The 119,180-nt window shown below is 49.2% G+C and overlaps 4 protein-coding genes and 2 non-coding genes across 12 annotated transcripts; 5 read left to right on the plus strand and 1 right to left on the minus strand.

Annotated features, from left to right (window-relative positions):
- Positions 1–14,787: 14,787 nt before the first annotated feature.
- MSI1 (musashi RNA binding protein 1) lies at positions 14,788–42,998 on the plus strand. Of its 6 annotated transcripts, none has more exons than XM_074159420.1 (14): positions 14,907–14,983; positions 15,331–15,371; positions 15,528–15,609; positions 15,723–15,807; positions 20,534–20,575; positions 22,337–22,429; positions 33,296–33,344; positions 35,343–35,425; positions 36,008–36,125; positions 37,756–37,836; positions 39,113–39,169; positions 42,113–42,181; positions 42,307–42,461; positions 42,957–42,998. In XM_074159420.1, the coding sequence occupies exons 1-14, from the start codon at positions 14,907–14,909 to the stop codon at positions 42,996–42,998; spliced, it is 1,074 nt and encodes a 357-aa protein (XP_074015521.1). The 6 variants fall into 6 exon arrangements, with proteins under 6 accessions (XP_074015519.1, XP_074015521.1, XP_074015520.1 ...); XM_074159419.1 differs by lacking the exon at positions 14,907–14,983 and adding an exon at positions 14,990–15,048 and having other exon boundaries at positions 42,113–42,205; positions 42,289–42,461; XM_074159421.1 differs by lacking the exon at positions 14,907–14,983 and adding an exon at positions 14,990–15,048.
- A 5,077-nt stretch (positions 42,999–48,075) lies between these two features.
- Positions 48,076–49,971, plus strand: PLA2G1B (phospholipase A2 group IB). The gene is made up of 4 exons (XM_074159724.1): positions 48,076–48,109; positions 48,193–48,352; positions 49,089–49,216; positions 49,850–49,971. The coding sequence occupies exons 1-4, from the start codon at positions 48,076–48,078 to the stop codon at positions 49,969–49,971; spliced, it is 444 nt and encodes a 147-aa protein (XP_074015825.1).
- Positions 49,972–58,117: 8,146 nt separating this feature from the next.
- On the minus strand, positions 58,118–64,130 carry SIRT4 (sirtuin 4). Of its 2 annotated transcripts, none has more exons than XM_074159658.1 (5): positions 64,103–64,130; positions 61,675–62,180; positions 60,705–60,999; positions 59,346–59,548; positions 58,118–58,902 (listed from the first exon to the last, which is right to left on the minus strand). In XM_074159658.1, exons 2-4 carry the CDS (start codon positions 62,172–62,174, stop codon positions 59,384–59,386), a joined length of 960 nt encoding a protein of 319 aa, XP_074015759.1. In that variant the 5' UTR covers positions 62,175–62,180; positions 64,103–64,130; the 3' UTR covers positions 58,118–58,902; positions 59,346–59,383. The 2 variants fall into 2 exon arrangements, with proteins under 2 accessions (XP_074015759.1, XP_074015761.1); XM_074159660.1 differs by having other exon boundaries at positions 61,675–62,209.
- A 1,990-nt stretch (positions 64,131–66,120) lies between these two features.
- Positions 66,121–66,261, plus strand: LOC141472718 (U4 spliceosomal RNA). The gene has a single exon (XR_012463540.1). It is a non-coding gene; the product is annotated as a U4 spliceosomal RNA (small nuclear RNA).
- A 480-nt stretch (positions 66,262–66,741) lies between these two features.
- LOC141472716 (U4 spliceosomal RNA) lies at positions 66,742–66,882 on the plus strand. Its single transcript, XR_012463539.1, has one exon. It is a non-coding gene; the product is annotated as a U4 spliceosomal RNA (small nuclear RNA).
- Positions 66,883–71,482: 4,600 nt separating this feature from the next.
- On the plus strand, positions 71,483–117,221 carry PXN (paxillin). The gene is made up of 11 exons (XM_074159864.1): positions 71,483–71,565; positions 97,231–97,457; positions 97,959–98,074; positions 100,030–100,169; positions 100,530–100,731; positions 101,243–101,378; positions 111,634–111,804; positions 112,149–112,322; positions 112,885–112,966; positions 113,330–113,478; positions 115,481–117,221. Exons 1-11 carry the CDS (start codon positions 71,553–71,555, stop codon positions 115,745–115,747), a joined length of 1,677 nt encoding a protein of 558 aa, XP_074015965.1. The 5' UTR covers positions 71,483–71,552; the 3' UTR covers positions 115,748–117,221.
- Positions 117,222–119,180: the final 1,959 nt, after the last annotated feature.

A 119,180-nucleotide genomic window follows, 5' to 3' on the forward strand; every position in this document is an offset into this window, starting at 1 on the left:
AGAAGAGGTAGGAAAACAATTTTCAATTCATGGCAGTCTTAAAGAGACCTGCTGCACACAGCAAATTTGATGCTGTGATAACTGACACTGTTTGTGACAGACAAATCTGTGGCTTGTGTAGTGAAGCGGTTCAGAAGTGCCTGCTGTCGCATACCAAAAGGATGTGGAAATGGTACTTGCTAGGAAAAACGTTGCAAGAGGATCCCAACTGCCAAAGGCACCTACAGAAAGCCATAGGAGAGCAGCAAGATTTTTGAGCATAATGGGAGGGGTGGTTTTAATTATTTTTTTTTCTTTCCAAAGGCACAAAGGGCATTTGGTCTGATCCTATTGGAGCTACAAAATAGGGAACTGTTGAGAAACAAGGTGGTATCAGGAAAACCAATACCTCTGCACTGAAGTATAAAGATAAACTGAATGTATCTGAAAGAGAAGGAAACAATTACAGGAAAGGCTGTTACTAGAAAACTGCTGGGAGGAGGGCAAATGCATCCCAGGCAGCAAGCCCAGGATAAATACAGGGAACAATCTTGGAGGCATGACCTTGCCCATCCTTACCACGACAGCCTTTTCCTACATTTTGTTACTGGGAAGATAGTTACAGGAGTTGCTCTGTCTCTAGCTCTGGATGCAGGGTTGTAGGAAGCAGTACAATTGCTTAGTCGTCTGCGGAGCAATGCGGCTTCCCGATGAGGCAGGGATCATGTTTAGACCTATGCACAACAAGATGGACTCGCAAATGTTACCATTGATGATGAGGAGCATCTGGTTGCTTCAAGAGAGTCAGATTTAATCCACAGGCGTACTTTCAAATTATTTAAAACTTGTAAGACAGAAAATGAAATAAACCTGTCTGTAACGTGTATGCTACCTGTAATGCAGGTGCGCTATGAGAAGAGGCAAACTGAAGCACGCAAGAAATATTGCTTGGCGGGGGGCGGGGGGGAGGTACCTTTACTATAATTTGTGGGGCTTCGTGTTTTCCTGCGTGAGCCTTCCAGGAGAGACTCCCTTGTTGGAGGAGAGCCCTGCTGCTTCTTTAGGGCAGGGCTCTCCTGGGTTGTCACTGGTCAAGTGGTGACAATAGGCAGCTTGGCAGAGTCACAGTGTAGACTTTGCAGCATTAAAAATCAAGGCAAGTAGTGTTAGCTCTTCTCCATGTGTGGTTAAACGCTTTCTGTGTAGCCGGTGCCAGGCACTGTTGCGGCCCACTGCTCACGAATGCCTTTGCCAGGTGGAGACCACGTCTGCTTTTAGTTGGAGTTAAGGACCAAATGAGACTTCAGTCTCTGTGTCACTTCTAAATGATACTTAGGCTCGTATTTCAGGGAGGGAGTTTGGAAAACTGGATCCTATGGCACTTTCAATGGGTGAATTCACTGATCTCTTTTTTTTTTTTTTTTCCTGTGCCCTAAAAAAAGTGAATAAGCCACGTGTAAGTGAGAGTTACCCCATACCACAGCCGTGTCAGTGGAGGATATTGTGTTTCCTTTGGATTTCACATCACGGTAAGGGACTCAGCTTCTCTCTAAGAGACTGTCCGATCCACCATGGGAATGCTGTTTTCAGCATCCCACACTGTCCTCGAACAGAAGTCGGAGCCCTCCCGTTTGAGTTCGCATAGTAATTGGTTGCAGCGCCCCTGTTTTGGGTGAGATTAGTGCCGTGGTGTCAGCCCATGGAGGTTGTGCAGTCTGATTTTGTAATGAAGAATTATAGTAAAACAGTAGGCAGTGCTTCCTGCAAAGAGCGTCTGCTGTGTATAGCTTTATACAGGATAAACTGTCTGGCTTAATTATAGAAGCAGTGTTCTTCTGTTGAGAACTCTAAAAGAAAATGCATTTGAGTTGGTGTTTGCTGGCAGCATGTTTGGTGTGTCATTCACCTATCTAAATTCCAAATGTAGTAGGTAAAACAACATTAATTCATTCTCCTATGAGGTACTGGACTGATGGAAACCATTTGTGAGGTGTGTGCCTCCCCATCACAGTGTAGCAGAGACCTGTCAGGGTCTGGCTTGCAGGTACCCAGCGTCCCTTTGGTAAGCTGGGCAGCGTGCTGTACCTCCTGCAATGCCGACTGTGAAACCTCCTTAGCTCCCAATTACTCCCTTTCTCTTTCACTCACAAGGACCTTGATTCAGCTACGTCTGCAGCAGGCTCTTAGTAACAAAACTTCTGTCTGAAACGTGCTGTGTCTGGCAAAACGAGCAGCAGCTCTTGCGAGGTCCTTCCAAGCAGGTTTCTCTCGCTGCTGTTGTTCCCCAAGCCCACGCACCCCACGCGCATCCCAGGATTTGCTTCCTTCTTTGTGGAGATTGACTCTGTTATTTTGGAGCACAGGCTCACAGAGCCCAGCTAGAGGATCTCCAGGAAAGTTTTAAGTGTTCAATAAAAGAAGGAATGCAGGGAGAAAAGAAAGCCCTGACTCAAATGGCATCATTCTCTCTCCCTCATCCTTTTGAGGTTCTCCTGCCTTCCCTGCCTGCGTGTGACCTCCCTCCTCTCCCAACCAGCCTCTTTCTTTTTTCAGTCTTCCTCCCCTCACCCTCCTCGTTCATTGATCTCCCTTTAGGCTTTATTAGCGACTCCCCCTCCCACCCTTTCTCTCCCTTGGTTTTTCTGATTCTCTAACATAAGACAATTGAATGAGGCCAGACTCCTAAGCCGAAGCTGGGGGTGAGAGGGAAGAGGCGTTAAGATTTAATGATATTGCCTCTTTAAGGAATCCCTAATTCCTAACACCCATCTCCTCCCCCACCTGAGAACCAATTAAAACTCAATGAATTCAAGTGGAGGCTTTTGTGCATCACATGTGCTTGACTAACAAAGCTTTCTCCATGCTGGAATAAAAGCTTCTATTCAGCAGCCAGTTTGTTCTAATTCAAATCACTTCCACTCCAGCATCCTCTCCTTCCTTGCTGCTCCTGAGTTCCCAGGCTGGGCTGCTGCCCGCACAGCCCTGCCCAGAGCTCCACGCTCCACCTTGCAGAGCTCTACCTCGGTGGCGGCGAAGCAGAGGACAGGAGGTGGCCTCCGTATTGTTAATGGGGCAGTCCATGGTCATTATGGCCCTGTCCCCAAGAGCCTGCTGGGCTGAGGGGTGAGCCCACATCATGTCCTGCTGCACGGGAGCTCCAGCCTTGGCAGCTGCCTCTGAAGGGGCTCTGCTGTGCCCTTGGGAAACAGCTCATCTATGCGAGTCCTCTGTGTAGACGGAAAATTACCTTGTCTAAGGGCAGAGCTCAGCCTTCCTCAAAACCAGGGAAAACCCTCTCCTTTCCTCTTCGCTCTAGGGGTCACGCAGATGTGGTGACACCTGAAGTAGCAGGGGAGTCCAAAAGCACACAAAGTCTAAGCGAGTCTGAGTAGTTTGTACTTTCATCTGCCTCAGGGTATAAATGGTGTTATCTGGGAACCTGAGGGTAGCTTCTGTCCTCCACCGTGCCTTGAAAATAATAAAAAACCCCATGGCTTGAATAAGGTCATCTGGGAGACAGAATATATTTCACACTATTCAACTTCCAAATTTAAAAACCTCACTTGAAAGCTTTGCAGCTGCAGGTCTGGGTTTTGGGTGACGTGATGTAGGGAGGCAATTGTCTGTCCAGATGTTAGTCAGGTAATCTTCCCGGTGTAGAACAGGCTCTGCTGAGAGCTTCTGCCTGTCCTTTACTGATCGGTGTTACCCGAGCTGTGAGCAGAGCTGTCTGCTTGACACTAACTGGGTTATCTTTTGCTCTGTTCCCGCAGCCTCCTATTTGTAGAGACACTTTTGGATTTATTTATTTTTTTTTTTTTTTTGCTTGTGAGAAATCTCTGGTAGAAGCAGGTTGAGTATGCTGCTCTGATGGCGATGAGGTTTTTACTCTCCCTAATCTCTCCCAGGAGTCAGCTCCAGCACCGCGGGCCGGCTGCCAAGGAAGCTATCTGCTCTGCTCCACAGCCTTGTTCTGGTACATGGCAGTCGCATCACTCCCGAAACACGTGGCTTTCTCGGGGAGTCACGAAGGAGGTACCCAGGTCTTGGGTAGCTGGGTCCTGTCCCACAAAGAGCTCTGGCAATTTAGATGAGCTCTTGGAAGCTGGTTTGATATTTGCAGATGAACTAATGGTGAGAGGAGCGGTTTGGGTTTACATGTAATTAGGGACCTGTGGTGCCTGACAATGGGGGTATTGCATTTTGAACTCATCTGAAAATCTGTGGGGCTGGTAATTCTTTCTGCCACTCTGCCTTACAGCTGTCAAGTGTGGCAGCGACCAAGTGTTAACGCACATCAGGGTGTGTTGCAGTCTTCTAGTCAACTTTCATGAAAGAAAGATTTGAACATCCCTTAGTGGTCCTGTTTCTCACTACAGCTGTGGTCTCTCGCATCTGAATGTGAATCCCAACTGTGGCCAGCAACTACAGCTGAGGATGTTTTAGTGTTCCCAAAGAGCGTGTTTGGGTCTGTACTTGTTTGTCTGATTCATACATTCATAGATTTGGATGCAGAACCCTCCTTCGCTGTGAAGAGACTTTTACAGTTTACTAAATTGGCACAAATTTTTCATCCAGCTTTTTTCCTGTAAGTGCAAGTTGGCCTCTTGTTGCAGTGATGTGCAGAGCTGAAGAGAATTTGTACTCTGGATAGGGTTTTCCTTAGCAAACCCAGTCCTGTGTCTACATAAATGCAAAAGAGCAGGGACTCTGAAAATATGCAAAATGCACAGACCAACCCACAATTTGTAAAGAACGGTTCTTTAAGTGACAAGTTAATTTCAGGTAATGCCACGCGGTATCGTGACAGTATAATCTCTGTCCAGGAATACTGTGAGGGGGAAGAAGATCAGATCAAAATCTGTTGGTTTGAAAAAATACTTCATTCCCTGTGTGTTAGAGTGCTGATTATTTGAAGGAAGTTAAAAAGTATTTCCCTTTACAGCTTTTGGATTATTTTCTGCAGCATGTTCTCTCTGAAGATCTCATAGCATTTTTATTTTATTTTTGAGGTAGGGAAGAAAAACCTCAGTTTTCAAGTAGAAAAACAGAGTTTTCTTGGCCCAAATCACCCAGCCAATCCGTGAGAAGAGGTAGGAGCAGCACTGACAAACTCATGAGCTTTACTGAAGAGCTCAGTCCTCTTTCTCGAGCCTCCTGTGAAACGCAGCAACTGCGGTATGAGCTCTCTAAGGTGGGGGCTGACAGCGCCGTTGTGCCTGCTCAGGGACTGGCGCGGCCTCGTTGGTCCCAGGGTGTTTTTCTGTGATAAACATGGGAGCAGAAGACCTGAGCTCAGGTGGTTGTGGGGCTCGGTGGGCAGAACAGCCCCCTCCTCCGTGCCGGAGCTGAGCTCTCCTCGTGTCGAACACTGACCTTCGTCTCTGGGGCTCTGCACTTCGTTCCTGTTTCTCGTTAGTGAAATGAGTTTGATGGTCTCAGACTTGCTAGTAAATGGTTTCTACTTCAAAACAAAGTGCAGTTAGTTTGGCAGGAGAGTCCCAGGTCTGACCTAAAGCTAAATTACAGCTGACCCTGAGACAGTGAGGCCCCTCCAGGTCAGGGACAAGGGCATTGTCAGGACACTGGGAGCTTGCACTGTAATTAGCAGCAAAGGTATCAAATACCTCCTTTTCCAGCATTCCTGTCTTTAAAGCAACACAAGCATAAAATCCCAAAATTTCTCCTAGTGCTACCTCACTAAAAAAAAAAACCCCAAACCAAAAGGGAAGTAAGGCTGAACAAACTTTCATTGATTTGCTTTTTCTCTGTTCCGCAGTAAATCCCTCCCCATCTTACACTGTCTCCCACAATTCCTTGTTCCCCCAGCATCTGCGAATGAATTTACCAGATGCTGCATTGCTTTCAAGGCTCCAGAATGACCAACGAACTTGAGCACATTTTGTCTGACTGGCAGGACTGTGTAAGAGGACCTTTCCTAATTCAAAAACTTGCTTGGCTCCAGAGCCACTCTCCCAGCAAACATCTCTTCTATCCCCAGGTTTCTTCAAACACCAGAGAGGCTCTTTTAGATTCACCCTCCAAAATGTGATTCATTTTAAATATACTTTATGTTGCAGGAACATGTTAACTTTTGAGGTAGGAAAATGCTTCTACTAGTTTTCTTGTTGTCTAGCAGAGTGCCAGTAAATGAAGGACAGGGTGCTATTTGTGGCTAAAAACATAAAGAAGGTATAGATTATCTGAGTGTTATGCTTTTGACCTAGTCACCTATGTCACTATGTATAAAGACACACAGATCTTGGGTGCGCATCTTGAGACACCACATGCTTGTTAAGCAGAAAACGCTGTGTGCCCAGATCTTCTCCAGGCCTTATTTGGAAAGATGCTTGCTGCATCTCCAGCTTTTTGACTCAAACGCTCCAAATCAATGGGAAGTTTTGGAAGACGCCTCACTGTTTCCACCCATCACAAGTGGGCAGTTTCCAAACCCCAAGGGTGTCTGTGCAGCAGCAAACTTGGTGATCCCCAGAGGGGAAATGCTGGAGCAGGGCAGGACATACTAAACAGGGCTTCCAAAAACACCCGTATAATCAGATTACAAGTCCAGTGAGTCAGGATGTCGCAAGCCCGAGTATGATCCCACTATTTCCAGTGTAACTCCATCAGAGTCCCCTCTTCTGATGTCTCCAGAGCTGCACTGGTCACTCCTGCAAACAGGAGAGCAGAAGCTGCTCATTGATCGATCAGGAATGTGGCAGGTAGATGGAACTAAAATCTTAAAAACATTTAATTAGATTAAATTTTTGTAGGAGCGTTAAGGGATTTTTTTTTTTAACGTTAATGCTCCCCATTTTGATACGTGTATCCGGCAGAAACTTTGAATTGTAGATGTTACCGTTTGATTCCTACTCTTAGTAAAGGGATGGTTCCAATGTACATTGTGCACCTCTGTGTGAGGGAGGTTTCCTGCTGCTCCTCTGCATCCCCCGGCTTTTGTCAGAGGGTCTCCACGCCGCTTGTGTCCCGGCTTTGTGCTGAAGAGTGTCTTGGGCAGCTGCTTTGGAGGGAGCTGGTCCTTAGCTGTTGCGGTAGCTCGGCCACCAGCCAGCTGGGAGCTCTGAGGAATGGAGTTTGTGAATCACTTCTTGCTCCTGGTGGGAAAAGGGTCAGCAGCTCAGTTTACTTCAGCTCGTGGAACCGCACGGGCATGAGGTAGGTGGGGTAGTTCTGTCTGGGACCAATAAAAAAAAAAAAGGAAGAAAAAAGAAAATGGCATAAGGACCCTGATGCAGCAAAATCAGCCTTGAGGGAAATCCAGAGCAGGCAAAGGCGTGAAAAGATAAATGCTTAAAGGCTGTGAAAAGTGAGCAAAAGATACAAGGGCAAGAATGGACAAGTAGCAGCAGGAGCAAAGTATTTCCCACTAGACTGTGAGCAGTGCAGGCTCCAAGCTTGTCTTCAGCTAGAGGTCAGCTCGCTGGGTCTGTGGGCAGGGGGAATTGTTGTGCCTTGGGACCAAAGAACAGCTTTTGAGCCTTTTCCAGTTCAAAACGCAACATATTTCAAAGCCAGTGTAGGTTGCTGCCGCTGGAGTATTTAGTAACAGCCATCTCATTTTGCACTCCCTAACCTGAAAGGATCAGGAGCCTGTAAGCCCGAGTGAAGATGCTGTGCCCTGGGGTGGGGGAAACCCTCCCTCTCTGGAGGACACCACCCCTGGCCCCAGAGCATCTGTTCTGGGTGCGCTGCTGTAGAAAACCAGTTCTTCTAAGTACAACACCCGCTGGGCGAGTTTGTGCCTCGCCATGGACTGTTCTTCCATGGCAAACAGAAGAAGGACCAGAGATGACTGCAAGTGCACCTGGACCCTCCTCGCAGCCTCTCGTGCCTCCCCCGTTCAGCGGGGAGGAGGAGGCTCAGGAGGGAGTTATGTGTACAAAGCAGCTAAGCCGCTCCTGCAATCTGAGGATGGGAGCTTTGCCTGGGAAGACACTGGTGTCTGTCTTGATTAGGATGTGGTGCCTGATGGAAGTCATGTGACAAGTACAAACAAAATACCTTGGCAAAACCTTGAGGAACCAGGACAGGCTGAGCTGCTTAAGGAGATTTACAGCGTGTATTTCTGTCCTGTGCACTTGCCTTGCTCTGAACCTTTCCTGTCTCAGGAGCTCCAGCACGCACCCTGGGTTTTAAAGATGCCCTTTTCTCTTCATTCCTCCAAATAGTCAGTAAACCTCGTCAATTTTTTGCTGTTAAGTTTAACAGTGTGGTCCCAGTTACTTTACACCACCATAGTACTGGAATGCTATAAAGTTGTCTTCTGAGAAGTGCTGTTGGGATTTGTGGAGCAAAGGTCCCATCAGCTTAGATTAGAAAATAAGTCTTGAAGAAATAGGAGAGTTAAAAGCCACTGTGAGTGTTATAGCAGAGGTAGGAAATCGATTATGTCCTGAAAGAGAGGGGATGAAGAAACAGCTTCTGCTTGCTCAGCTCCTGTTTGTGTGTTGAGCCAAAAGTTCTCTGTTTGCTCCTGTAAGTGCCTCTTCCTTCTGGTGCTGCTCTGGGAGGGTGCCAGTACCGAGGTTTTCTGCCTCCCATGGCGGAGGATCCAGTCCTCCTTCCCCTGAGCCCTGTTCTCCCCTTGCTCCCCTGTTCCCTTGGACTCGGCTATCTGTAAGGCGGATTTTAGAGGTCCTTGACATGGTGCTGACTTCAGCCCCGGATGAATAATTGACACATGCGTCAGACCCGCAGAGGATGTGCAGAGCAACGGATAGTGCAGCATCTCTGGCCCTGCCTGAGAAGCTGGTTACTGGAGACCCAGCAAACTGGGCTGCAAGGCACCCAGTGTCCCTGGAGGGAGGCACTCAAAAAGTTGTGTCCAGTGTGGTGTTGTGTTTGGGTATTTTCTTTTTTCTTTTTTTTTCCTCCCTTTTTTGTTTGTTTTTGTTTCCCACTGGGACACAGAATTTTATTTTTAATACAGAACTTTGATACTTTTAAAAAATGTTAATATAGAAACCCATTCTGTCTAAGATACCTGGCAGCCACGGCACTGGCTGGTTCTCTCAAACCTGACCCAGACCACCTTCTGTTACCACTATAGACCTGACTCAGTCCCAGACCTTTTCTCCAGTGCTGGAGCCCATCCCATGCTGTGCTGTTCCTTGCCCTCACACATGCCCATGGATCACAGCCTTAAAGTTTCTGTGTTACTCCTCTCTTGTCTAGCCTCCGTCTGTGTGTTGGAACACACTCAGAATCCCCCATTCTGTCAGACAAGCCCTTGCTTTTGCCTCCTTTACTCCAAACTCTTTCTGTCCTTTCACCTCACGTGATGAAGAAACTGAGGGCTGGAAGCGGTGCCAAGAGGTCACCTCTGCCACAGGCAAGGACAAAATAGAACCTGATCACCAAACCAACGTTTGCTTAATTTGTTCTTAAAGGTCTTCTTCATGGATGGGGATTCCTTGGCCTTCCTGGCTGACCTCTCCCATCCTCAGCCACCCTCGTAGTTGCTAAGATTCTTCTAATATCTAACCTTTATCTCCTCCTGTGCCAACGGAGCCAGTTGCCTTATCCCCAACGAGCGTGAGGAACGGTTTAATCAATGTCTTCTTTAAATCAGTCTAGCACATCTGGTGGATTTCTCTTGCGTCTGTCCTCATCTCTCTTCCCTGACGGTGGGGAAATGAGTCCCTCCGTGTTGTTGAGGGATATTAATTGTTTAGCATACGTAAGTAAGTTTTAATTAGAATAAATTACTTAGGATTATAATATGGTGTGATTTGTGCTGTTTGCTTAGCTTTGCTTAGCAGGGATAGCTAGATTTGCTGAAGCCGTTAGGCCGTAAGCGAGTTATTATTCTTACTGGTGAGAGCGCTATTCTAACTGGTGCAGCGCTGTGTTTAGTCTTGTAGTATGGGAAAGCGTCTTGATATCACACTGATGTTTTGGTAGTATTTCTCCCAAGTCTGAGACTCTTTGGTTCTCCATGTTTTGCCAGCAAGTGCAGGTGCACAAAGAATGTAAACCAGGAGATACAGAGGCTCCAACTCTTGGCTGAAACTGCAAATCAACAAGATAAGAGCCTGCCTGCCTCGACACAGAAAAAGAATCCAATTAGATGTTAGAAGACCCCAGACCAAAAATCACCATTGGACTAAAAGACACGTGGAAAGTGCATGTGGGGGAGCTGTGTGGATCACAGGGCTATAATTTCCCAGGGATTTCTTTGTTCAGGGACCCTCTCTTTGGAGGCACCCAGCCCGGGCTGTTCTTGCTGCTGTACCTACCAATTAAATTAATTATTTTATGAAATCCGACGTCTGAGACTCTGCTGCGGGAAACCTAGGGTCGAGCCTGAAGAAGGAGGAAGCACGCCCGAGAGTAAGTGTGTGTGTGTGTGCAACACCATGAATGGCGTGTGAGTGCTTGGGCAGCAGCTTCTCCTTTAACGTGTATCATCCCATGGGAAGCTCTGAGCTTCCAGGCAAGGAGGGGAAGAGCAGGAGGCAGCGCTCCGCTTCCAGGCTGGGGAAGAGCGTCTGAAGAGCGGATGCTCTGGGAAAGGTCTCCTTTACACGGGTTGTTGGAGCGAGGGCTGGGGAGAGGTTAGGTCGGAGCAAGGATGGAGCAGAAAGCGGTGACTGATGAAAGTCTGTGACAAACGGTAACGGAGAGGTTAGAGGGAAGGTGGAGCTCAGGGCACATTCGAGGAGAGAGGTCTCATTTTTCAACTCTGCTCTTGCTTTCTGTCACTTTATATGCAATCCTTGGAGTGTTGTGTGGAGGGAAAAAAAAAAACAAACGGTGGGAAGTTAAAATGTTTTCAGCTCCTCTTTGGAGAGCAGGGCCCTTGGCAGGCGGCTGCGGAGAGGTGGGACCCGCACGGGGCCAGGCTGGCGCGGTGCTGGGCGCTCTCCGTGTGCGGAGCAGCTCCGGTACTAGAACCGAGCAGTCAGTGTTTCCTCCACGTTTGCTGGACCGCTTTAGATAGGAACATGGAGACTAGACACCACGTAGTAGTTTTTAGAGCTTGTAGAAAGGGAGAATAGCAGGAAGGGCTCTCTGATTTTTCCCTTAGCCATCGTTTCCAGGACAGCGAGGAGAAGCCTGCAGTCTCCTACTGTCCTTCAGAGACCTCTCCTTTTTTTGTTGTTTTATGCTGAATCCCTATTCACTATGCTACAAGTTCTCTTGATGTTTTACTTTTATTTTCTGTCTCATGCAGACCTCTTTCCCTTTCTTTTTCCCCCGAGGCTCCAATCCCTCTTGCTGTTTTGTGGTAATTGGGGTGGTCTCCTCCTCTCTCCTCCCTCACTCTTTTCTTCCAGTTATCCCAGTTGTCTTTATTCGCTCTTCATACTCGCCTTTCTCCTGCTCTTTATTCACCCCCACCTATCTTTCTCTTTTCTTTTCCTGTCTTGCATGCATCCCTGTTCCCCTCCTCTACGCTTTCCCACCCTGTTCTTCAGTGCTCTGCACCATGTAGCTTGTTTTTTCCATTGCGAGTCTTGCTCCCCAAGGTTTCTTACGTGAAGCAAAGAAATCCTTGGTGCCTTTGCAGCCATTCCTCTCTTCCTGTTGCTGACTTTGTGTCCCTCCCGCTGACCTAAGTGGAGTCTAAATAATTCAGTTTCTCTAAGTAGCTCTTCTCCCCGCGTGTGCCTGACTATTGCCCCCAGCCAGCTCCTGCCAGGCAGGAGGTGGCTGAGCAGCGGGTTCCCTTTGCGGCAGACACCCCTGGCTGCCGCCTGTGTGGGCAAGCAGGGAGGTTTTGCCATCAGCCTTTCCAGAGGGTCGGCATCCCTTCCAAAGCAGGCGAGAGCACCGCTGGCAGTCGCCGCCAGAGACTGGCATTGCCCCCAGGCTGCCCACGGAGCTGCAGTTAATGTCATCCAGGTTCGCACGTTCAGCATCATAACGCAAATATGACAAAAATTATTTGAATTCCAGTTCAAGTTTGTTTACCAGCTGTCCAAACTAAACGAAAAGCGAAACTTCTCATAGTACCCGACTGCCAAAACCTCCTGGCTAGAGACAGGTCTCTAAGAGACACAATCTCTCCCTAAGCCTTATATGATGAGGGAGGAAAAGAGGTGGCCACTGCCCTGCCCCTCCCCTAACCTCCACTTTTTGGAACCTCCCTCTCGCCATGAATAACTCCAGTGTCTGCCACTGGTGCTGGGCAGAGCTTTGCCAATCATCCTCCTCAGCAGGAAGTGGACATGATTTTGATAGTGTCACTCTACCGCACACGAGAAGCTGAATAGCAGCAAGAAAACTGAGCAGTTTTGTTAATCTCGCTGGTGTTTGGCAACCTCTCAGCAGCAGCCACAGAGGCACTACAGCTGTCTGTCTGCAGCCCCAGGAATACAATGCTGCATTATTTTATATTCGGCAGATCATCTTTCCAATCATAAGGTCTGGAATGTTTTATATATTTACTTCTCGATGAGGAAAGCTTCCTACTGTCACCAATCAACAGATTTTTCAAGACCCACCGTCTTGTGCGTTACAGAGATAAATGAATCGATATTTACAATGCGCTTTGGGGTCCTAAGGTGGAAATACAAAATATTGTGTGTATGTTTTGGAAAGGGCCTTGGAATAAGTTACATGGTACGGTGTCATCCCCAGTGATGCAAGTCCAACCACATCCTCCTTCCAAATCCTCCTGATGGTTTACTTTTTTCCCCTCTGATGTTCGCAGATGTTAACTCGCATTGATCCTATTCTCCCTTCTCCAATATTATTTTGCTGGAGAAAAAGAGAATAAAACCAGAAGCATAATGCAAAAAAGATACAATGAAACATTTTATCACTGTCTCTCAGAGTGCTTTACTTTACCCGTCTCATAAATAACACACATTTAAAATTACAGCAATGCACTGGTAGTAAACGAAGAGATGTACCCTTCGGTGTGTCTGACACGGAGCTCTTGTTTCTTTTTTTTTTTGGTTCTTGTGTTTAATTCTCTTGTGTGCCTAGCATGGGCAATTATGGAGCATGAAAAGCTGTGCCAGGTGACTTGAAAACGTGAGTGTCCCCTTTGGAGGATTTGCCATCCAAATGGGAGAGCAGGTGCCAGGAGGCAGTGTAGCAGCAGTGATTTCGGGCAGTATGGCAGGCGACCGTGGTGGCTTTCTGACAGCCCAGCTATCGTCCAGGTTTCTCGGGACGTACAAGGGGAGATGGCTGGGATGCTGCCTCAGCGCCGCTGCTTCCACCGGCCGCACAGCCCTTCCGTGTCACTGCCAGCTGTGGTACCACCTCTGCGCATCCTTATTTATATTTCTCTTCTGCACCAGCCCAGCTGCCTCCCAGGGCACCTCCACCCAAAGTGGTGACTTCAGCCCCGTGGAATGATGAGTGGGTTATTCTGGAGAAGCAGCTCAGCCCGAACTGGTGGCAGTAGGAGCTGGGGCTGTTCTGTGGCCACAGCTGGGATGCTGTGTAGCTCATTTCGCAGGGGTGGCTCCCAAGTCTCTGGTGTTGAGTGTGTTGCCATGTCTAGGTACGGGGCCAGGAGACGGGACAGTGTCACTGACCCAGCTCAGGAAATGGAGTGGGTGAAGGGTGGTTTGGCAGAGCTAACGGGCAGAGGATGAATTTAGCTTGAAGTTGCAGCCATTGGCCTCGGGATGAGCCCACGTAATGAAAGATACTATTGCAAAGTGTTGTTAAAACAAAGGTGTCCTGGTTCCTCTCCAGGAGGGAGATGAGGTGTATTGGCACCTGGAAAAGCAGTTATGAGAAGGGGAAGAAAGGTCAAATGAGGGTGGCAAAGACCTGAGATCTGTCAATACCTCGCTCTAGGCAGTAAGAGAGAGCACAGGGGAGGCTTGTGCTGGAAGGACTGGAGCTAGCGATGTGCATGGGGAATATTTGGCAGCACGGTGGCACATGCCTGGGACCCTGTGACACCCCTTTGCAACGAGAGGGGTTTGCAGCGGCTGTTACCAGAGGTTTCGTGCACTGCTCTGTGCCGATATTCCACAGACACAAACAAGTGCAAAGCACGGCACAGCCAGGGGACAGACTACAACTCTGACTCCAGCTTTACAGGCAACAACCCGCGTTTCACTTGCTCCTCCAGCCACCCGGGCCGGGTTGCCCAAGAGCAGGGAGTGCACAGACCTGCTCCAGAAGCCATCAGCATGCGGATGAGCTTGCGTGGCAGCGGGGAAAGGCTGGAGCTCGGCCCGACTCTGCCTGCCAAGCCCAGCGAACCAGACCCGGTGCGGTGACTCGGGGGCCAGCCTGGCCGCCCGCCCTGGCGACCCGCGGGCGAGGAGCCGGCTGGGCGGCGCGGTGCCTACCGGGGGCTCGGCCACCGGTGCCCGGCAGCAGCTTTGCTCGGGGCCCGCTGGCCGGTGCGGCCCGTGCGGGGCAGGCAGCGCCGAGGCCGGGCAGCCTCTGACCCCCGCGGGGGGTGCCACGGAGGTACCGGGGCTCCGGGAAGGAGCCTCGGGTGCAGGCGCCGGGGCTCCCCGCTGCTCAGCTGGGCTACCGGGACGAGAGCGGCCCCGCTCCCGCCATAGAAGCGGCCGCGGCGGGGGCCGGTCCCGGTCCCTCCCGGTGCCGGTTGGACACCGGGGAGAGGGGACCGGGGTGGGGTGTCTCCGGGGTCCGCCGCGGCGAGCCCGAGCGCAGCGGGTCGGGCCCGGCTCCGCCGCCCTTTGTCCGCCGCCCCGGGGCAGGTGCGGGCGGCGCGGGCCGGGGACAAAGCGGCGGCGGAGCTCCCGGGCTGCTCCCGCCGTGCCCGGTGCCGGGCGCGCTCCCCCGGCGCGGTGCGGGCGCGGCTCCCGGTGCTCGGCCCCGGCGCCGCCGGCGGGTTTTATGCGCAGGGCGGCCGGCGGGCCGGCGGGGGTGGGAGGAGCCGGGCAGGTTGTGCCCGCCGGGCCCTCCTCCCTCGCTCCCTCCCCGCCCGGCGGAGAGGGGTCGGGGGAGGGGGCAGCATGGCCTGTCCGTCCGGCCCCTTTTCCAGCGCTCATCTGCCCCGGGAGTGCGGCGCCGCTCCTCGCAGGGAGAAGAGGTCCGAATGGAGACAGACGGCAGCCAGCCCGGCCTCGCCTCCCCGGACTCCCCGCACGACCCCTGGTACCGCCGCGATGGCCGCCCCCGCCGCCCCCAAACCTCCCCCTCCCCCCCCCCCCCCCACCGGCTCCCGGCCGCGGCCTCGGTCCCGGCCGCCCCCCTCCCCTCAGCCCCGGCCGCCCGGCCCGGGCAGGCGCGGCGGCGGCGGTGCCGCTGCCAACATGGCCGATCCGCGCCCTCCCCTCCCCGCCCGGCCCCGCCGCCGCCGCCGCCGCCGCCACCCCCGCGGGGCGCCGCGTCCCCCCGTCGCGGCCCCGCTCACGGCTCTTCCCCTTCCTCCCGCAGCAAAATGTTCATCGGGGGACTGAGCTGGCAGACCACGCAAGGTGAGCGCCGCGGCGGCCCCGCACCTGCCGCCGGGGGTGGCGGGGGGCCGGGGCCGGGCCCGGGCCCGGCGGGGGAGTCGTGGGGAAAGAGAGAGAGAGAAGGGGGGTGGGGGGGGCCGGGCCGGGGACACCCAACGGTGGGCGCTGTGCTTGCAGAGGGCTTGCGGGAGTACTTCAGCCAGTTCGGCGAGGTGAAGGAGTGCCTGGTGATGCGGGACCCGCTGACAAAGAGATCCAGGTGAGAGGCCGGGCCCGCGCCTCCCTTCGCCCCCGCCGCGGCCCGGCCGCCACTTTAACCAACTTTCTCTCTTCTCTCCCCATCCCCTCTCCTGCCCGGGCTGCGGGGCTCAGGGGCTTCGGGTTCGTCACGTTCATGGACCAGGCTGGCGTCGACAAGGTCCTGGCCCAATCCAGACATGAACTGGACTCCAAGACGGTGAGATGACTTCTCCTCATCGCAGGGGTGCATTTGCCGGCGGAGCGGCTGTGCTCGGAGCAGCCCTCGATTGCGGTGTTTGATTTCCAGTTAGAGGTTGTAAACTATCGGTTTCTGATACGGATTGATCCCCTCCTGTGTCCTGCTCACCGGGGGGGTAGCCTAGTGCCACCCCAGCACCAGGCTCGCCGTCCACCCGGGGCCCGTGTCCTGGTGTGGGTCTGCAGATCCCGGTGATGGTTTTCCTCCTGCCCATCGGTCGTAAGGCCCCTCCGAGGAGCCGCCGTGACCCTCCCGGAGCCGGGACACCTGAGCGCCTTTGGGGTGAGGGTTCGCACCGGGAAATGGATGCGTATGGGGAGAGGGGAGCCGCCCCTGCCCCCCGGGTGCTGCCCAGCACCGCTCCCTGCCCAGGGCTGCTGGCCCCCCTGCCCAGGACCCGCTTCCCCTAGCCATGGTGGCCCGTGCCCCCCCCTCGGCAGAGAGCCTTCGTGCCGCGTGCCCCAGAGACTCTCCTGTGGTTTCCCCCGGCGAAGTTTTTGTAACGGTCATGGAGGTTCACGACTTTATTGTCTCCAAGCATGGCCAGCGCCCGCCCATGTGGGCCACCAGTGGCCTCTCAGAGCGGCCGCGGCTCTGGCCCTCGCTCTGCAAGCTGAGGCTGATTGGGAGCCCCGTCTGGGCCAGCAGAAAGCATTTGGTGGCTCCCTGGGTTGATGGCGTATCGTGCCTGGTCCTGCCTTGCAAATCTGTGGCGCTCGGGAGATGTGCAGGCTGTTTCGGGGGGTGGGGGTGAGGTGTCTGAGTGGGAGGTCCCTTCTCTTTAGTTTTAGTGACTTGCCTTCCCCTGAATTCCTTTTCCTTATTGCTGCCCCGGGGTGAAGGTGAGGGTAGGGATGGGGGAGCGGTGGGGGCTGCGAGGGGTTGGCACGGTGAGGGGAGACATTCCGGCTCCGGGCACGGGCTGCCGAGGAGTCCAAATGCGCAACTTGTATTTCTTCCAGCGCGTGGCTCGGGCGTCCCAGCCTTTATCTTGGCAGAAGGGAGAGGGCGGGAGAGCGAGACCCCCTTTCTTAGGGTTTACGGTGTGAGTTGCAGCGAGATTTATGTCTGTTCCTGTTTAACTGCCTGGATCGCTCCCTTTGATGTGCACAGGTCCTTCCTCCCCACGGGAGCTCCCGGTTAAACCTACCCCAGCCTTCCTGGCCCAGGCTGGGTCCCCAGGACTCCCAGCCCTCCTCCTTTCAGGAGTGATGTAAAGTGAGTTTTGCTCTGGGGGAGGGTTTTGGTAAAGTCTTTTGAGGAGGGCCCAGGGCTTTCTTTTTTTTCTCTCCTTTTTTTTTTTTTTTTTTTTTATAGCCTGTGTAAACACGGTGTCTGCTCAGCTAGTCCCGTCATGAGCCTGCGGGCTGGCATAGACCCCTCTTGGAAAGGCAAGTGATGGATGTCTGTTGTAGCACTAATCCTGAAAGTGTTCTGGGGCTAGGAGCGAGCCGAAACCCCCACCATCTCCATTCTTCTCCCCAAACGGCCACTGCCGCCTGTGCGAAGCCACTCCGTGCCCACCCTGCGGCCCCGGAGGGCGGGAGGGACGGGCAGGGACGGGGCGGCCGGGCGGGCGCTGCAGGAGAACAGAAGGACCTCATGGCGTGGGGACCGGCCGGCCATTGAAATTCCTGGCCGCATCTGCTCCGTTCGCCCCGCCAGTGCGGCAGAGAGAATGGGGGCAGTTTCGCCAGGGCCCTTCCTTTGTTAGGAACTTTGATCCTCTCCCTCCTTCCTTTTTGTTTTTTTTTTTTTCTTTTTTTTATTTAGCGCGGTTTTCAGCTGGGTGAGATGTTTTGGGGTGTTTTGCCTGGTGAGAGGTTGGTCTTGTGGTACCGTGTGGAGCCTCCGTATGGCTTTTCCCTGCTGAGCCGAAAGGCTCTGCTGTGAGTCATGGGTTAAATGACACAAACCCATCTGAATCCTAATTTAGGGTTTTATGAAACTTTGCAGGAAAAGGCCCGGTGTCCTGGAAGGGCAGCCTTCTCTCGAGGCTTGGTGTCTCCTGGCAAGCAGCACTTGATAGACAGTGTCTGCCCAACTTGTTGCTTCATTGTTTTCCGATTCTTCCTACCCTAACGAGTGCCGTTGGCCTGATTCTCCGGGGAAACCTTGTGCTTTTCAGACTCCTCTTTGTTTGTAAGCTAGATAGCAGCAGCCCACGGGGTTATTTATGGAAATGCTTGATATGAGAATTGGCTTTGCAGCCTCAAGGTAAAAGATTTGCGTGACTTTGTAGAGCTGCAGCCGGCCGCTGCCTTGGAGAGCGGGCTTTGGCGGTGCTGGGTCGCCCTGTCGTTTCTTTGTTGCCGTTACTGAGTTTTTGCTGGGTTTGTCTTTTGTGGTGGAGGGAGCGAGCGATCTGCGGCTCTCGAGCAGCACGGAGCAACGGAGCGAAGGTGCGATGGACGAACAAACCCAGTCCTGAGGTCTCGCGGGTCCTTCCCCGTCCTCCGCCTGCTCTGGGGCACCGACACCGGCCGGGTGAAGGCAGGAGTTAGATGACTCGAGCTGTTAAATGGTGCCATGGGTGGCCTGAAGAGCGTTACGGAGGAGCCCGGCCGGCCCGCTTGGTACAGCTGCGACATCAGTGGGATTCCTCCTTGTCCCCAAAAGCCTTGCGGGCTGAAGTGGAAGCAGTTTGTGCTCAAGTGACTTCCACTCACCACAGCCCGATCCTGGGGTTTTGTTTTTTTGGATACAATCTAAGCAGTCCTGAATGCTCTTACTCTTAGCAGATTTCTATCTGGGTTTGTAAAAAGGATCCATTACGTCAGTGGGTGACACTGAAACACAACTCCTCTAGGGCTATTTGTTTTAACACCAGAAATGAGGGAATAAGGCACCAGTGCTTTTGCTTTAATTAGCAAGACTCCAGCCACCGAGGAGCAGTCCAGTTCGAGTAACTTGAGTCCGGCACTGAACTCGCTCCCCTCCGCGTGTTCCCAGGGCTGCCCCTGCAGTTGGTCGCCTCGGCCTCCCTCTACCTGCAACAATAGCTGGTTGTGCAGAAGAATTTGTGAAATGACTGCTTGCTCCCTCCAGCCAGGAGGACGCGTTATCTCTGCCCAGTTGATCACACTCAGGGTAATGAGAAAATGAGGCCGAGCTTAGCATTGCTGAGTATGAAAGCATCTTCTTGGCAGGAGCTGAATGACACTGGCTGAGAAGTAAAAGACAGTAGATTATTGTTTTTGCTTATTATCTGCCATCAGCCTCCTGGTCTCCTGCCGTCCCCTGTCCTCAGAATTTGCTGTGGGTGTCTGCACTAGCCAGGAAGCTGTGTGTGGGGGTGTGTGTGTGTGTGCCGGGAGGGGAGGGAGGGTTCCGATGCCCTGGGGAGGCACCAGAGGGTATGCTAATCTGCCGGCGCTTGGAGCTCAGGGAGGGAGGTTTATTTTTGAGTTTATTTGTGCTCTTCACTTCTGCCTCTGTTTACTTACGTGCTGAGTTTATTTATGTTGTAGACTGTGAGTCAGGATGGAGGTGGGGAAGGCAGGGAGAGAAGCTGGTGGAAGGGCACGGAGAGGCCGAGCTCCGGGGCTGTGTGACAAGTGAAAGGACGTGGGACGGGAGGGCGGCCAGGCTGGAAACAAAGCAGCGAGAGGAGCTGGAGAAACACAGCTTCCTTTTGGGCTGTTTGAGCTGCTGGGCTGATGGGACGACGCTCCGGGCTGCCCTCCCGGCTGCAGCCTGTCCAAGTGTGGGGATGAGCCAAACCTGCCTTTACCACACCGGTCTTTGTAAGCTGATTTGTAGGTCTGGATCATCCCCGGTGTGATGTAACTTTACAGGAGTTGCTGTAAAAATAGGCTATAAAGAAAGAGGTGGCGGCTGAGGAGGAGCGGAGGCTTCGTGGGTGTTTGGCTGGCAGTGGCGTTAGTCTTGTCCCGGCTTTTGTGGTGGTGTGAGGCCAACGCGGGCCCGCGCTCATCCGTGCTGAGCCCAGCAGAACGCGCGGCACCTGGATGGCGGCGCGGGGATGGCAGCTCCGGCCGGCGGCAGGTTTATAGAGGAGCTGAAGAGGCACAATGGAGGGCTCAGCCTGCCGAGGGGGGAGGCCTGGCGTCATTGTGTGCGGCGCAGCCCGGGGAGAGGGGCCGCACGCTGCCCTGCGGCCACAGCCCCCACAGCCCCCTTCCGAGGGGGGGGCTTTGGACTCCTCGCTTTAATTCGTGCCGTCCTCTCTGCTCTTCTATTTCTTCACCCTGTGCTTTGTGGGGTGAAATGTTTGGCTTCCTGTGCGCTGCCTCTTTTCTGTCCTGTTTTAGTAGCCAGCTGAGCCCTGTGCTTGTAGGTGGGGTGGAAGGGGAAAGCAAAAAGGCAAAAGAAAGCACTTTTAATGTGAGGCTGGTGATGCCGGGCACCCAGGGGCAGGGCGAGCGGGAGGGTGCAGCTGAGGCTGTTAATCCCAGCATGTGATGGGCTCCCGGGTGCGTCTGGCCAGCGCTCAGCCAGCGACGGACCACTGCATGCTGGGACTTGTAGTCTCCCTGGATTACACCTTACCGAGAGGGAAAGATGTCTGCAGCCAGCTTCGTTTTATGTACCTCAGGTAGATTCTTTGGGATTTTAGCAAGGTGCCACGTGGGCAGAGACAGCCGTGCGCATGGAGGAAACCCTGCCTCTGTAAATCGGTGGTAAAAGCGTGTTCACCTGCTCTTCCCCACGTCTCTTTCAGATTGACCCGAAGGTAGCATTCCCCCGCCGAGCACAGCCCAAGGTAAGTACCGCAGGTGGCCTTTGCCACTCCAGAGGGTGAAATTCGTGGTGGTGAATCTTGTCCCTCTGCGCGAGGTTGCCGGTGCAGGCAGCGGAGTCGCTCCCTGGGGTTTGCTCAAAACTCACCTGGAGCGGGACCTGCTGTGCCATGTGGCCAGCATGATGTGCCGCGTGGCCAGTGTGACGTGCTGCAAGTGTGCTCCTGTTGGGCTTAGCGCCGGGGGCGTGCGTGGCACTGGAGGAACCAGGAGGCCCCTTGGTTGTACTTTCGCGTGCAGTAGTTAAAGCTGGTGAAATAAATGCCCAGGGTAAAATAAAACCCAGGGTGAACTTAGTCCTTCCGAGGGTGAAGGCGATGTCTGGAAGTTTCAGGCCTGAGGAGGCAGAGAACAGTTCCGCGCTGCAGCGTGATACAGGTGGAAAGAGGGTTGTGTGTATGCACGTGTGTGTGTGAATCGGTGTATGGCAGGAAGGGGGAGAAGGATTTCATTTTGTGAAATGCCCTTGTTTGCTTCAGCACTGGAAAAGGCAGGAGGAGTTTGGTGTTGGACCTTATCTACAAGAGCTTCTGGCATCGAAATACGCAGTTGCAGGAACTTTTTCCAGGCATGCAGATAGAAACTTTTAACTGATGAGCCAGCAGCCGGCTGGAGACTGCCTTTAGACTTTGGGTCTCCCTTTAACTCTCTTGGATGGGAGTTTTAAATTTTAGAGTCTCTATTCCAAGTGTGGTCACGGGAGAAAGAGCTGGGGAGAAGCAGTGGGGAGAAGCAGAGAGGGAAGAGAAGGCTGGTGCCGGGAGGGAAGTAAGGGGGATCAGGCACTGAGAACAATTGGTGAGCAGGTATCCCGAGTAACTGGAGCCAGGAAGCACATGGTAGGAATTGGGTTAATTCCATTAAGCAGTTTGGTGACAGAAGGTGCTTTAGTGTTAGAACGGGCTGCTCTCCAAGCCAGGGAATTGCTGCGGATTAGCCCTATGCTCCTTGGGGTAATTAGGACCATGTGTTCCTCTGAGAGCAGGGGTGTAGCCAAGCAGCTAAGGGGAGGATGCAGCTGGAGAGCCGGTTCAAAGGATGTCGGTGTGCCTCAGCCTGGCAGCAATGGCCCCTCTCAGGGTAGCTAGTTTTCTTCCTTGTCCCAGCTGCATGAGTGACAAGTGGCAGAGAGGTCTTCTCTTCGCAAAAGCGAAAGAGATTTAACTGGGAGTTGACTGGGCTCCATTGAGGTGACTGGGGAGTGGGTGTGAAATGAGGCTTATTCCATGCACCACTGGCTGCGGCGCGATTTGTGAGCTAGGAGGGTGAAGCCTGGGCAGCCTAGCTGTGCTGGAGCCTCCTGCCTGGCGTTCTGTTCCGGGGGAGCCTGGAGGAGGCCGGCTGTGCAAAGCGGCAGGGCTGCAGGAAGAGCTGGAGGGCTGGGGAGGGGACAGTCATGTCCCATGTCTTCATGGCGGTGTGAAGGTGCCAAGAGAGCGGCAGCAGGCTGGCGAGGGGAGAGGCTGGTAATGTGCTGTCTGAGGAGGTGGCTGGAGGCGGCTGGGCGCTGGCAAGCACGATGGGGTGGTGGGAGAGCGAGAGTGTCCGGCGTGGGGACAGACCTGCTGGCCACTTTTGGCCAGGGGACCTCGAGAAGGTGGAAGCTCAGCTGCAGTGAAGGGGCAGGCGTTTCCCGGCAGCACAGGGCAGTTAGTGGCCTTTTGAGTCTCGTTCTCTGCTGGCTCTGGGTTTATTTGGTGAATTCCTGTCCTTCCCTTTTCCAGATGGTGACCCGAACGAAGAAGATATTTGTGGGTGGTCTGTCTGTGAACACTACTGTGGAGGATGTGAAACAGTATTTCGAGCAGTTTGGGAAGGTAAGTCTCTCGAGTGGTGTTGGATCAAAGCTGTTGCTTCTGGGGCAAAAATGAGTTTTCGGAACTTCTGTGGAGGCAGGATTAGGAGCTTGCGAGTCTTTTGCACAGGGTTAGGTAGATTGAAGGTCAGTTACAGGCACTGGGTGGCTGTAATGTCTTTGTAGGGGCTACAGCCAGTGACTCCTCCCTGTGATGATTTCAAGCAAAGAGTTTGTGCTTGTTCCTGGAGTCAGTAGGACCTGGGCTAAAGGAAATGGTTTTCCAGTTTTTCCCTCTCCAGAGGCCTTTTGTGGCCCACAGATTGGTAGTTTGTTTGAACGCTGGAGGAGGGGTTGTAGACATTCCTAACAGAGCGGCCACAGCATCAAACCTGTGATTTTGGCCTGTTCCTAACTTGAAGCCTTGTGATTGATATTTTGGTAATCCTTTATTAAAAATAAGCCTTTTGGTCCTGGAACTTCTCCTGCTGAGTCTTGGGCAAGTGGTGGTGTTAGTTTTGGATGTTTGAAGAAAATCTGACACTATGGCTGTCCCCCGTGGTGGTCTGGCTCTTCTGTGCCAGCTGGTGGCTCAGGGAAGGGTGGGCTTCTGTGTCACTTTGCTGTGGTCCATGACAGCCAGAAGTGCAAATTGTGAGTCAGGACTGAATCAGAGGATAGAAGGGGGCTCAGTCTTGGCCCTCCAATTCCCTGTCAGGAGGCTGTTAGCATCCCCAGGAGCAATCTCAGTAGTATTAGACTGAAGGATCCCAAGATTTTTAATGGGATTAGGAACTGAAGGGGATCATTGTACCCGAATGCTGAACGCAGTCACCTCTAGGGCAGGTCACTGTGGCTGTTTCACTGTTGTTTGGTGGTGTTGTGCATGGTTTTGCTGTTTGGGGCAAGAAGCATTGGATTCTGTAGCTATTGCAACCTTCTTGCCCGTCTGTGGGGGCAGAACACAGTTTGCTGGGCGGTAATCTGGCCAGGACATTGGTGATAGAATCATGGATGTGGAAGAAAGTACCATGGAAACTGTAGAGTGTGAGGGATGAAGGCTTTGGTCTGAAAGATCCTGCTTAGGTGTGATGTTATGTTAAGGCACGTTAATTGGTGAAAGGAAGGGGTGTTTTGCTAGATCATGGGAACTTTGGGGCAGAAAGTTTGGAACAAGTGTTTGCTTGGTGCCTTTGTTCAGCTTCTGAAGCCAAATCCGCTTGTCCTGGGATGCTGTCATGACTGCAAAGAGGGATTCCTTTGTATTTCTTTTCAGTCCTAAGAGAAAGTGACAATAGCAAAAGTGGTCAGATATCCCCATGTTTGCCAGTTGTTTGCTCTGCGTGGTTTTATTTTCTATTAGAAATGAGCAAACTCTATTGTGTCCCCAAGAGCTTTTACATGGTGTCACCACTAAAGGTGGTGGTGTCCATGTGTCTGTGTAGTCTGAAGGTTAGTTTGTCTTGCACGTGCTTCTGCGGTGCTGGTGGATGCGTTTGATAGGAAAACAAAATGTCTTGGGCATAATCCCCTTTTAACCTTAACCGTACCTCTGATATTTTCAAGCAGAAGCATGTCGTGTAGCACCCTGATTACAAGCAGCTACAGCTTCTCTAGTTTGAGGAGCACTTTCCAGTTCTTTTGGGGTGTTGTGCTGTTATGTTCCTCCTGTTTAATGGTCATGTGCTCAAAGGTGTCCTGACGTCAGGAGGCTGGCAAGAACTGGTTGTGTCGGATTGTTTTCTTGCGACTGGGCAGAAGGGAGAGTTCTGCATAGCTCAGTGCAATTCATTTCTGAAGAAACAGCATCTCGGACAACATCCGGCACTCCAGTTCTGTGTCAGACCGATGCAGCTGGCCTCTTGGCTCTGGGGAGTTTCTGTGGGGAGAGATCAGGGCTGGTCAGATTGACTTTCTGTTTTTGGGGCAGTTTTCTGACTCCCCTGGCCTGAAATTTCAGCTGAGGAGCTCTGAGGAGACTCAGAGGTCTTGTATAAAGCATCTCTCCTGGCCTGTAACCATCCTCCAGGCTAAGCCTCAAATAATTCACTGAAGGCCAGGAGAACTCTTTCCTGAGAAATTCTCAGCTCTGTGTGGCTGATGCACAGGACCAGTGCGATACTGTGTTTTGGAGGAAAGCCGCTGTGGCCATCGCCATCAGCTCTGGGGTTCTGAGCTCTGAACGCGCTGTTCTGTGGTTTCTAGGGCTAAGAAAAGTCTGTTTGCCTTCGATTTCAGATGTGACTCATGGCGAACATGATTTTGGTACACAGGCTCTTTTGGTGTTTGTTTATGGTACTCTGGGGCCTCCTAGCTCTCAGAGGTCTTCTAGGATCCCTTCTTCAGAGGTACTCTTGGCACCTGACTCTGTGGTCTTCCATCTCCTCAATTTATGGCATCTTTAAGTGAAAAGTGGTGAAGCTTCAGTCATGTTATCCTCATCTTGGAAAGCCTCTCTGAAAAAATGTTTTCTAAATCTTTTGGGCTGGTACTTCTGGAATTGGACTGGGACTGTCTCAAAAAAGGAATTTTTAGGGACTTACCCTCTGAGAAATGGCTTTTTCTGTGTTCCCCCTTGTTCTGAGCAGCCCCACAGTTTTCTAGAATCTGGTGGGAGAAGAATCACTTCTCTTTCCTCCTGCCTGTCCAGGAAAGCATGAGAACCCTTAGCATCTATAGAGGAGAGAGAGGGGAGCACAAGTCACCCTGCCTTGATTCCTCAAGATCAAGGTACCAGGTTCCCAGGGGTGAGTTTTAGTCAATCTTTGAGAATCCAGTGGCAAGCTCAATTTGGGTCTCAGCTTCAGGGAGAGATCATCCTCTGCTCCTGAGGACCAGGGACTCCAGGCTGCTGAATGGGTTTTGCGTGAAGGTTATCTTCTAGGTAACCCTCAGGCCGCAAGCCTAAGTGTGTGTTAGATTTGCCACCACTTAAGGCCTTTAAATTAGGATAGATGCTTTTTGAAAAATACACTTTAGTCCAGACAGAAAGTGTGCACATGCTGTAGGAATTACGAGAGGAAGTGCTATGGCCTGCAGTACAGACGAGGGCAAATTAGATTATCATAATGTTCTCTCCGGTCCAAATCTGTGAACTGCAGTTTGCAAGCCTACCAAGGTAGCTGGCGTCAGTGCATCTCGGGTCAGAAACAACACACCTCGTGTCCGTTTGCAGGAAAAAAAATGGAAGTCTGGTTGGGCTGGAGATGAAAAGGTTTCCCATTTCATAAAACAAAATTCCCAAGTCTGATTTTTCCATTTTGGCATTTCCTCTATCTCTCCTATTTTTGTTTTGTTTTCTTTCCTTTCTGTGTCCAAAACCACCTCTCAGCTTTGTAAAATAGAAGTGGCAAAAGAAAAATGAAAATGTGAAGGGGGGAAATCCATGAGTATTGCTCAGGGATAAAGGAAGAAAGGGAGAGGCTGGCACCCTAGTTCTTCATATCAAAATACTTGGTTTTAATGGGTACGAAAGGTGAAGCTTCAAAGAGGATCCCAAGTACAGTGTGAGTTTCTCTGCTTCAAAGAAGGATCACTTCATATTTTTTTTTTTCCCTTCCAAAACTGTGAATGAAAAATATGGGCTGCTGTTTTCCTGAGGAAGAAAATACAAAGGGCTTTTTTAGTAGAGTGAGAGAGACTGAGAAGTGCTCTCAAGCTGGCTATGGTTTGTCAGGTGCAGCTGCTCGGGCTTTGAACATAGCAGGATCTCTAGGAAATGCTTCTGGCTCCAATACTCGAATCTCTCTGAGATGCAAGCTAAGGCCATGGACACGCTTTCTAAAGGAGATTATTTTTTCAACTGTAGGACAGAAGTCCTGGAAAGAATTGCGTTCACAGTGTCTGTAGCCAAGTGTCTTGGCTTAAGTTGGATGGTGCTGGAGATCTTTAGACTGCACAAGGAAGTATTTCAACAGCCTCTCTAGATTCAGGCTACCACCCTCACTGAAACCTGAAACAGAGAGAGAGGAGGAAGGTATCTTGCACCTACCACCTCAGGCATAGCTAGTCCTCTGTCTAGTTCGACATGTATGAGGATGCCTCAGAGGAGCTTGAGTGCCAGCTTCCTCCTTCTGTTTCAGTCTGTGGGAACCTCTTGTTCTGTATTATTTCTAGGAGGGAAAAGGGGTGGTCCATCAGAGTAATTTCTTTGGACCATTGGGTCTCTGATCTTGTAAGCAAGGTTATTTGTTTCAAATCATAACTGAAAAAACTCAGATCATCTTTCTTTTTCAAGGGTTGGTCTGATGAGGTTTTGCGGTAGAGAAAGTCAAATAAATTGCAAGATAGGAAGCTCAGAACAAATAAGGTCTTTTTGTCAGGGAGTTTATCTAAGCTGCAAAATCTTTGCCCCAGGATGTTGTTGCTAAAATTTGCATAGGCTCCAAAATGATGGGACAAATTCTTGGAAAGTCTTTTAAATACACAGGCACTCCTTTGAGTTCGGGAAATCCCTGAATCACAAATGGCTGGAAGATGATGGAGTAGTCTGGGGCCTATCATAATATCCTTGCCTTGTCTTTATGTTCTTCCAAAGGTGCCTGTTGTTGGTTGGTATCTTGGGGGGTGTTGGGCAAGGTGAACCTCTGCTCTAATTCGGTGCAGCCAGTCTTTTGTTTGTCATTAGGAGAGACGTTTGTCCTTTCAGAAACTAGAAATGCAGAGGTACGGGAAGAAATGGGGGCCGGGACCCAATTGAGGTGTTTGAACTCATGGTTTTCTTGTGTGCTTTTGCATTTTGTGAAGCAGAATTGCAAGAAATGTATTCACAATGACGTGTTTGCATGACTCACTAATCAGTCGTGGCTCCAAGGGTGCTTGAAAAGTGCTTTAAAAACAGTCTGCATCTCTCCCTGGGCCTCCAGGTGATCTGCGTATGTGGATGAGTCGGTCACGAAAGCTCAGCCTCTCTGTGAGGCAGACTGTGCCGAGAGAGAGATCTGCTCTCTAAAAATATCCTGGAAGCAAACAAGAAAAAAGATCTGCTGAGGTCTGAAGACGATTCTGACCTTTAGGCTGCCATCTAATACTCAGTCCAAATTCTGGACTGTTTGCCTGAGATGGGTTCTGAGATCTCGCTTGGGCAGGAACTCTAGTGCTGTCCCAACCGTGAGAAAACCACCGTATCTGAAGCGCTGGATCTGATGAGGGTTTGGGTGTCTGTCACCAATGCATATTCATGTACACCTGCCAGAAAAATGGTGTGGTTGACTTGGGGATGTGACATGAGTTTTCCCGGCTGACTAATTGGAGAACCTTTAGATACTGATGGGGAATTACTTTAAAGGAAGTCTTGTTCTGTGCTTATGGTGGGCATGATTTCTTTCACTTTGGATTGGGAGAATGTTAATTAATTAATCCTTAATCTTCCACTCTCTGGAAATTTCAGGGATCAAAGCTACTTGTCAACCTGCTGTGGATTTCCAAACTGGATTTTGGATTTTCTTCCACAGATCAGAGGGCAATTTATGCAAATTCTCACACGTAACATGGTTGCAATGAACAGATGGGGAGGGGAGGAGAAGGGGAATCTGATCACCTCTCTTGCGGCAGTAGGCAGTTTGGCTGGTGGTAACAATGCCACTGGAACAAAGGGTTCTCTGTGCTCCGCATCTGGTAGGCAGATAGCCAAAAATGCTGTAGCAGTAATGGTCATTCAGGTCTTCAGTGGTTCATTTGATATTTGCCAGGTGCCTGTGGTGCGGTGCGAGAGCGGGCAGGAACACCTGGACAGGCTGTCCCGCTCACCTGTAGCACAGAGCGAGCTCCGTCCCTTTGGCTGGGTCTCGTTCCCAGAGTTTTGAGGAGGGCTCTGGAGAGTGCTGGGCAAGAAGGGACCTTCTGGTGGCATGGGGACACAGCACGCCTGCTCTCTGGAGCTGGGCTCTGGGTCGTGTCCTCCTCCCTGGAATCGGCCTGTCCTGTTTGAGCAGCCGGGAGAACCTTGCGGGGTTACTGATGCTCTCTCTTGACAAGATGGCCAAGTCTTTTCCGGGTGGTTTTGGTTTCCATTCCCTGTGTTGAAGCCGACTCAGCAGCTATTACTCTTCTGCTTGATTTGTCTACAACTATTTTGCCATGCTTCTCTCTAGGACTGGCTTGAGCCATCTTTAGTTGCTGTTCAGGTGGGAGATACCTATTTCTGCAAAGCCTTTGCTTGAATATTTACAGCTTTCTTCAAGGTCTTCCCATGTGGAAGTGCATCCAACATTTCTCATCAAATTCATGTTGGAAATTTTATTATTATTATTTTTAATCTGCATGAGGCTGTCATTGGCTTCCTCCTCTGCAGACTCCTGTGATTGTCCTGGGAAGATTGAAAGATACCAGAGTGGGACTAAACCATTGAAAAAAATCAGACCTTTTGGCCAAGGCCAGGTAGATCATAGTGTGTTCTGTTTTGATACGAAATGCCTCATATCTGTGCACCTGAATATTTTGGCTAGGCTGAGGGCTGCTTTGGTGGCGAGTCTCTCTCTGTAACCTGTGACTGTCACTTTCCCTTCCTGTCACGACCATGCTGTTCTCATCAAAACCAGGTGGTGGTTTGAGAAGGACCCGTCTCCCCCTCTCCGGAAGGTGCTGCCCTCCCGCAGGAGGTCCCAGCAATGGCAAATCCATGGAGGATTACACGAGCTTCCTCCCCAGGGACAAACCTTTGTTTCCACTTTCTGAACGTGTTACCTCCACTGAGCCAAAGCCTTGATCTTTCTTCCACTCCCATTTGGTTTTCCAAAGCTAGAGAGAGCCGCTGGAGACAGAAAAGAGAGGAGGTGATGATGGACAGCTTGGGTTTAAGGCTCAGGGGGGTGGTACCTACCCCTGAACTGCCAAGTACCTGCCAGAGAAGCTGTCTCCTGCGGTGGGTTCCCTTGGGAAGGATACACCTATCTCTAGGATACACCTAGAGAGCAAGAGTCGCTGCTCTTGGGACCCTCGCTTCTTTCCTGGACGTTTTTGACCCTCCTGGCTAATGGCAGGGAGAGACATCATCCCTTGAAATTAACAAACCTTGAACTTCTAGCCTCAAATGCCGGATGACTGAAGCCTGGACCAGCAAGTTAAATCCTTCCCTGGGAGAAAGCCTTGACCACTAAGCTAAACAGTCTTCTAGTAAAGTGATCTGCTTCTTTAGCTATGTTTAAAGAATTGAAACAAATATTTATTTAAGGGGGGGGAGAGAATGGGGAGAAAGACAATTCACCCAGCAGAAAAGCCTTTGTTAAAGTACAGTTATGTTCATAGATTATTTCCACGCCCTATTAAAAATGAACTTGGGGGCGCTTGTGAAACCTTAAGTGCTGTCTTCCACACGCTTCTCCTCCATCCGTTCCTTGGGTAGCTGACTCACTCGCTTGTTTTTTGCCTCACAAGCATGGGCTGAAGGAGGTGGCACCTCCATCCCTGCCCAAACCCATCCATGTTCCCGGCCGTCCCTCACAGAGCGGGGAGGGGGGGGGGGGGGGGGGCGACTGGGGGGGGGAGGAAGGCAAGATGGCGGCTCTCCCTCACCACAGGCAAGGCCGCGCGAGGGGACAAAGTGGGTGCAGGAGGGGGTGTCGCTGCCAGAGTTTTCTCCTTTGGCGGGTGGGGAGTGTGAACCTCTTGTGCGTGATGCCGGTTGGCCTGTGATGGCCTGCGGGAGGGCGTCCGAAGGGGGCCGGAGGCCCCCTTCGGACGCCCTCCCGCAGGCCATCACAGGCCGCGGTGGGTGTGAGGGCGCCGCCACTGGCGGGGCGGGCCCAGCGGGGCGGCTTTGTGCGCGGCGCTAATCCGGGCGGCAGCTGCCATTGGCGGCCGCGTTGCCATGGCGACGGCCCCGCCGGCGGCCGCCTTTGTTGGGGCCCGGCGCGGCCCAGCCGGGAAAGGCCCCGGAGATGGAGGGGGCTGGAGGGGTGGTGTGTGTGTGTGTTGGTGTGTCGATTCGTCGCCACAATAGCTCGTCGCCGGGGATTTGCCACTCGTGGCTGGTTGTGGGGTTGGTGTAAGGGCCATCTTGCTCATCTGCTGGTGGTGGGGGCTGGCTGTGGTACCTCAGCGGTCGGTGATTTGTGCCAAAAGGGGGTGTTTGAGGAGCGCTGGGCCTCAAGGAGGCTTGTGAGGTGAGGCAGGCGGTTCCCCATCCCCTCTGCTAGCTCCAGTGCGGGGGAAGGTGGTGGAAAAAGAGATCTGGCGTGAGGCCGGATGCTGGAAATGGCCGCTGCCTGTGGATACAGGTGAGGCCCTTTTTCCAGCTCCGCAGAGCAATTTAGTCTGCAGCCTGTCCCAATGGCCTTTCTGGGCTCCAGCACCGCCCTGGGGCCTCGCTTTATCTTACCTGTGCTGTCTGAGACCACCCAACTCATCTCACCTGTTGCTTTGGAAAGGAGGTGAGAAGATGCTTGTGGATAGGTTTTGTTAGCAATAAAACCCACCAGTTGTAGCTATACACAGAGTTTGGGCCCTAGAGTTGAGAGGGGTTGGGACTATTTCACATATTATGTGTATATACACATACATATCTATCTATCATAGAATGGCTCGGGTTGGAGGGGACCTTAAAGATCATCCAGTCCCATCCCCTGCCATGGGCAGGGACACCTCCCACCAGACCAGGTTGCTCAAAGCCTCGTCCAGCCTGGCCTTGAACCCCTCCAGGGATGGGGATAGATCTATCTGTCTATCTTAGATGTAACTCATGGCAGGAAACAGCTTTCAAATAGAGTATGTGGTGTTGTAAATATGCTTTCACGAGATGTTTTGAGGTGCTGGGTAGACACCTGCTCTCAAAGTACCAGCAGAAATTCAGAAAAAGGCTCAGATGGAAAAGGCTGCATCTCTCCTCTCGGCATAGGGAGTGCAGTTTGGGACCAAGTGGTTACACTTCTCCTGGCTCCAAGTGCTCGAGCACCACAGGAGTGCCACAGCCATTGCCCTGGACGTTGCTGCGAGGTGGTTTTGTGTGTGGATGTGTGCTGGGCTCTGCCACTTGCAGCTGCTCCCGCTTTCCAGGCTCTGCAGAGAAGAGGTTGTTGCTGGGGCTGGTCAGGCAGAGTAAGCGAGCAGCTGGGCTGTGCTCGTCCCCACTGGGTTTGTGTTTGTTCTTCATCTCTCATCATGATGGGTTTGTGGGCTCCGGCTCCCTGAGTTGAAGTCTTCGGGAGTGGAATCGCTGCAGAGTGCTGTTGACACAGCTTTCTCCCAGTGTTTACTGGGGAGGACAGCTGTGTGCCCAGCCTTTCTGTGAACTGGATGGAGGAATGGACTTAGCTTAAAAAATGAACAAAAACAGATAGTAAAACCTCTTGAAATATTTTTAAGCCACATCAGGTTTCCCCCCAGCATGTCACAGTTGTGCTGGCACCATGAGGGAAATGATGCAAGGGTAGGAGGAAGCAGCGATGGGGAATGGCAGTGTGATGAGCTGCCATCAGTCCCCAGCTCCTTGGCTGTGTGGGAAGCTGCTGAGGAATTGCTTCGGGTCTGTGTGAAGTCTTACATCCCCCATGGGTCTGACTGGATGCCTGACACGTTTCTCAGGTGTTTGTTGACTTGGCTGAGAGAGCCTGAGCTGGGATGGGAAGAGTGCAGGAGCAGCAGGAGCCAGGTTGTCTGTTGTCACCTCTCGCTCTTGTGGGGTGGACATGCTGGATAAGCCCAAGGGCATCAAAGACGATCTCTGTCTGCTCATGAACGTTAGTGAGGGCTCCTTCCATCCTTGTGGCACTGAGGTGGAGCTGGGTGTCCTGTGTTTTCCTGGGGGGCTGAGGCTTGGAGCCCTCTCCCTCCCTGACCGGGGCTGCAGGCTCTCCACAAGCAAAGCCTGTGGCTGCCCGCGCTGGGATACTGGCAGTGCTCTGCCCTCACCGGCAGGCTGTTCTGGAGAAGGCAGCAATTCAGATGCTTCCAGGGGATGAGGCAAGGGAGTAATCCTTCTGTGGAGTTGGGGTGCAGGGAGCTTGCCGCTCGGGGAGCGGCTGTCTCGCATGGGGGAGGAGGAGGAAGAGAAGGAGGAGGAGGAGGGCCAGGGCAGCTGCTGGCCGGAGACTGCCGCCGCCTCCCCTGAGCACTTGCACGTCCAGTTTCATAATCGGATTAAGGCAGTGGTATTAGAGAGGAGGGATGGGTCAGTGGGACAGGTTTACACTGGGGCTTACACGGAGGGGATTGAAGTGTATTTTTTAACCCCGCTCGGCCTGACCTGCAGAGCGGTGCAGATGCGCCTCTGTGAGGCAACACCCAGCAGGAAGATGGGGGGGAAAAGTGGCACCAGGCGGTGATGTGCTCGCAGGGGAGGAGAGCAGCCCCAGGCCGGCTGGGGGATGGGATCCGGCCGCCCCTCCCCCCGGGAAGGCAGCCTTGCTCAGGCCTTGCAGTAAATTTGCTCTAATTACAGCCTCCAGCAGTGGGAAACCTCACTTAGAGGAAAGGCTCCTCTGGGGTGGGGGCGGGGGCGCTTCCCAGCTTTCCCAGGCAGGCTCTGTTGTCTGAGGCCTCCGCTTCCCCTGTCGCTGGGAGGCCCCTTATTCCTCTCCCCTCTCCAGCTTTGCTTCTCTCCCCCCCTTTAATTCTCCTCTCCTTTGAGGCTGGGATTTGGGAACAATGCCTTCCCTGCTCCTTGCCCCCCGGCTGGAGCTGCAGGCAAACAATCGGGGTCGCTTGCTGCCAGGGGCCGGGCCGAGGGGGCTCAGCTCGGCAGCACCTGCCCTGGGCTGGTGGGGGGACCGTGCTGGTTGTAGCAAGGGGATGTGCCTGGTGTGGTAGCTGTTGTGCACACCCTGTTTCCTCCTCGAGGATGGGAGGTCTTGTCTTGATCCCCTCTAGTTTGGGGAGGGGTAGTTCTGTGCAAACGTGTCAGAGAATGCTCGTGGCAACAGCAATAATCTGATCCGAGCCCTTCTCTTTGCAGGTGGATGATGCGATGCTGATGTTCGACAAGACAACCAACCGACACCGAGGTGAGAGCAGTCTTTTGGCCATAGGAGAGGGAACTGCAGAGGGTTTGCCTCCTGCCTTGCGTAGGGAGGGGTTAGCAGCAGGGCATGCGGGTCGCAGCTGCTCTTTATCTTGCCTCCAGTCACCCCATCCTTTTGCATCTGCATCCTTTACCAGCGTCCCTTGCAGCACAGAGGGCTTTTGTCCAGTGCGTTTCCTGTGCTGTAAACTCGCCGAGTTGCAGATATGTGAGAGGAGGCGGCCCCCTCCCCTGCCCGCTTACCTCTGTGGCTCCAGCCCGCAGTGTGTGTCTTACCTTGTCCCAAGTAATCTGAGCTCTGGGAAAACTGACACGAGAGCCTGAAGAGTGCCTGCCTCTCGCCCCTTCCTCGGCCCGGAGCCCACTTGTGCTCCCAGGTCACCTTTTCTTACCCGAGTCTTGCTGGTGGAGTCTGGTTACAGGATGGGAGCAAGGCTGTAATATTTGTGTTATCCGGACCCAGCCCGCCCATGGGCGTCCCTGCCTCCCGCTCTCCCGGCGAGTCTTCAGACCTGGTGGCGTGGCAGGGCTCACTACCAGCTCAGAGATTTATTGGCAACAACTTAAACCTGCAAACTTAGATTTGGTGTCTTCCAAATCAGGGCCACTAACAGCCCTGTGCTGGGCCACTCTCATGTCTGTGCGTTGTTTAAAGCACTTCCAAGCACCTCTGCCCCCAGATCAGCGAGGGAACGCTCCCTTCTGCTCTCTCTACACTCTGTACCCTTCAGGTTTTTGCTTTTTTTTTCTAAAGCCATTAGATCTACACTGGTTGCCTGGCCTAGGATGTTGTTCCAGCTTAATCTTAAAAGGGAAGAAGTGTTAACCCCTGTTCTTCCACGGGTGCCTCCCTGTCACTAGTCAATAAAAGAGTTGTTGGGCGTTTTGGAAGAAGCAGGAAGAGCTGCCAGCTGCTGTGTTGACAGTGTGGGGCTCTGCCGGCCTGGTGGGGGTCCGACGGGGCGCAGGACTGGTTTCAGCATCAGGATTTTGCTCTGGAACTCCCAAGCCCCTCTGCTTATGGGTGTTGAAGTGAATGGTGTGAAACTACCCGGGTAAAGACAGACAGAGAAGTTTATGGAGAGACTTTTCTGGCGGGATAGAGAGAAAGTGGGGCTCTGGGCAGCAGATCCCCATCTGGTTTTCAAAGTTATTTTAAAGCACCATGGAATTGGCTAGTTCTGGAAAGTGGAAAGCTCTGCTTAATCCCATCTTGCTTGTAAGGCAAGCTTAAAGACATCCTCCCACCTGCCTCAGTTTTCCGGAAGCGACTGCGGTCAGCCGAGAGGAGTTTAGCCTGCTCACCCAAGCTGGACTTTGCCAAAACTGTCAGCAGAGGGGTTGGGGAGAAAAAGGAGGTGTGAGCGTGGGCCAGAGGCCAGGAACACGCTGTCCAGTCATACCCCAGATACTAACCTTACTTCAGTGAAAGTTCGCAAATAGCTTTGCTTGTGAATACCGGTCTTGCTCTGTACAACTGCATTGCTGATATTTGCCTGCTTATACAAGGCTTTATGACTGGTGACTGAAGAGGAAGTGTGCAGGGTGTTATTGCTGGTGGGGTGTATTTAGTGAGGATGGTGATGTCCTGGCAAGCAGCTGTTCGCTTCTCCATCGACCCTCTTTGTGTGAGTGTCTGCTGGGATCCTCCCCAGCATTATCAGCCATGTGGTTTGCCTTGCAATTAGCAAAGTTTAAGAAAAAAATACTTGGTTTTGAGAGTAGTTGGGCTCAGGGAGGGTAGGAAGCACAGAAAGAGGAGGAAAGGGGAATCTACAAAGGGATGGTCCTGTTCTTCTTGTGCATAAAAGCAGGATTTGCTGGAGAGGGAAGATGAGTGACAGCCGTTTTAGAAAGGGCTGATTGTACAGTCCTAGAAGCCCGTGGCTCCTTCTCTTCTCCTGCCAATAAAAGGATGTGGGTAGCAGGTGCAAACTGCGCAGAGCTCTGACCTGATCAAGGAGTTTTGCCTTTTCTTCAGGGTTTGGGTTTGTCACATTTGAAAGCGAAGACATCGTGGAAAAAGTGTGTGAAATCCACTTCCATGAGATCAACAACAAAATGGTGAGTGTCTGGGGCAGAACCTGGGGAAGAAGGGACAGAGGTATGGGGTAGAACGGCGTGGTGGCAGAGGGGCAGGGTATGAGGCACTTGAGTCCTGACACACTTCCCTCTGCAGTGGGGAATTGGATTGAGTCTTCCCCAAAATCACAGCAGCCAGTCTAGGAAAGAAACTCCCAGTGTGGAGGTGAACCAGCACTATACTGAGCTTTTAAGGACAAGAGCTAACATACTTGGAGGTTTTGAAGTTACATGAAACCTCTTGGTGGCCTGGGAGGGGACAGGTTTTACCTTTCTTCAGAAATACAGAAAATTAGGCTCTGAGGCCCTGGTGCAGGGCCAGGCAGAGCATCGAGGGCAGCTACAGGAGGAGAAAAGCAGTGTTTGAGCTCCCCGTTGCCTATGGTGGCTGCAGAGGGAGGGGGAAGGCTGGCAGCTTGCAGGCCAGAGGCAGGGATGGTAGGGAAGGACAGCGGGACGGGCTGCCAGCCGTGGCCAGGGCTGGGGACTGCCTGCAGCCCTGTGCTCTGTGGCACGGCTCTGTGCTGGTAGCAACCGAGCCTGATCCTGTCTTTCTCGTGGCAGGTGGAGTGTAAAAAAGCCCAGCCGAAGGAGGTGATGTCCCCAACGGGCTCGGCACGAGGGCGGTCCCGAGTCATGCCTTACGGGATGGATGCCTTCATGCTCGGGATTGGCATGCTGGGTAAGCCCAAGGACACATCTCCTCCCCAGTGCCCGGTCGTGCCAGGCAGCAGCTTAGAGGTTTTATTCCGGGAGCGAGCAGGGCGGCCAAGGGCAGCTCTCCCTGGTGCAAGGCCGGGGACGGACGCTGAGGGGGGGGAGCCGGGACCTGTTTGCGATCACAACTTGCCCTCTGGTGGCACCTGGAAAAACTGCAAACTTGTCACCGCTGCCCTGCGACAGCCGGAGCTGGCCGGGAACAGCCGTGTGCTGGGCATCTCTGGTCTTCTGCTGCTCCGTTAATGGTCCCGCAGTGCCATAGCATATCGGCTGTAATTCTTTAATGGCTCTTGTGGAACACCATATAACTACATAGTTGAACCGAGTGTGGAGTAATCTGTGCCCAGGCATCTTCCTCCCACGCTTCTACCGGCTTTCTGATGAATTAGTTGATTAAAGAGCCCCCAAGCTTCCGATTGAAACAGTGATCCATATAAATGTCCTCGCTGCCATTTAAAGATTACAGAATGCCCTTAAAGTTCTAGTTAAGCTTTGTCTCACTTTGTTCCCTCCCTCTCAGGGACAGTGAGTATCTGGTATTGCAAGGAAAACTGTACACTTATCGTGGGACTGTCTTGTAAGGAGAAATCTGCGATAAGCAGACTGGGTCTCATGTCTATCCATGATTCTGAGGCAAATGTGTCCAGATACAAGATTAAAATAAGAAAAAAGTCCTCTGTAGCCTTTGCTTCCAGGTCTACAAACCCTCGTGCCTAGAGCTGAGTCAGGCGTGATCCTTCCAGTGCGGGGGCTGTTCCTGGTGTCTCTCCTTCCCTCCATGGGTTCTAGCCAGGCTTGAGCCAAACCAAGAGCACACTGTTTGTGCAGGATCATCGCTGATGTTACTGGGCAGGGTGTGCTCAGCCTGGCTCTCCTTGCTAAGCCTGCCGAGTAGCAGTTAGTCACTGAACAAAACTCCAAAAAGGGCATTTTTTCCCCAGTGTTTTCACTTGACTTATTGAGGGAAAATAAATCTCCGGCCTGTGGGTTTGGATTTTGCCTTTTTTAAACCATTTGAATTTTAAAGCAGCAAGGCTCAAGCTGAGTCATTGGGAAATCCAGGTACTCATATCCTGGGAGATCTCAAATCAAATATTCATCTCTGAGTCAGTGCCCTGTGTTCTCCCAGGCTTGTTCTGTATAGGTGGGCAGCTTCCTGGGCAAAGGCAAGAATTGTCTTCCCGCCCAGCGCCAGGAAGGAGAGCTCTGTCTGCAATTGCCAGCGCTTCCAGTGCACGAGTGACTCAGAGCTATTCAGCCGTTCAAATGCCCCCACCTCCCTGATCTCCTCCTATTTGCAAATCCAGCTGATGCATCAGAAAGCCTTAGTCTGCAGAGCTATGAGTTTCTGAGGAGGAAACCTCCATGCCCTTACATGTTTGGAGTGAGGAAAAAATTAAATGGGCCTGCTAAAATTACTCTGCTGCAGACTTTCATGTGTGCAGACTCAGCCCAGCCATTTCCTGGGGTTTCTGCTATTAGCCCTGTTTGTGCTGTCTAACACTAATGGTCACGCTGCTTGCGAGCAGCCAGGCACTGAGGATGTGGACCTTGCGAGCTTGCGGTAACAAAGCCCTTTTCTCTTCCCCCAGGTTATCCAGGCTTCCAAGCTGCCACCTATGCCAGTCGAAGTTACACTGGCATTGCACCTGGCTACACTTACCAGTTCCCTGGTGAGTGGTGCTCCCTGCTTGGTTTTCTGGTCTGCCTTCAGGTGATGGGAGTCCCTGGCATGATCCGTGACCCAGGCTCTGCCCCTTTCGCCCTTTCCCCTGTTTGGTCTTTCTTTAAATTGGAGACGGATGTGGAAGGGGGAGGGGAGAAGCCCTGGAATAGGTGGGGAACAGCCTGTCCTTCATTAGGATTATCCTCACACTCCAGTGGCAGGAAAAGCCCAAGGCTGCTGTGACGCCCTTTATGTTCGCCTCCTCCATAGGGCTGCTGCTGTGACACAGAAGGGCCCCCGCAGCTCTGCCTGTCTCGCTGCCTTTGTGTGTGTCTGTCTCTCTTTACCAGAGTTGCCACCACTCTGAAAGTAGCGCAGGATTTTAAAATGTGGTTTCCCATGGGCCAGGGAACTCCTAGGCACCCGAAACGCAGACGCCTGCAACGCTGTAGCTGTGTCTGAACAGCGCCTGGACCACTCACAGCCTCCACAAAACATCTGTTGGGGCAGTGGGCTGCAGATCCCCCGCAAACTGGGTGGTTTTAAATTCCCAACCCTGCCATGTGCTCAGAACATGGACTCTGCGATCAATGGCTGGAACCCGCTCTGCCGCAGCTGCTCAGAGCTTTCTGAGGCCTCTTCTTCCTCCCGTTCTCTGCGAGGCAGAGCACACTCGGGGAAAAAGACTCTCTTGCTATTTTCTAGAGAAGTGGCAACTCCGAGCATCCCTTCCTTACTCCATCCCTCAGTGTGATGGTTTATATATGAAGTCTTGATGTTAGGGGCTGGGAATGGGAAATTTCCTCTTTGCCTGAGGCGAGCCCAGGCTGACTGTGGCTGAAAGGTGCTCTTGCCTCCTGCTCTCTGGAAGTTCTCCGTGAATCCAGTTTATGGGTCTCAGTCATAGTAGCTTCAAGTGCCTCATTGTAAACCCGTGCCCAGATGAGTGTGGCACGTACTGAGCACCCACTGGCATTGCAGCCGAGAGGTCAGATTGGATGGGTGGCAGAACGGTGCTCCAGGGCAGACCTGAGTCTGCATGCTGAAGCTTGCACTTGCCCTGCCTTGGCCAGATTTCTTCTAAGGATAAATGGATCCTTTCGGCCCCCAGGGCAGGAGTCCAGCACCTTTCAGCACCAGTTATAAATTAGTTTAAAGAAGGCACTGGCCTGGTCGCAGTCTGGCTGCAGGCTGCTCCCCCAGCAGACCCCGCTGCCGTCTCTCTGCGGGGTCTCCTCGGGGCGTTTGATGAGTTCCTAAGCTGTCTTGCATTTCGTTTTTAGAGTTCCGTGTAGAGCGGACCCCTCTCCCGAGTGCCCCCGTCCTCCCTGAGCTCACAGGTCAGTCCCGCTCATTTCCTAAACTCACAAGCCGGAAGGGGAGAAGGGGGCTTTGGGCTGTTCCAGTGGTGTTGCTGCTCCACAGCCTGGCGCAGTTAGACTGGAAACATTCCTTATTTCCTCTTCCATTTCTACAAGCTCCATCCAAAGCTGGGGCTGGAAAGATGGAGAGGCAATCAGAGCCATGTGTATTGCCTCTGAGAAGGGCAATGCAGGTCATACCAAATGAAGGCATGTAATCCTTAGATGGCGTTTCCTGCTGCTTGCCTTGTTCTTAGCTCCTTGCCCCAGGCTGGTTGTAAACCAGATATGGAAAACTGCAGAGAGCAGGGTGACTTCTCAAAGGTCTACAAATGACCTTAACCTGAGCTGCTGCAAGAATGAGATTTGGAGTGCTGGGAGGAGGGAAAGGGTGTGGGGGCACTCCTGGTTACCGTAATTCCATTTCCCTGTGCAGGAGAGGCTGCAGGGAACGCTCTCCCCGCTCCGGGTGGTGCAGCTGCCCAGCTACTCGCACACAGGGTTCCCGGGCAGAAGTGAGCGTGGTGGGACTCTGCAAAATCCTGCAGTGCTTGTAGGGAACTGTGGAATGAAACGGGGGGCAGAGGACCATTCTCCAGTCCTGGCTCAGTGTCCTCACAGTGCAAATACCCTCTGGATCCTCAGCCCCTGGATTGTGTGCAGTGTGTTCTCTCTAGGCAATTCTCCTTCTGTCTACTCTCCCTTCCATGGCCATGTTTTCCCCAGCTCTGTCCTGTCCATGGTTTTTGTCGTAGAAAAAGCAGCTTTGTGTAGCGTCCTGCTCCCCGTGTGCCATCTCATTTCCGTGGTGTTCCTCCTCTCCAGCGCTTCCTTGCCCCCACCTGTTTCAGGGTTTGAATCTCTCTGCAGTGGGGGTATGGAAAAGCTTCCTGAGAAAGCTCTCCTGGAATTATCAGTACCAACAGGCTTGAAAGGGTGTTTCTGTGGCACAGAAACATGTCGATCCTCAGCGAGTCTCCATTCCTGAGGATGCTGAGGTTGGCAGCCACCACTGAACAAATTGCCCTGAGGAAGGTAGGGGGAGACCAAATCCTTGCTCTCTCTTAAGAAAACCCTTTCCTGACACCATGTACGCAACCACATAAGCACCTGACCCCCACCTCTGAGCCTTTTGGTTGGCAAGCAAAGGAAATCTAGGTCCAGTTGCTTATTTACATGTGTGTTTTTCAGCAAAACCCATAAAATATGCAGAGGAATGTTGGTGACTTGGCAAAAGTGCTTTTCCCTCCAAGGTCCACCCCTGGCTGCACTGTGCCTTTTCCTAGCGGAGGTGACTCGCCCAGGGCCTGGCTATCACCAGCGGCTGGGGTGCACCAGGGCTCTGTGCAACAAGAAGTTATTAATGCTGCTCTCCTGGCTGGATGCCACGTTAGCTTACAGTCCTGAGTGTCTCGCTGAAGTACCAGCTGGGGATCGTGGCATTCTTCCCTTCCCGTTACGCTTACCTACTGTTAAACAGTCGCTGTGCAGCCTCTTGGCTGGGCCGAGAGCTGCGATTCCCATGTATAGGCTGGAGTTGGTCCCGCGGAGGGCAGGGGCCCCCTTGGTTGCTACAAAGGCCCAGCGAGCTGTGCAGCGCTCGAGGGCCCTTGTGCCTTCAAGTGGATGCCTGCGTGTAAATGGGCTGCGCTTCACGGGCTTGGCAAGTGGAACTGAGATGAGGGGATGGCACGAGCAGGGGTGATTGCTCCAGCACGCAGGGAGCTGACGTGCAGGTGCTTTGTCATCGCCACACAAACCTGGTGTTTCAGGAGATAAACTGCAAAAGCAAGAAATGTTTTTTCCTGGAAAAAGAACTGGAGTCTTTTTGAGACGACCTGGCCTCCTTTCTCAGTAAAACCGTATTCATTCACCTGTGTGTTAGGGACTCAAAGCAATGATGGGGCAGGAGGGTGGCTGCCAGCAGCCTTTCCTCCCGGAACAGCATCTTTGGGTGTGACACGAAGCAGCAACGTGCTCACGTTGGCCCAGGGCCTGTAATGAGTGGCTAACCCAGATATAAGCTTCATGTGACGTTTACTTGAAACAGGCTGGTGCCTGCTGCTAAATATTCCCTTATAAGCTAGTCTGGATTTCAGCCTGAACGCGATTGATTTGTTCTGACCTCTTTTTATGGTGCTCTAAACAGAATCACAGTGAATTTCACATTCAAGCATGAAATGCTGACCCAGTCATTTTAAGGGCAAAGAGAAACATACTGGCTAGATGCCTCCTGCCCCGAGGGCTGGATGCCTGCGGCAGTAGAGTTGGGAATTAGAACTGCTACGTATAAATTAAGACTTGCTGTTTTAATTAAGCCATTTCTAGTTCCTGCTCCCTAGGTATATGTTTCCCGCTCTTCTACAGCAAACGGCAAGGGGTTGAGCAGTTCAGGAGGAAAACTCAGAGAGGGGAGGATGGTGCTTCTTGAGAAGAGTAGAGAAATAGGGAGAAAGAAGCTATTAAACTGTTATTCAAGAATAGTACCAAGGGACAGAGAGGAGGGGCTGAGCCTGAGGATGCTCAGCTGCCAGCTGCTCCCTGAGCTGCTGTGTTTCTCCATGTTTACAGCCAAAATCTGGATCTGTAGTTTTAGATTAACTGCATCTTGCCAGCTAAGTAGCGACAGTATCCATCTGAAATAGCCCAGTTTTGGTTCAGCTCTTCCTCATCGTGCCCTCAGCTGCTCCGGGGTCTGGACTTAGCAGAGCGGGGCTAGTGAGTCGCCCTGGACATTCGCTCTGCAAAAGGACACCGATAAATGCAGCACTCCTCTGTTGTCATCCTGGGGTGTCCTGTATGATGCACTAAGCTGATACGTCTCTATGGGCCTGGTATTTTGCAGCGGGAACTGAAGGCTCCTGTTGAGGAGTTTCCTGTGTAGCCACAGTGCCCCTGAGATGCCTCTTCCTTCTTTTCCAGCAATCCCCCTCACTGCATATGGACCAATGGCGGCAGCAGCGGCTGCAGCAGCCGTGGTGCGAGGGACAGGTAACTCCCACTTTCCTCCCCAGCGCGGTGTCTCGTCACGGAGGTTTGCGATGGGCTGCGGGAGGGGGGTGGGACGGGGTTGCATTTTTGGGATCTTCACTCTGTAGTTTTGTTGCCTCCCGTAGGTTCCACCCCTAGTCGCACCGGTGGATTTCTGGGCACCACCAGCCCTGGGCCGATGGCAGAGCTTTATGGAGCCGCCAACCAGGACTCAGGGGTCAGCAGTTACATCAGCGCTGCCAGTCCAGCCCCGAGCACCGGTTTCGGCCACAGCCTAGGGGTGAGTGTTCCCTGTCGGGCTTTGCGCAGGGGGAGGAAGACAGAGAGTGGCATGGCCAGGGGAAGGGGCTGCATCTCCACCTGGTGATGGAGGTGAGCAGTGGTGGGTGGCCCCTTCTCAGCCTACAGCCTGTTTTCAGGTTAAGAAATGCCACCCACCGCAGCATCTGCTATGCCACCACTGAGCCCCAGACTGCAGATGGTTGGTGCAGGATGCAGCAGTTCACTTGGAGCCTGCATCCCTGGGTTCTGCTGGCTCTCCATGGCCACCACTCAAGGTCCTGATCTCCAGATCTTTCCCAGATCTGGCACAGACTTTCCAAGAACCCATCATGGCCCTGACGTAGTGTCCTTCAGGGTGATGTGCTCTTCAGACCTAGTACCTCCAACTGAAACAAGCTTTCTCAGCATCTGGGCCATGACTGAATTTGTTGTGGTAGTGATTCTTCTTCATTTTTGTTTGCTTAAGAGTGGTGTTTTACCTCTTTCCTTGCAGGGTCCCTTGATTGCAACAGCTTTTACCAATGGGTATCACTGAAGCTGGGGACCAAGGAGGCAGGAGGTAAGAGAGCTTCGAACAGGAGTGGGTAATGAGAGGAGTGAAGTTCTGAGCCGGCCTCAGCGCTTGGCCTCTCGCAGGAGCTGTGGATGCCGCTGTGAGGCTCACTGGCCCAACCCAGCCTGCAGGAGGAGTCCTGTGGCCAGCCTGGGGCTCTCCCCTGCACCAGAGGCTTGGCAGGTTGGGTTCTTACCTCGCGCTCCGCAGGCTGGGAGTGCTGTGGGGACATCGCTTACTGTCTGGGCGCAAAGGGGAAGGAAAGGTGGGCAGTGACAGAGGAAAGGTCTGCAGGGTTGGCCAGAATCACAGCCCAGTGGTGATCCTGAGAAACAAGCTTGGCTCACTGTGTGGATGGGGAAGCTTCCTCCATGCAGCTGGTTGTTCTGCTGCTGAGACTACTGTTTTTGGGGAGCAAGGTTTTTCCTCTCCTGCCTGGGAGAAGGGCAGAAGGAAAATCTGAGTCCGATCAGTTCCTTTTCTGGTCCTTTGATGGGCCTAAGAGGGAACTGGTGGATGGTCTCTGTTTGCTTTGCGAGTGTGGCTGAAGTTAGCTGGCTTAAAATTTAAAAAACACCCAGCTTTTCAAAAATGAGGGCAAAAGCTTGCAGGGAACAGTGTCCAGACAGGAGCCCGCGGCAGCCTGGCAGGGCTGCACTGAGCTGAGTGCTGGAGAAGTGGCTGGACCCCGCCGTGTCACAGGCCTCCCGGGGCCAGGAGTGCCACAGGTCTGGGCAGGCAGGCTGTGCGGCCTGTGGGGCCTTGTTTGCCAGACCTGCGCGTTGCCACTAAAGGTGGAAGCATCTCTGGTGTGCCCCATCGCTGTGCCAGCCAGATGCAGAGCAAGTCTGTGTTGGGGCAAGTTTGGGTGTCGAGCATTTCTGTCAGATCGCACCGGAAGGAAGAAAATCCCAAGAGAGGTGGTGTTGGTCGCTCTAGATCCTGTCGCTTCCCTCCTTCCCTGCTGTGTCCCGCAGATTCCCCAGTGACCTAACCGAGGACAGCGGCTGGAGGATCTGGTGAGCCTCGGGGGATGAGCCAAGGTTACCTTTTCTTGAATCAAACTGCACACTGCCGGCTGGCTGCCAGGCTCCTGCCGCCCTGCCCTGATCTCTCCCTTTGACCAGACCACACTGGACTGAACCTGAGGAGATCATCTCGCTTTCTTACTAACCACCGACGGTTTACGCTTCCCCCCTCCCTGCCCCCAGCCCACCGATTCTTCTTTTATTTATTTTATTAGCTGTTAGTTTTATTTTTTTATTTTATTTTTTTATCTTTTTTTGGGGGGGCTACCCCTTCTTTTTGTTGTTTGCTCTTTCCCGAGCTAGTAGACATATTTTATGAATTGGCTTTGTGATTGTGTTAGGTAGTTTTTATTGAGGAGTATTTTTATTTGGCTTTGAAACTGTTTTGAATATTTTCAACTCTGTTGTTGTTGTCGTCAGTGTTTTTAAAGCACGGTATGTAACAAGAATGCAGTTCTGAAGGGAAGAAAGAGACGCAGAGAGAGCAAAGGCTGAGAGGAACTGATGTATTTCTATTTTTTTTAAAGAAACTGTTTTTAATTGTTTCTGTTTTGTAAATGTGAGGCTTTGAAAAGTGTGAAACTCCAAGGATCCGAAAACGTTGGACATCGCTATGGAACAAAACAAATGTATATTTTGCTAAGTGAAAAACACTATCCTTACAGCTGAAAGAATTTTTTTTTTTTCCTAGGTTTAGTTTTACGTGGGGTTTTCTTTTTCCTCCTGTATAATATGTAAATATCGCGAGCTGAACCTGGCTGCCGCCTGCAGCCTGGCTCCAAGGAGCAGCTCCAGGTCCTGGACTTGGTGCCGCAGTGTGAGCAATACTCTCCAGCAGAATCCTGACAGGACTCCGTTCTTTTTTTGTACACCTTTTACTGTAAGATTTTAAGACCTCTGATGAGATGAAAGGGGGGTGGGGGGGTGGGAGCGGGGGTGAAAAAGTACCGGCCATCGGCTGTTTTGCTGAGCGGGTTAAAGCTGCTTCCAATCGCTTGATGTACAGACTCCATCACTGGGCTCCGTAGTGCCAGCCTCAGGCTTGGCTTTAGGTAAAGGGCTTTACCGCCATTGCTTGTCTTGGTTACTTTGAAAAGAATTCACTCTCCAAACACTATTGCTCGCGTCAAGATTTCCTGGGGAAGGGGGATCCTCCTCCGGAGGCGAGGGTATCGGAAGGGGTGTCGGCCGGGGCCAAGGGGAGATTTGGGTGGTCGTTGTCTGAAGGGCAGGGCGCTGGGTTGGGGAGTCATTAACGGGGGAGAAAAGCATTAGGGTGGTGATTTGGGGGCGGGTTAAGGGCTTCTCAGGGATTATATGAATTATAGAATTGCAGCTTCCCGTTTGCTTTACTCTGTGTTCTGAAGACTGTGGGAATTTATCCGTTGTCCTGTGTGGGGGTGATCTTGGTCCCTTCTCCAGAACCTGCTGGGGCTTCCCCTGGCATGGTCCAGGCTGCTGCTAACGAGCCCTCTGCCAGGGGACGCCCCCAGCAGGAGTGACGGGGCAGGTTTGGGTCTGGATTTCAGTGAACCAAAGACCTTGTTAAGGGGGGTGATTAAGCCTTTTATTAAGATGCAGCCAAACTCTTTTCCCAGGGAAATAACAGCTTCATCTTAAGTTTTAAAAATCATTCCCTCTCTTCCCCCAAACTTGAGCCCCTGTGAGGGAGAGGGGCGTTCAGAACAGGACTGGGAGGGCCACAGTGCCCACGGGACCCTTCTCTTCCATCCCTCCCCCATCTGCCGGGGCTTGTCCTGACCTGGGCGATGCGTTTGGAGAGTTCTGTTTAGGTAAGAGGGTACTTAACAGATTAGTACTGAAAACACAAAGCAATAATTTTTGTTACTGAGACAAGAGTCTGTATGTCTGTTTTTTTAAATATTTCCTAATTAAAGAAGAGCTGCATTTTATTGGGTTTATTTTTATTCTATATACTTCAAATTTGGGTCTGCGGACAGCGCTTTCCTCCCTCTTGGTATATGCGCTGAACTGCTTCTGTGCCCCCTCCAGACATCCAAGGCCAGCTGTGCTGCTGCTGGGCTGTGATTCACTCTCCGGCCAGTGCTGCCACTGCCTGGAGGCTGGGGCTCCGGTTTCAGGGTGGGCATTTTTTTTAAAAGAAATAAAGCTGTGTTTTTAAGCCAGTAAGTTATTACACTCCGATGTTTGTTCTCTCCACACCTGTAACCCTTTTTCCAGATTTCAGTTTTAAATTCCTAATAAATTATTTGAAAACTGTCCTTTTCTGTCTTTACTTGGGGGCGGGAGATTTTCAGATGGAGATGTCAGGTGAATTTGGCCCTGGCAGGAGTCGCATCCTGCCATGAGGATAAAAGCCCCAGGCAGGGGCTCTGTGTTCTGCTCCCAGCCTTTGGCAGTGGCCCAGTTTATAATGTGGGGCAGATCTGGTTTTAGCAGACACCGTGTCTCTTCTCTACATTACAGGGGTTTTGTGTAGATATTTGTATGTTCAAGAAAGGAGGAGATAGTGTGGTGCTTAGAAGTTTGGCTGAGGTGCTCTGGAGTCAATGACTATGGTGGACCAAGGAGGCTAGAGGTAAGTGAAATGTGGAGATGGGGAAGGGAAGAAAAATCCTTAATAGACAACACTACAGGAGAAAGGGGAATTCTAAGAGTGGGAAATAGTAGGGAACCCTGTGCAGCAGGTCTTAATTACAGAGAATTCTTAAAAACAATCTAAGGCTCAAGCCTGTAAGTTTAGGAACCAGCTGTAAGTTGGGATGTTCTCACAAGTCTCCTGAGGACCAGCGGCTTTCTATGCAGCACAGGTTGGGGGAAACCAAAAATAGCATTGGTGGAAAAATCTTAACCCTGCTGGGATTTTTCTCATGAGTCACTCTTGTAATGCTCACATGCTCCTTTTCCCACACCTGATAATCCTCTTGTTGAATTTAAATGTAGGAAATCCAAGATATGACAGTATTTTTGATTTGTGTCTTAAAAAGGCCAGTTTACTGGAAATTTTCCCGGCAACATCAATAATAAATCAGACATTGATAAGTGAGGAAAAAGGCACCACAGAGTCTTAAAGCTCACAGGTAAGAGAACAGAGAAATAATGGAAAAAAGGAGTACAGGTGGCCAAAGGAGCAAAGGAGAAAGAACACTTAAATGGATATTGAAGGGAAAGCCAGCAGACTGGGCTGTGAGCAAAAGATTACATCCTTGTTTCTGAACTAAGTGTGGTACAGACTGTCCTTTACGTCAGCCTTTAATGTTTGTTTGACGTTCTCACTTTTGGGACGTGAGAGTCTTGAATCTGTAACTCTGCATCTGTTTGGCTTCAGCTCACCTGTGAGTAGGGAATCCCAGAGCATCGAAGGAGAGCTTGTGTTCAAGCCCAGTTCATTTCCAGTGTAACTCCCTTAAGGTCACGTGAAAGCAGACACTATTCCTTGTTTAAACCAGATACAGAGCCTTTCCAGGTTGCTCGGCTCCTGTTTCTTGCCCAATAGTACCTTTTCTTCCTAAATGGTTTCAAAGTGAAAAACTGCGTGAGGTTTTTTTTCAGTTCAGCTCATGCCAAATGGCCATTTGGGAAGACTGGGTAACCTGTACCTTAGTCTCTGAATTAGGCCAGGAGAAAACATGGAGAGATACAGGATTAATGATAAAAGGGATACTCTAAGAAGAGGATATCAGTATTAGTAGGATTTCCAATTGGAAAATTGCCAGCAATTGCCACCATAACTACCACACTGCTGCTGTTTTTTAGTAGAGGGCCCTTAAAAATGTCCAGATCTTTTCACACTGGCTTCTAGTATTAAAAGAATTTAATAGCAAAAATCTAGAGAGCAAATATTTGCCTTTCTGGCTTTCAGAGATTTTACTCCAGTGGCCTTCAACTGGTGATGTCACTACCTGCTGCCCACAGCCTTCAGTGGAAGAAGTCTGCATTTAGTAACATAAATATCTGCCTTGTTTATCTCATGCCCGTGTCAAGGTGAGCTTGACATATAAAGAGCTGCATTTTCTTGGGCACCGGCATCTCTGTCAGGTCCTGCGACAATGAAGTCCCTGGCCCTGCTTTTCCTGCTGTCTGGTGCGTAGGTGGCACCCACCCAGCACTCCCCCCCCGGGACTGGTAACACCCTGCCTAACTCTAACCTCTGCGTCTCTTCTCAGTGGGCGCCGCCAGCGCTGCCGTCTCCCCCCGGGCCGTGTGGGAGCTTCGCAGCATGATCAAATGCACCATCCCGGACAGCCATCCTCTGCTGGACTTTGCAGACTACGGCTGCTACTGCGGCTTGGGAGGCCACGGGACTCCAGTGGACGAGCTTGACAGGTTTATGGCTCCGCTTTTACAACCCTCTTCCCTGTCCTGTGCTTTCAGGGTTCTGCACGCCAGCCACCTCTCGGCTGGCCCTGCCTATAATTTCATACAACTCTCCGGCTGCTGTGAATGAAGCTTTCTCTCAAAGCGATCAAAGGAAAAAAGGAAGTGTAGTATCACACCTTGATGCCTTATTACTAAGATAAAATATAATCCCAACAACTCTGTTTTCTCTTCTGTGGCAGTTAGACTGCGCTCATTCCAGCATGTTTTTTTGCAGCGGTGCTGTGCCTGGACACAGCTTTGAGCACGCTCTGCCCAGTGCACGACCATCGACACGTGCAGGGCTCAGCTGCAAAATGCTAAGAAATGACTGTAATTTAGAGATGACACAAGACTGTCAGCCAAGGTGCAGTGAATTGTGTCAGCTGTTAGCTCGTCAGCTACTGGGCACGGACGGGGTGCGTAGGGTAAATGCTGGCTTTTGCTTTCCCTGTGCTCAATGGAGAACTCCGTGAAGACGCTCCAGTTTGTTACACGTGTACCAGACACCTCTCGGACCGTTAGCTGGCAGAACCATGTCCCTTTGAGGTCCTTTGTGTCTGCCCTCTTATCACTGGGTATCTTTTTGTTTGTTTTTGTTTTGTTCAGTGCCTTGTCAAAGCAATACTAGCAGATTTACGTGTCTTACAGGTCAGCTGAGTTTGCATTTCTGGTATTTTCTGACCTTTTCCTCCTTGTTTCCCAGGTGCTGTCAAGTGCACGATAGCTGCTATGCAGAGGCAAAGAAACTAGATTCATGCAGATTCCTGGTGGACAACCCCTACACAAATAGATACAGCTTCAGCTGCTCCAATGGGGAGATTACGTGTAACAGTACGTCCTCTTCCACGTCACTCCGCTTCAAACGCTCCTCCGCTCTCTCTTCTGCCGGAATATGGCTGCGTTACGCTGGATGCTGCTGTGGCAGGAAGGCGCAGCTCAAGTCCCTGCCAGGGGGGCTGCTTGTTAGAAACGGGGCACCTCACATGGGCACCCAAGGGAATATTCTCCATCTAGCACACAATTTAAAGTTTATGGGAGAGATATGGTATCACAGTACGTAGGGAAGCCTGTCCCTTCTTCAGGGGATTGCATCCCTGTGGTATTTTTCTTGGGAGTCCCTTTAACAGCATTATTGCAGAGAGAAAGAATATCCCGGAGTATCCCAGAGATCAGCAGCCCGGATAGCTTCTGCCAGCCACCTCTAACGTAATGGTGGAGCTTTTATAGGGCTCTCGGATGGAGGTAAATAGCAGATAGGCTGGCAAACAGAACTGCAGGTAAGGAAGGAAGGAGATTGCTGGCTGGAGCACACAGCTTTGGGGCCAGAGGGTTATTGGGGAGAAGTACGTACGCCCCCAAAATGACGGCAGCAGTGAAACGGCAATGCCCTGGCAGCACAAACTGAGTCATTGCCATGCCTGGTGAAGGAGCTGAGGGTCTGACCACTCCTGCTCTCTCCTCCAGGCAAAAACAGTGACTGCGAGATGTTCATCTGCAACTGTGACCGCACCGCCGCCATGTGCTTTGCCAAGGCCCCCTACAACCCCGACTACGTCAGACTGGACACCAAGAAATACTGCAACTAGCCCTCCTCCTTGCCCCTCGGGGCGGCAACAATCCTGCGGCGGCCTGTCACTAATAAAAGCCTCGCAACAACCCAACGCCTCCCGCCTCCTCCCTGCGCCGCGCTGAGGCAAATGGCGGGCGGGCCCTGAGGGGAGGCCCCGCCCCCTCCGCCAACGGTCCATTGTGGCGCTCGCGGCACCCCCTCCTTCTCTGATTGGCCCCGGCGGGGGCGGGGCCGGGGCCGGCAGGGCACGCCCGGGCGGCGCGGGCGCGAGGCCGGTGGCAGGTGCGGCGCGCGTGGCGGCCCCGCCCTCTCCCCTCAGGGAGCCGCAGGGCTGAGGGGGTTGCGGGGCTGGTGACTCCCTACCGGCTGTGCTCAGGGCCACCCTCCCGGTGAGCTTGGAGGGCAGGCACCACTCCTTGGGCTGCTCACGCGTGGGTTACAGCGCAACGGCCCCTCTTGTGGGTGCGTATTCCTCGGGGGCTGGCGCTGTGAGGGGCTTGAGCCGTTTGTCCGGCTGTTCGCTGCTCTGAGAGACCCATATGTGCTTACTCTGGGGAGGCCTTGTGCTGCCTAGCGCTGGTCTTGGTCTGGAGCTGTAGGGGAAGGGGTAACGCTGGCCTGGAAGTCAGGGGAAGGCCGGGAGCCCCTCTGAGGGACAGTGTCTGCTCCAGTTTTCCTGACCCGACAAGGTCCTGCACTGAAATTTGCACCCAGGCTCGGTGCTCTCGCCAGAGGCAGTTTTACGGGCAGAGCCCCTCAGGAGGGTGTTGGTGAGCTCCTGTGGCAAGGGCTGCTCATGTCCCTGTTTGCTGACTGGGCAGGAGGAAGGCCCTGGAAGGCCTAGAAAATAACTCTCTCACCTCCACCAGCTGGAGAGGAGCATACAGCCTGCCCTGCCATCTTTGATCAGGTACAGAAAGGAGGTCTTGGGTGAGTCTGATAATGAGTACTCCCTCACTATTTCATTTTGCAAGCTGATTTCTTTAGAAGACTTTGAGGAGCAGTCTGTGTGCTGCACTCAGCAATGCCTGCAGGAACTGTACTCAAACATGGAGCAGAACATAAGGATCTGCAAGAGGGCTCTGAGAAAGCAGAAACATGGTGAAGGAAGAAGCTGGCTTGATATCTTATTTGAAGGCACTTGCAATGCCTTCCTAGTGAGGATCACTGGAGTTTTGAGGGTATTAGGATGATAATGAGATAGGATGGTGAATTGCATTTTGTTTTGGGTTTCTTTCTTTTTTTTTTTTTAAAGAGTGTGTGTGTCTCAGCTGAATGTTCCATATTGAATCCTAGTTTTGTACCAGTATTCATTGCTTATTTTTTCTCGGGTGTTTGTGTACATGAATTTTCTGGAAATACTGATCTCTTGGGTTCCTCCACAGAAATTCTTAGGGTCCTGGATGCACTCCTGTCATACAGCTGAGATGAATCATTTTTAGGGCTGGAAGTGCAATATGAAGTCTCCTGTCCTTACATGGTAGCTTTGATTCTGAAATTATTGTTTGTAGAGCAGTAAAGGTTCTAAGTAAATGTAAACGGTATTGAAATCCCTTTGTAGTGGTAAATGATAAATCCCAATGTAGAGAAAAATGTAAATACCATTACTATCTAGAAGAAACACTGTACTTTTGAGCTATATCATCACAAGCAGGGAAGTGAGCTGGGGTGCAGTTGGAAGCATTTCAGAAACTGTTGGTATGAATTTTCCCTGTCGTAGGAACTCTCTAGATTTGAGGTGAGTAGTACATCTGCTCCTGGCACCCAGTGTTTGGGGCATGCTAGTATTCCCTAGATAAACTCAGTGGGTAGATGAAGGCACCGATTTGTTCTGTATCTGTCTTACTCCATACAGATTTTTTATAAACCTGCACTTACGTTTGGTCCCTTGATGGTGCTTCTCATTTACATGCAGCTTTGGTGGTGCAAAACACCTAACAGTAGATTTAACCGGCCCCTGAGTGAGCCCACATGTAGGGGATCTTCCCACATAACAAAGTGACAGGTGCTAGGCAATGGCAGAGGCAGGGAGGGTTGAAGGGGTTGTGCTCTTACTCTGTTTTATTGTGGACAGTGTTCCTTGGAAAGACGGAGACAGTATGGAGGTCTGAACAAGGCTCAATACTTTTTTTCATGGTGATTTTGAGAGACTTTTCTTGAGGACTGGAAGACAAAAACTTTACCCAGCTTGTCTGATGTTTTCACTGACTTTGGACTGTGGGTAGACTGCTCATGTCTACTACAACATGCCTGGCAGAACTTGCTCCCAGAGCCAGACACTGTTTTGCCACCTGGAGAGAAAAGAGCAGGTTCAATACCACTCTATACAAATACGGTGTTTGTGTTGCGGCTGTTTGTACAGCAGTTATTTGCAGTACAGAGGACAGCATGCAATTTATCCTGGCTTAATAGATGGGAGAAGTGTTTTTAAGATAGTGTGAAGAAGACTGAATGTAGGTGGAGTGTTACAAGTGAGGGAGTGAAGGTGATGGCTTGCAACGGTGTGTACAAGGATGGGTCTTGAACCTGACTTCCTAGATATGAGGGCTTGCTGAGCAAATGCTTAGATGCTTGCTTCTCTGTGCCCCATTGAGCTGAGCTGCATACTTCTGTTTAGAAAGAATGCAAATGCTCAGTTGATTTAATTGCTCTGTCATACTTCCTTACCTCCTTGGACTGCTATTGTCTCTTGGCAGTGAGGATGAGATGAATTCGTAGGCTATTTGTTCCCTGTGCTTTAGCCTGTAATTAGCACATGCTTCTGTCCCACCGTATCTGCATGGGGAAGCTGGGTAAAAGGCTCTTTAAAAGGGACTTCTGCTCCCTTCCCCAATACACCAACCAGTAGGGCAACTGCTGCTGACTCCAGTTCTTCTGCATCCCAATAGTATGTGCCATAAAAGGAGGGCATGGCCTCCTCTGTCCAGTATGGGTAGATACACTTCCTTCCTTATAAAGTGGTTGAGGTGATTCATCTGCTAAATGCTGCACACAAGCACTGTCTTGTTTTTCAAACGGCCAAGTAGTGGCGTTGTGGGTTTGGTAACAGCCTGAGTATTCAGTAGACTACTTCAGCAGAGGGTGAAGTGTCATAGGACAAGCTGGAGAGGGAAAGGCCCTGTGTTACTGGCTTCTGGTCTCTGGAGATTGCTGGTGGGGGGAGTGGTTCAGCCCAGACCTTTCTGAAATGCCCCTTCTCCCTTGCTTGCTGCTCCCAAATGTTGCTTGCCATGGGATCTGCCAGTGTCCCTGCCAGCTCCTTGCAGAAGGAGCTCAAGGAAAGCACCAGAAAGGTGGCTGGTGTTCTGTGGTCTTTCTTTAGAAGATATTAGCCCAGATCAATTGTTTTGCTACTGGATACAGTAACGTATGTCCCTCTCTCTTGTCACCACCTGAGCAGAAACCACTTGCTGCAACTACAAGTTCTTATAGAAGGAACATACTCACTTGCTCTGCAAGACATCTTATTTATCTTCCATTTTGCAGGGCATCACAAAAACTTACTTCCTGGATTTTTGGGGGGGGTATTCATGAGCCATGAGCTCCATGTTTCATCTCCCCTTTTAAAACAAGCTTTCCTGTTTGATTGGCTCTTCACAGCTCCAAATTTCCCTCTGACTGAAAGGGCCAATCACCATAAATCTGGCAGAGCTTTAGGAATCGTCTTCAACCCATTTGGTGGTGTGTAACTCAATAAATGGGAGGTTGTTATTCTCCTTCATGCTAAGCTGTGAAAATGCATAAAAAACCATTTCCTTCTTGTTTCAGCCCAAACAACAGAGACTCATCTTAGTGACAAGGCAGCCTTAATCCCACTTGGGTGGGATAGTAGTGGGCTATTGTAGTCTCAATTTCCTGAGGATCCCCCAGCTTTCCTTACCTGCAAGGCAGAGCTGCTTTACTGTAGCAGTAGTAGGTGCACAGAGAGACGAGGAGCCTCGCTGCAGCCGTGGTCAGTTGGGTGCACAGACACAGTGTGACACAATTAAATTCTGTTATGCCAAGTGCTAAATAGGGGAGGGTCATAATCTGATTTTTGTCATATGCCACCTGCTTGAGTGAGGAGCCAAGCACTGCTGCCTTCCCATCAGCAGCACTTTATGTCAGACTAGGAACTCTGGGGCACAGATTGACTTGTTGCAGAAATTCAGTCTTTAGAATTACAGACTCCAGTTGGATTTTCTTCTCCTTGGCCCTTGCCAATGCAAAGATGTAAGATGACATTGGAAAGCTGGGTTCAGCATGTGTCTAAATCTTTCTATGTATTTCTTCTTTTTGCAAGAGTCTTCTGATAAAGGAATGGAAAAATGGCCCAGAAATCGTGTTTTATTAGCAAAAAGGCACCATTTCTGATTTGCATATGCTGAAGCTGCATATGTTGTCTGGGTCTCAGCAAGGGCAAGCAGCGCTTAGGTCACTCAAAAGCTCTCTCATGTAGTGTGTAAAATTCACAGCTCTGTATCGTGAGGCCCTCTAACACAAAATGCTTTTTGCCCTTTTTTTTTTTTTTTTCTCCCCACTCCTCTTATTTTTAGCCTTAGGCATTGTTACTTGCTTGCCTAATTGTCCTGTCAGGGTGAGTGGGTATGAATTTCTTATTGTCCCTCTGTGTCCCCTGCGTGATTTCCTGTATCTATCAGGATTTGGGTGCATAGGTGACAGAGCACTCAGCTGTGCAGCCCCTGTTGGGGACCCTTGCAGTTACAAAAGCTCACAGAACCAATACAAGAGGAGGAAAAGGATTCATGGACTCCTTTGTGATGTTATTCTAAATGCATCATCCACCTCTTTTTTTAAGGCTCCAACCAAACAAATCAAAGCTGTCTAACAGCCCATGTATGCAAATTTCCTGTCCCTACAGAAAGAAGGCATCAGCCAGAAGGAATCTGGCATCTGAAAGATATTTTCACAGTATCTATCAGTGGTGAAAATGGCCAGACCAGTAGGACTGGAGAGGCAAAGTCCTCTATCGTAAATTTACTCTCTCACCACTATTATCTTTTCTGTAATCTAAAAACACAATTGCTAAGGCCAAGCTAATTCAGATCGTAAAAACCCTGCACTGAGATACCATAAAGAATGGCTGGGTGTAGTGATAAGAAACTCTGACGTCAGGCATTTGGCTGAGACCCTCCTCATTCCTTTCACACTGACTTTAGACAGCCTGTTGCTTTCAGTTGCTGTTTACATGTGGCTGTCCTATGGCAGGTTATGTGAGACTCTATCTGTCCTGCCCAAGCCCCAGGTTTTGAATGAACAGACTGAGGAAACCAGTAAGTTGGCACTGGTTTGAAATACTTTTTTTTCTTTTTTTTTTTTTTTCTTTTCTTCTTTCTCACCTTCTCACAGCTGCAAAGACTGGGAAAGGGTGACATCCAAGGCTGTCACAGGGAAAGAGGCACACTCTAGAGGGCAGATTTAGTCTCCTTCACTCCAGGGTTCCTGAACCTCTCAAGTTCAGCATGCCTGGGGTCTTTGGTCCTTTTCCAGAAGTCGTGAATAAGCAGGTCTGTCAGGAGGAGCAATCTGACTGTAAGATGTGGGAGGCAGCACTTAACACCATACCCACCACGCACAAGTCCTCCAGGCCATCTGCAATCTGTGTTGCCCTCACTGGAGCACAGGATGTAAAATATCTTTCTCAGGCTGCAGGACTCAATTACAAAGTTTGCTCTGAGAATTTGCCTAGAAACAAAATCAAGATTTGCCAAATAGGAAGTAGCTTTTATTTCTTTTGGGTAACTTCAACCCCACTTTCAGAGGAGCAGCAGAAAAATCCATTATAAGGCACTCTCAGCTCCTCTACCCAGACCTCAGGAGCTTGTCCTAGTAGGAACAGCTGTAAGAAAAAGGGAAGAGCATAAGCTATCGATTCAGCTAATTTTGTGGTAAAAAAAAACCCTGTCCTTCTGTTGTTGTCTGATGTGTACTTTTGCCACTCACAGGTGGACAGAGCTACAACTTCAAGCCCTCATCTAAAATACTGGTGGACTGGTCTAACAACAGAGAGTCAGAAAAGGTAGAAGATGATTGAATCGTGTGGAGGATGAGGCTGGCTTAAAGCAGACAAGGTAGATAGAAATGATATGTATTTCCTTCCTGGTGACGGGGGAAGAGAACACTGCTCAGGCTCTGTAACACACTTTTTCTGTTAGTTTTAGCCAGTAACACAAAGATTACCTCTTTTGTTTAGTCTTTTAGGAGCAATATTTCTCCCCCTCCTCCCTTGCAAATTCTGCGTAGGCTGAGAGAATAAAGCTGAACACTAGGTCAATTATTTTACTGAGTTTGTTGTTTTCCCACAGCATGGCTAATTTGCATCCTATAGTGCTCAGCCCTGGAGGTTTCTGTAACTCCCTCCAGGCTGGTAACTACATCACTAAGATGAGAAACACGAACTTCTCAGGATAGGTCTTTGCTAGTTACCTGCAATGACATAGTTATCTTCTGATAGCTCTTATCTCTCTGCATTGCATCTTCCCACGCAAATAGTCCCCAAGGAGTGACAAGGGAAGGTGTCAATCAGCATTAGAGTGATGTAGATCTGGCTTATGGTGTAGAATCTTTAGGCTTTCTCTGGCATTTCTCAGTTGAGTGAACGTACTTCTCAATGCTGTCTTGGGGAACATATTAAGAGGTGAAGTACTCTGATCGTGTTCTAGAAGAAGTCAATTTTAGTAGTGCTGGATCGGCTTAGCAGAAAAAAAATATGGAATTCCTTCGCCTCAGCCTTATGTACTTGTATATATATGCTCATTAACACATAGTAATAAACCGTGCACAGGAAATTTACTGTAAGTCATTGTCCTAGTGACTTAAAAGTATACAGTGTGATCAGTGAAGGGCCAGGGTAACACAACTCATTTATTAGTGATACTGAAGAGACACCCTGACTCCTCTCCCACAGGCTCAGCCGCTGAACTGGAGAAGAGACAGGGACAGATGTGGGAAGTTTAGTTACCTGTCACATTGCTAACGCCAAGTCCTCACTGGAAATGTTTTCTTGTTTTAGACTTCTTGACAATGCTCCCACATCTCAAAATGCTGGCTCTGCTGGCACTAAACCTCCACACCTATGTCATGCAAATTTCAAGGTGGTCCAGGAGACAGGGATAGTGAGAAACCCAGCACCAGTTCCTCTGCTAAGGAGGCATAAATCTCTCTTCTTACATGGAAAAACCTATGCGAATAAACACTCTGTGCAAGCTCCCTGGCTGCGTGTGGAGAATCTGCTATGCCTTAGTGATGACTTCTGCAAAGGCTTTGGTTGGCAGGACAGCTGTACTATGCTACAGATGCAGTGACATCTGTGAGCTTTCTTCACCACCAAACAGCAGATACCTAACCTGCTGGGAAATGGGATCCATTAAATGAGCACGGAATTCAGGCAGGGGTCCTGAACATATCTCCCTTGGCTTCTAAGTGAAGCCATCTCTCCTCTGATCCATTATAGCCATGTTAAGTATCTTAATATAGCCACATTTAACATGAAATATTTTAAGTATCTTCATTCCCTCTACCTTCTGCAGAAATTGGGTGCCTAAGTATCCCTTAGATTCTGTGCTTTACTTGCTCTTGCCTGGCATGGATTTGAATCAACCACAAACCAAAAAAGAACTTGTATCATGTGGTCAGTTGTCCTTGCTTTGCTACTTGACCTTTTAGCAGATGTCTCTGACATCCTTGCTCCTAACCGCTTGTTACAGTTTCTTGCCAAAATATTAACACAGGACATGCTATGTGGAGAGAAGGACTGGGGAATTTGGAAGACCCCCAACAGTTAATCTCTCTCATTGCCAGAAGGGGAGCAGATTCATGTGGAAGGTTGGGTCAAAAATTTAGTGTCCTAGTCTAGGCAAGATTCTGTCTTTTACTCCATAAATGGTTTAATATGGCTTATGTTACCACCCTAAGGATCAACAAAAAATGGTTACCCAGTAGTAATGGATCTCCTGTTATGAGAGTGGAAAATTACATCTATTAATAGCTTGAGATTACCTCCTGAGGGAGACCTATTGTACAGATCTAATTGTATTTCTCTTAATTCATCAGCTGTTAGTAATTACATCCTGCATTTTTGCAAGGAAAAAATGAATCTAAGATGGCTATTGAGACTGTACTTACATAAATCATAGGAGGGAGAGGAAATTACAATGCAAATAGTATCAGTCTTGTAAACAATTTTAATTCATTACTTAGCTATTCATTAATTAAGTAACATCTTCAAAAAATGCATTCTGGAAAATGTAGCAGCCACACTGGAAGCAGTTCTGGTCAGATTAGCTTAAAATAACTCCTCTGGCATCTCAACAATATATAATTTTTAAAGGGTTCAGATAGTGTGCAGTTTAGCTTCTCAACTGGCAGTTGAGAGAAATGTTAACTTCCCCTCCATGCTAGAAGGCGTCAGCCTTATAGTCTGTGCTTCTAAATAATCTCTTAGAAGAGCAGTATTCTTGTTCAGCTTCTATTTGGAACTTTTTTTTTTTTTAAAAAAATGACAATTGCAGTTCCTCTTGCCTCCTTTTCCTCTTTGCACACTCCACAGTTGCCCACTAGTGGTACTGGATCCTCCAGCAGATACTGGGGTTTTGCACATCGCCCTCCTTTGCTATTGCATCAAGTTACTCGGTCAAAATCCGTGTCCCTCGTTCTTCTCTGGGGACAATTATAAGAAAGGTATTTTGTTCTCAGATATGGTAGTCTGATTATCCCGTCCCAGCGAATGAAAAGGCACTGTTTACAATGGCAAGGGAAGGCACAAAAGTACTTTTTTCATCATCATCCCGTTTCCTGGTAAGTGGAGATGGTTTCAATGGAAAAAAACTGGTCAGGTTGCCATGTGGGAGTCTTGCTGCCCTCTCCTGGTGTCATCGGCGGTCACGCACTGGATCTCGCAGCTGCCTCCTAAGTTGAGGTTATCCCTTTTTGAGATCGTCCTGCAGAACTGGAGGGAAGAAGCTGCTTTATAAATGTAATTGATTATTTTAAACAGCAATTTTGATTAGGATTAGCTAGGTCTTTTCAACCAGGCAGAGCTTTTGAATTGTCAGTTGCAAAGGCAACGGTGTTGATCAGGTTTTCTAAATTTGCAGATCGTTCCTTGCAGTTTTCTGGTTGTGACAAATGGATTGGAACTCAACACTGCTGAGTCTTCTGGCTACCCTTGCCCAATTTTGGGAGCATTAGCACTTTGTATGCTTTTTGTTTATGAGCACGGGAAACAGTATCATGGCCCATCAGAGCATACCAGTTGCAGATGGAAATTTGCAGCCACATTTTGGTGCACATTGTGGGAACGTATTTTTAGTCAGCACATCTCAGTCTCAGTATTTGATGGGAACCCATCTTCCTTAGCCTGTAGGGTGACTGACCAGGGAAGGTACTCACCTTGTAGAAATAATTTTACTCCTGATGGCTACTGAAGCTCAGCTTGTTGGGTCACTTACAACAATCAAAGGCAGCAGCTCTCCACAGCGGGAATTCAGTTTTAAGGATGCAAAGTGATCCAACCTTGTGGGCCCAATGTTGAGGATCGCAATTGGCAGCTGCTTCTCCCGGGCAGCGAGAGCAAACCTGTAACCAGAGTATACCTGCAGGAATACCAGAAAACAAAATTACTGGCAGCTTAGGCAAAAGAAGAGCTACAGAAAGGAGCAAGGAAAGCAAAATAATTGCTGTTGGCAGTGGGAAAAGGGGCTGTGTGTACGTGCTGTGTTAGGCAACGGCACTGAATTCAGGTATGAAAGTTCTTCGTTCCAGGAGCGCACAGAAAAGAACAGCTTTTAACCTCTGTCACTGAAGGATTTGCAGTTTCATAGAAACTGAAACTTCATAGTACATTGAAAGGAAATGTCCAAACCTTGTCTTTTAGTAAATCTCTGCAGCAGTTTTTATTAGTTATCATAGGTACTTAAATGTTTCTACTTTGATGGTTCTCACATGGCCTAGCTTAGGTAGTACAAGAATGAACCTAAGGCATTTCAATCATTCCTGTACAAAGGATTATAAGCTTAAGAAGTGCAAGCGCAAGGAATTTGTCTCCAGTATCCTGAAGCCAAGAGAATTGCAATCAGGCAGCCTTGGTTTTATCTCATTTTGGGAGACATTAGAGTAAATTTTTTTAATGTTATAGAACTTGTTCCTGGAAAAATTTCTCTTATACAAACTCTATTCTGAAAGTTTCCGTGGGTAAACAACCCGGGCTTCTCAACTACCTTACTTTATAGATAGGAAGCTAATGGAGAAAACACATGACACAAAGGACAATCCTAAGCAGCAAGCAGAGATATTGCGGCTCTCTTATTGAGAATTTAATTAGGAATTAGAGGTCCTAAAATCTGGTATTTCACACAGTGTGCCATAAGGCCTAGAAAGCTGCCAAAGGCTAAAGAATTCAAGCAAAAAAACGTGGAGTGGTGATCTCCGGCAGGACTGAATTTATCAGGTATCTTCGCTTTATGGGCAATTGTAAACCTACAATGTACTGATGGAGGAGGTAGCAGAGAGATATCTAAATGAAGTTATTTCTAGCAGCATGAAGCAGACTGGCAATAAAGTGACAGGAAAGCCCGAGCAGGCCAACTGTGAAGCCAGTTTCCAACCACAGTAAAAACAAAATACAAAGAAGCTCTGGAGAGGCTGTTGTGGTCACCCAGCAATTAGTAGTCCTAAATTGTGGGACTAAGGATTGTTGCAGGCAGAGTAGCACAGAAATAGGAATACAGTGTGGGAGAAAGACCTATTTACCTGCATAGAGGATCCTGCCACCAGCATGGAGTCTGATTCTTCCAGGCGTTGGTGCACAAAATCCACTTTTTCCCGGCTCACCGTATCTCCAAAGAACGTCACGTCAGGCTTCAGGATTCCACCACATTTACGGCAGGCTGGGACTTGGAAATTACGCACTTGCTCATCCGTCAGGAAGACATCCCCATCCGGAGCCACACCGAATGCTTCAGCTTTCCAGGTAGGATTCAGAGCTTCAAAGTGCTCCTGAAGCTCAGAGCGCAAGATCTGGTCTCCACAGTCCAGGCAGAAAACCCTGAAATTCAGAGCAAAGTCTTAATAAAGAGTTTCATGTCAGCTGAAGATCTGGAGTCTGTAACTTGTTCCTTAGAAGGCCTGGAAAGTCTGTGGTCATTATCCATATTTATTTATCAAATAGTACAGGTCAAGGAGCTGTCTTCCTACCTCCTATTGTTTCTTTGTAGGAATGCTTTAGAAAAGCGCTTTCAACCCTACCGTGCATCCTCTCTCCCAGTGCAGACTGTGCTTTTTTATCTGGAAACTTTGGGTCACCACAGCCAGGCTGTGGTGGCTCTTCTCCAGTCCACTCATCTGTGCATTTCTAGCACTACCTACTCTGCTTAGTCTTGGATAATCCTTGCATCCTCAGGATCCCCTTGTCCTCTTCACTAAGAGGACATTTGCTGTAGCAAGGAAAGGGGAAATTCTGATTGATGCAGGCTACAAGGTAAATGATCCAAATAATGCTAAAAAAAAAAAAAAGTTCATGTTTCTTAAATGCTGTGCTGCGAACAGTGCTGTTTTATGATCTTTTCCTCTGCCCCAGCCCAACACCACCTCTGAGCTTGTCATCTCCAGGAACATTGACGTTTTGCCTCCTTTCTCAGCAGCCAACACTGCGCCTGCTTGTCAGTCACCCTGAACGAGAGACCAGGGAATTAACCATCCTCCCTCTGCCAACAGAGAGTACCTGTGCGTGCAGCCGTGCAATTCCGTCATGCGCTGGCTCCCGGCTTTGGCGTGAAGGGCATCCACGTTCTGGGTCACCAGCCAGTGCAGCTTCCCCAGCTTCTCCCAGTCTCTCAGTACCAGGTGTGCTCTGTTTGGCTGATGGGAGGAGAACTGGGGCCAGCCCACAAAGTTCCTTGCCCAGTACCGCTGACGGGCACTGGCACTACGAACAAACTCAGCATGCTGGATGGGCCGTCTGTCTGTCCTGGCGTAGAGCCCGACACCTTCAGAGCGGTAATCTGGGATCCCCGATTCAGTCGAGATTCCAGCTCCGGTCATTACAAACAGCCTCTTGGAGTTGGAAACAAAGCGCTGCAGCTCCTCTACATCCAGTGGATCTGGGGGAAGACAGGCTGGCACGAAAGCCAAGTTTGGAGAGGTCCTGGATACAGAATGGGATCTGAAGTGATGGAATCTGATGGCTCTGCAAACTCCTGACATCTTCCTGGCAGAGAACATGTTCAGCTAAAAGCCAAGAACAGAACACATGGCAGCTAAAAGAAAGCAAAGAGTGTGTCCTTAATGCCATTTTTGTGGGATTCTCTGGAAAACGATGCTGATAGTATCCTTTGCTCTTTTTTCTTTTTAGTAAAGTAACACAAATTATTTTGAAAATGTTAACTAAACCCCACCATCTAAGGACAAAGTTTGTCTGTCCCTTTCACAGAGGGCAACACTGAGGACTGCTCAAGGTACAAGGACAAAGTTAACACCCCTGACTTTCAGGACTCTTGCTCTTCTATCCTGGTGTGGAGGATGGTTGTAAAGAACCCAGAAAGACCTGAACATGCAGAATCTTTCCGAGATACGTGCAACAAGGCAGAGAAGAAATGGGGGGCTGCAAGCCCCTGCAAGGGGGCGTGTATGAGATCCGGAACATGGAGGAAGGATTTTCTTTACTGATATACTGGACTTTAATTACTGATAAAAGGGGATGATCTCTAAAGAGTGATTGCAACAGGCCCCAGATAGTCTGGTGCTTAAAGCTCGCCGGGTAGCGTGGGACACTTGGATGCTCATTCATGCCCACTCACACTTCTGCCTTCACCATCACAAATTACTGGGAGGACACCTAAGGGACTGGGTCTGACTGGGAGTCCCCAGCCAGCTGGAGCAGATCCCTTTCAGGCGTTGCAGGCAGTGGATTGAAGGAGGGCTCTGGGCAGTTTGTTAGCTGTCAAATGGTTGCAGGAAGCAGGCAGCTTCACAAATGCTGCCTACAGGAAACTTGTGGTGCCTGTGAGATCAGGGGCAGCTCTGAGAAAGTCTGAGGTGCTCAAGCGGTGAGCTTACTTCTCTAAGAGGCTGGCACCCAGGTACCTTCGATGGCCTGTGCTTCAGTGCCTGGATGGGTTTTAGATTCCTGCTGCATCTAAATTGCTTTGCCTCAAGTCCCTGGTACCCCTCAACTACCAGTTCTTACAGGAAATAGAGCAATATTTAAATACATTTAAAGTTCGGGCGTTCAGCTGTAAGTGTCATGATACTAAGTTGATGCTAGTGGCAAGGAGTAGGTTTGTCTCGGTTCGTCTCCAGTTCTCAAGGCTTTGTGTCATCATCAGTTGAATTACAGGGAAGATTGGACTTTCTCCATAGTCTGAATTACTTCTTAAATCTAAGCAGTAGATTCTCTTCGCAATGATTTTTGCCTTTTATTGTTTAGCAGGAGTTGTGTTGGGCATTCCCTCTGAAGAGGTTTAATTTTCCATATCAATTAATTAGAAGGGACAAAGTCTCCCAATAAACTGTATTTTGCTTTGTGAATAAACTTCTGTCATGATGCTCCCCAAAGGCTGTTAAGCCCATCTGACAGTATTTAAATTGCTTTAACTGGTGACAATTCTCCATTCCTGTCCCTTATCGTCGAAAGATCTCTCGGAAGGAAATGTTTGGAGGGGGAATGAAATGGAGATTTAAAGTGGGTTGGCCCACGAGAGAGAGAAGGCAATGGCAGGCCCAGCAGCAAAAATAACAGGTACAATTTGAGAGCTGCTGTGAAGCGCAGAAGTAGGATGGTGTAGGAGAGAAACTTAGAAAGGACAGAATATTTCCTGTGAAATGCAAAGCTGCTTTTAAAAGGAAAGTGCTCAGATTAAAAAATAACAACTACTATGCGTAGTAAGTGAAACTCTTTAAACGTACCTATCGAAAGCCGAGGCTTAGAGTTTGTTTTTAACACCCACCCGAAGTGCTCCACAGACACAGAACAGCCAGGTTCAAGGTAGAAGATAAACAGGTTTCTACAAATGGTCACGGAATTCTGAGGGACACCCACGTCACCCGAGTCTCTTTTGCTGTGATAATGAGGGGGGAGACGGGACAGCAGCCCGAACGGAACATTTCTAACGAAATAAGAGCGATACGGTGAATAACGCCTGAAAACTCACCTTTCATAATGCTGCCCTGCCCGACGGCGGGAGGAAAGGGCCGGCTGCCGGAAGAGGAGTTTTCTGGGAAATGTAGTTCACGAAGAAATTAAGCCCTAAGCACAAAGACTACAATTCCCATGCTTCGAAGAAGGAAAAAAAAAAAAAAACCCCAAAAACCCAAACCCCCCAAAAACCCCCGAGTTCCTGACACCTGATAAAGTCAAATTGCAAACGCCGAGCTTCGTAGCTCCCCTCAAGGAAACTGAAAAGAATGAAATCAGATTTGATTTGATAGAAATACAAGTTATAGCTTTGATGAAATGCATTGTAGATGCTGGTCTGTAGAAAAGCATGCGTTTTCTTTTCACTAACGGGTTTTAGGCTTAAAATGCAACTAAACAAATAATGGGAGAAAAATCCAGTGAGGGCTGTTAAAAGACATCTCTTCCAGCTCAGGAGTTCCCCGAGAGGTAAATTGTTGGAGGCCATGGGAGTACACCTGGCTGATACATTCACCCTCTTCTGGCAACTCTGCCTTTGGTACCTACACTTGGTCCCAGGAGAGACGGTCCTGATGGTCATAGTTAAGGTCATTTGGGATGACAGGAAAAAGGTTTGGGAGAAAAATGTGGAAAGGGCCCGTGGCAGCAAGGATGGACAAATAATGAGAATGGGGTCCCTTGCGCTGCAGTTAGCGTGGCCGGATAAAACCCAAGAGGTCGGTGTGGGACAAGGGATGCCTGCACAGCTCTCGGAGGATGCGTGGGTGAAAAACGAGAGGATGGTTGTTTCTTTGGTCTGGCTGGACCTCTCCCAGGGCACAGTCAGACACGCTCAGCCACTTCAGGATTGAATTCTTTGCCACCAAGGGCTTGTACCAGCTGTGCAGTTCACCACCTCCTGCCAGGGCTCAGTCTATCGTTTGCCTTACCCATTACCGCTCTGCTGGCCTGGTGAGCTGACCCAGTGAAACCTGGCAGCTGCTGAACCGGGAGTGCTGGGACCACCTCGCACGGGGAATGGGCTGGTGGATCCGCTCAGCCCGTCTTTGCAGAACCACACTAATTGCTCCCACCCCTCAGTGCCTCGTTAGTGGTGGGGTTTTCTTCCGGCGTTTTCCAGTCGATCCAGCAGATCCTCCTTTCTAAGCGTGGAGCGGGCAGGGGTGGCTACTTGCGGTGACTTCTTCGAGTCCCTGTGTGACCCTGGCCCACAGCGGTTTTGCAGAGCTGACACCACACAGCTGGTTTCCAACCCCGGGGCCGTGCTGACCTGCTCGCTGCCCGCCCTGTGCTCCCTGGCGGGGTTTCGGGGGGCTGCTCTGCCTGCTGCAGGCGGGGGTCTCGGTCATCGCCTGGCAATAAGGGGTTTGGGGTTTTTTTCACAGAAGTATTATTTTTTTTTTGAAGAAAATACATAGGAGGAGGTGCAGGCTGCTGCACGGTAGCCGCCTGGTACTAGGTGCTCACCTGTTTTAAACACAATGAGCTCTTTCTAATTATTTGGGCTGCTTTTCAAATGCATTCTCCAAATAGCTCTTGCTAATTAGTCCAAAACATCGCAGGAATTTTTAATCCATTTTTTCTCGCCTCTTACAGTTATTTTGAAGCCCGGAAGAGCCGGAGCCTGGATACAGCGGTGCGTAGCTTTGGGATCACAAGGAAGAGGCGCGCACCCCCCGTGCTCGGTGCCCGCCCCTGTCGAGCCGTGGGTCGCGATCCCCTTTGGCAATTCCGTGAGTGTAAACGGCCGCTAGCGCCGTTAGAAACCGGCGATTTTGGCCAACCCCCACCGGCTGGGCCCTGCCGCTCATTACCATAGCGCCCTCCCGGCACCCCCCGCGTGCCCCGCCGCCGTGTCCCCCATCCGGTAACCGTCCCCCCCCGTGCGGTAATGCACCCCCACACCGGTCCCGCCGGGAGTGCGGGGGGCGCGCGGCGGCGCGGGCTGGCGGGACGCGCGGGGGCGGGCCGGCGCGCTCTGACCGGTGCGGCGGGGCGGCGGCGGGGGCACCGGGAGGGCGGGGTTTCCCCGTTAGCTTTGCGCAGTGGCAGTATCGTAGCCTATGAGGTTTATCCGAGGCGCGATTATTGCTAGTTGAAAACTTTTCCCAATACCCCGCCATGACGACTTGAAATACAGTCGGCATTGGCAATTTTTGAGAGCCTCTTCGGAGGCTGCTTTCACGTGGTTAACGATAGATTTAACGGGAGAAACGGGAGCACCGGGTTGGGCAGGTTCTGCTCGGTGTCAGACCGGGATGTGGGGAAGTGCCCGGGGAACGACTGGGGCTGGGCTGGGTCTCACCGCCGGCTGGGGTGCATCGCCCCGGGGGGACCCCAGGTTGGGTGGGGTGTCCTTGGAGCAGGCTGCCGCTGGGGAGCCCCTCATTCAGCGGGGAGCTGCCGGCACTGACGTCGCTCCTACTTTGCATACTCTTTCCCAGCAAGCTTCGCGGCCTTCCCCCGCCGCTGTTTACAACGGAGGGGGGAAAAACGGGGTACCCCGTTCCCGCCGGCGGCGCGGGGGGCACGATGGCGGGCGGGGACTGATGCCGGGGGAATCCCGGCGGGGGTTGCGGGAGGGGGCGATGGGGCTCGCCCCGAGCTAGGCGGCGGCCCCGGGGCGAGGGGCGGCGGCGGCGGGAGGATGGGGTCAGCTTTGCGCAGTGGCAGTATCGTAGCCAATGAGGTTAATCCGAGGCGCGATTATTGCTAATTGAAAACTTTTCCCAATACCCCGCCATGACGACTTGAAATATAGTCGGCATTGGCAATTTTTGACAGTCTCTACGGAGACTGAATTTCGGTGTTAAAAAACAGAGGAATAAGGTAAGAGGATGAGGTGCTTGTACTGATTCTCTTAAATCTGGAAGTCCGGGTTGCGGACCGGATTGTACCTTCAGGCAGGCTATAGAGGTGTCATTATGGGGAGAGACAAGGGCTTTTGTTCTCTCTCGTCGCTGCTGGTGCCCGCTCCTGCCAAAAAAACATGGTTTAATAACTAGAGGGCACGTTTACATTAAAAGCTCGGTTCTTGCCTTTTTCTTTCAAAGCTGCTGAGGGAGGAATCGGGCCATGAAAATGGAAGTGGGAGGCACTGGGGTGCTGGAGAAGCATTGCTCCTGTAGCTCTTGTTGAGGAGGATCTAGGTAGCTTAGGTGGCGAGGAGAGGGCTGGTGTTCCTGGAGCAAGTGAGGGGGAGCGATGGTCTGAATTGTGCTTGGCTGGCTCCAGAAATGCTCCCAAACCGATTAGGGAACAGCTTTCAGTGCACAGGACCATAACCTGCATTTTTTGTGGGTTTGTTAATGTATGTCCGTTGGCATCACTTGCTTAAACAAAACCCCAACCAAAAAAACCCCAAACCCCAAATCTCCTTATTTGTCAAAGGAATCATAAGGCTTTACTCTGGAAAAAGCAGCTGCTGAATTTGGTGTAAAATCCTATTTTATGTTAGGGAAACTCCATTCATTTCTAAGTTGCAGCTGTTGTCTTATTTAACACATGAGTAGACCATGTGGAGGGAGACTAATGCCCACCGCACACCAGCTCCCTGGGCTGAATCTCTGCTGGAGCTGGAAGCAGCTGCCCTCTGTCACTTTGTGTGAATTAGATGCAGCTTATGCTGCTGACAGGTTACCTCTGAAGTTCTCTGTGGTCGTGTGTGTCATCCGGATGCTCCTACCCTGCCGGTAAGACTCTGAGCTAGGCAGCTGTTTTAAACTATAACAGGCAGAGTAGAAGACTTAGTAGTGGATATTAATGTTCCTTCTTTATCAGGCTTATTTATAAGATTCATCTATGCTGGGTTATTATACTCAACAGTGACCAAAGAGTGACAGTGAAACCTCCTAAATTTAATTTTTTCCCCCATTTGCACTTCATTGCTAACAATATCAATTTGAAATCAAAACCTGAAGCATAGAGATGCCATTACCCTTCGGCAGAATAAGTCACACTGATAAATTCCAAAGGCATATGTAGTTTAAAGTGTGTAATACGCCTCATGTAATGGCTTGATTTATATAAACTGTGTTGATAAGTATTGGTTTTATCACTTGATTGGTTTCTCATCTCTTCTGCCAAAACTGCCTGTGATAATACACTGGCGTGGTGCTTCTGTTCTGCATTACAATGTCCTACATCTGATGCTAGAGACCAAGTTTGTTCGATTTGCTGTAATAGATCCTTTCAACAAATGTGAAGTTGGGCCTTGACTGGGGAAGTTGCATGTTGAGATTTACTGCCATTGCCTTAAGCCTAAAGCTCTGCCTGAAATTTTCTTTTATGCATTGACCTGAAGAAGGAGCTACATCCCCTTGCATGATGTCTGTGTGGCACAGCACAGAGGACACATGCTGCAATGAAGTCATTGTCATCGCTCCGCAGTTTCAAGTCACTTTCTGGAAAGTGCACAGGTAAGCTCTAAACGTGCCATACGTGTTACTGTAGCAGCCTATCTGTTCTTCTCTGACATAGATTTAGTCTGCTGTAAATGATGGTGTTTTTCATAGGAGGTATTATGAAATGATATGTTTGGTATCTGTTTGGTAGCCAATCTGAGATCACAGCCCTGAAGGGGACAGGTGGACAGTTAATCCATCCAGTCTGAGTGTCAGGTGTGCAGAGGTCAGTGGGTTAAGCAACTCTTCTGTGGAGCTGGTCTGTAACTGGTAAATGATGCTTTGATGAGAGGGAAAGACCCCTTGAGCAAGTACTCTGAACGCTTGGGTTGTGTGGAGCCAGGAGGTCCTGAAGTCCAACATTAGATTGATGTTGACTCATTGTCTGACTTTATTTCCAGCTCCCAGTCCTGTTTCCCATCTGTAAATGAGCACAGTAACTTCTTGTCACACCTGTGAAAGATGAGTCATAACGTGTCTTAATCACAGGGCACAACATGAGAGGAAGCCCCTTGTATTTCTTTGATGCATTACCTTTATTCCCTAGTGCTTCCCATCCGGCACCACTTATGAGGGATGTGCTGCTCTCAACGTCACTTCCCCCTCAGTCCTTCCAGTAGCCTCTGGTCATGCCTTGGGGATGCTGCTCTGGTGGGAAAGGGTTTGCTGGAGGCGGCTGTCACCGGGGAACTGCAGCTGCTTCTGCTGGCAGCTGCGTGAGAATGGTGCTTGAGTAGCAAGTGTTCATGAGTCAGTGAGAGTTTCAGAGGCAGAGAGCAGGTAGATGATGAGAAAACAGGATTTCCAGGGTGTTAGGAAAGTCACGAGAGGGTGAGCGTTGCTTGGATGAGTTTAGCTTGAGCCTACACCACTGAGCAGTTGTCTTAACAGCTTGGGTGTTAACCTGCCCCTACTCCTTGGGCTATTGTGGGAGAGGTAAGGACAGACAATTTTAAGTAAGAAATGTTAGCGTGTGACGAAGAATTCAGTTATGAACAGCACCTGGCTGTGAGGAGTGGAATGAGAATAAGGTTGGTTTTAAAAGCCGTATTACTAGAAGATAGTATCACTCATGTGACACTGCCTTTCCACCTCACTGACGCTTTCATAGCAGTGCTGAAGCCATAAGCAAAGCTTTAGAGGCAATCTCTTTTCTTTACACTGAGCAGCTTGGACACAACCTATTTCTTGTGGGCGCGGCCTTCATTGGTGCGCTGACGTGTTCATTTCAGCCCTGAGACAGAGTAGAAGCTGTCTTCTTGGTTCGCACTCACTTCCAGTCTCCTAAAGGCCACTGTAGGAAGCTGAAGATAGGAATTGTGTACCCAGGCTACGATATGAACAGAGCACAGCGGGCACTTCATTTATGCAGAGCTAAAAATACAACCCAAGTCAAGACAGATGCTCGAAGAAACATACAGATCCCAGGAAAGGATGTGTTTCTGATGAACCTTAGGTCCACTATGCCACCAGCAAGTGCTAGTGTTTTATGTTGCTCCACCTGAGGGGACACATCCTGAAGTCATCATTGTACAGCCAGTGATAGGCTTTGAGAAAATGCAACAATCTCTTCAAATAACGTTTTAAATTTTGCTCAGGGACCAGCAAGGGGAGCGTCAGGTGAGATCCTTGGCGCTGGTGGTGAAGCACACAGTAAAAGTCTTTGCTTGTGTTTGTGTTGTACTTAGATCTAGGTAGGGATGTCATTTTCTGAGAACTCCTAGATTTGGAGTAAAACCTGGAACGAATTTCCTAGAGGCTGTTGATTATTCGCAAGCATAGGCTGGGACTAGGGAAGGGATATTTCCATGCCCCCCTAGTGATAGTTCTCATTATAGCGTGTCTTAACACAGGAAATAACGATGATGTCTGTTGAATTGTGTTAGCTGGGGAAACTGGGTGTGTTTGTGCCGAGAGAGTGGAAAATAAAGCCTGGGAGATTGCGAGCGGCTGACCTCACGGTCGCTGTTTTTATGAAAATGCGATCCTGTAATCTCAGCTCCACAACAGGACACGTGCTGCTCCGCTCTGAGAACATTCTCTGACTGCCTGGTGGTTTTGTAGGGAAAAGCGCTACAAGAGTCATGTTTCCTGGATCCTTAACTGTTCCCACACTGATAGTTCTCGGGGTATCTCTCATCAGATTAGGAGCCGAGCGCTTGGGCCGAGCGACTGTTTTTACTGCCATGTCGACTTGGCCGGAGCGTAGAATAAACACGGGCTGTGGTGAGGGTGGAGCTGCTCTGCGGTTCGGGCAAGGCTGAGGACTTTGCCGCGTTGGAGCGGGGTTTGGTAGCGAGCGGTTTGAAAGGAAAAGCAAGTGGGAAATGGTGGTTCGAGATGCACTATCACATGATAAACCCAGCGGGGCTGTTAGGGGTTTTTAAACAGAGCAAAGGAGAAGTGCTTGGTGGCTTCCCTTTCTGGTGGCAACAGCTGATGGAAAATCGTTCAGGAAAAGTTTCACCTTCTCACCTGCCCAAGCTTTCCCTGGGGATGGAGTAATTCATCTGGGATGCAGAAACATCGCTTTGTTGGAAGGCTTTTGGAGCAGGGAGCAATGGAGTGTCCCATCCCCTCCTCCCGGGCAGCAGCACCCCAGCAGAGCCTGCCCCGAATGCAGGAGGTCCTGGGGAGGGTCCTGTCTCCTCGGGTGAAGAGGAGACAGGGTTTGGGGCGGCCTCGGAGGAGCACGGGCTCTCGGGCCGGTGCCCCGGGCGGGCGGGCCGGCTCCTTGCGGCAGGGCAGGCTCGGCGCCGGGGACGGAGCCCCGCGGGCGGGCGGCAGCCCTGAGCGCCCCTGTCCCCGCCCGGCATTTCCCGGGAACCTCCTTCCCCCCGGGCCTGCGCACCGGTACCGGGGAAGGCGGCCGAGCCGCGTCCCCCTGCCCGGGGCCGTCCCGGCGGGATGGCGGCTCTCGCTGCCGCCGCCAGGGGGCAGCGCCGGGCGGGCGCGGCGCGGCGGGGGCGCGCGCGGGCGGCGGGCGCGCGCGGGGGCGGGCCGGGAAAGTTGCGAGGCGCCGAGGCGGGCGGCGGCGGCACCGGCACCGGGCACGGCGGCACCATGGACGACTTGGGTGAGTCCCGAGGCCCACCGCCTCCCCGCGGCTGGGGAGGCGCGGCCCCTCAGCGCCCCGGGCAGCCCCCGCCGGTGGTCGCGGCCACGCTGCGCCCCTCCGCGCCGCGGGGCTCGGGCCGGGCCTGCCGGCGCCCGGGGACGTGTCGCTCCCCGCGGACCGCGCAGGCCCTCCCGGCTCGCCGCGCCGCCGCCCGCCCCCAGGCCCCTCGGCTGCCCTGCCCTGGGGCCGCCGATACCCGCCCCCGGTGCGGCCGCCGGTGTTTGTCCCGGCTCTGCCCCGGCGGGGAAAGGCGACCTTCGGTCCTGTACCCCCGGAGCAGCGTGGAGCGCGGTCGGGGCTCAGCAGACACCTCCTCCCCTGCCGCTGCCGTAGGCTCTCGAGTCTGTTCTTGGGCGAGATCGGTAACTTTGCATGGGTATGGAGTGATCACTGGGGAGCTCTCGGGGGTAAGCCCAGTGGGCTGCCGGGCTCCGAGCTCGTCCTTCTCCCTTGGCTTCCCCCAGGCGTGTGAAACCTTCCAAAACCATGTAGCGGGGACATGTCAGGCAGCTGGTCTCACTGGAAAGATCTAGAGAGTTTGAGTTCCTTTGGTACCAAGCCGGAAAGGGGGTGGATCTGCCAAAATCCCTTGTGCTCTGGGAGACATTAGGGTGACTGAGTTCCGCTTATGAAACCGATTAAATCAGACACTGGGGAGGGGCTGCAGTCCATTACTTCCATCCTACCTTTAATAGAAACCAGACGTTCTGTTAAGATATGCTCTAGGAAAATCGCTGTTTTATTACTGGACCTGGAAGCTCACATTACAGTGCTGGCATAAAGCTGGTGGTCACACCTTCAGAAACCAGTCTCTGAATTGGGGTAATGATAAAGCTTAAGGGGCAAGAAGTCCACCAGCTGCATGGCTTCCTGGTGAAAGGTGCACCACGAAGGATTTGTTCTTAGGGAGCGAAACCTTGCCCTCTGCCCAGGTGAAGTAGCTGGTGGTGCAAACACAATGAATTTCTTCTGTAGCTTCTCCTCACAGTTGTCTCTTCAAGTGGAGACAGTTCTGTTTACCGTCTCTCATATCCCTCAGCCTGGTTATCTCTTGGAGATTTGGTGTTGCTCCTACAGCAAGTTTCTATCGTGTTCAGGAATGCGTTGCTAGTCAGAACAGGATTCACCCAGTCTGTGTATTGACTTGCTGAGTGGCCCTTCAAGGAGAGCATACAGATAGTGTCTCAAAAGTGTGCTCTTCAACAAATCACGGGAGCTGTACAGTACCCACTGCAGTGGTTGCATTCCCTGAGCAGTGGTAGTGTGACTTCCCAGTTGTCTGAATAGGCTACTGCAATTTCAACACTGTTTTCCTTTCCTCTGTAGGAGGATAAGAGTTGAACTGCAAAGAAATTCTGAAAAAGATCTGAATTTGTGTCTGGTTTGTTCTTCTAGAGCTGTTAAATGTTTTGGCACAACCAAAAGTTACAAGTTGTGGTCTGCTTTTTAAGATAGAACCTTTTGTCTTAGCAACTTGATTTCATCAAGTCTTAATTGCGCCATGGCTTTCTCAATTTTTGTGCAGTCTTTCAGACTGGACGGGCTCTGATTATCTAACAGTAAGCAATTGAACAAAAAAAGTCGGACCTTTTCCCTCTCTAAGCTTTTCTTTGCTGTACAAAGTTCACTGAGGAAAGGCACACCAGCTATTTTCCCGCTGCAAATCATCGTTAGCCCCAAAATCGCTCACTTATTTTTCTAAAGCCGTTCACCTTGGGATGCATAAATAAGGGAACAGTGCTGTGCTGAATCGACTCCCCTGAAATAAGCCAAACTTTTGAACTGAAGTGAGAGTTATTTGTTTTTCTTTCCTCATTATCTATGGGTGGATTATCTGAGTTGTGGATTAACTGTACCATGGATACAGACATCTGCACTGGCTCTGTCCAGAGTCAAGCTGGTCCGGCAGGACTTGTTGGTTCAGGCACGATGCCACGTGCACATAACTGCACTGCCTCCAGGGCCGGTTTTGGCCCAAAAGTAGTTTAGCATCGCACCTGAGCTAAGATGCCTTGCAGGTTCAGAGTAGATGTCACGTAAAATCAGCTTAGATATTTCCACACCGTGCTTCTGAATCTGTGTGGTACAGAAACAAGTGACTGATGGACCTTGCTGGGCATGAGGGAACACCTCATAGAGCCCATTGGTGTGTCTGTTCTTAACTCCCTGAATTTGTCAAAAATCTCCTCCTTCTTCCCAGAGCTGATGGAGTTGATTGGTGTGTACTTGTGCACTCTAAAATGGAGGTCCAGAAGTATCTTGATTTCATGCTGCTTGGGCTGGAGAGGTTATGAAACATCTGTGAGAATGGATTTGTATTGCTTTGGGGATTCAGTCAGAGTTGAAAAAAAAGACTTTGTTCCTTTTTCCCCCCCCTCAGTGTTGAAGAAGTGGCGTTTCAATGCGCAGTTCACACAGGAAACTGTTTGAGAGCTCTGCAGGCGGAACTTGGGCACCCCATCGAGCCGGGGGAGCCTCAGTGGCACAGGACGCCCGGTGCTGGGCCCGGGTATAAACTAGAATAACACATTGTGGGAAGTGGGGAGGAGACGGTGAGTTGGAGCAGCTGACCAGGCTTGTACAGATTGTCTTCCTCGAATCTCTCTAAGGAAGCACATTTAGCGGATGTGCTTGGAGTTTGACAGGAAGCTTGCTGAATGAGTTTCCCGTTCTGCAGCGTTGTAAATTGGCACAGAGAGTAAAACTTTGTCCTAAAGAGTGAAAATCCTATCTTGGGGCTATCACCTCTTTTAGGGGATTACCAAATTGTTACGTGCTGTGCTTCCAGCACGCCAGTGACCAACCGCACATACTTCAGACAATTTGAGATATTGAATTAGATGTTGAATTATTCTTGGTTCTGTTGGTGCTACCATCTCTAAGTAGTATGTGTCAACAGATCCATTAGGATCTGCTGGTCGCGGAGGAAGAAACCTAATTTGTGTAGTGTGTCCTGTATTTTACAGTGAGAGGAGTAGGAGAAAAGAAATTTTATATTTGTTTCAGTCAGATACTGTTTGATTTTGACTTTGTTTTTTATAGCCTTTTTCTGAAAGGGATTGTTTACAAACACTACTGTGAAACCTTCTATTTATTTGTTTATTTATTCTGAGCTTTGGTAACTCCAAACAGAAATGATGTTGTTTTAGAAGCTTTCTTTTGATGGCTTTGAAATTCTCACTTTTCTACTACTTGGTTTTCTGGTGTGTTTTTTGGTTTTTTTGAAAAAACCTTCAGATTTTTTGAAACTGGATTTTGCAATCGAAACCAAACCAACATTCATCAGAGCTTGTAAAAGATGTTTTACAAAGAAGTTATTTCTGTTTAGTAAGAATGTATTTATGGCAGTGTTTTAGCTATGCATGTAAAGTAGACTGTAAGCTTCTTATTTTAGGTGTGGTTGCTCACTTCTGGAAGGGTTTTTCTTTTGCAGAAGGTCTGTCTAGCAATGTGGCTTCAAAATTCTGGATACAAAGATTCAGTGACACAAAAGATTTTACTTTAAGTGTTGTTTCCCTCTGTTTTAGAAACTCTAATCTACCCTCTCGTCAGGGCTTAATCCTCTCAAGATTGACTTTAAAGGGAGCGACCTTGCCATTGATTTTTCATGGGAGCGTGGAGGGAGGTGCATGTGTTTCCATCTGTCATCTCTCCTAACATTTGGAAGATTGCTGTGCTCTGCAGGGCTATGCTGTCTGTCCCTCTTTTGAGGGGGATGCTTGCCTGTTTCTGACTCAGTTCCTTCAGTTTGGAAGTCATATGCAGTGCATTTTGGTCTTGTTTGACTGAAAGTTTAGTGTGAAATTGCTTATGGTCAGCTACGCCCAGGAAATGGTATTGGGGGGAAACGCTGGTAAAGTAATTTAGTCCCTTGGCTTTCTACTGGCTCAGGTTTCTGAGTCATTCCTGCTGCTGGGCGAGAAGACTGTAAACAGAACTAATACTCTGCACAATGGGGTTCTGACTTGTTTCAGCTTCTTAGCTGTTCTGACCCCTCGTCAAACAGGGACTTCATTGTCCTGAGCGACTCAGACAGGGAGTCCTCTGCCTCGAGCAGTGTGCGATGCAGAGAGAGGCTTCTTTTCTTGTTGCTCTATTTCCATGGAAAAGCAGGACTCTGTGCTGTCTTTAGCTCCTTTGTCCCTCGCTGGGAGAGGTCAACTTATCCCAAGTGTTCAGCTGCCCTCCTGGTTAAAACTGATCCTCCGACACCATCTCTACCACTAGAGAAAGAAATGAGTGACTTCTCATACATCTTCTTTAACTCTGTCTCTCTGTTTGTTCTTCCTTTCCCAGGGAATCACGATCCTTAAATTTCTCCAGACCCTTTTTTCCTCACCTCTTTCCTCTTGAAGTGTATTTATTGAATGAAACAAGTTGGGAAGCTGCAGAAACAACAGATAAAATTCTGAAGTCTGGCAGCAGAGCAAGCCGTAACAATGCACTTGAACTTAAATCAGAGTAGTTTTTCTGATCTACTGCTAAGACAGATGTATATGAATTCCTTAAGTTAAATCTGCAACAAAGAGGGGAAAAGCCTGTCCATGGCCACAAAACAGATCTGTTTGAATCAGTCTCATGCATTAGTTGTGATACCCAGAATCTACTGCAACTTTGGAGAAAGGCAGAACAGAGTCTGAATTCAGTTGTGTTGTGCTAGTGGAAAATCAGTGGGAATGAAGAGGATCTCTGGTCCCAGCTTCCTGCTCTGCATCTCAGACTGCGCCTCCCTCCCTTTGTGCGCTGATCTTGTGTGTCCCTTTTTGTCTGATGCGGAAGCTGTTAATGAAGATGCTCTTCTGCTCCAGCTGCCTGAGAGTGAGACATTGTCTGGGGGAAGCTTCCCCAGGCTATGATGAGAAGATGAGGTTTAGGGAATGAGAGTTTCTTGCCTGCTTTAGCCTGTCCTATCTAACTCAGGTTTAATAACAAGCCCTGGAAGTACAGGTTGTCGTGACTAGGAGACTATTATATTTTAAAATGCTAGGTAGGGAACTGTGGAAGACTTTGGGTCCTGTTCTTTTTTCAGTGCTTGTAAAATCTCACCTCACATCTCATCCAGTTTCAGATCCAACTTCCCCATCTCTTGTGTGCTTGCTGCTCACTTAGTGAGTGTCGGGCTCCAGAGCGAATTGGTTCAAATTGCTGGTCTTTTGGATAACCAGCCCTTTCCCCCAAATTGAACACATGATTTGCCACTGGATCAATAAAATGAACTGTCTTGCCCCGTGGCAAGATAACTAGATCCAGTGCAGTGCAGAAGCAAGGAGTGGCACTGTTCCTTTCCATTTGGGGCTGAAGTTCAATGGATTGGAGAGAAAGTGGAAGTTGTGATTTCAAATTAGTTTAATCTGATTTAACTGCTGGCTGCTGTGAGGTGTGTTGTGTTCTCTGCCTCCATCTCCCTTTCTTGTGTCCTCAATAACAGTCGGGCATTCAGCTGGATCAGCAAGCTGATTCTTTTGAAAGTCATTTTTTCACATGGAGAGGGGATAGGGACGTAGATGAGGCCACCTCTTTTAGCTCTGGCTTGTGTTTAATCTAGCATGAGGTAACCATTTATCCACAGCCTCAAAAACTTGCCTTGACTGTGGGCATATTGTTTCTCTGCCTGCAAAATAGGGATAATAGCTCCTTACCTGCAAAGTACGGTTAATGTTTGTTGAGATCTTTGTGTTTCTGAAATAGCTTCCAGCTGAATATATCAGAATAGTAACTTTGCCAAGCTTCTCCGGTCACCACTGCTGGAAAAGCTTACAATGGCAAGTTTGAATTAGATTTATAATTTTGTATTCCCTTCTCAGACCTGTTTAATGTTTCCTCTCTGCCTTTCTGATTGCTCATCCTTGCTTCATCCTCTGTTATGACAGGCTGTGAGTAGGGCGAAAAGATTTCCTTTCCCTTCCAAGCTCCCCACAGTAGTGCTACTCTAGTCTTTCCCTTTACCACAGAACGTCGTGAAGTCATTCAAAGAATGTCATGTGCTAAAGATACACCATAAAAATAGGAGGTGGGTGATGACTTTCTTGTATCACTCGTAGCTATTTTCCCCATTTGTGCTTATTCTCATTGCATATGGCCCCAGAGCAGCAGAAATCAGGTGGCTGGGGATGGCCTCCCTTGATTGATTGGTGTTAAAATCCATGCTTTCTCTTCTGTGTATGTATGTTTTTAAATCCTGATGAAGCAAATGAAGTAGAAAGGGCAACTTGCGTGCTGTGGAACAAGTTTGGCGTGGAACAAGTTTGGTGTTTCAGTTAAAGGAACTTGAGTCCCTGAGGTTATGTGTTTGTGCTGTTTAGGAGTCTGGTAAGCTCTTTTTCTGCTCATATAAATGCAGCCTTTTCTTGTAGCAGCCAGTAATTATTCTGATTTTACATGGGAAATTTATCTAAGCAGTTTGAGACAACTGTAGGCTGAGGATCCAAGAGAACTTATGGCAGGCCACAGGGGGAGTCAGCCTGCATTGTTATTGCTTGGCTCCTTTTCCCCCATGCTGGACTGGCTCTTCGCTGTGAACAAATTTAGTTCAAGTTGCTTAAATGATGATGAGGTAGTCTGAAGTCGTCAAATGCAGTTTGTCATGCCACTTCTCACAGTCTTCTTATTATCGTAGGCAAGTTTGGTGTAGGTGGCTTTGCTGGGTGAGCTACTGCGTACGTCTGGCTGGCAGCGTGCGGTGAAGTGTAGCTTGATTTCTTGGTTTTTTTTTTTTACTGTTTATTGCACGTGTTTAAACCTCTAACATTTTGCAAATGGTGTGAAGAACATCAAAAAAAGTAAACGGCGCTCCAGGGAATAAACTTTCTGAATGACACTTTGCATGGGGAATTGTGCTTGAAACGGCTCAGCTATAAATCAAACTGTATGGGGTCTCCAGGAATAAACCAATCCCATGTTTTTGTCACAAAATTGAGCTGGCAGACAGAATTAATCCTGTGTCTGTCTAGACGCCTGATAGGATCTTGCTTTATTTCCATCCTCGAAGAGCAAGGTGAGCAGAGAATTTTGCTTCGTGCTCTAGGGAAGTTTGTGGTGGTTCGGGGGCTGTGATTAGGCTGGGTTTTTCCAAGAGCAGGAGGGGGCAAAAAAAGCCAGAAGTAGAAAAAGTCATGGGCAGGAGGACTGTAAATGATTTGCTGTGGATTAGGGGCTTAATACTCCCTTGTTCTATCCTCTTTCGTGATTCTGAACAAGTTCAAGGCTTCTCTCTGAAAAGGTTTCTTTTGGTTTGGAGGCACTAGTTTCAGCTGGGTCAGACGAAATAGCCTAAGGCCAACTGCCCCTCGTTGAGGGTTGAGGTTACTGGTGTCCCACGAGTTGGAATGAGATGTGGCCTGGCTGGGCTTCTCTGGTGCTCCTCGTGTTTGACCGTTAGTTACATCTGCTGCTCCCCATTTCTCAGCACCGGCAGCTGCCTTGGGACTGGGTTTTTTTTGTTCCAAATGATGCTGTTTGGGTGGAGGTGGTCCTCAAGAGTGAGATGCCCAGGAGTAGTGCTTTTGGTTTGCAGCTCTCCCTCTGTTCCTTACGGTTTTATGTGGGAGACTTTTTACTTGGGCTGTGCAGGCCTGGTTAGGCAGCGTGATACACAGCTGGAACTATTCTGCCTGGCTGCGAGGAGCAGCTCCAGCAGTTAGACAGGATCCCTGCAGAGAGCTGGAGCGCTGGGGGAGGGAACGAAATGCCATTTCAGCCACGTCATGAAATCTCTTATCAGTGGCCAACTCAGTGTTGTGGGTGGGTGAGCGGCGTTGGCCAGAAGAAGCTGCCTTTTATTTCTGCTGTGAAATGCGAGGAGCTCCCAGCGCTGTCAGTCAGGCTGGGAGCTGCGGAGTGGCAGTGTGGAGTTTGGGATGAATTTGTCAGTCAGGTTCTTATAACCCCGAGCTTGTAGTTTTCAATCTATCCTGCTGGTGCTTAATCTGAGATTTGCTACTTGGCTGTGCTGAGCAGTTCCCTTGGGCAGTGCCTCACAAGCACAGCTGCTCTGGCATGCTGCTCCCATACTTCTTAATTGCTTAAATCTGGTGCCTCCAGCACCTTCTGCCTTGGGATCATGCTTAAAAGCCTTGGCCATGCAAGTTAGAGATAAAATCTGCTAGGTTATCGTTCATTTTTCTGTAAGAGTTGGTTAAGGCGTTGATTTGTTGGATGCTACTTTACCATTAAAGGTGAGGGAGAAAACTACATGAAACAGATCACCATGGTACCTGTGAAATTCAGAGACCTTCTAGGGGGTCTGGATCTGCTAGAGTTCTCCGTTTGGATTGCCTGGGTGAAAAACACTCTATGGGGATGGAGTAGCTGGTGCGATGGGAGGCGTTTGGTGCCGCTTTCTGCAGAGCGGAGTCGCTCCGGTGTGATCCTGTCTCTGCAGAGTTGGGAAGCTGTTCCTCTGCGTGTTGGGGAGGAGGGTTGAGGAGAAGGGACTGGGGGTGGTGCAGGGAGGAAGCTTTATGTAATTCTTGGCTGGCTTCTGAGTAATTGTTTTAATGAAATGGAATGCAGTGTATTCAGTGCTTGCTTGGCAGGAACAGCTATTTTTTTATTTTCTATTTTTTTTGGGGGGGGGGGGGGGGGAAGACTACGAGTTAGTCAGTTTTCCAGCTGCTTTAAGCAGCTAGGCTTGGATTTGTCACAGAGATAGGAGTGGAATATTGTTCTCAGCGAGGGGGCAGTTGCACTGCTGTGTGTAAGGTTGTCTTTGTACATTCAATGTGTAAGTGGAAGAGCCTGGTCCCTCTGTTTCTCTGTGGGTTGTAACTGCCAGTGTGGTTCTGAAGTGGATCAAATTAATTCTAAAGTACCCAACAGTAATGGGATGATAGTGATGTGAGTAGGTACATGTCCATATAAAATATATATGCATCTAGGTGCTTGATAGGAAAATGAATCAATTTTCTACTATGCCCTAGTTCAGTGTATAGCAGGGAAGAATATGATGAGTTGAGACAAAGAAGTCAACTTAATTTTCAGCGAAGCAGAAATGTAGGGGCTGGGAATCCTGACTTCTGCAGATTAGTGCAAAATATTCTCTCAGTTATCTCAGATGATTGTTGACTTTTATCGTAGGATTGGTTGAGGAACAATCAGAGATCGTGCTGAAACCCCTTTTTTAGAAAGTAATTTGAAGAAGGATTTATTTCATGTACCTATGAAAGGGAAGTTTATTCTCATGCTGCTTCTATTTCAGTATTGCTGGCATTTCCATTTTTGGTCAGTGCTGAAGATTGGTCTCTTACTCATCTTTACCTCTTAAAAATTACTCTCTCTTTGGTCTTCGTAATTTTTTTTCTACTTGCAGTTTTCTGTGGTCATGAGTTCTCTTGTGAGTAAAACAGCCTTTGATTAATGGAATAAAATTTTTCTTTGTCTAATAACAAACGAAAAACTTCTGTGCAGGGCACTGAGATGAAGAAGCTGTCATGTGTTTAATTGCTTTATTAATACTGTTCTTGGTAAAAGAAATCCTCACTATTTCTCTTGCCTGTGTTGAAACAAGCAAGAGACTTGTGACTAGTGCTTCTGTCGTGATGCCAGATGATAGGTAGAATGATAGGTCATCTGCCTCCTCACGGTGGAAAGAGATGAGAAAACATTAAACATTCTCCAACTCTTCTCCATCCACTGGCTACAATATATTCCAGTTCTAAAAGTGTTCGTTTTCTGTCTGGCTTTAACAATTTCCTTTCTTTCCGTGGGCCTCAGTCATCCCATTGTGAAACTCTTGGGCCACAGTCTTCTGCCAGTGTTAAAAAAAAAAAAAAAAAGGCAAAAAGGCAGAGCTGTAGAGCCATCAGCAATCTCCTTCAAACTGCCACCCACATCTTCTCCCAAAGTAGACTGGGGGACCAGTTCCACATTCATTTCTGAAACATTGTCCTCCTTTCATTTCGAGAAGCTGCTTTTAAAATAAAAAGAAGCTGCTTTAATTAGATTTTTAACCATGTGCTTCTTGGCCCCTTGAACTCTGTTGTCTTTCAAAGATGTTATTTGCCCACTCTCTGTAATGACTTGGGTTATCTTTAAGTTTCAGTAGAATGCTCATCAGATTGAAAGCTTAATTTTAAAACTTTCTACCTATTATAGTTATAAGTAGTACTAAGATCCGCATGACTGAAAAATGTTAAATATTTTGTTGTCATTTCCCCCTGCCCTGCTCTGAGTTTACATTGTGCTTTTGGCAGGGCTTTGTGTTAAGTCAGTTGCTGATGATGACTTACACTTTTTGGCTTATAAAGAGTTCGGTTTTGCTTCCAAGTCTGTTCCCACTCTCTGTTGCAGAGAACCCTTGCAGAAACGAAAACTTCTGAAAAAGAAAAATCCACCATTTTGAGAGCACTTTCTTAGTAATTGAATTTTTAACAAGCCAGTTAAACCACATACCACATTTGACAAAAGTTCCTTTTTTAAAAAAAGGGAAACAACCCGCCTCAGAGTGGTTGGCAGGTCAAGCCAGCAAGTCTTTTTAACTTGTCTTTATTTATATCTCACTATACTAACCTTTTATTTGGCATCCCCAGTATCTGGGTGAGACTTGCTGGCACTTTATTTCTCCTTAGAGGCACAGGCTTTTCAAACTTGAGATACCTTGGTTTTTAAGTGTAGATTAGCATTTGTTGAATGCTCTTTGCATTTATGCACTTGGGAGATGTGCTTGTTACTTACTGAATGGGGAGCTGCTGGAGTTAATGAAAAATATTCTCTTCAAGGACTAAAATCTCTCAAGTTTGCACTCTGATACCCTATTCAAGAGCCTTCAGGATAGGAATGTCTCAATAAGACTGTACTAAATATGGATACAATTGCAATGTCCGTACAATTGCAGTGTCTCTTCAGTATCCCCGTTCTCTATTGCTGGAATCCTGCTTTTGCTGGTAGACAGGGCATTCTACATCTCATGGGCAGAATTTGTGCTTCTAATGCTTTTAATGAATTCAGAATTTATACTAATATTTCTGTCCTTCATTTCATCATCTTTATGTGTGTCTCAAATTTTGTAACTGGCACTTTGCCTGGATGGGTCTATATTCAGATCTGTTTATGCTGCTTGGATAGGATTTCCACTGTTTAAAAGATGCTATTTTTTTCCTCCCTAAAGTTTCATGTCTATTCTTGCATAACCACACAGATCTTACCCTTCCCTTTATTGGCTATAGGGTCCACATGCTTTTCTACATCTGTTACTTTTTAAAAGGCAGATCATTAACTTAGAATATGCAAATTCTGACAGTATTTAGTCTCTGACTGTGTCCAAACCCATTTTTACATCTGCAGATGGACAGGATCGTAGCTATCCTTAGCAGTCTTATTATGGACTTATCTGTGTGGCAGAGGTGGGACGCTGAGGTGTCTGAGGTGGTGGTCCTGCTGGCAGTTGAGTCAATGTAATGGCTTGCTGCTGCTGCTGAAACGGGGATGGCTTTACTTTCGCTCATCCTTACCCCTTTTCTGCTCCCTCGTCTGGCTGTTTGGACAAACCCCTTCCTTCTTGCAGACTGCTGTGCTCATATCTCTTTTCCAACCCAAAAGAGAACAGTCAATTTTTTTTTGTCTGAGTGTGTATTCTGTTGAACTGGTTCTCAGAGGGGTCTTTTAAGAGCCAGAGCCAACACAAGTAAGTGGCAGCAGCACATGTCTGGAAGAGGGAGTAAAACCTCTCAATTTTTGGCAGTGGTGAACTGTTAATTTGCCTTTCTGCATCTTGCAAAACTGTGTCCTTCACGGTGCTCACTGTCCAGTGGAACTCCTGTGCTCCGTTCCCATGTAAACCTTGATGGAACATGTTTTCCTTCCCTGGATGAGTTAGAATCTCCAAGTGGTAAGTACTCTACAGCTGTTGCAAGGTCCTCTTAGTGGTCAAACTTACTTGTGATTTCCACCTGAGGGCTCTGGAGCACAAACAAACAAAGATTTGGAAACCATTGCTGTGTGTTCACACTGTTCTGATTTGCCACTGCTTGTGGCACAAAGCTACTGCTTAGAAGCTGCTCAAAAGAGTTATCCACTACTGGATTAGCATGTATTGTAACCTCAATTCTGCTTACGACAATTTTCAGTTCAAGTCAGACCCCACTGCCTACAGTTATGCAAATCTCAACCAAATACAGTCCACCCAGGGCTTAAAAAATGCCCTTGTCTACCCTCATTTCAGTGGGCACGTTGTTTGGTAGTAGCTGAGTGCCACACACCTCTGCACTTGGCAGTTTTTCTCCCAAGTCCTGTGGTCCGGGGCCGAGCAGGTTCTGTCATACAACTGATGGCAGTGTTTGCCACTCTGCTCTGCTCTCCTTGTCATTGTTACCGTTCTCTGCCTGTCTCTTTTTCAGGAAGATGTGAGAACAGATTGCCCAGTTCACCTCTCTAAAGAGCATATGTTCATGCTGAAGGAAGAAAGGCATTTTGCTGGAGGAGACGGATGACTTTATTTCCCAGCAGGTCTGCATGCTGCTAGGGAAGAAGAATAATAAGTAGAGGGAGCCTTTCCTTTCCCTGCACAAGGAGGGCAAACTGACTTTTGGCGAGATAATAATTATATGGCATCAACCTGACATACCTGACTTGGAGAAAGCAGCACAGGTTTGGAGTGGCATCTGCTGTAGCAAAATTGTAGGGTACGATAAATTTCTCAGCGCTGTGATGCTCTTACTGCCCACTGGCAATATTGCCATGAGTGACTGATCTGCCGAGGGACTAGAAATGTCTCGAGCCCTGAGCTTCTTTATGCCATTTACCAGAGCTGTGGTTTAAAATCTATAGTGCCTTGTTTTCTGCTGTTTCTATACCCATCCTGGGTCTCTTTGCCCTGTTTAATGGAGGTCTCCTTTGTACTAGATTTGTTAGATATTTTGTAAAATGGCAGCGTGCGTGCACGTTGTGTTTTGACCTAGTGCTTGTGGAGTAGCTATATCTGATGTAGCAGGAAGGGTCTGGTTCCTCAGATAGCTGGCTTGGCTGAGCCCCTCTTCCTGCAGGAGTACAAGGGAGTTGGTATTTTGATCAGAGGCCTTGGCCCTGGGAAATTGTCCCTGAGCGGCCAGTTCAGTGGCTGCTTGTTTGGTTTTAATGAATATTTTTTTTTGTTTTGTTCTGGCAGAGAGAGCAGATCTTGTTGGACTTGTTTGAATGTTCATCCCAGTTTCTAGAAACTTTGAGGGAAGCCAGCAGCAAATAAAAATTCTTTTGACGTGCATGGGGAGGGTAACTTACTATTCCACGTGCGTAAGGATAAGTAGAGGGCTAAAAAGGTTAGTGCATTGGTAGCTAATGTTTCTATTTCTAATTTTTTTTTCCCCACCTAGGATGTTGGCTGAAATTCAGCCCAGGTCAGTAGTGAGATGACATTAACTGCTGTCGCTGTGTTACTCTCACTCCAGTCTGTTCCTTCTACCAACTAAACCGGGATGCCCTTTCTCTCTTCATCAGTTTGAGTGTTGCTGAGCTTGAACAGAGCTGATGTCCTTTACTTCTGCCTGAGCCAACTCACCTCCCTCCCAGAGACAGGTCAATACTGGCCATTTGCTAATGCCTTTGTCTGGGACTTCCTGGAAATGCCTGAAGATCTATTTGCTGTCAGGCGGAGATCAGAAATAGATCTTGCACAAGAAGAGCCACTCTAGGAGAGGACTGTCAGAGGCTGTACTTACCCTTCTTGGAGACCAGAGCTGTTTCCAGTTTGGCAGTTGACACACAGGGAGAGAGATGGAGACTCTCTAATTTCTGCAGATTGTTGTCCCTCATAATCTTTCATAGGGCTAACTATAACTGCCCATTGGAACACCAGTCTATTTGCTAACAAAAGGAGAGGGATCTGACAAAAGACTCAGTAGCAGGTGGAGCTCGTAGCAGGCTGCAGATTCAGGCTGAGAAATTCCAACTTAAGTATTTTTAGTACAGGCCTGGGAGTCAGACTTACTTTCTATTCTGAAATAATGTGGACTTGCCACGTTATGTTGGGCTGTTCAGGGCTGCATATCAGTTCTCCGTTTCTGAACGGTAGATGACTTTTCTTGCTATCAAGGGGGTGTGAATGTTAGGGTGAGGATTCTGATTTGTGATCCTTATTGGAATTCAGGTGCAGTGGCTGCAGATGTTGCTGCAGGTCACAGCCTGTTATATCAATATAAAATGGAATACGTGGAGGTTTAGGTTTAGGGTGTGGAGCTGTTAACTGAAAAATGTGGCTGAAAATAGCTTCCAGTTCTGCTATTAGTGCTGTAACTTCTGGATGGGACAATCATCTGAGGACAGTAGTACTTAAGTCATGGTGTTCTGAATCACTGGAGGTCATGAGTTGGAGTATTGAGTGAAGGCTGGTCAGGTCTGCATGAAGCATTTTATGTATCACAAACTTTTCTTGTGCAATTTCTAACTTCTCTGTTCAGTAAACCAGAGCCCGGTTTTGCGCTCTTAAACACTGTACAAGTGATGAGTTTAGCTCTGCCTGCTGCTTTTGCAGGCGCTGTGTCACAGGATGTGCTGGGGCTGTGACTCGCAAACCCTTTACAAACTTTTCCTGACCCTCCTGAAGATTGTTCATAGAGCAGTGGAAGAATTTTTTGACAAAGCCTATCCATCTTTGGTCATTGTTTCCTGTTGCTCAGGGCTCAGTTTGAGAGTACGGTGAATCTAGATAGAAAGGATCCACTCAAGGGATTATTTTCTCTATTAGCTTCACGCAACTGTGGTTTGTCTGTGAATTGCTATACAGAGGCATTCAAGGCTTGTGTAGCTGGGGATCTGGCATTCTCAGAAGCCTTTGGTAGCTGTGAAACTGGAAACACTTATTTGTTTAGTAAGCTGGAACATGAATTCAGTTTAAGTCACCAAGTCTCAGCATAGGGTGTTTTTTCCCGGCATGAGCTGTTCGCTGCTCAGGACTATAAACAGAGGGAAGTAAATATAAGATGACTCTTTAAACTTCAAGTGTGGAGAAAGCCATGCTATAAAAAAGAGGATGCTGTATACAACAGGAAATAACCCTTCCCTTCCACCCTCCCCAGCACTTTCTGGAAATGAGAAATAAAGGGGAGGACACACCTTTGGGGGGGGGGAGCAGGCTCTGAAACCAGAGATGTTATAGTGCTGCTAGTAAGTTCAAGTGCTCCTCTTGGAGGCAATAAGTGAAGAATACAACAGCCAGCTTAAGCTGGATTTGTATGGCCTTGCTTTGCTGCTCTATGCTGTCCTTAGATCTTCACAGCCTGTAAGAGTTCGTTCTTCCTGGTGTTTCTGTTGGCAGATTCTGACTGCGATAGCCATAGCAGTGGAGTGGACAGCTTAAGTTCATTTGAAGAACTTGAAAAGGCTACACTTGGTTTAGCAGCTTTTCAGCTGAAAACAAAAATAAAACCGTATTCAAACCACTTTTTTCTTTGGAAATTGGGCTGGTAACCTTACTGTTTGGTTTTTTTTTCTTTCTTTCTGGAGCATCAGGTACATCCCTTCCAAAAGGAGATGGTACTTAAATCACAAATCACTTCCAGTGTGAAGATGCTCAGCAAACCTCTGACCGTGTAAGCAGCTGTGTGCCTTGTGAGACTTGAATTCTGTTATCTCAGCCATCTAATGAACTGTTCTGAAGTAGCAGAAAGGGGATGAAAGTTTTTCTAAGGAAGTTGGAGGAAGGCAGAATGACTGCATTTCTCTTTTGTAGGTGGTGGTTCATTTCTCTCAGCCAGTTTGAGCTGGGGGTCTAATATAGTGTTCTAGAGCTAAGTGGAAAAATTGTGGTCCTACAGGAAAATCTTTTGTGGTTCCTTCATGCAGCTTGGACTGTAGGCCAGAGAGCGCTGTAGGTCTGTGTTGTTTCATCCAGGAAACTGTGCTGACTCAGATCTTCGAGGCAGTTGCAGTGTGTCTCAGCCTGCATGTTGCGTTGATGATCCCATGCCCTGTGGGCCTGGTTAAGATTAGGTTACCTTCCTGCCAACTCAGGGATGTGAACAGAGCCAGCAGTTGATAGATTTCCCAGCCTGTTGCATCAAAGATGACAAGAGGTGGATCCGAGATGCTCGCCCAAGGAATGGGGCTGTGGTTCCCAGGGACTGCTGGTGTCAAGCTGCAAACTGGTCAGCAGCTCTGGTTTCCTGCAGAGTGCCCCTCTCTGTGCCTTGTTGCTGGGTTACACGGGAACTAGCTGACCCCTCGAGGTGCTGGCAGTCCAGCACCCTCACCATGCTGACAAATACATCATTGTTGAGGTTACAGGGCAGGTCTGAGTTTCAGTGAAATGCTTGTGTTAATTTGAAAGGAAGCGGTGTGGCCAGTTCCAGGAAGGATCTCACGGTAACCTTTACGCTTTTTCAGCAAATGTACAAATAGCCCTCTTGCCCCTCAGAGGGATCCGGTGGAAGGTCTGAGCTCACATGATGGCTTCTATTGGGTTTTTGTAGCATATGGAGTTGGCTCGTCTTCAAAATGTTATGGTCAGTAGTCGTCTGTGTCAAAAGCTAACTCTTGGGCTCAGTGGCACAAAGGAGAGAGCACCAGTAGGTACGTAAGGTTCATGGTTGAGGTTCCCTCCTGATTGAGGCATGTCATAATCCTGAGGCTGCAAAGCCAAAACAAAAGTGGCTGGTAGTGGTGGGGGAATGTCTCCAGAATTTAAGAGCATTTCAGTTTGTGCTGTCTCCTGATTGCTCCCTTTTCAGGCTGCAGTTTTTCTCATCTGCATCTGAGAAGCAGATTAATTATGGGAATTGGACAGGAGGATGGGTGATTCCTTTCAACTTGTGGCAGGATGGGGCTGGATTTTATTGTTTGTTTCCTGGCCTGAGTTTTGGAGGTGAAAGTATAGTATTTCCTATTTAAAGCGTAAATTTTCTTACATTACTTCAACAAGGGCTAAATTCTGGCATTGTTCTCTTTAAAACACATTCTAAAAGCTGCTTAAGTCATAGAGTGGCTGCAGCTATGCTTCCAAGAAATGTAACGAGTTTATCTAAAAAAAACCCAAACCAACAACCCAGCAACCTTCTACTGGATTAGTAAGTTGAATTAGTTCAGAAAACTTCTGGCGATCAGCCGGGCGAGTTCCAGGAACAGCGTGGGTTTGCTTGCTGGGGGAAGGGGGATCGCTGGGTCCTTCCCTTACACTGGTGTGTGGTGGTGTCAGCTCTGCTGGAACTACAGCCAGAGCACTTGGAAGGGTTTGCATTTCATCCCCAAATGTGCAGTGAGTAGTTACTGATAAGCAGTTACTGAAATTGCTTTAAGCAGGCTGTATTTGTATACTCTTTTACAACACCATGCTTGGGGTGGTAGTAGCGCATGTTAGTTGGGACCAGTTAGTTGGCCACAAGCTCTGGAATAAAGTCTTTAGCTTGGGTCTTGGTGGTTGGGACAGGAAGCCACAATCATTGCTGCAGCTGATCATGCAGACCACATCTCACAGCGCAGTGTCTTGTCTTTGTTTAGACATTTGCTGATAGTGGTCAGAGCTGGGTGCATGGGCTGCTGTACTGGGGTAAGCTAACTGGTTTGGCTGTCCATATTCGAGTTATGGCATAGCTGGGATTCGCGGTGGCTGCCATCACATGATTTTGAAGCCGTTTTGTCTGTCACGGGATTGATTCTTGTTTAGTTTGTCTCTCTAGCCTGGCATAACAACTACTACATGGTTGCCTTTGCTGTTCAGCTTTTCCGAAGCACCCACACAAACTTGTAACTCAGTGCCACAAATGCGCAGTCTAGTTAATTCTAAGGGGCAGTATTGGTTTTGAAGAACAGAGAAGCGTCAAGGATTTTCATGCATATTGTCTTCTGTCAGAGTTCACCATACCAGGTATTGATGGTCTGGACATTGTTTTTATCAAGCAGTGACACAAAGCATGACTTGCACCAATACTTTGATAATGAGAAAGCGCAAGGTTTTGAATAAATACCAGTCATTGGAATACATTAAAAAAGTAGCCGAGTGATTTTTTTTTTTTTGACCCCTTCATCTGAACTTCCTCTAGGCAGACAATGTGAAGTAAAAATACCAGTGGCTGCTCGGTACTGGTACTCCAGCAGTTGCTAGGTCTAGCAAATGACTTATCTTTTGTGCCTTGAATTTTTCTGTATCTTGAATAACAATCTGTCCCTGCCTCACAAGAGAGCTGAGAGCTTTTACGTGTCCTGTATTCTAACCACCTTCTCAACATATTGGTTAAATTTTGGAAAACTTTTAAATGTCTCCTTCTCAAAGTGTTTTAGAAAGTAAGCCAAGCTATTTTACATGCTTTCTATATATGTGAACCAGAGAACTTCATGATTTTAAGAGCATCTAATTGCACTTCGAATTTTTAAGGTATCATTTTGAATGTAGTCTTTCTATTTTATTGCTTTTGTAGTCTGATTTTTTTGCATTTAAAAACATGGATTAAAATATAATGCCTTCAGAACCTGCTACTACATTTCTTTTACCTGGAAGTCTATGCCTGCATTCACCTGTTTGTTCATGGTTTTCCTATTTCTAATAATGCTCTTCCACTTTGCTGAGAAAAGTCAAAGCTGCTGTTAAAAGGGAATTCCTGTCGTCAAGTGTTGCTCTTTGGGGCTCCCCACCCCTTCCAGACTCAAACTCGAGTGAGGAGCCCTATAGCAAGACTCCAAGACTTTTTGATGCAGCTCTTCTAAAGCATTGCAAATGTTTCTTTTGAAAGGCTGTTTAATACGATAAATATACCCAAGCTCCCCATTCCTCTGCAGTTACTCACAATGTAAAACTGTCTTGCCAGGGATTGGGTTACGGCCCCGAGCTGTCTCCCTGCGCGTGAGCTGGAGTTGCATTTACTCCTGGAGGTGGGGGAGAGAAGACTCACTTGAACCTAATGACATTTTTGGAGTTTGGATTCAGGGATTCTGCAAAGAGGCTGCTCAGATGAGTCTGCAAGCAATTCCCCTCATTCATTTAGGGTACAGCAAAAATCAAGGATTTGAATTCAGCATCTTATACAGGTATTAAGAAAAAAAGGGCTGGAGAGTGGTGTGTCATTCTGCAAATGAGGGGTCTACAATTTCTCTTAAGCTGAGTGAGACATGATTATCACGTAAAGTCCGTGTTCTCATTTAGACCCGCCCTTACGGCTATCTTGCTTTTTATTTCCATTTGCCAATCCTCTGGGAATCTTCTGCTGCCTAAGCCAGGAAAGCCTGCAGCAGTTCTAGTTATTTGGGTAAACGGGGCGTGAGGAAGGACAGAGGAGGTGCAGACTCCTGTTCTCTGCAGCTGCATTGGAGGAAATACTGTAGTTTGTGCTCAGACATCTCATCCCGATTGCCCGGTGTGCTGTGACTGGGCTATCGGGGACATGTGGCAGTAGAGATGCTGGAGGCGATGGGACTCTCTGGCTGAATGCTGAAGGCGTTTGCTCTATGTGGTGGCTGGATGAAGAATCCTGTCTCCAGTGTCGCTCGCTTTCCAGATGTCCCATGCAAGAAGCCGAGCTACAGGCAACGTGCGGTTTGATGGATGTGCAGATGTGGCTTTCAGCTGTTGAAAATGAAAGGCTGATATCTGAGGCATTTGAAATATCTTGCCTTGGTTATTCTTCCATTTCCTCCCCAGCAGTAGATGAGATGTAGAAGAAAATTTGACCACCGTTCTTTTGATCTACTTACTATTTGCTGTGTCAGCATGGCTTAATAGCTCATCCTCAGTTGTTGAGAGAGATGAGCTGCATATGGAAATCTGAGGTACTTTTCTCTCTTCTGGCACTGATGCTGTCATCTTTTTGCTGACTGAATGTGCTTTGTGACTCTAGCCCTCACACAGGCTGGAGTTATGCTGGACACTCAGTAGTAGAAGGCTTCTCCTTAACAGAGGAAAGCAAATTTAGATTTCTTTAAATTGCTTCACTTTAAAAAAAAAATAAAATTAAAAAAAATTCTAGACCTCTTATGAAGAGTGGAAAACCATTTACTGCTCAAGGAGAAATTAGCATTGAAAGCTGCTTGATGCAAATGGGCAAATGTGAATATGTTAATGCCTTGTCACGTAGGTTCGTCCAGAACTAGTTCATGATATGTTCTGCTTCACTGTGCCACCTTAATCCAGGAGCATTTTTGAGATGCACAGAAGGCACACAAAGAGGAGAGTGAACAAAGAATATATTTTTGATACACATGGGAAGATGCATGTAAATTGCTTTTTTTCTTTTTAATAACTTTGTTTATTTAAGGGGGCTGAGTGAAGCTCAGATTTATGGAAAAGGAGGTTGATGTGTGCATCAGTACAAAGGGGCTCCCATGTTACCCATTCCTGTTCTGTACCTCCGAACCACGTTGCGATCCCTAGTCTGGCGTTACTGCTCTTTCTCAGACAAACCTGGATGTGGGAAGCTGAAGAATGTGCCCCTGCGGCTGCAGAGGAGGCTGTTTCTGCCGGAGGATACCGCATTTGCAGGGCAGCGAGTGCTGACACGCAGCGATGGTGAAGGAGCCTGCGTCGGAGCCCTGGAATGCGTGAGCTGTTCCTCGGCCTGACAGAGGTGTGGGCCGGGGAGATAGCGCAGGAATGTGCAGTATATAACTTGGGAGATTATTAGTTTTTTTCAGTGCAGCTTGAACTGCTAAATGGGACTTAACCTGAGGTATTTTCCTGCTCTTTCATCTTGCTGATTTTCTTGGTAAAAGGGATTTTTCTGAGCAGTTCAATGCGTTGGACATCAGATGGAGAGTCCTTGTCCCAAGCTGTTGAAATGACTAGTAGAGCTTTGGCAGACGTTGGGAACTACCTTGAAGCAATGCAGTTTGTATTTAGGGGCACTCATACATAGCTAATGTATATGCAGAGCCATGTGTGGGATTTGAAGACCGGAATCCCAAGGACCTCACAGTTAATAATGTTTTTTGGCGAAAGGGAGGGAAGGGAGAGAGAGGCAAACTAATGCACCTGGAGCTCCAGATGTCTTGGAGTGCTTTATAGTAAAGGTATGGAATGTGACATCATTCTTTAACTGTCCCTCCTCCACAGGAAAATCTGTATAGAAAACCCACTTGATTGTGAACACAAATGTCCTTCCATACTGGGGAGGACGTGGATGTGGTTTGAGTAACCCTCTGGCCTGAATGTGATTTCAATTGAGCATGTAATTTTTGGGCTGCCCTGTGGGGGGAGGAGGACTTCATCCTTCTGTCTCTCTGTCTCACGTTTGCATGCAGCTTTACCAGGTATTTGGCCAGGTTACCTCTGCCCGTGGAGTACCCAGGCATGCACAGCTTGGGATGCACTGTGCTGCAGCAGACAGGGAGTTAGGGTCGTATCAACTGTGTGACAGCACCAGCGTAGAGATGACAACCCAGGAGTGTCTGGGTTGGTGGAGTTTTAGCAAGTATCCCTCACTCTTCCACACCCCGCTGAACAGCACTCTGTTGATAGAGGGGGAAATACAAGTTTCTTTATGCACAGCCCACGCCTGTGAGCAGGCTGAGCCCTGTTGAGTCTTTGGTAACCGGACTCTGTCATTCCACTCCATCCACGTGTCTGTGAGTTGGCACTTTGTCTGTGGGTTGTGTTGGTGGCTTCTTGTGGGGGTGAGAGTGGAAGGATGGGTGATCCTGTGGCGGAGCACGGGAGAAGATCTAGCATAACCCTGTCCGGTTTACTTTGTTGCTACAAAATGGTTAAATCTGCTCTCTAGAGATAAGTGAATCTCTGATCTTTTAACCTTGGGAGAGTCTGCCTCCTAGAGCTGCATCTGTAGTATTTTACAGAGTATTTGGGGCAGCAGTAGAACTGTGGTGAGGTCACTGTGTGTGGTTGTTTCCAGCGTACTGGGTGATGCTGCGGCGTGTGCTGGCGTGAAGATGCACGTCTCCGTGCATTCTCCGTGCATTCATTCTCTAAGCAATCCTGCTTCAGCAGGGGAGTTGGACTAGATGATCTATATGGTCCCTTCCAACTCTAAAAAAAATTCAGTGAAATTCAGTGAAATTCAGTGGCACCGGCAGAAAGTTTCTGTGTGCCTAAAATAGGGGCAGGTTCCCGACTCAGCGGGGATATGAACAAGTGAGGTGAAGTTACTGCCAAGTTAGCCATTGCTGTCGGGTTTCATCTTTCTGTCCATGTAAGGATGCGGTGGTGCCCTCTGATGGCTGCTGGTTGTGTGCACTGGTCTGCGTCAGCGCCTTGGGATGATCCAGTCAACTGCTTCCTACAGGTTGGGAGGGACTAGCTGGTTGATTTATACCTCCTGTGGCACTGTCCCTCAGGAGTCGCCTTGGGAAGGAGCACTTCATTACCCAATAAATCGATTGAAATGTAATATTTCTGTTTAAGGAGCGGTCACTGTAGTGAACTCAGTCCTGTAACGTGAGGTGCAGTGCTGCGCAAGGCACAGCATCTTCCTTGCAGTTCATCAGGTTACAGTCCCGTTGGTGAAAGAAAGAAAGAGAGAGAGCAATGGGTCATCTTTTCCATCAATAAATTGCCCTTCTTTCCACCTCCCATCTATATCTCATGTTGTCTTCTGGTAGTGTTAAAAAGGTGCACAAACGCTAAATGATTGCACAGTACTTTGGGAACTCTTGGGATGAAGTGCTGGATGGAAAACAACATGTTAATCCATTTGGTCGGGTTTTGAATCATTGCCTCCAGTCGGTCTGTGGACTGTAAAACCCCTTGGGCTGCCCTCCAAGGGGGAGCAATTTCCAGCCTGTGCCAGTTGCTTCCCTCTGGCAGGGGGAAGCCCAGCAAGGTGGCATGGACTGAGCGGTCACCGTGTCACCACCGCTCTCGCCCTGCCCTCCTCGGGGCAGTTCTGGTGCCAGCGTTGGACCCTTTGAACGGGCACAATTCCGCAGTCCAGCAAAACTTCAGGAAACTGTGTTTATTGATAGGATTGGATTGGAGAACAGGTTATGTGGCTGGAACCCGCAATGGGGATGGATGCTAGTGGGGAAGACCTTCTCTCTGTCGCAACAGTGAGCTTGGACGGAGAGACTGGGGCGTGAGGAAGGGTAGACCGTGGGTTTGTAGAACATGGGGGTGAGCAAGCACAAGGAGAGGTCCTTTGCCAGCCAGAAACCAGTGTATGTGCCTGTCCTGCTCCTGGCTTGCTCCTTTCCCTCTCCTGCCAGGTGGGGTGGTGCCTTCCTGCAACTGCTTGGGTATCAGTTGTAAAGTTAAAGTGCAGTTTGAGTAACCGAGTGATTCCTCTCCAGCCTTTTCTCCTCCCTCCGCTTCCTGTTCCTCAGCTCTGCCTTGTTTGCTCAAGTCAGGAAGGGGGAGGGTATGGGGGAAGTTAATCATTAAACTGTAATGTCTTCTCCTTAACTCCTTCGCAGCCTGGGGGCAGAGTGCTCCTGGCACTTCCAGACCCCTCTTCTTCTGCAGACCTGTGAAAGTAAACCAGTAAATCTAGAAATCTAGCGGAACTCACTTGTGTGCCGTTAGTAAAAAGCAGTGGATTTCTGTCCGATGGCTCATTCAGCAGAGTGCTGAGCCGAGGAGGAGAATTTTGTGGCGAGATGGTTACATCTGCCCGTCCTGCAGCGAGGGCTGGGGGTGGAGGGTGGAAAACTGGTTTGGGTCCCCTCTGCAGGGCTGGAGGAGCCCAGCACCCTCATGGGATTTTCACTTCCTGGTGGAGTTTGATTTGCCTTTGTCATTGGTGGGGAGAAGCAAAAACCACACCTTCTCGGATAGCACTTCTCTTGGAGGTTGTGTGCACGAAACCTCCAGTCATAGGACCTGCCTGGTTGAAGGAATTGCAGCTCTTCAGCAGTTCCCTTGAGGTATGTGCCTTTCACTCTGGAATCCACCAGCTGTTCTTCTGCTTAAAAAGAAGATTAAGTTCATTTTCCCCCAGCTGCAGAAAGCTTGGATCCCTTTGGAGAAACTGCTACTGGGGTATTTTGGCCCCTGTAGGAAGATGCCTGCGACTTAACTGGTTTCGAGCATCTTTTTGGCTAAATGAAAGGTGTATAGAGTTAATTTAACACAGTATTTAATTTGCTAATGGCTGCATTCTGTTCTCTGAGGGCAGGATTGCTTTTAAAATCTTCTGTGATGCTTTGGTTTGTGGAAGAGAGTGAATATAAAAGCAGCACCTTCCTCGTCTTGTAATGCAATAATACCGTCCTCCATTTGACCCTTTAGTATATTTTCTTGAAGGGTTGCTAAGTGCTTTGGCTGGTGTGGTTTGCTGTGCTCAGGAAGCGGCTTTGAGCTGGCAGGTGCTTGCCCTCTCAGAGCCGGTAGGCAGCCATTAGGGCCAGCGGTTGCTCGGTTGCTATTCTGGTGCCACCTGATAACTTCAGCTCCTTGTCACCCTGGTGGAGGACACTGAAAGGTTGGCTACGCTCAGGCTGAGCCCTTGCACCCCAAACCTGAGAATCAAGTACCCGCTGTGTGCGGGAGGAGAAAGGCAAATGCTGCTAACTGGGGTTGCCTGAAGACAGTGGCGTCTATGTGGAGGGGAGGGAGATCCGGGGGGTTTCCGAGAGCCTCCTCTCCTAATTCTGCTGAAGTTGTGTTACTGGTGCCTGGCTGAATTCCACATCTCTGAGGGGACCTGCCAGGTATGTCCTGATGCTCTTATAATGGAGAGTGCCGATGTCCCTAGTGAACCAGCTCCTCTCTAATAGCCTTAAAGAGGTGTGCACTAGAGCTGCTGCCCCAGTGGAAAGCTGGGCACCCGGCCAGCGAGGCTTTCTTTGGAAAGTGAGTACAGTGCAGACCTGCAGTCGCTCGCTGGAGTTTCCCCCACCGGGGACTGCAGTGGGCTCCGCAGGGTGAGTTCACAGGACAGAAGGTCCAACAAGTCGGGATTTGCCTCTGAGTCACCGCAGAGGAGTGGGGCGTTGGGAATGGGCAGAGGGCAGTTTGCAGGCAGAAATCCAGAAAGACGGGAATGCCTTTTCATGCCCCATCTTTGAAGGAGAGCATTTTTCCTGATTTGAGATTTCTGAGAGGTGCTAAACATGTGACGTGGGTTCCTCTGCCTGGCCGGAGTGCCGGTGTTTCTAGCTGGTGGAAGTTTTTCTTCAGGAATTTGTGAGCAGTCTCCACCCAGCAAGTTGAGAATTGTTTCCAGGAGGAGAAATGGCGTTTACCTGGCAGCATCTGGAAACCAGTTAACTGTTTGTGTGATATACTAAGGGGGATTTTTGTTAGGAGAACTGAAGCACATACTCCTGCTGTGCCGATGGACTAATTTGAAAGTTTCATGCTTCTTCCATTACCTTAGACTCTGGAGAAAACCCCTCCCGAGATCTTGTTTCCTTCAGAAAGCAGTGCCTGCGGCCACAGCAAATCACTCTGTGATGATGTGGGGCCTGTAATTAGTCTGTGTCAATATCCTGTTGCCAGTCGACCTCTGGGCAGGTTTCTCCTAGGTTGCTCTTCTGCACGGTGCAGTGAGACTACGGGTCCCTGCTGTTGGGTGGTTTTCCAGTTACCAAAAAAATCTGAGACCGACACAGTTTTTCTGGCTGCTTTGTTACCTCTTGGCGTTTTCTTTATACTAGAAGTTTGATTAACCCACTCAGTCCTGGGCTGCAGTAATGTTTTTTGGGGTATTTAGTAGATCACCCTGGATGAAAAGTCTTCCCAAAGACCTTCTGATATGCGTATCTTGAATGAGATGAAAGAGAAAAAACCCTAGTCCAGGATTTTTTCTTCTTTTCCTGCAGACGCCTTATTGGCAGACCTGGAATCCACCACTTCACATATCTCCAAACGGCCAGTATTTCTAACAGAGGAAACGCCTTATTCCTATCCAACTGGAAACCACACGTACCAGGAGATTGCTGTGCCACCTCCAGTGCCCCCGCCACCTTCCAATGAGGCCTTGAACGGCACTGTGATTGACCCCTTAGACCAGTGGCAACCCAACGTATCCAGATACGTCCACCAGCAAGTAAGTGAATGTGTGTGGGTGGGGAGGATGCATGCTTGTTTTGTTGGTGCAGTATCTCTCAAGGAAGTGGACGAGGGGAGGGAATAGCAAGAGGTGAGGATGAGTTTCGCTATGAACAGAGTGGGGAAATAGGGGGAGGTGTGGGTTTTTCATAGAACTAACTGGTTGGAGCAAATGGCAGAAAAGAATCATTGTCATTGTTCCGACAAAATGGTAGTGTGATGAGATTAGTGTTAGTCATCTGTCTTGCAGCCTGTGGAAAGCAGGCTGGGGGTTTCCAGCACAGACCTACAACTCATAGGCAAATCTGAAGCAAGTGGAGAACAGTTATTCCTGGAATAGCTCATCTGATAGTGGCTGGTTAGTTATATAGCAGATTTTTTTTTTTTTTTTCCTTCTGCTGGGCTTTATTCTGTCCTTTCTGTGTGTGGGGTTGCAATGCAGGTAGTGTACGTATTCGTTTTGTATTCTCAGTTTCCAATGCAAATCTCATTTCCACAGCCTCAGTCCCAGTCTCCTATATACAGCTCTAGTGCCAAAAGCTCCAGTGCCTCTGTTCCTAGAGACGGGCTCAGCTCTCCTTCTCCCCGTGCCAGTGAAGAGGAGCACGTCTACAGGTATCTTGTCCCTGTTAAAAGATAAGCTTGACTCGCGACTCGAGCCTGCTGTGGCTCAAGCTGCCTTCTATAAGTAGAAACAAACACTGCTCTCTGTGTGTATGTTACGCTGCCCTGCGTGGGTTTTGATTACCTCTTTTGTAAGAGGCCACTGTAACTTTCATACTCACTTCAAAGATTGACCTGGCCCTTTGGTTTGCTCGGCTGCAGAAGAGGTTAAGGATCCATCAGACAGGACAGGATCTGGACTGTGTTGTGAAGGATGTGGTCCAGAGACAAGTGACAAATCCATCCCTCTGTTAAGCAGCCCAAAAGTTCTTTAGGAGGTGGGTGGCCTTTGGGTCAGTTATCCCGGGGAGCTCAGTTACCTGTGGCCGAGCAGGATGTGCAATGACTCGAATTTTCAAGTAAATTCAAACTCCTTAAAACTTCAATCTCAGTAGATGATAGATAGATAACTAGTTTATACTCACAAAGGCAGCTGCCCTTATGCTGAGAGGTTGGAGTAGCCTGTACAGTAGGACAGACCTTTCAGCTGACATGGGGATGGGTGAGGAAGAAGCTGTCAGACCTTCATCTCTGATGGCCCTCTACAGTGTGCTCTGTCCTGGCTACCTTTTAACAGCGTGGAGACTGGTGTTTCTCTGGTGCCGTGTTCTAACCACGCCTGGCTCTTTGTGCTGAGCAGGAAGTTGCTTTCCACCAGGACTAATTCTGAGTAGAGGCAGGCATATCCAGAGATGGCCCAATGGAGGCAGTAATTGCAATTTTTTCAGATGGCTGCATGCAATTAGTACAAAATGGAGGTAATTACAGCCATAAGTTCTCCTGTATAAGGGTCTGGCATGGTTTGGTTCTGGTGTGAGTCGTAGCTTGTGTGCTTGAGTCGGGTTGAAGTGTGCCCCGCTCAGATTGAATATGTGGATTATTTTTTTTCAGTCTGGAGAGAAAGATAATAATTGCCTTTATGGAATTTCATAATTGTCACTGGTGTTATAGGTGTCAGAGTCCTAAAGCCTATTACATATTAACTTTCTGAGCATAATGTGGTAGTGTGCACAAGACAAAAGTTTCCATTTTGGATTTGGAAAGTAACTTTTTGATAAAATAAGAACTTCTGGAGCATTAGAAATTATTTTTCCATTTGTAGAACTAGGAGAAAATAATTTCCCTGTCATTGACGATGGGAAGACTGTTATTACAGTGTAATTACTATTAAAAAAATCACTGCATTGGTGCTAAGTTTTGCTTTGAAACAGTTTACAGTTGTGTGTTGTAGATGGGATCACCCATACCGGATAAGCAATAATTACAGCCAGTGTTTCATACACACTTGTCCACAGGTAAAATTCTTTCAAGGCTTGTGTATTTAACACAGTAGAAAATAGTTTCAAATTACTTTCTTATGAATTGATTAGAGTTCCCCAAAGTAAAGGTTTGAGGACTTGAAAAGAGACCTTGAGTGCGGTAAGATGCTACTACATAACCTGCTGCTTTTGACTTTCTCTTGATAGCTTGAGGTTTGTCCTTTGCCCCTCCAGTCTGTGCTTGCCCTGCATTCCCTTGCTTCAGAGGGAAGGGAATTGCTGCTTGATGTGATGTCAGCAGAAACAAGTCATTTTCCTGTATGCAAGCTAATGGTTCCGTGCTGTTCTGTGTGTCTTGGATCTGCAGACGGTTAACTCTTTGCTACAGGGCAGCGCGGCACACAGTCCTAAGACCTGAGGCCCTGCCCAGCAGTGCTATTTCTTTGTAACAGACAACTGAAGATGTGGTTAAGCGGTGGCTGTGTTGAGTCATTTCACAAAGTACACATCTTCTTTCCTCCAGAGCTAAAAGCATCAGCTTGCAAAGAATACAGTACATGTGTGAACTTTGTGAACATAATGTAAGTTTCCCTCCATCCTTTTGCTGTATCATGATGTAAAAGTTTCACACTTCCCTTTTATCTTTAGTTTCCCAAACAAGCAGAAGTCTGCAGAACCATCTCCCACAATGACCAGTTCCTCTCTGGGCAGCAACCTCTCAGAACTGGACAGACTTCTTCTGGAACTGAATGCTGTTCAACATAATCCTGCCAGTGGCTTCCCAGCAGGTAAGGAATAGCAAGACATTTGGTACGGGTGGATAGTTTAATTCTCAAAACAGTAGCCTACTTTTCCTTCCAACATCCTTGCTGAGGGAGACCCCTCCAGCCCTTGATCAGTGATTCATTTAGTACGGATGGGGTCTCTGGAGGTCTGTGGTGCAGCACAGGACCAACTTCAAAATTGGCTCCAACTAAAGTTTCAAAGTTAGATTACGTTGCTCAGGCCCTTGCGCTGTGAAGTTCTGAATATCCTCAAAGATGGATGTTCCACAAGGTTCTTGGGCAATTTGTTGCTCTTGTCTGTGGTTAGCATGTATGTGTGGACCCAGGGGTCTGAATGACTCTTTTCTGCTCCCCTTTCTTAAGATGAAGCCAGCCGAAGCCCATCACTACCTAGCGTGACTGGACCTCACTATGTTGTCCCAGAGAGCAGCAGCTCGGTAGGAGGGAAGGCTGCACCCCCTACAAAAGAAAAGCCAAAGCGAAATGGCGCACGTGGGATCGAAGATGTGCGTCCCAGTGTGGAGAGCCTGCTGGATGAGCTGGAGAGCTCTGTGCCAAGTCCAGTGTGAGTAGTGTTTTGGTGGCTGCTGGCTTGGGTGGGATGGGACAGGCTGTTGTGGGAAGAGTGACTGTAGTGTGGGGGCAGCAGCTGCAGGAGAGTGACAGGCAGAAGACGGGCTTTGTCTAAAGGGTCAGAAATCAAGCAGGTGCATGAAGATGCTGGAGCTCTTTTATCTACTCCTGGATGAGAAAATAAGTCATGTTATGAGAGGTGTATTGTTCAAACTCAGATTTAAAGCTGATCACAAATACCCACTGTCTGACAGAATGAATGTTTGGTCACTGTCCATTTCTTGATGGATGATGTGTGTGTGTGTGTACACACTTACCTTAGACTTGGCAGAGGCAGGGGTGGGTCTGGGGAGGGCTGGTCAGGGTGGGCAGTGCTGGTGAAACTCACTGTGCTGTGCTTGTTTGGAGGGACAGTGGCACTTGCAGTCTAGGAGTACTCTCCCAGGCTTAAATGCACTCTGTTTTTTTTTCTTTCTTTTTTTTTTTTGCCTTTTTCTTGTCAGCCCTGCAATCACTGTGAGCCAAGGTGAGGTGAGCAGCCCCCAGCGGGTCACCTCCAGTCAGCAGCAGACCCGTATATCTGCTTCTTCAGCTACACGAGAACTGGATGAGCTGATGGCATCTCTCTCCGACTTTAAGGTGCCCTATCATAACAACTTAATACTTCATCTTGTCCCTCCCCACCCCCAGACTCTCTTGCCTGTTAGCCACATCTGCTGACCTCGACTGGTCTCCGGAATGCCCTCTTTACCTCTTAAACTTGCTTTGAAAAACTTCCTGTGGTGGTATTTGTGCTTTCTGAGTGCTACTGCAGGTGTTCTCAACTGCCATAAATTCTCATCACTGGCAGGATAAGGCAGTTCGAGGGTCTGTTTTTCCTTAGGTTCTGCAGTTTGTCTGTTTGCCGACGATAATGAGCTTAGTTACTGCTCAGTACAGGGTGAATTATTTTGCTGTGCTGCATCTCAGTAAGTAGGGGAGCACGGAACACCAGTCTGCTTACTGACAGAGACCAGGCTCTTCTGTTCTGTGGGATGACCCTCCTCTTTGGAGTGTATTTTTACCCTGATGTGCTTTCCCTGAGGATGATGTTCCAGGCATGTGGTATGAGCACTGAAGCCTTCACATCAGACAGCTGGAGACTTCAAAGGTTTCCATTGTAAAACAGTATCTCTTCTGCACCTCAAAATGGGATTAAAGTCTGAGCTTCTTGTTGGGGCAGAGGATAGCAAATACTATTCAGAATCTTGTTTGGAAATCAAACTGTTGTGTTGCAAAAGAACTGCTACTTCGGTCATAAGTAGCACATAAAAGTCCCATAATAGGATAAGCTCAGGAGTAACTTGCCCATGGTCATTTGATATGTGAAGCACTTGGCTTATGTACTTGAATAACTTGTTCTTTGTTCGTGTAGGTATGTTATCATTCTTGTGCTAGATGATTAACCATGGAGCTTATTTTCATGAGACTTCATTTACCTATAATCATAGCAAAATGAAAAATATTTTTACTTCTTGCTCTCTACTTTGAGCTGGTTTGCTTTATAGCCTTACTGAATTATTCCCTTGAATTTCTTCTGAGAGATAGAGAAAGCAAATATCTAATACATTCTCTTTGTTGTCATTGTTGAGTTTGCCTTTCTTATGTACACATGCAAGTCTGCTTTCTAATACTAAGAAAGTCCCAACTCTCTGGTTTTTCCTCATATGGAAGATTCTGCTGATGCTTGATGTGTCTTGTCTGTGCTGAACTCCATCTCCTCCTACCATGACTTCAGGTGGGGCAGCCAGAGCTGAGGATTGTTTTGTGAGGAAGGTAGACAGGACGTTCAGTGATGGCTTCGCTGCTTGTTGTTCTCCCTGTGCCACCATTCACGTGAGCGCTTTGGATGTGTGCTGGGGGTTTCAGGAAGGTCATTACAATACCCAAAGTTTTGACCAAGTGTGTAGTCAAGAACCTAGCAGAGAGCACGCACTCTCTGTGGGACTTGCTGGAATTGAATTCAGTCAGCCATTTCTGGCACAGGTGCTTCATTTTGTGAGAAGCTAGGAGTTACTGTTTTCTCTAGGCTTACTGTAGTGTGTATTTAGTCAACTGCAAATATTGACACCTCAGTGTTGCCTTTTTTCTCCATATTAGGTCCTAGGGTAGAGTGCAGGATACCCACAAGTGTCTGGTTGAAAAACTGCGCTGTTGTGAGGCTGGAGAATTCCCACCTGCGCTGCTGGCATACCCTGCCCTGCTCTTTCCCCTGCGTGGGAGCTTCAGCGCCATGGCCTCCTGTCCCTGCTGCTTTTATCAGGGCTCAGAAAACAAGCTCAGGGTGTGGTTGCTGCCAGCAGCCTTTGCTCTTAGGTGAGCTCTTGGCACCTGAGAATGACCTTGCCCAGCACAGGTTTTCCTTGCAAGATACAAGGAGGGGACATTTTTAAGTGTGGGTGTTAAATGCTTTGCAGTCCTGAGAAAAGGCCTTAGAATCTTAGTGCAACTCCAGTAAAACCTGTGTGACAGAGACAGGCTGCTTTCTGTAATACTGCCCACCTTCCTGGCTTAGTTTCTGGTTGAGCTCTGAGAGCAAACTGAAACGCAGCAAGACTTTAAGATTTGGGATTTATAAACACAGCATTAGTGTTTTTGTGAGGCATTGAGCTCATCTGTATCTGAGTGTTCTTCTTGAAGCAAAAAGAATGTGGTTTCTGTGATCATTATCCTTTTGTTAATATTGTCATTGACTGTTTTTAACAGCTACTTTGCTTTTTCCTGTCCTCCAGGTTGCTTCATTCCTTTTTGTTTGTTTTAACTTCCTTTATTTGTGCCAGCTAGTGGTGCTAGCTTGTCTGCAAAAATGTATTTGTAGTCTGTACTAGTGGCAGGGTGTAAAGGAGAGAAGTGGAGTCTTTGCAAAGGTGAAAGATGAAAAGCTGCTGTTTGAGTACCAGAACGGTGTGTGGCTGAGGACAGAAAAACAAATATGATGTATAATTAGTTAGAGTTGGTACAACTAGAAGTTGCAGTAGATGGGGATGGAAGGAGCAAAGGCACTGATGTTTAATTTCCCTTGTACCCCAGAGTAAAAGGTGCTATTACAGGCTGATACATGACCCTTTTATCATCTTTTTGCTCACTTTAATGAGTTGGTCATTCTTTTTGCTTACAGAATCCATTTGATTTTGGTTATCTAGCTCATCAGTGAGCAGGCACTGAGATCACTTAATGCACTTGTTTTTTCAACCTCTGCTATTTCTGTGCAATATGATGCCTGCTTATTGCATAGCTAGATGCTCGTATTTAACTGTTCTATTACTGTTGAGCTTTCAACCGTTGCTCTTATTTTGGAGCTAGTATATTTTTAATAATCTGGAAATACTTGTTTTTGAGTGAAATGTTAGTCTTGCCTTGAAAATGACTGACTGCATTTTGGGAAGTCTGGAAACTAAGTGTGAACCACAGCATAAAACCAGGTTACTTTTACAGGTGCATCCAGCTTAGGCAAAATACAGGGGGAGAGCAATGTTGGGAAATTCCCTCATTTTAACTACTCAATGTACTTGTTAGTCCTTTTCACCTCTGCTGTGGCCGTGGGTCTTGCTGTGCTACTCAAGGACAGGAGCAATCTGTAATGAATTATGGTCCCCTGTTGCTCTTCCCTTTGAGCAGAGTCTCCCTGTAGCACTACTGTTGTGACTTCACAAATGTGTGTGTGCGTGCCAGCTCCTCACCCCTTGGGATGGGTCAGCTGAAGGTGTAGGTCTCTTTCATCTACTGGCAGATTTTGTGCATGTTCTGGTTAATTTTATCCTTTTATTCATGATAACTATCCTAGAATGGTAGATAAAGACTGAGGTACCCTGCATAGGCGTAGGAAGTTACATGCCCTGCTGCCTTAGAGCATGAGCATCTAATTTCTTGAGGCTTCTTTGGAAAATATGACTGAAATCAGAGCAGGTCTTGAGAGCTCTTGGATTTGGAAATCCTTTGTAGATGTGTTTTGAAAACTGGGAGGGCTCAGCATTGGTCTTAAGTTGACCTGCTGTGTGAACTGCAAGCCGCTGTTCTGATTTTCCCTTTTTAAGAAAAAGGAGTACTGCCAGTTTGTCACCTAGAGGTCAGCCAGGAACTGCTGAAAATGGGGAAAGGAGGACCCATGATCTTTTGTTTTCAAAAGACCCTGTAAGTCAAGGAGAACCAAAAACTCTGTATCAGTTGCTCTTGTTAGAGTGTATTTTGGATCAAAATTAATACTGATTTTATTACAATGTAAATGTGGAGTCTTTGGCCTAAGGGGAAGAGGCTAGTCTTGCCACCTAAGCAATGCTAACAAGGGCATGCAGTGACTGACAGACTCATATAGATTCCGTATGTGTCACATCCAAGGTGAGATTAGTGATGTGAATAGAACAAAGCCCATGTCATCTGTTCTTGCTGTAAATGCCCTGAAGCTTTGTTTTCATTGCCATGAACTCAGCCAACTGGAGCATTTTATTAGTGTATCAAGAAGAAAATGTCATGCTTTGTTCTATTCATTGATTGCTTTTTTTTCAGCTTTGAAATGTAAAACTTACACGTCTGACTATGAGTAAGTTGTTAATGTGACCTTTACTCATGGTCTAGACATTCCTGGGTTTGTAGCTGGCTTTGCAGTGGCCGCTGCGTCCCCTGTCACAGCTGCAGGTGAACACGTGAGCTATCACTTAAAGGGCATAGGAAAAGGATCTCCATGGCTGTAGAACTTCATCTCACACAAGCTCATGTGAGGATCAGCACAATGTCATACTGGATCTGCTCTTTAATATCTCATTTTCCATCTTTACTCTTGGAAGTAAGGCTTTGTATCAACACAGCTCTTTGATTTGAAGGTCATAATTGCTATAATGCTTAATTCTTTGCTTTTTTTTCTTCTCCTTACCCTCTGTCTTTATCTTTTTCTCTCCTTATTCCTTCTTTCTCCTTTTTGCAGACTAGTTCCACTATGTCTCTGATTCCCGAACCCTCCCTAGAACCGATTCCCAGTTCAGCAAGCGCAGACTCCAGCAACACTCCTCACAGCCCAACAGTGCTATCCCATTCCAAACACCCTTCTGCAAGTCACAGTGGGGACTCGGCAGTGCCGACATCTGCCCTCTCAGCAGTCCTGTGTGTTGAGGAAGGCAGTAACACTTCAGGTCATTCTGCTGCTCCTCCATGTGTGCCCTGTTTGCCACAAACAGTCCCTGTGCCCCCGCCACGAGTCTCTTCTAGTTACGCTACTCGTGGGCAGCAGGTGACCTCTGCAAGCTTAATTCGGCTGAGCAGAAAGCCTGACTCTTCTAGAAACACTTCCCAGGCTGTGCCAGCTTCCAGTGTGGAGCTTCTCTGTAGATCTGCTAATGTGGAGGCACAAGGCCTAGAGTACGATTTGGCAAAAGAGACTGAGAAGAAGGAGCAGAGAACCGATCCCCAAATCTCTAGTGTACCAATTTCAAACACGTCAAATGGTCAAGGAAAGGGGCAGACACATAAAGAGCTGGATCAGCAGGGAGCGTTCAGGGACAATTCAGCCCTTCCTTCCCAGTGTAGAAGTGTGGAAACAGCTTTAGATGAGCTGTGGGCCTTGGGGCTGCCTGTACGTGTGCCAGAGGTACATGCAAAGAAGGAGAGTGTTTTGAATCCTGTGTATGAACCTTCTGTTGTGGCCCTGGATCGGTGGGACGTCTTCCCAGACACTAAAAACCAGTTGGGCTTTGTAGTGGAGCAAGGACAGGAGCTAAAAGCAGAAGTACCACATGAAACCAAGGTAGATGACTCTCCTGATCTGGTCAAGAAGAGACAGGGCAGAGATAGAACTCCCAGGAAGGCAGGTACTGCTAACATGAACAAAGGCAGAGGAGAGGAGGAAAATGAGCAGTTCAGAAGTTCTGCAGTTGCTCTGGAATCTCCTGAAAAGATTTGGAAAGCTGAATGGGATCTGCCATGTGTCTCCAGACCACCCATTGAGAGGATTTCTGCATCAGGCCAGGCAGGCACTGAATGAATGTAGGAGTAGGACAAGTCCTAGCTAGGACTGTTGTGACAGTGTACTAACGTTTTGTGTGTGGTGTGAGTGTGCTCACCCACACTAACAGCATGCAGCTCTGAGCAATGGGACTGACAGCTGCATGTCATGGAGGTTTGAAATCCTCTGCTTCATCTTGTGGTCTCTTCTGCATGTTGGTCAGCAGTACAAAACATGGCAGTTTGTAGGGACTTCCCTGTGAAATGGACTTTTATTCCCTAACTGGGGTAAGACTCAGTCCACAGAGGCTTCTTAAAAGTCAAAGGGCTGTTTCATGCCACTGGAGGATGTTCCTGACTTGGGATGGCACCTCTGCTGGCCTTTTTAGGTCTCGTTGCTGGGGCTGGTAGTGCTCCTTCCAGTGCTGGAAGCCCGCTTTGTGCAGCAGACATCTCTGACCAAGAGTTGTGTCCTGTAAAGGGCAAACACAGTGAGGCCGCTCTGTGTCCTTGTGATGCTGAGGTTTCTTTAATGCTCACTGGAGTGGTCATGCTGCACCTCCTATCTTGGCTTCCTGCTGGTTAATCTTTCCCTTCCTTTTCTAGATAGTTATTTTTGGCTGCTGTTACTGTCCTTACGGGGTTTTTCCTTGCACTGAGTCACTGTTCTGGGCTGTGCCAAGAGGAATTTTGGCATTGTGGAATAAATGTCATCACTCTTCCTGCTCACAGTTGTCACTAATGGCTTGAGTTTGTGCTGTTGCATCTTGGGGCTTGCTCTGACATTGCTCTTCTCTGCTGATACTGTTACCTTTGTCATTTAGATTAAATCTTTAATCAAGAGGACAAAAGAGACTGCGAATGTGCATCCAATGTATCGTGACCTCTCTCCAAGGCGTAAACTAGGTCCTGCCATATTTCACAAGACTGAGTCCCAGGATCGCTTGATTGAAGAGCTGCAGGACAGACTGGGCATCGCTAAACAGGAGCAGGAAGAATGGAAAAGCCAGGATGACTGGCTGACAGAGGGGGTCATTATCACTGCCACACCCCAGGGGGAAGAGCAGAATGGTGGACAGCAAGTAGAGAAGGTAGAAAGCAGGGACATATGCTGGGAAATTCCAGCATGTCCCTCTGTCCAGGTAGCATTGAGTGGAGGTGCAGATTTAGTTTCTGAGTGTCCTAAGCAACATGAAATGAAGAACTAACTCCTACTCACCCTTGTCTGGCCTGAAAAGGAAACTGGCACTCAGGTCCTAGTTCCTGATATTTAGGAATCGGAGTGGGATCTGAGGGTGCTGGTGGGCAGTCTGCTACTGTCACCTTCAAATGTCCATGTGGGCATTGTTTTTAAAACCGCGCCTGTCATAGAGGTGTACTTGGTTTTCCTCAGTGCTGTACCTGTGCAGGAAGTGCTGGGTGTAAGATGATGCTCTTCCTTGAGCTACACAGGGAAGCATATTTTCTAGTTCCTTTTGCTTTCTTGCTGCTTTTTCCCCGTAGATAAGCACAGTGGTAACAACCAGTCTTCCTATTGCAGGAAGTGCTTGTTTGCTCCTCTTTGGATTTATTCACCTTTCTTCTTCCTCCGTGTCTTTCTAGGTGGTTTTTCCTCCAGAATCCCCACACCCTCCAAGGAGGACGGTCTCTGTTCCAGCCTCTCCCCCACTCCAGCCTTCCAAAGAAGCTGCAAAGACAGTCCCTGCTAATGCTGCTCCCTCTCATCTCTCTGGCCCTGCGCCTCTCCTCCCGCTCCCACCTCAGCCTTCCCATGTGCCATCTACCTCAGCTCCCAGTCCAGTCTCTTCCTCTTCCTTCAGCTTGGCTCCCCAGCCTCTCTTCCAATGGGAAACTTCTGATGATGATTATCATGAGCTTTCTGGTGTGGGCACCCCTCCTGAAGATCCTAGGCACTCGTGTTCTCCCCAGGCCTGGACCCCTAGCACCAAGACAGTTGTTTCTGTTGGCTGTCAGACTGAAGATGAAGCTTTCTTCCCACAGATGCAGGCAGGCTTCTCTCTTCTGGTTTGTGTTTTTAGGAGTGTTTTCCAGTCTAAATACTGCTCCCAGGTTGATAGCTCAGCAGATAAAACGTTCAGGTAAAGGCTGGTACTGAACTGATAGATAAGAGAGGAGGACTTGCTGATAATATCTAATCCCAGCTGTGCCTCTAGCACTGCAAAGTGTGTGTCTGTGCAATCACCTGCTGGTGTGTGAGTGGTTCCTGTCTGTCCTGATGATCACTTTATGCAGCAAAGACTCTAGTTCCCTCTGAGATGAAGGAGACAGTTCTGAAGCACAGGCTGCAAATCTCTCTTGGAGTGGGCAAAACTTCGACATTGGAAGGAGCAAATCAGCAGTAATTCCTGTGTTTGACTGTTTAGGCAGGTGTCCACAGTCCGAGTGGATTTTGGGGAGGAGATGGTATGATTAGGAGCTGTGTTCTGCATCTCCTGTCAGGGAAGGGCTGCAGCTCCAGGATGGTGGGAGGTCTTAAAGTATACGAGCGGTGCAGTGGTGTGTAATGTTATGTGTACAGGCATCTCTCAAGCTGTGAGTGAGGAAACATCTCTGCATTTTGAACTGTTGTACTTTTCAGGTGACTTCTGCTCCTCCCCTCGTCCGCAGTGCCAGTCTGCTGGCTGCTCATTCACCCCTGGGCCCCCCAGCCCCTGAGAAGGCAGGACCTCCTTTCTTTCTTCAGCATGGTGTGCTCTTCTGGTCAATGAGTGTGCTGCAGATGCTGCTGGGATCTGCTCCAAGAACTCCCAGCGCAGTTAATGTAGATGATACCCTGTCATGCATGGTTTGCTGCTCATAGAGCTCCTAACTGAACTCGAGAGATGGCAAATCTCATGGGTGAAGGCGGGAATTTGAAGAGCCTTTGCATGATGAGTTTATGTGGGTGCTGTGCTGAGCGTCCCCTGTAAACAGCAGGCATTCCATGCAGGAGGTGGAAACAAACCTCTTTCAGGTGGGGACTCATCTGTGAGCTGTCAAGAAGGCTGGATCCACAGGCCAGGTAGAAACTGTAGTGTGCACAGGTGGTTGTGCTGGCACTAAGGTCAGCTGTGGCTTGCAGGAGCGTGTGGTCCCTACAGGCAAGGGTGAAGTGCTCTGTAGCTGCATTCAGCACAATTCATCTCATCTCCTTTTTTTCCAGGTGGTATCTATCATTTACATGTGGCATTTGTGCCTGCCCTGCCTGGTGGCCACAAGCCCCTGGTTAGAGCGAGAGAGGATATGGTTCTCTTGACACGGTGCAGCCCTTTTCCTCGTGCTGTGCCATACAACAAACCCTGGCTTGGTCCTGGGACTCTGGCCTGGCTTTGTTTACAAAGGTCTGCTGTCTCCCTCCTGTGAGAAGTCTCCTTGCAGTGGTGTGCTTTGGAGACATTCACTGTAACTGTCAGGTAGCAAATAACTGCTGCGTGACGGGAGGGTTTGTTTTAGGCTGAGGACATTGGGGTGTGATGAGGCTGTTCTGTGCTGCTGGTCTAGGAGAGAGGCTGCAAGTTACAGGATGGCTGGGAGGAGAGAGAAGAGGAGACATTGTGTGTTAGGCTGCGTTGGGAGTCATGCTGCATGCAGGGCAAGGCTGATGAGGAGTGTGTCTTTATGTTTGTGCAAGAAAGCTAATATGATGTATGTCGTGACAATTTTTATACAAATGAGTGGAAACCAGGGTTTGTCATTGAGTAAACCAGTCTACTACAAGTGCGACCAGCTGCAGACAGGGAATAGAGGTCCTCCTGTGGCTGGAAGGGCGGGTTCTGCCAGGGCTGTGGAGCACTTCAGTGTGTCCCTGCTCCCCTGGCTGTGCTGGCAGCGGGCTAGTGGGTTGTCCTCAAGTGGAGATTTTATGTCTGTTTTAATCTATCCTCTTAGTAAGAGAACATGCTCCAGACCAACATCTCAGGGAGGGAGTTCTTTGGGTCTCTCTAAATCTGGCAGTAGCTATTGTGGTGCAAAGTCAGCTAAAAGAATGTGTATTTCATTATTGCAGTTTGTCTGCAAAGGGTGCTTTGGTAGCCAAAGAGAGCATGTACTTTATTTATAAGTTATGAACCTAAGTATAACTTTTCTACCCCTCCTCTGGGAAGCTTTTCCAAGCCACGTGTACTGTGGTGGTGTGAGTCTTGGAAATGGCCTCTGAGACAAGTATCTTAATCCCTTTCCCCTGACCTCCATGTATTTTCAGCGGTCCCACAATAGACGTGGCAGTCCTTCCATTGCAGTCCTGTCTGCTCGGGCTCTGCTGTGGACGTACTGCCCTCTCTGTAGGTAAACAGCAGGCAACTTCAAGGGAGTTATTTCCTTCCTGCTTCCAGTCGCTTAACTCAGATGGGGGATGAGAGCCACCTGATGGGGGCAAAGGAGACTTGGCAGAAAGATCCGCGAAAGATGGTGCAAAGGGAGGGAGGGGAAGGAAAAAAGGATTCTAGCTGAAAGGGGGGTGAGATGAGGAAGGGCAGAGGGATCTCTTATCAGAGAGGAGGGAGTAACAACTGAGAGGCAACAGCATAGAAATAGAGAGAGGTCAAGGGGAAGGGCCCCTCTGGATGGCGTCTCTGCTTTGTCAGCTGGCCAGGAGCTGGTGAGGTAAAGGGAGACTTTTGGCAGAGGCTCAGAGAGCACTGTACTGACTGCTTGGGATCTGCTGGTGACTTCTGCTGTATGTGCAGTGAAGGAAAATCAAATCTTCAGCTTCCAGCTCTGCTGTTATGCATCCCAGGGTCTCTGCATGGGCAGAATACATGTGTATACTTGATCCTGGCTCACACTGGTTTCTGCAGAGAGCATAGCTGTCTCCTAGCAATCTCCTGTCTGTCTCTACAGGGGAGCCACTGGCAGCAACAGCAGGCATTTATCCTGTAAGCACAGCATCACTTGCCTTACAGTCTTTGTTTTCTCTTCTCTGCAGTTCATGGCACAGGGGAAAGCCGGGAGCAGCTCCCCTCCATCCACAGCCTCCAAGCCTGGCAGTCAGCTGGACACCATGCTGGGAAGTCTCCAGTCTGACCTGAACAAACTGGGTGTAGCTACAGTTGCCAAAGGTGTCTGTGGAGCCTGCAAGAAGCCTATTGCTGGGCAGGTGAGTTGAAGGTGCTGTCTCATTGCTGAATCTTGGGCTGCAGCTGGGAGTAATGGGGAGGGCTGTTTCGTGAGGCTGAAGAGACTGGAGATGCTGGAGAAACTGAAGTACTCTATTTATCCACTGGCTAGGTACGCTGTAAGCTCCTCCAGTGACCTCTACCCTGCCCTTGAGGGACTGCCCTCTCCTGAGATGATAGGTAATTCAGTTTTCATGCTACCCCAGTCCAGGGCTCACTTGAGTAGTAGAACTTGTCATTCTTGCTGACCTCCAGCTGGTATCTTGTCATGTGGTCTAGGGGAGAGGGAAAGACAGTTGTCCTTCATAATTTGTTTTCCCAACAGGTAGTTACAGCCATGGGGAAAACCTGGCACCCTGAGCACTTCGTCTGCACCCACTGCCAGGAGGAGATCGGGTCGCGTAACTTCTTTGAGCGGGATGGTCAGCCCTACTGCGAGAAGGACTACCACAACCTCTTCTCCCCTCGCTGCTACTACTGCAATGGGCCGATCCTTGATGTGAGTTCCTTGGGATGATGAAGGGTGCTGGCAAGGTGCTGCAGGCCTAGGTGTTAAAAACTCCACTTCACCCGTGTGTCCTGGGTGGAAGATTTTGTTTGGGGACTTCTGTTTTTCCTTTGCCCTGGCTCTGAAAGGGAAGCAACTTTGCCCAGTCAAATTCTTGAACTAGTGAGAGGAGTTGGTCCCTCTTACATTCGCTGAAGTTCCACTAGAACCCCACATCACTCCATCATTCTGGTAGTGATCCGTCAGCATTTGTCTGTTGGTAGCCTGTAGCAGCAGGCACCAGTGCTAGTCCTGAGAGCTGGATGGGGCCCTCTATAAGGGAGGAAGCCGTGTGTAAGATCCTTTTAGGGTAAAAAAAAAAGTGTGCAGTGGGAAAGCCTGAACGAGCCAGGGACGGGGGAGAATTGACTCAGCTCTCTAAAGGACAATCTATTTTAATGCATGCTCTTGTCAGTACCAACATGAATGTGTTCTTCCCCTGATCCAGCCCTCCCCTTACCTCCAAGCTCAAACCATCATTTACGTGACTTGCACTTTGTCTTCCTCTGAACAGAAAGTGGTGACGGCTTTGGACAGGACATGGCACCCTGAACACTTTTTCTGTGCCCAGTGTGGAGCTTTCTTTGGACCTGAAGGTATGGCTGGTTTATGCAGTCTCCTCCCTGAACTGCAGACAAGTGTGTAAGGCAGAGCTGCTCTCAGGGGACAGCCTGAGAGAGGACAGGGGAACCACTGAAGATGGAAGTTCCAAGGGATATAGCTGTTTATGGGGGAAGGATGCTAGCAGAAATCTTCTTTTCCCCCTGGAGAGGAAGGCTGTGCTTGTGCACATGTGCGCATGGGACAGGAAGGGCAGCAGAACAAGGCGCAGCTACCTGCTGTGTCTGTGTTAGCAGAGGGAAGGATGCTCCTACCCACGCTGGTTACCCTGCAGAACGTGGCTGGCCACAGGTAAAGATTGGGAGCTGATACTCTTTGCCTCTCTTCTCCTTTGGCAGGATTTCATGAGAAGGATGGCAAAGCCTATTGCCGCAAGGACTACTTTGACATGTTTGCTCCTAAGTGTGGAGGCTGTGCCCGGGCTATCCTGGAAAACTACATCTCTGCCTTGAACACCCTATGGCACCCTGAATGCTTTGTCTGTCGGGTAAGAAACCCAAGGTCCTTCGCAGCTGCTGTACGACCCCTCTCATTTCCACCCTGCAGGCATCTGGTCCCTTATCAGGAAACGGCGTCTGTGGGGTAGCGAAGGGCAGCCAGCCCCACGAGATAAAAACATGTCAGCAACCAAACACCTTCTCGTTCCTCTGCCTGTTTACATTAAACTTTCTAGCTGCTTTACTCTTTCTGTTCCCAGCTGCAATTATGGGCTTCTGCAACAGCTCACAGATAAACAGAGACATTTTCTGTGACCTTTAAATAATTATAAGTTAAGCTTCTCTCTAAGCACTTGCCTCAGCAATCAGATTTTGAGGCTCTTCCTCCCATGCTTCATCTGACAATGTAAACTAATGAGACTGACCTTGTTCAGACAAACATGCAAGTCAGTGAAATAGTGGCAGGCTCCATACAACAGGCATAATAAACAGGAATACTGCAGATTAAATGCTTGGCACTCTTTCAGAGAGCCTTGCAAACATTAACTCTTACAGGCCCCAAGAGATGAGCAAAATCAGCCAGTGTTTCCTAGAGTGGAAAAGAAAGGCAGAGACCAGAACAAGCAGCAGAACCACAAGCTGCTGATTCCTGGTACGATGCTCAGAGCAGACTGTCACCGTGCTGTTGGGACTGCCTGCCCAGAACTATCTGTGGCTGCCGGAGTGGTGTGCAGAGAATGGAGGCAGAGGCTGGCAGTCCTGACTGTGTGGCACTGGGGAGGGCTGTGCCTCTTTGCACAGAGATTGAGACTTCTGTGAAACTGTTCTGGTTTCCTTTCTCCCTGCTGTCACACTGCCTGTATGAGTGGGGCCAGCACTGCTGTCTTCCAGGGCACGAGGAGGGATACTCTTCCTGTTTTTACTAAAGCAGAGCAGAGTTTTCAGCTGTCCTGCTGACTGAGGGGGCAGACTGTTAGTTGAATTAATTGTCAGCATTACAATAGTCTTGGACACACTGCAGGCTAACTGCATTTTTCCCAGTATTGTGAGTGTTCAGCTGTCCATGGCTCTGCCTGCTGTTTGCTGGACTCCTGTGTATGTGGTGGGGTCCAGCTGTGTGTCATACTGTGTGTCCTCCCTGGGAAGAGGATGGTGTTGGGGCTGAGCAAAACCAGGATTCTGGAAACCTGGCTTCTCTGGGCCTTGCTGCTGATAGTTCAGTAAATCTGACAGTATCCTCGACTCTCCCCCACACCCTGCTGCCTCAGTTTCCCACTCGTACAAGGAGAGGGGTCTCCCCAGTCTTGTGGGGATGGTGGGTGCTTCTGCACGTTCTGAAGTGTAGATCCTCAGCTGCCTGATGCTGAGGGGAGTGAGGAGCTCTGGATGCTAACAAGCATGTAGCTGGTGTATCCTCTTCTCCTCATCTTTTCAGAATCAATAGCACTGTAGACCAAACAGCAGTTTCTCCCAGCAGTGATACATGTGTACCTGGTGGAGATGTTTCAGGATGGATGACGCTGCGCAAAGTGTACCTGCGTAATGCCGGCCATTCTAGACACTTGTAAAGATTAATTGTGCCTCATTTTCTCAGCTGGAACCAGTCCCATGTTCATCAAAATTCTGCTGCATGAAAGGCTGTGTTGGTCCCTGCTTCTGCCTGCCATTGTGGGGAAGCTGGAGTGAGACTAAAAAAAAACCAAACAAAAAAACCCAAACAATAGGGAAAGGTGCTGCAGGTTTTCCCCATCTCAGAAGAAGGAGCACTCTCCTTTCTTCTGGCTGGACACATCTGGTAGCTCATCTCTACCATTTTCTTCATAGAAGTGAAACCATCTGGGGGAAGGGGCATGGTTAATTCCCTTGGTTGTGGCTGTGTCTGTCCGTTTGTCAGCCTTTCCTTGGAAACTCTTCTTGATGGACAGAGTTTGGCTCTTTGGAGAACAGGACAATGCTGTTCACCTTGCAGAGCAGAGCAGAGGAGGCTTGTGGAGCTGCTCGCATCCCCAGCTTGTTATACAATCTGTCCCCTTCTGCTTTATCCTCCTGCAGGAATGTTTCACACCATTCATCAATGGCAGCTTCTTTGAGCATGACGGGCAGCCCTACTGCGAGGTGCATTACCACGAGCGGCGCGGCTCGCTCTGCTCCGGTTGCCAGAAGCCTATCACAGGACGCTGCATCACTGCTATGGGCAAGAAATTTCACCCCGAACACTTTGTCTGTGCCTTCTGCCTCAAGCAGCTCAACAAAGGAACCTTCAAAGAACAGAACGACAAGCCCTACTGCCAGAACTGCTTTCTCAAGCTCTTCTGTTAGAGGCATCATAGATGGGCGCTAAGCATCTTTCTGCCACCCCCTTGGCAGTTCTGTCTCTCTGAACATTACTGTGATTTAGAAACCTTACCAGACAGGGGAGGAGGGTGGGTGGGGTGGGGTGGGAGTGCTTTCTGCTGCTATGGAGAGGCAGTAGATCCAGAGATGAGACGGACCATTAAACTGGAAATGCCCTTGCTGTGTCTCAGTAGAGAGAGGCAGAGTCCCCTCGTTAGGGTGTGCGTGTCTGTGCGAGTGACTGACAGCTGAGCTTAGCTTGAGGGCTCCAACAGGCAGATCTTACCCAGCCCCCTCCTGGCAGAAGGAGCCTTTGCCAGTAGGTTTCAGCCTGTGTCAGCTCTGAGCAAATCGTGACACTTGCTGACAGCACAGCCCTCTGCTTTGACACCTCTTTCTCAGGCTTTTATCTGCACGCCTCCAGTCTGAGCAATAGCACGGCGAGGGCACTCTGTGATCTCGGTGCCACCCTGGCTCCGCTCATTAAAGCCGCGTGCCGTGCGTGACTTGCTGAGATCAGAGCGTCAACGCAGGCAGCCAGGACCCTGCAAGGGTCTCTCCAGTTCCATTACACTGTAAGGAGATAATACCACTTACTTTTATTTTTTCTTTTCTTTTTTTTTTTCTTTTTTTTAAGAGGAATCAAGATGTTTCTGTGTGGGGTGGTTGTTTTTTTTTTCCCCCTAGTTTATTATTCCCTGCCTTTTCTCAACACACTGGAGCAGAAGGTGGAGTAAGCCCTGACCATCCCTCAGCACTGATGTGCGCTCCTGTGGGTGACATCCTGGTCCAGGCACCTCTGTCAGCACCCAGGCCTTCTCAGGGCTTCTGCCCCCCTTGCCTGCTGCTCTGGGGAGAGAGGAAGAGGCATCGTCCCTTCTTTAAAAGCAGATGCAGAGAGGTTAGAGCACAGCCTTTTTCATCCATCCCTGTCATGAGCGAGTGTGACGTGTGGGTGTTTATCTGGCCTGAAACTCTCCCATCTATCAGGGCCTGAAACAGTCACAGGAGCGAGGAGAAGTGGAGGGGTTTAAGAAGCCAGAAAAAAAAAAAAAAATCCGAACTTTATATCCTTTCTTCTTCCTCTCTTTGCTAATGAGACCTGTCAGTCCCTTGGTATTTCCCTTTTCTTTGCTTGTTAAACATGTTCTACTGAGAGATGCTAGAGCAATAACCTTTTATATTGACTGTTACTGGTATAACAAGTCCCTTGGGTCAGGTGTGTGTGACACACTTGGAGTTTTACTATCAAAGTAAATACTGTATCCTGTCTTTGATAAGAACTGTAGATTTCTACACTGATTTTGAATTCATATCTAATTTACTTTTAATCCTCTTATACAGAAATTGGTTTTGAAGTGATTTTAAGAAGCAACTTTTATATCAAGCTGTGCTGTTCTAGGCAGTGTGCCAGTTGTGCTGGTTTACTGCATCTGTAACCTCAACGCTTTGTTAAGCCTAACTAACATTGAATATTTTCTTTTTATTGCGGGTTGGGAGGGGCTGGAATCTGTGGGGAAGGGAATGTGACTTGTATTTTTTTTTTTTTTCCTAGCACAGGCAGGTGAACTGTGAATAGCTTGCTTTCCCCCCCCCCCCCCCCCCCCCCCCGCCTCCTCTGGGTCACCTAAAAGTGTGGTTTTTTGGTTTTTATTGTAACCTGTAAACTGCTGTATTTGAATCACCTGCCGTGCTCCCAAGGCCCAGCTTCCAGGATGTTCTAGTGAGTCTTAATACGATGCTGCAGGGGGGGATAAGCTCAGACCTTCACCCTCGGTTTCTTCTCTTCAGCCACCTGAAACCAGAGCAAGGCTAATTGGGGAAGGGGTTCCTTTTCTCCTGTGGAAGAAAGGTCTTGTGACTAAGGAGAGGAAGTTGGGAGCGAGAGACTCTATTCCTGATGAGCTGTGTAACTTTGGGCCAGTCACTAAACCTTACCGTGCCTCAGTTTCCCCATCTGTAAAATGGGGGCAGTTTAGCCTGGATTTTTGAGGTTCTTGTGAGGCTTAGTTCATGTTTGCTAAAGCACTTTTAGGTCTCTGGCCGGAGGGTGCTATGGAAGGTGAAATACTATGTTGAAGTACCCGATGGCATCCTGTGGTAACAGCCGAAGCAGCCGAGGGAGCAGTGTTTGGAATTAACCTCGGAGCTCTACAGCGGTGTTGCCATCGACAGTGGTTGTGCTTTTCAGCCTGGCGGATGCCTTGGGGGTCCGGGGGCAACTGTGTCAGAAACCAGCCCGATGTTGGGCTGGAATCCACCGGTTGTTGCCCCCCCCCAACCTTGCTGCGGTGCTTCGCTGCCCTGCTTGGGCCCCCGGGACTGTTTTTCACCGGTTTCCCCATCAAATGAGCCTCGGTGTGTGGTGTTGAGACGGAGCGGAGCCGTGGAAGCGGCAGAGCTAAAGCTTGTGTCGGCCGGGCTGAGCGCAGCTCCGGGAGAGTTCGCGGGGTGAGGAACCTCACGCCTTTGTCTTTTCATCTTTGAAATCGATTGGACTTAAAATGGAGACTTCCAAGTTGTGTGTGTTCATCTTGCTGAAAAGGTCAACTTTTCGGCCCTGCTAAGAGGACGAAAAGCTGGAGCGTCGTTAAGCGCCGGAGGGGGCGAGAAGGTGCTTCTGGCGCTACCGCAAACTGTGTCATCACGTGCCTCAGTTTCCCTCTCCGGGGAGTCTTTAACCTACCTCACTGCTGGTTGAGGCTTGCCGAGGTGACGCGAGGGGGCTCGTCTGTCGTTAGTGCTCCACGGAGATCGTCACACGCTGACCTCCTGAGCGAGATGTGGAGCGTGTCCTGGATTTACCTGGTTTCTGGCGGGCGGGGATGCTGCGCGGGTGCTACTCTGCCAAATAACGACTTTTGGTGCCTGCTGCCACTGTGGATGTCCCAAATGGCCGTTGGGGCAGTTTTAGGGTAGCAGCGTGAGGGGAGGGCTGGGGACGGTGCGGGAGGAGGAGGGACATCCCCATCCACATCCCTGTGGGAGGGAGGATGGATGGGTGGGTGGTGGGTGGGTGTCCCGGGAGGCAGCTCCTGGGCAGGTTTTGTCTTCAAAGGCCTCAGCTCTGTGTGCGGCCCCCCCTGGCCCGAGCGCTGCCCCTGGGGAAGGCTGGGGCTGGGCTGCGGGATGATGCTCCGCTGGGTCCACAGTTATTTGGGAACTTCTCTCCCTTGTAAACGTCTAACTCCGATTTCTGTTTTTTTTTTTTTTTTTTTTCTTTTTCTCCATTTAAAATTCTTGCAGTTACGCTAATAAAATTTTTACCGTTATTCTCACGTGTGTGTCGCGATTGTTTCTTGCCCTCGAGCTTGTGAGGAGGCGGAAGCGGAGCGGGTCACAGCCGGGGGAGCTGCGCGGTCCTCCGGCCGCCAGGGGGCGCCCGCGCCCTCCCTGGCCGCTCACCGGCATGTCAGCC

Source organism: Numenius arquata, chromosome 16, assembly GCF_964106895.1.
Source record: "Numenius arquata chromosome 16, bNumArq3.hap1.1, whole genome shotgun sequence".
NCBI lineage: Eukaryota > Metazoa > Chordata > Aves > Charadriiformes > Scolopacidae > Numenius > Numenius arquata.

What these genes read in the sequence shown, in the direction of transcription:
- MSI1 (XM_074159418.1), top strand. Translation starts at nt 14,788, where the DNA reads ATGCGCAGGGCGGCCGGCGGGCCGGCGGGGGTGGGAGGAGCCGGGCAG. An exon ending in ATTTCGAGCAGTTTGGGAAG is followed by an intron (nt 22,430 to 33,295) that starts GTAAGTCTCTCG and finishes TTCTCTTTGCAG; the next exon opens with GTGGATGATGCGATGCTGAT. An exon ending in GACAACCAACCGACACCGAG is followed by an intron (nt 33,345 to 35,342) that starts GTGAGAGCAGTC and finishes CCTTTTCTTCAG; the next exon opens with GGTTTGGGTTTGTCACATTT.
- PLA2G1B (XM_074159724.1), top strand. Translation starts at nt 48,076, where the DNA reads ATGAAGTCCCTGGCCCTGCTTTTCCTGCTGTCTG. An exon ending in CCAGTGGACGAGCTTGACAG is followed by an intron (nt 48,353 to 49,088) that starts GTTTATGGCTCC and finishes CTTGTTTCCCAG; the next exon opens with GTGCTGTCAAGTGCACGATA. An exon ending in TGGGGAGATTACGTGTAACA is followed by an intron (nt 49,217 to 49,849) that starts GTACGTCCTCTT and finishes TCTCTCCTCCAG; the next exon opens with GCAAAAACAGTGACTGCGAG.
- SIRT4 (XM_074159658.1), bottom strand. Translation starts at nt 62,174, where the DNA reads ATGTTCTCTGCCAGGAAGATGTCAGGAGTTTGCAGAGCCATCAGATTC. An exon ending in TTGCACGGCTGCACGCACAG is followed by an intron (nt 61,000 to 61,674) that starts GTACTCTCTGTT and finishes TCTGAATTTCAG; the next exon opens with GGTTTTCTGCCTGGACTGTG. An exon ending in TGGCAGGATCCTCTATGCAG is followed by an intron (nt 59,549 to 60,704) that starts GTAAATAGGTCT and finishes GTATTCCTGCAG; the next exon opens with GTATACTCTGGTTACAGGTT.
- PXN (XM_074159864.1), top strand. An exon ending in TGCCAGTGGCTTCCCAGCAG is followed by an intron (nt 100,170 to 100,529) that starts GTAAGGAATAGC and finishes CCCTTTCTTAAG; the next exon opens with ATGAAGCCAGCCGAAGCCCA. An exon ending in AGAAGCCTATTGCTGGGCAG is followed by an intron (nt 111,805 to 112,148) that starts GTGAGTTGAAGG and finishes TTTTCCCAACAG; the next exon opens with GTAGTTACAGCCATGGGGAA.